Source organism: Natrix helvetica (assembly GCF_964273705.1).
Source record: "Natrix helvetica genome assembly, chromosome: 6".
Taxonomy (NCBI): domain Eukaryota; kingdom Metazoa; phylum Chordata; class Lepidosauria; order Squamata; family Natricidae; genus Natrix; species Natrix helvetica.
In genome coordinates, this window is record NC_138553.1 from 30,542,654 (window position 1) to 30,686,832 (window position 144,179).

Here is a 144,179-nt window from a genome sequence, read left to right on the forward strand (position 1 = left end):
CCAGCAGCAAAGCCTGGAGCTTTCTCCCCGAGCTCCAAGATCCCTCCATTTGCGATGTTTCCTTCTTGGGAACTGGGAGGGGGCGCTTTCACGATTAAAGGCGGCCGGGGGGCGGGAGGAGAGAGGAGGAGAGAGGGGGAGACACGCGCTCGCACTAACCTGCCTGCCTCTCGGATGGTCAGAATGATGCTGGGATGACTTAATCCCCCTCCCTCCGCTCCCCCTTTCCCCGGGCTGTTCCAGAAGCTCCTTCCCCCGCCCCCGCCCCCCTCACCCTGCGTTGCGTCTGGAGGAGGAGGGTGGGGGGAACCATCGGGATATTTTTAAACCGAGGAAGGGCGGGAGGGAGGTGGTGGGAAAGGCAGCCGGGGACTGGGAAGGCGCCTCGGGGGCCGAGCGAGAGATGGGCAGCGGGGGGTGGAAGAGAGGGAGGGAGGGCTCCGCTCGCACGCACGGCTTTGAATGACTGCCGCAGTTTAGGCAGCAGCCGGCTGACCTGCCAGGCGCGCCACAGCCAAGGGAGGGAAACCGAAGCTCTCTCCCGATCGCCGATTCCTCTATCCCGTTAGCACCGGGCTCCCCTCTTTGGATGGTGCAAGGCTTCCAGGAGGAGGAGGGGGAGGAGACGGAGGAGGAGCTTTCCTCATATTATTATCACCATTATTATCACCACCATCAGTATTAGCATTAGAAGATTTCGTTATTTTTTTCTGCAGAAAGCGGTTCCCCCCCCCCTCCACCCCGCGGCTGCGATCCCCGGCAGTCTTGGACGCCCCGCTTGCTGCGCCGCCGCCGGCGCTACCCTCCGCACCCCCCGTTTGTGGCTGGCTCGCCCCCTCCCACCCCTGCAGAGGCTGCGCTGCTGCTGCTGCTGGCGCGGAGGGCGGGAGGTGGCGGGCTCTCACCCGGGCTGAGCCATGCCGGGGGGCGGCCGTGGTTGCCAGAATCAGGAATGGGGCGAGACGTCGCGGAGGATCCCCACATCTCTCCACCGGGGGCCCTGGAGGCAGAGGAGCCGCCGCCGCCGCCGCCGCTGCTGCTGCTGAAAGACAACGGGCGATGGGTGAGTGCGAGAAGGCTCAGCACCCCCCCCCACCCTCCCGGGGAAGGGACCCTCCGCTTTCATTCCCTCCCAACGGCTAATCCCAGCCTTGCCCCTTATTCCCCCTTTTCTGACTCCTCCGGCCCCTCGTCTCCCCCTCCTGTCACCTTTGCCCACCACCTTCCCATCCATTTTCCCTTTTGTCTTCTATTTCCATTTCGTGCCTTGCTTCCCACCCCCTCGGGCCTTCCCTCGCCCCCCCCCTCACTTGCTGGCTCCCTTCCCTTGCCCTCTTCCTTAGGCGCCCCTTCCTACCGAGGCGATCCCGGCTCCCCTTCCCCACCTTCTTTGTGTTTGATTATGGAAAGGGATGGAGAACCGAGGGCTTCCTGGGAGGAGAGTCCCGGAGATGTGGAGATGCTGGGCAGGGAAAGTGGAAAGGGATTGCTCCAAATTGGCCAGTTCGTTGAAGCTTAGGCATTTGGAGGATGGGTGCTCCTAGCCTGGCTTTTTCTTCTACTTGGGACTTTCGGTAATGGACGGCAGCCTTTGTGGCCTTGTGGTTGGCCAAGAATAGTGGTGTTTTCGCCCCAATTCATTCCGAAAGATGCCAAGTGAAGAAGGCTCTCCTAGAGATCTAGTGAAGAATCCCCCCACCCACCCTGCTTTCCCTTTCTTGTCGGTATTGAACGACCAAAACAGTTGTGTATAACATGTGCCTGTGATAACATCTCTAAATCTCCAGATGATCCCTGATTTCCCTGCAGCTGCCTGGCTAGTCAAAGCAGGCTGAATTTGGGAACTTCATGAACGGGAAAGCCAAGATTGATTACAAACGTCTCCTGATTTACCTTCCCCCTTTGGAAAGACACAAATTCCCAAGGAAGGTTGCCATCAACACTGCAGAAAGGGCCTGTTTGCTCCTAACTTCCCTGTGCCGGGATGCCACTCATGATGCATTTGTGTCCAGTCTGCAGTATTTGGTAGGCAGCAAATAAGTGTTCAGAGTTGGTTCAATCCCAGAATAAACAGGCACAGAGACTGTCCTCTCCTACCCACTTATCCTTTTCTTAAAAAAAACAGGAACAGTTTTTAATAGTCAGGCTTGTGTGTCTTTCCTGGTCTATAAGGTCATTGGTAATACTTTAGAGTTGGCTTGTCTACTTTTTGATTCTGCCAAAGTACCTGTCATATTGTGCAGCTTCTGCCTGGGACATGTGATTGTCTGCACTAGCACAGCAAAGGTGTTGCAGTCAGGAAGCTGAGTGTGTGCTGCAGCTATAGACTTATTTAGGCAGCATGGAGAAAGAGAGACCAAACAAGGAGGAGGGATGGAAGAGAGAAAAAAATGGACTACTTGTTTTCTTCTGGGACTGTCTGTGGAAGTAATTTGAGTCACATTGAAAATAGCCTTTTATCATCTCATGAAGGCCTAGTAAAACTTTTAAGAAGTGAATAGCTCAAAAAATAAAGCTCAAATGATTAGCAGAGTTGTCCAGATAATTTGTACTGTATGTTCCTAGTACCTCACATAGTTCTTTCAGTAAAAGCAGCTCCAGGAATTAGATTACTATTATTTCCATATAATAGATGAGAGTTGAGGTTGGTGGTGACATGCCTAAGGGAGCTAATGAGTTCATGACAGTTCTGTACCAGGACTCTGCTTGACAAATGTCTGACAGCTTTTGCCAATCAGTCACTTTTCAGACATGCAAGGCTAGCAATTTACAGAATAACCTACACATCTGGGAAGCTTTATGATGAAGAAGGCCAATTTCTGGGTTGGTTTCTAAGTTGATATGTCTCACAGAAATAAGTTACTAATGACTAGGACACAACTATTCCAACATTTAAAAAGCATGAGTGAGAGTGATAATAGCAAATGAAAAAAAAATATTTCTGATGACGTTAGATTGAAACATATGCCAGTTACCACTTGATAGCTCAATCATTTGATGACTGTATAAACGGACCAGAACTTAATTAACCAAAACTCCCTCAAGTCCTATGATTCCTTGTAATCTAATGGCCATATTCATTACATTTTCTTAACAATGTCTACAGTGACCTTTACTTTCTAGGAAAATTTGCTTTTCTTCTTTCTTTCTTTCTTTCTTTCTTTCTTTCTTTCTTTCTTTCTTTCTTTCTTTCTTTCTTTCTTTTTCTTAATCTATTTTACAGATTTGGGATTGCTGGTGTTTTCCCACCCAGGTATTGAATATATCTAAACCTGCATAGCATTTTTGAGATCAGCCAAGGTGAATTAAATGTTGCCATTTAGTTTACTTTTATGTAATTTCAATTCTAGTTAACAATGGAAGAAACATAGTTATTTGGAAAGTCCACCATAGCATTACTATATTTGTACATAGGAGCAAAACTGACTCAGCCACCAATACTAATCACTTTCCTAGCAATGAACTCGGGATCATGGGGACCTGGCACCAAATCGCTTTCTAGCCACACCCTCACTCCATGAAATGTCCATGCCACACCCTTAGCATTTATTTTGAGACATGATCTCATGTTACCTGGAACTTCCTCATGAAAGTATTTCCATTGTTACTGCTTTTTCTATTTGGGAAGAACAACATTTTAGCTATCATACCAATTCTGCCTGATATGACAATGTATGGGAAGATTTATATCGGCCAAAAATCTAGGACCAGATTTGAAAATAAATAGTATATCGCACACCCCTTCCTCCTTGACGTGGCAGATATAGAAATAGGAAAGTACGAATATCATTTGCCTGAATACACATTTTCTTTTTTTTATTCTAGTAATCTTGGGACAAGCAGGTCTGGCATTGCTTCAAAAACTTGCAAAACCAGAGTTCCAGAGTTCATGATGAATTAAAACATAACAAACAAAATCATAGATTTATTAGCATCATCTACAAATCTCTAAGCAACTAGAGCAGGGGAAGAAGAGTGCAGTAGGATCTTATTGCCAACTGAGTAAGACAGTTACTTTTGGTGAGACAGTCAAGGAGGAAAAGTCTATGCCTTTTCCCTTCTTGATGCCCTCCGAGAATCCTTGAGTTTCTGCAGTGAAAGCTGATGAACAGTAGATTTGGAATGGTGCCTAAGACTGTCACAGGCCATGGGAACACTACCAAATTACTATCTGTATTTCTTTAGTCAAGGTGATTTGCTTGCAAAGTAGAGTATCCTTTCCAGCTTGGATGCTCTTATACTGTACACCCCCTAGTGTGGATTCTTTAAATATAAAGGAAACATGACAGAGGCCAGTTGTTCTGCTAGTGCCATCTCTGCTTGTGGGCAAGTCAGATTTTTCTCAGATTGTATTAGAAGCAGCTGCTTGGACATCAATCATGTTTCACTGAGGCGACAGAAACCTGGCCTACTTTAAATGCTATGGTCTCCTCTGAGCAATCTTCATTTACTTTACAGCCTTCCTCAAAGAAAATGTCAAAAATATTTTTTAGAGACTGCATGATATAGCCTGCGATGGAGTTGAGGATGATTTGAGATCAGATAATTTAGATGTGCATATGCATAAAAATATGATTAACTTATCAAGTGTAAGACCAAAAATCACATCAAATTTGTCAAGAGTTGGGGTCTCCAAGTAGCTGCATATTTCTTCTGGTTAGAAGATCAGCAAATTGTTGCCTTGTGCATGCCTAAGAATTGTTTTTTTCCTAAACATGTTTATGTTGTAATTATACAATTCTATGTATTTATAGGATTTTCTAAATATATCCTTGTCTAACAAGTTGCAATATATTCCTATGCTGTGCTGTATACACAAAGCACCCACAAAGCACCAAGAGAGAAAGGGTGATTAAAATGGCTGGTGATTACACACAACATACTGAATGATGTGAGCAACTTCTTCTGACAGGATATCTATTCTTTCCGCAATTATCGGTCGAACAAAATCTTGTTCATTTAACCCCCCCCCCCCCAACTTTGCTCCATTTTGAGCAAAGCTTCAGCTGCTGAATTTCTGTTTGTCATGTAGCTGAAGTTCTGTCCTAGTACAAAATGCAGAAGGCTCAGTGTGAGGGGAAAATAGTAATCCTAAAAGAAGTGGAAACAAAACTGCTCATGCAATTACAGTAGCTTTTTGACTTCAGAAGATAGATTTGAGAAAGGAATATTAAAACATTGGAAGTCTTTCTCTACTCCTACACTGATCCTTGTAGATATTTGATCTTTGTAGGAATAAACAACTTGCTTTGGCTCATTTTCTTACCTGGCTATTCTGTTGCAGAGTATGGGATATACCCAATGACTCAAAGTTAAGTCATTGTCTCCTACTCTTATCTCTGTACTAAAATACTTGTATTGAGGAATTTCTCTTCCTCATATGTACTTATGTCCTCACTAGTGAGTGTGATAGCTAATTGGAAGTTGAAAGACCAAAAATATATGGAAGGCATCCAATTGGACAAGTTGGCATTTGTTTGATGGACAAACCATACTCATCTGGGGAACATCAACATATTTTTTATCCTAAAGTTACCTCTCTTGCATTGTTGTAGTTATCCAAGGGTTGTATTTTGATATTTTCAAAATATAGTTTTTAGCAAATAATGAGCATCACATAACCTGATAGCAACGTCTTTCACTTTTATGAAGTTGAACATTAAGTGGTAAGCAAGAGATAGAACAATCAGTGCTCAATAGATGTTTGGCTCTACTCTTCCTGGAGAATAGTATGCATTACATTTAAAGTATTTCTTCAGCTTCCTTCCCAATCTTATGATGGATTAAGGGAGGTATGAGTAGGGTATAAGAGGCTGAAGGGAGGTATGAATAGGGTTGACTAAGCTGAATACCAGTAAGCTGCAAGCACCTCAAATAGTTTCCATTGAAATCAAATGGAGCAGTGTTTGCTAATAAATGCTTACTCAAGTTACCAAGACATGAGGCTAGATTGTTTACTCTAAAGCAAGTTTTTTGGTACATTGTTTCAATTTGACCCAGCTAGCATAGAAATACTTTGAGGAAGAGGTAGAGCCTATAAAATCTTAACATAGCTGTGGGAAAACCACAGTGGGGGATTGTTGAGAAAGCTGAAGGTGAGGAGCAATCTCTGGGTTAGATCAAATGCACTAAAGAGAGTCAATTTTCCTTCGCAATATATCTTCTGCATTTGTACCTTTGATAGTAGGGACCACATGATTCTCTTCTTATGTCTGCAGCCAAAGGTAAGCACAAAACAACAGCAAAAGTACATTCAGGTGTATGTATGGGAATAATCATGTTAACAGGGATCTGGCTGTGGGATCATATCCCAACTGGTTTGAAGCCACTTCTTTTTATCATTAATTTTAAAGCTGTGTGCCTCATTGAGGTTTCCCCCACCCCACCCCAATCATGTGTCCCTACTATAAGGTGTGTAACTCCATAGGCGCATAACTATTAGTGTAGCCATGCCTCACTTGGAGAAATCCTTATTAAGCAGACTCACTTGGTGCCCATTTTGCAATTCCCTTCTCTGTGAAGTTCTTTATTTCCCCAAGCATTTGACTATTTATAACTTGGAATATCTGTAACTCTTTAAGTGACTGGCAGTTTTGTATTGATTGTAGTCCAAAACTATGCTATGGTGCTCTTGTTAGCATTGAAAGCACCCCCCCCCTTTTCCCCCCACCTTCATTATTAAAGGCTAATTTTATAAATAAATAGTAGTGGTTTCTGCAGGACCTATGAAGCAAGGCAATGAAAATATCATGTTCCTTTAAGATTGATACTTCTGAAACAACCTACTTTTGTTGGAAAATTGATGCAAGCTTATAATTATGCTGTATGTCTGCACCTGGGGTGGGTTCACACAAGACATTAAGTCATAACCAAAAGTACCACTGTGTGATTTAGCATGAAGGTGGCCTCAATACATACTGAATTCAGTAGGATTTACTCTAAGATAAGTATATACATAAGATATTATAAGACACTGGTCAAAGTTAAGTCATTGTCTCCTACTCTTATCTCTGTACTAAAATACTTGTATTGAGGAATTTCAGATTACAGTGAAGGGGTGAAGAAATAATGTGATGTAATAAATGGAAGGCTTGTATTTTGAATGGGTAGATCACTTGATTTTAATCATTGGTCATGTTCTTACGATCATTACTTACAAACAACTATGGTTTAATCAATATCATTGTCTAAGTTCTCCTGATACAGAAGCATAACCTTACTATACTGCATATTATGCTGTAATTAGTAGTTTGTAGTTGACTGCATTGTTTGAAGCAGGCATTCCTTAGGTATTGCTCGCTGTCTCTGCATTTTGGTTTAATACAGGATAGTTTTGAGAATTAAATAAGGAAAAAATGATGTTTATTTTCCATAATTCGTTAGGACAAGGCAGACATAAAATGTGACATTAAATATAATGGGGAAATCAGAAGTTATTTATAAAAACCTTTTTATAGGTATTATGGGAGGAACAGCTGCTGCTAAGCAGAGCAAATAGAAATTTGTGAGGTAGATCAAAAACCTGACTTCACAGAAGACGTCTATTAGGTTTATGTACCTCTAATGCCTCATTTTTCTTGGGTGATAGTGCAGATACTTAAGATATTTATTATAAAATTAACTCACCTCCTTGATGGAATTGTCAGGAGATGCAGATAACCTTCATCACAGAAAAGGGAGAATTATTGCACAATAATTACACAATATCTTTGGAACTGCTAGGAACCCTTCTGGAAGCACTTTAGTACTACTTCCAGCTCTGCTAGGGGTTCACTGGCTAGCATTACTTTTTAATCTCCTATCCCTTCGTGAGTTTAGCATGGCCTACAGCAAGAGCCCATTCATTTAAAAAATCCATGAAGTTCTGTTGAGCATATCAGTGCCATCTCTTCATGGGCTCCTCCTGCATTTTTAATAGCTCTCTAGCATGAAAATTCAGAGCAGGTGAAACATTGCCTTAATGATACATGCAACAAATAAAGCATTTAGTGAAAATGTTCTGTTGTGACTTAACATAGAGAGCCCTAGATTCATTTTTACTCTAGTGATTCTTAAGCATCTTTTTGTCTACAGGGGGACTACTTGAAGGACTAGGAAGGCTACTTTTTTTGGAGTGAGAATGGAAATGCTTCTCCTGTTAATCAGAGCCCCTAGAAAGCCCTCTAAAATGGGTCTGCCTTTCTGCATGATTTACTACATGGTTTACACTCTTTCTGAATTAATGGCCTGACCTTGATACTTTCTGGTCAGAAATGATGCTCAGAACAGTGACTCATTTGGAAATATAATTAGTGGGACAAAAGTAATTGTCTCTTTAAATCTCAAGAGTGATGTAAAAATTATGAAAATGATCTCCAATATTGATTCAGAAAACCAGAATAAAAGATTATGAGAAGTCTAGAAAACACTGGCCTCTCAACCAATTAAAAGAATTGTTTCCATCTTACCTTTTTCTGTGAATAGCCATTCAAAACAATAGTTATGAAATAAGGGTTAAAAATTTTAAAGTAGAAATTGGAACACCTCAAAATAATATTTTTGGTTTTTAGTTTTGTCCAGTTGGGCCCTTCAATCTCATTCTTGAAAACAAAAGATCAAGTAGTAAATCTGAAGTTAACCAGATCTATCTTAGATTGTAGATCGAGTAACAGAATGGAAAGTTTGTTCATCCCAGGAAGTCTTCATATGTAGCAAAATAACTACACAAAGAGCCTAGCCTTTAGCCCAGAATGTTTACTTCCTGTATGGATACACGTGTGGGGATTTTTAAATGAAGAAAAATTTGATTGTGACTTCCTTATTGCAATCCATGGTCATGTAGTCAAGAAATACTAGACTTTAATTATTTGTGGAAAATAAGCCATAATTTGAATTATGTATCTGAACAACTATTTTTATCTTTATGGCCTTTTTAAAATATGTCACTTTAGTCATTTAGATTCCCAATTTTTAGGCTCATCAAAAGCTATGCTGCTATTGATTCAATATTTATTGATCATATTTATATGGCCACCCATCTCACAGAACATGATTCTGGGTGATGTACAATAAAAATATTTATACTAAATGAATTTAGTATGTGGTCTGCTATATAAATCTGATATCTATACTTCTTAGTATAGACCTTGCAATATTTTTATGGCAATTGTTATGATTTCAGCTACATTCAGAGAACATACAAGCATATCCAACACACAATTCCCTTTCAGGATAAATAACATTTTCTAAGCACAAACACACAGAGGGAAAAGTAAACGAAATGAAGATAAAGCAGGAAATCTAAATCTGGTTTACCCCAGCACCATTTACTATGCTTATCCATATCTTTCTATCCTTACAGTCATTACTTTCAGGGGTGTCCAAACTTGGGAACTTTAAGACTTGTGGACTTCAACTCCCAGAATTCCCCAGCCAGCATGGCTGGCTGGGGAATTCTGGGAGTTGAAGTCCACAAGTCTTAAAGTTCCCAAGTTTGGACACCCCTGATTTACATCATTTCCATATATAATTTCATACATTACTTTGGGTTCTTTAAATTTCTCTTTTTGATGAGATCATAAACATCATGAGTTTTTAGTCTTCCCCTCCTCTTCAGCCATCCAGTCTTCCAGCATATATCTTCTTTTGTGATTTCATCTGTTTTTATTATTTAAATGATCAAGCTGTCTCAATCAATGCATTTTGTTCTGCTCACTCACCTTTGTATTCAACCCATCCAGCACCCATGGCTTCTTGACTTACTCTTTTCTTGTTTCATCACACATATTTCTTAAGTAACCCATTCCCACTGCATCTGGATGTGAGAGCAATCGATCACCCCATTGATCATTAAAGTTCATTTGACTGATCCCATTGTATCCAACTTTACATTTTCCTATCATACCTAACATTGAGTTTCATACTATACTATACAATTGGCAGGAACATGTTTTTTATATACAACCATTTTTGCTCCTCTGACATTCATTCCTTGAAACAAGACTATAGTACTATATTTCCATGCATATTGCCATATCCTATAATTTCTCCATCAATTTCCCATCTTCTGTAGTACGGTAATTTCAGAAAGCATCCCATTTATTCTCATTCATACTTTTATCATAAGGAGCTATTCTTTCAACTCCATAGTCATACAAAGCATTCTATAATTCATGCCTATTCACTATCATCCACTTTCTCCAAATCAGTGTATAATCAAAATTTTGTACTTAATCAAAATTTTAATAAACATCACCCCAGACACATTTAACAAGCTCACTCATAGGATTCTTAATATTCTGAAATAATTTGTATATAAATAAGACAATTTGTCCAAGCAGTGAAGCACATGTTGCTATATTCACACTAATTCCAAACTGGCTCTCTTCATTCTTTATAAGTGTATAGAATGAATGGAATTAGGGATTGCATTCTCAATACATCTGTAAGATCCCAGACTGATTTAGATTGAGCAAATAATTGTTTTATATAGGCAAAGAAAATGAGAATAGAAGAAAGGGGTTATTCCTTGTCACATCTGGAAGTATATACTTTTTTCTAATAAATGCAAAGCAATTAACATTCACTAAAGAAACATAATTAATAAAGATGCCTTACATTTTTGTCCAGTTTAGGTGAATCAGTCTCGTGAGGAAAAGAAGTTGCACTTCTATAATTCTATCAAATAGATAATAGGGATCTATGAAATGATATTGCTATCTTGAAGAGCATCAAGGTACAAAATACAGGATACTGCTCTGAATTAAAGCTCCATTAGCTAAATAAAAATAATGGCTGTTAAGTGGGTAAGAATAAAAATGTTAACTTGTTGCAGTGTAACAGACTATTTAGTGAGAATTTCTTCTGTTCCCTAGAAAAGTTTTCATATTGAATCCTTTCAGTTTTGTTCCCACAATCAATACATTTTTGCTTTTCTTAAAAAAACACTACTTATGAAACATGGATTACTGGAGAAAATCAGTAAGTAAGTAAGTATTTAATAACTGTAATTTTGATTGTTTGAATCGTTTTCCTTTTGAGATTATTGAGAAGTAATAAACTCAACAGTGCCATTTAAAAGAGAATGAAATTGATATGTGCTATTTTATGTCACTTAATCACCATTGTCTTGACTAACAGTGCAGTGAGGTACAACTACATTTTATATATTCACAAAAATCTTAGATAGTTTACGAAAAGTGCTACAGAATTTATTTATGGTAGATCTGCAAAAAACCTGAGACCCGGACCTTCAAGGGAAGGGAAACTTAAAGATTTGGAGTCTGGAATATGCTTCTCAAAATTCTTTTAGGAAAAACAAGAGTTCCACTAGGAAAAACTAGAAATATATATTGTTCAGTTTTAAGAAGCTGTTGTGTGAAAATATCTTCTCAGCCTTTTAGAAAGTTTATATTCCTCCATCTATGCTAATTCTTGCAGTGGCAAGTTCTGTTGTGTTTCATGGAAGTTCAAATAATAACTCAAAAGGAGTTAAATATGCTTGTATAATTTGCTCCTATGCAGAGTTTGATGCACCCAAACCTATTAATCTAAATATGACTATCTAATTCTCAATTTGCTGGATAGATAGATGCATAAACTGTTGAAATTAGTGAGACCAAGTAGGCCATAAATCTGTTTGGCATTGAAGTACACTTGAAATGCACCTGTTGTTAATTACTATAAACTTCCACTTTAGCATTTGAGACAACCCTCTAAAATCTCCACGTTGCGTAAAGTCTCTTGCTAGTCTGCAGTCTTTTTTATGAAATTGCTATGTTGGTTTATCTGCAGTAGAATACTTATTATAGAATTAAGAATAATTAGAACCAAACTACAAGTGGGAAAATATGCCTTGAAAATTGTTGGTGTCTTGAAACTAGTTGGTGTCTTCAACTAATCAGTTATCTTTATTATTAACACTATGCTGATAAGAAAATTGGGATCCCCCCCCTTATGAGTGTTAAGTCAGACCCCTTTTAGGCATACCATTTTAATATCTTTTCCCCAAGACACCTAAAAAGTGTGCTCCAAGGTGTTGATAAGAGTTAGGAAGTTAGCGACTTTTAAGTTTTCCATAGTACTCGCATTACCCCAACTATCTCTAATTTGTAATATATTTTAGGCACTTGTAAAACCACCCAGATGCTGTGATCAATTTTGTTCATTCAGATACTGTAATAAATTAGTACACATTCAGGATCATATAGATCAGTGGTTCTCAACCTTTTCTTCACTATGGACCCCCTTTAAATACCTTTTGTGGCTGCAGACTATGGCTACGGACCACCCAGACTTAACTCAAGATTTAAATAGTAAAATTTCTTCAAGCCTTTATGGACCCCATGTGACAACATTGTACCCCCTCCCCCCCAGTCTGCAGACCACAGGTTGAGAACCACTGATACAGGTGATATTTTGCATTAACACGAATAAGCCATGCTAATTATCATGTGGTTTTTCTTTCCCCACTCTGAATAGCACTCTGAATCAATGAAAAAATCAGGTCTCTGGGTCTTGAAGCTTAGGAAAATAAGATTGTAGTTATTATAGGGCAGGGTAAAAAATTTTTGGTGACTGAAGAAACTGACGTTACTGAACATTTGAACAAAGCAAAGAGCAAAAGCTTGTAGGAAACTGGAGGGAAAGACCAAGTGTCCTGTTCCTAGTCCTTCACACTTAGAAAGAAGCTAAAATGAGCCATGAAGAAGCTGCTGCTTGTATGGCTAGCAAAGTGGAACAATGGGGGAATCATCATTACCATCATCATCATCACCTCCATCATCATCATTCTAACTATTGTCAATCTACTGAGGGACGAAGGGCTCTTCTGAATGTTTCCAACCAACTGGTCTTGAGCATTCCTTTGCCAATTGGGTCCACAATACTAGCTGATGTCATCACTCCATCTTGTTTTATGTCTCTTTTGTAGGTGCTTGTGTATCAAGTAGAATCCATTCTATGAATGCCTTAGTCCACCTGCCATCAGTTTTTCTTGCTATGTGACCAACCCATTTCCATTTCAATTCTTTTACTTTTTTGATGACTTTGTATATTTTTGTTTGTTCTCTAATCCATGTATAGGTCTTTCCATCTTTTCTTGTGATGCTGAGCATGTATCTTCCCATGGCTCTTTGTACCACTCGTAGCTTTTGTTCTGATTGTTTGTTTGTTTGTTTGTTTGGATTTATATGCCGCCCTTCTCCAAAAGGACTCAGGGCGGCGTACAACATTAAAAAACATACATCCCAAAAGTTAAAAAAAAATTAAATCCATATCCAAAAACAAACCGAATTTAAAAGACAATACATTTAAAATAAGTTAAAATTAACAGGCCAGGCCGGCTTGCTGGAAAAGCCAACTTTTTAGGGCGCGTCGGAAGGACTGGAGGTCAGGGATTATGCGAAGCTCCAGGGGCAGCTCATTCCAGAGGGAAGGTGCTCCAACAGAGAAGGCTCTCCCCCTGGGGTCACCAGCCGACACTGTCTGGCCGACGGCACCCTGAGGAGGCCAACTCTGTGGGATCGTACTGGACGGTGGGAGGCTACTGGTGGCAGTAGGTGGTCTCGCAGGTACCTTGTGAGGTTAGTGTCCGTGTTTCACTGGCATATGTTAGAACAGAGAGCACACACTGATCAAAAACTTTTCTCTTCAGGCATAGCGGGAGGTTATTCTTGAAAATTATGCTAATGTAGGAATACTGAACATTTTCTGAATTCAACAGAAACATGGCTGTTGGGAGGAATACAGCATCTCTTTGATCCTTTGCTTACCATAAAGGAGACTAATATCAAGTACTTTGATGCTGTAACAGTAATATTTATATTATAGTAAAGGTATATCAATAATATATTGTCTATATGAGCATTTGTATAGTTGCCCATCTTAAAACCGATTCTGGAAAGCTTACAACCAATAGAACAATATGTACAATCATAAAAAGAAACAAAACCACCCTATATATGTATACTATATGAAATCAAAGAAATACAAGAAACTTTGAAGAAGATAAATTAGTAACCCTTTCAACAGCAGAATAGCTATGATTTCAGGCAAGTTTGAATCCCACACCTGCAACTAGCAATATTGTTTTGAAGCAGAAAGTTCCAATAGTTGGAAAGATAAAACTGGGTATACTCTCTCATCACACTTCTTTTCTAGTTTTTGATTGCAAAGAATTGCCTTGGTGTATGCAATCTCAGATCAAAATCAATCCCCCTCTTTACAAATTCCTGCAGTTGCTCAATGATATTCCTCAATTTGGCATGGCCAGGAGAACTATAGGGTTTCTTTTGCATAATTAAAGCATTCTTGCATAATATATTAATCATTCTTATGTAGAACAGCATCTTCTGACTTACTGCAAATTGTTAATCACAGTGAATTTCCAATGTATTTGTACATGTTTTTTGTTTCTTTGTCCTGTGATGCAAATGGGGAAAATCCAGTTATTGTAGAAGGTTTTCACTGTAATCCTTTGTAAATATTTTCAGTCTTGGAGAAAACGATGAATCAAGCTGGGTAGTTTGTCTCTACCTGCTGTCTTTCATGTGTATTGGATTTTAGTTCCAATTATTCCCATCAATTACAGCCTCTACTTGGGAATTTTCAAGTGTCATCCAACTCCTAAAGCCTTCTTTCCCAAACCTGGGTAAATTATCACAAATTGGGCAAAAATGATTTTTCTTTGGGTAATGATTCACAAGCTCCATTATCCAATTATAACAGGAACATTTAAATTGACTTAAAGTGTTTTACCTACAGACTTTCTGATAAGCAGTTTTGGATAACAAAGGAAAAAGTTTTAGAAGCATTGTGCTATGGTATATGATCCTAGCAAAGGCTAAATTACAGAAATTGTATACATACAATAGCATTAATGAAAATAAATCAGAATTAATCTGATCAATGTCTTTTATCTAATATAAATTATTGTAATAACCTGTATATTTTTTTAAAAAAGTAATGGATGCTTTTTCTTTGCTGCTAATAACCACTTCTGTTTTCCTCTTAAACTTTGCTTTTTAATATAGTACATCTTTTTCTTATGCTTAACAGTTATAAACATTTTGAGGTTTGTTGTGAACAGTGGAATCATTTTGTAAAAAAACTCAATTCTATTGGCAAAGGCAACGTTTTTTTAACCTGGTGTCCTGCTGGAGCTGCATGTGGATTATGGAAACCACAATCTAATACATCTGGAAAACACCAGATTTTTTTGGGGGGGGGAAGAGAAATGGGCATTTGCAGACAGCAAATTTCTGCTAAGTGGAAACATTGCTGGAGTTGTCAAGTTAGAGTTTATGGATTTTGCATGTACAGCATTCTATGGTATATATAGAACAGAATAGAATAGAATAGAATGGAATGGAATTCTTTATTGGCCAAGTGTGATTGGACACACAAGGAATTTGTCTTTGATGCATATGCTCTCAGTGTACATAAGGAGAATAAAATACATTCATCAATAATCATAAGATACAATACTTAGTGTTAGTCAAGGTTACTAATAAGCTATCAAATCGTACTAGTAAACAAATAAAACAATATAAATGGAAAGATACAAGCAACATGGTTATAGTCATAAGTGGGGAGAGATAGATACTAGCAAGGGAGATGATGATGATGATGATGATGATGATGATGATGATGATGATGATGATAATACGTTTGGATTTGAGTACAGCAAAAACCACTGGGAGCATCAGGTTGAGAAGGTTTTAGAGAATGAGAAAGTCAAGGTCTTGTGGGACTTCAGAATCCAGACTGACAGGCACTTGGCCTACAACACCTGACATAACAATAATTGAAAAGAAAAAAGTATGGTTCATTGACATTGCAATACCTGGTGATGCACGAATTGAAGATAAACAGCAAGAAAAAAAATCACAAAATACCGGGGCTTGCAAATTGAGGTTGAAGGTCTGTGGAAAAAGAAATCATGTGTTGTCCCAATTGTAATTGGAGCCCTTGGAGCAATACCTAAAAGGGCTATCTCGTTATTTGAAAATTCTAAATTTACCTGATTTGAACATTCTAACTCTACAAAAAACCACCCTACTTAGAACAACTTATATCCTCCGACAGTACCTTAACAGTCCCTAGGCCTAGGTCCTTGGATAGGACTCAAGCTGTTGAGCTACCAACCAGCCCCAAAGGCTGTGAATCTCACCAAAGATTAATCACATAATAATAATAGTAATACAGTCTTAGTAAATTATTTGACAGTGTTGTGGGAATTAATTGTTAAGCAGAGTGATGGCATAATAATGTTAAGGCTGTCACATTTTCCCAGAATTTAAGACCAGGAAATAGAGAACAAAAGTCTGAAAAAATAAATAAAGCCACTATTTGGAACAAGAAAAATTCCCTTGAGCAAAAGTCCCACTTTCTAGAGTGAGCTCTGTTTCCTACTGCAGTTGGGTTATGATTGGAGGAAAAGAGGGGGAGGCAGACCCCCCCACTCCACCCCCCATGAAAATATGGAGTCGAGTTTCCTTCTTGCTATGTCATGAATGGGGGAAGCCAGGGAGGGAGTGCTTTTTGCATGGGGCTTGGCTTGTCACCAAATGTTTACGGAAGGAAAGAAAGAGTTGCTGGCTGCCAAGGAGGGACCCCTGCAGACTGAAATGAAGGAGAAACAAGGGAGGGTGAGAGGCTCTGCTCTGTTCCAAAACAGCAATAGAGCTGCTACTGTGGGAAAGAAAGCATGCTGCCAAGCCTCAAATGAAGGGGTGACCACGTGGGTGTCTGAGAACAGGGGTTAGTAGTCCCCCCCCCCTTGAGCTCTTACCCTATTTCTCAACAGTAGCTGCCAGGAGAGTTTTGCTGAGCCACCAGCTTCCCCTTTCCAAACCCTGTTTCTAGAAGGATGTTTCCTCCCCGCCCCCCCTCAGGAAATAAAAACAACACAGGAAAAATAGGTTGTTTTCGGAAGCTTTTTAAAAAATCAACCATTTTTCTATCCTGAAGTTTGTAACAATGACAATCTTTTCTTTTATGTACCCTGAGAGCATATGCACCAAAGACAAATTCCTTGTGTGTCCAATCACAGTTGGCCAATAAAGAATTCATTCTATCTATCTATCTATCTATCTATCTATCTATCTATCTATCTATCTATCTATCTATCTATCATCTATCTATCTATCTATCTATCTATCTATCTATCTATCTATCTTCTATCTTCTATCTCTATCTATCATCTATCTATCTATCTATCTATCTATCTATCTATCTATCTATCATCTATCTCTATCATATCTATCTATCTATCTATCTATCTATCTATCTATCTATCTATCTATCTATCTATCTATCTATCTATCTATCTATCTATCTATCTATCTTTCACATTGCCTGGCTCTAGTCCAGGGGGAAAGACCATTAGATCAGAGATGAGAAGTGTGTGAATGTTCAGATATTGTTGACCTGCACCTCCCGTGATCCTGTTCCATTGGACAGTCTACCAAGGACCCTGAAAGGAATAAGAATTCAGTGTCATATGGTGGAGGAGGAACTATTGTGTCCTAGAAAATCTATCTTTCAGCAGAGATATTCATTTTTCAATTCTGTACTAAGATGGATTTAAATAGTTTTATTTATTTTTTTATTCAGAATCTTGTATACTTTGGGGACAACTTGGTACTGAAAAGGCTGAGCGTAGCACAAAACCATTAAAGCAGGGGTGTCCAAACTTGGCAATTTAAGACTTGTGGACTTCAACTCCCAGAATTCCCCAGCCAGCAGAGCTGGCTGGGGAATTCTGGGAGTTGAAGTCCACAAGTCTTAAAGTTGCCAAGTTTGGACACCCCTGCATTAAAGGTAAAGCTGGTAATTAAAAAAAAAAAAAACCAATATACTAATTATGTTTCCAGACATTCATTTAGAAGTCTAGTTTAAACAAGTAGTTTTGTGGTAAGAAATGCTTTTCAAAAATTAGTTTAAGGATAATTTTTGAAATACATCTGAACATTCCATACAAACATGAAGCTGCATACGGCTTTCTTAAACTCATAGATTTGTTCAAAAAGTGAAAATCTTTCCCAGTTTTTAAAAAGAAATAGTAAAATAAGGAGCTACTTTCAGCAGGAGGTAAACTTCTGGAATTATATGATCCAACAGGAGACAAACTCTTCAACTGATGTGACAGTGATGAAGGAGAAATTTTTATGGGCAAAATAATGTTTATTCCCATGTCTGGAATGCACACAGAAGTGAACAGAAAGAATGCAATCTCCAAGTACACTGACAAGCAAAAAAAAAAAAAAAGCAAACGAAATCATACTAAGAATGGGCAACCTGTACAAAGAACAAAGCAAATGTAATCAGATTTAGGGAGCATTGCAAGAGAAACACAATGCAGGGGATGGGTTAAAAGTACATTTTCATACCCCTTCCCAAAGTATTTTTTTTCATATAATCAGTAACTACTAAGATTTGTTTTTGTACATAAGCTTATATACTTGCAAAGTGTAGTCTGGCATTCACAAAGGCGTCTCTAGGAGATCGAAAATTGTCACTGCTGGGTAGAATTTCTGTGATTAAAAATGAACCTTTTGCCAAGAATAATGTTTTCGTTTCAGACAATACTTGTTTTGACAACGGATATACCGTTTGAACAATGGCAAAAAGCTATATCTAAATTTTTATGGCAAGAGGGGAAAAAACCCAAGAGTTAAATATAAAGTGTAATAACATATAAAGGAAAGAGGAGGATTGGGTTTACCAGATTTAAAATTGTATTTTGCTGCCTGTGGTTTGGTCTGGGTAAAAGAAAGGGTGTTGCTGAGAAATAAGAGACTTTTACAGTGAGAAAGTCACAACCTGAGGTTTGGATTGCATGAGTATTTATGGGATGATAAGGAGGAAATTGGATTTTAAAATCATTTTATCAGATGGGCCATATTGAGAATATGGAATACATTTTTGCTGAAATGGATAAATTAACTTCTTAAATTAGAGAGATTATCTATATCTATTTGATGACTAGACTCTTCTCATGGACGTTTTGCATAAGATGAAAAAAATAAACTTATCCAACAAGATGCAGCTTAGTTGTAAGAAAAGTAAGGTTGTAGACAGAAAAAAACCAAATTGATAGATACCGGATAGGCAGTGCAGTATCTGGCTCAGCAGTAATGCCTGTGAAAGGGATCTAGTTATCCGATGGACACCTTTTAAGTATGAGCCAGCAGTGTACTGCAGTTGCCAAAAAACAAAAAACCCAATGCAATTCTAGATTGCATCAATAGAGAAATAGCATCAAGATTACGGAAAGTGATAATTCTGCCTTGTATAGCACCAGTGAGACCACATCTGGAATACTGTGTTCGGTTCTGGTCACCATGATGCAAAAAAGATACTGAGGCTCTAGAAAGAGTACATAGAAAAATAACAAAGATGATAAGGCTTCTGGGAGGTAAATTGTATGAAAAATGAGAACTAGAAATGTTTAGCTTAATAAAGGGAAAGATTAGAGGAGACTTAATAGCAGTCTTCCAATGCTTGAAGGGCTGTCACAAGGAGAAATGTATTGATTTACTCTCCATAGCATCTGAGGACAAAAAGCAATGAGTGGAAGCTGATCAGAGAGATCCAACCTAGAAGTAAGGAGATATTTTCTGATAGTGACAACAATCACTCAATAGAATAGCTTTCCTCCTGGAGTTGTGGGTGCTCCATTACTGGAGGTTTTCAGGAAAAGAGATTGGACAACCATTTGTCCAATGTAGCATAGGGTAATTTAAGGACTCCTGCCTTAGGCAGAGGACTTCCAAGGTCCCTTCCACCCTATAATTCTATGATTAGGACGATTAAGCAGGATAGATGATAGAAAGAAGAGTAATATGATCTAACTTTAGAAAGGGAAGTCAAAGTATATTTTTCCTGATGTGAAGAATATTGAAGGTCACTCTTTTATACTTTTTTCAGTTCTTTTACACTATTAACTTTTTTCTTGTCCTGCTTCTCTTTTTAATGCTTTTTCTCTGCTTTCTTTCTTTTTCTTGCTTATTGTCTGTTAGTTTGTGTTAGATTTTACCTTTATGTTTAAAAGTTTTAATAAAAATGATACTTGAGTTTACTTGGTAAATTGGAAGCTGAAATTTTAGTATTGGATTTAGGCTTAGATATGGAGCAGATCTAGATTTTGTAACGATAGTTAGATTAATCATGATTAAAATATAGATACTTAAAATGTGAATGGTGGATTTTGGAGCCAACTGAGCGTACAATGTTGTCAGACAGTTTCTGAAGGAACTATATATTCCAGGATTGCACAATGGAAGAACCTCCAGTGTTGATGGTTACAGTACTAGTATGGTAGGTACATTCTTCCTGAACCTTATATCTTCTGATTCAATACCAGAAAGGCAGATGAAAGCTTTGCAATTAGGGTACTTCTTGCCAGCCTTTCAAATTAAGCCTGCTCAAGAAATAGCCACTGTAAGGATTTCATGCATGCCTCTTTATTGTTGTAGGGTAATGTAGCAGAAGGTGGCTCAGTGGCTAAGAAGCTGAGCTTGTCGATCAGAAGGATCGGCAGTTCGGCAGTTCGAATCCCTAGCACCACATAACAGAGTGATCTCCCGTTACTTATCCCAGCTTCTACCAACCTAGCACATAAAAAATGCAAGTAGAAAAATAGGAACCACCTTTGGTGGGAAGGAACAGCGTTCTGTGCACCTTCGGCATTTAGTCATGCTGGCCACATGACCACTGAGATGTCTTCAGACAGCGCTGGCTCTTCGGCTTTGAAACAGAGATGAGCTCTGCACCCTAGAGTCGGGAACAACTAGCACATATGTGCGAGGGGAATCTTTACCTTTACTAGTGTAACAGAATCTTGAAAGCCTGACCAAGTTTCTTTCTGCCCCATTCAAGGCATGGTATTTTGAGTTTCTTTATCATCCTTATTTCAATCTCTGGACTGTGTAATCTCTTCTAATGTCCCCACTTAATGGTTCTTTCCTACTTTCCCCAAGTTGATGTCTAAATTTCTTAGACTTCTACATATGGTTTTGGTGCTTGTTCCATAACAGAACTTCATCTTTTTGATCCCAGTCCAATTTCACCACTGAGAAGCTGAACCGAATTATTTCCATCTTGGTTGTGGCCCCAGAATTGCAAACGTTCCTTATTGGAATGTGAAATCCTGGACCAGTTTGGCATGGCCATATTCCCTTGGGCAGGAACTTTCATCTCACCCAATTTTCATTTTTCTTAACCATCTTCTTTTCCTTTCAGTGCGTTTTTTAAATTCAGTTTCTTTAATAAAGGGCTAGCTTGGAGCTGTAATGATTTCCCCCCTTACAAATATGTAATGCATAGTTTACTTCCACCCACCAACTCCAGTTCCAAATAGTGAAGCAAAGCTAGCGATGGGGCATATGCGAGGTACTCGTTTTTTCGTTTTTCCTTATTTGTGAATTGAGGGAAGCAAAAAGACAATCATGCCCTCCCTAACTGTTAAACTCTAGGTAATCCTTACACAATCACTCTTAATGTTCTGGAAGCTTCTTAGTATGGAACTCTTCTATGAATCATTTGTAGTTACTTATCATTTTCTAATTTCAATTTAATGACTGACTTCGATTTTGTCTTGTATTTGGTTGCATGTCTTCCACCTCTTCCTTTTTATTGTTTACAGTTTTGATTTTAATTATATTTACTGTGGACATTTTAAACGGGTATACATTTGTAGTGGATTTTTCTAAATCTTGGAATTTTTGGAAGCTGCATTGAGGACAACTGGACATCACAAAACTGGTTCATAAACTCTAGGGGAGTGATGTTGATAATATATAGAAGAGCTGACAAATTAGCCAAAATACGTTTAGCATGGCAGTTAATCTTGGAAATTATTTATTTTGTCTCATATGAGAAGTTTCAAAGGCCATAGACAGTACTAAAGGTCTAGTATTAGGAGTTGCAGTGCAAAAACACTGATGTTGATTAGGGCTGGGCAGCACTTTAGATTCAATTACTAAAAGGTGCTTCAGAGTGGGAGTGCAAATCTAAAACTAATCTGATCTCTTAAAGAAGCTGCCTTGTTCTGGGATTACATGCAATCCCAAGAAAAACATGGCTGCTGTAAAATGTTGCAAGCGTTACTCTAGGCTGCCTTTTGAAGAGAAAACTGCACACACATCATTGCATTTACACACAGACACACCCACACCAACTACTTAGACAGGCAGGGATGGCCTTTTTGGTTGAGTTAGCATATTATGTTTTTCAGAGTTTATGGCACAGCATATTGTATGCGAACCAGCCAATTGTGATAGCTAAACAAACCATTAGTATAATATGTGAATGCAGTCACAGAATCGCTTGAGTTGAAAGAGGTTTTAATTTCCTTCATATATAGGTTTAACAGTCAGGTTTGATATTCGAATATATACCTGTAGCAGTTAAAGAAACATTTCTTCTGTTTTTTCCCCCTACCCCTGCCTCATTCAGCTCATTCACTGTAATTTTTAAAATGTGATTAATAATAGGCCTTGAAGGTATTAGCAGTCACTCCCCCCTCCCCCCCCTAATTATAGACTTAATAACAGAGATCTTTTACAGTTGAACCAGAGTGGCAGTTGGACATCAGTCTTTCACTAAAACTGGCAATATTTTTAAAGCTCCTTACCTGGATTTTGTGCTGGTTGATGCCAGTAGGATAAAGCAGAAGGGGAAGGAAGAGAAGAGGATTGAGTTCACCCATTATGTGACACAATGGCCTAGTTCAGCCTCCCCCAATACAGCATCTGCCAGATATTTTGACTGACAATTCTCAATGTTTCCAGCCAGCAGGGCGATTAGCAGTACATACTAAGAATTATTATAGTCACATTTTATGATCTCCAGGTTTGACCTGGGAAAGGCTGTTAGAATTTTGTTATTGTGCTTAATGAATTATTGCACCATCAGAAACTCAAAAAGGGTTTTGTATCATGCAGCCTTAAAGTAGAAAAATGTTATAGAAGGAAAAACGTTAAAAGGAATTCCAGCTGCCCTTTTGTTACAATTCATGAATATTGTAGAATAGCAGAACAAGAAACTCCCTTATAGAATTAGCCTCTGTAATCCCAAACTCCACTCTCTCTTTTCTGTCTTCCCACATTAAATTGTAACTCAGCTGTTCTTCTTCCTATGCAAGAAAGCAAAATGGATGGAATCCCTGCCTGGTTACCATTTAATTTTGTCTACAACAGCAGATTCTTTTGACTGATCATCTGGCATGTAATCTAAGGTGAAGGTCTGGACTTCAGTCCAGGCAAAGGAACCTCTGCTAATATGTAATATCACGAGAACGCTGATGGTTGTATTTGTAGTGAAGAATAAATTAACTGTTTACTTCTGAGCTTCTAAGAATCTTTGCACATTAAGAGTAATTCTCAAGTAGTATTTAACTGCAATTGAAAGAATAACTTGCTCTTTTTTTGTAGCAGATTAGAAGAACAGAGGTGGTACTTTCAAAACTAGTGCTTCCGTTACAAGGAAATCTCACAACACAGTTACTATGTTTGTATGTGTGCATGTGAGAGTGATAAGACCAGAAGATAATTTCATTACATGTTATTAAAAGTTCATTAAGGATGTCTGTGTCCTTAAAAACATTGATGTGCGGGCTAATGAAAAACCTTGTATAACATGTGAAGTACGTGAAATGCTGAAAGCACACGGAATGTGCTTAAATCAGATATGCTGGTGCTTAGAACAGGTAGAGCCAATTTGAAAAGTGCCAGGAAAGCAGCAAAGCAAGCCCATTGTCAAAAAAAAGTTCAAAGCTTTTTTTAGGGCCCTAGGAACAGCACATGTGTATGTAGCAAGGCATCCAGGCCATTGCAGAGTATAAGGTGGCACCATCATGGTGTAAGGGTGACACAGACATCTTAAATGAGATCTTCCACAATGTTTTGCAAGATTCCAGGGATATAGCACCCTTACAATGAAAACTGCCTCATTCTGATGAGCAAGTGTTTAGTTTTGATGTTACCTCTGTCTGGAGGACATTGCAAAAAGTTAACATTCAGAAAGCAGGAGGCCCGGATAATATCCCTGGGGAGTTCTTAGGGAGTATGCAGATGAGCTAGCCTATGTTCCTAAACATATTTTCATTTTTTTATTGCTTCAGGCAGTGGTCCCATCATGTTTTAAGATTACTATTATTTTGCCAGTGCCTTAAAAGTCTTCCCTAGGTCTTAGTGATTATCGTCTGGTTGCACTTACGTCCATCATGATGAAACATCTTGAAAGACTGATAAAAGATTTTATTGTGTCCAACCTCCCTCAAGTATTTGACTCACTTCAGTTTGCTTACTAGGCAAATTGCACCACAGAGGATGTTATTTCCCTTGTCCTCCATCTGAACTTGGTGTACTTAGAGGAAAGAAATACTCATGTGCGAATGCTGTTTGTTGACTTTAGTCTGGCATTTAATACGATCATTCCTCAGCATTTAGTAGACAAACTGGACCTTTTAGGTTTTAAAACTTCTTTGTGCAACTGGATTCTTGACTTTCTCTCCAATAGGCCCCAGTAGGTGCGAGTTGGGATGAATGTTTCTAACACCATTTTTTTGAGCACGGGTTCTCCTCAAGACTGTCTCCTAACTCCACTGTTGTTCACTCTGTTGACCCATGACTGTTGTGCAAGGTTTGTTATCAACCATATTGTGGAGTACGTGGATGATACAACAGTGATGTCCCTTTTTTGGGATGACAGTGATGGTGCTTACAGGTAGAGGATTTAGTGGACTGGTGTAATAAGAACAGCTTGGTTCTAAAAGTAGGGAAAGCTAAAGAGATCATCACATTTGGCCAATAAAGTATTCTAGTCTATTCTATTTTAAAAAGTTAAATGAACACTGCAGGGACTTGTTGGCTAATATTCATGGGGATGACACTCATATTCTGACTTTAAAACAAACATTAACATCATTATGCTATGGATGGATGCTTATTAGAAAGTAGCCCTTACTGTGTTGGATTCATTTTTAGTCACACATAAAGTACATCTAAGTCAGTGGAACCAATTGTCTCACTGGTTTCAATGGTTCTGTTGTAAGCTTGACTACTTTAGATTCAGCTGAGTTTGTTCAATAGCGTTTGTTCTAAAAAACGATGTACAGAATTGCAGCCTTCTTTTTATTCACATGCGTGTTCAATTTTTTTTTAATTGCCACAACTGTTTGTGGAAAGTAGTCCTTGGAAACCTATATATCATATAGGGGGATATAGCATCTGAGATATGGGATGCGGTGGCTCAGTGGCAAGACGCTGACCTTGTCGATCAGAAAGGTCGGCTGTCCAACAGTTCAAATCCCTAGTGCCGCGTAACAGAGTGAGTTCATGTTACTTTTCCCAGCTTCTGCCAACCTAGCAGTTCGAAAGCATGTAAAAATGCAAGTAGAAAAATAAGAACCACCTTTGCTGGGAAGATAACAGAGTTCTGTGCTCCTTCGTCATTTAGTCATGCCGGCCACATGACCATGGAGACGTCTTCGGACAGCGCTGGTTCTTCAGCTTTGAAACAGTGATCAGCACCGCTCCCTAGAGTCAGGAATGACTAGTACATATGTCAGAGGAGAACCTTTACCTTAGTGTCTGGTTTGAGCTAAGACTTTTCAATAGCATTTCCATATTCATGGAATGCTTTCCCCAGTGAGACATAAACATTGTGGTCTTTATCAGAGCCATGTAAAAAAAGCCTACTTTAAAAAAAATTACTGATAAAGAAGATAATATTCTTCCTGTATATTCTTCCTCAAAATGCCAAATAGTTTTGGTCAAATTATTGCTCTAAATTTAGTTCATCTGCTGCTTGAAACTGTTGTGGTTCTTGTTATTGCATATCTAGCAATCCTAAGACATAAAACCAAGGGTGAAATGCTACTGGTTTTGACCGGTTCGCTAGAACTGGTAGCAAAAAATGCTAAGGTTTGCCCAAACCGGTAGTTAAAAAAAAAAGCTTTAAAAAGTGAAAAAAAAATTGGTTCCGATAATCACATGGATCAGCTGTGAGCTGTGAGCAATCGGATCTTCTTTATTTCACTTTTTAAAGCATTTTTGTCCTACCTATTCGCCCAAACCGGCTTTAAAAAGTGGAAAAAAGTTGGCCACGCTTACCCAGTCACATGACACCCCTACCAAGCCATGCCCAAAGTGGCAATTTTTTTTAGTTTTCACCACTGCATAAAACAGTAACTAAGAGAGCTATTAAGGCAATTATTGGCTAAAAATAATACTTTACAGTTGTTTCTATTTGATTGTTCTCTATTTGATTTCAAGGTACTACAATGCCAGTAAGGAACTCCCAACTTTTTTTAAAATCTTAGATCCTTTATATTTTGAATATAAATGAAGGGTGATGTAGATCATTTGTTAATTCTATAAGAAAGAATAGAGCTGATGGAGGGGGCAATGTCAATTTTTACATAGCTATCCTTCCTTTCTGCTTAACAAACTAACTATAAATACAGAGCTCTAATAATTTATCACAAATGTGGCATATTTCAAACTTCTTGCTCCTTTGAGGAATAAATCATAGTTTTAATATTAAAAGCAAACTCAGGGGAACATCGGAAAATACTATTTTTTTTCTACTGTAAAAGATTTTGTAGAGAATTAGAACTAGGAAAGTAAACTACTGATTATTAAGATGGCTAGAAAGCACGATTCTTCTTTATAGGACTTAATATTTAAAAGTGACTTTGCCTTACTTCCACAGGTTTCAAGAATAACATGTAGAAATCGATAGAAACATTTGCTTATATAGGAAAAGACCCAAACCAAACTATGCAATCAGAGATACTGTATCACTGGGTTGGGAAGTAAATCAGCTCATTGCCATTACTGATCCCAATTCCTTTTGAGCAAATGAGTTTGCCTATTCCCCAATCTTATTCCCCAATAGTAATTCCCCAATAGTAACATAGCTGATCAAAACTGAAAAAGAAATCTTTCTTATGCATTAAGTGGCAATATACTGGACTATGGGATAGACTAGTGGTGGCAAATCTTTTAGACACCGAGTGCCCAAACTGCGCACGCACACATGCCCAAACTAAAAGGTGCGTATGTGGACATCTGTGGTGGGTTGCAGACGGTATGCCCCGGTACGGGTGTACCGGAGCCTGCCCGGAGTACCGGGTACCATTCCGGTACGGTGCTCTGGAGGGCCACCCGCCCGCCTGACCACCTTACCTGTCCTTTAAGCCTTTGGCGCTTCTGTGCAGCGCATGGCGCGTACGGCGCCTGTGTGACACTCCACTGAGCAGCTGGAGTGTTGCGGAGACTTGCAGAGGCTTCGCAGGCAGGTACGCCAGTGGTGGGTTCCGGTAGGTTGGAACGGGATCTGGAACCCACCACTGGCGGACATGCACATGCATGGACATGTGCACGCACGGACATGCACGCATGTGTAGCAGAGTCCCGAAGACCAGCTGGCTGGTGAAAGGCGGGGCATCCCAACATTGGCAACACGGCAAGAGGTAAGATCTTTTTCTTTTGTGAGCTTCCGTTTCGTCGTTTGCAGGGAAACAGAAGCTCACGAAAGAAGCGCCACAGCGATCTGACCTGGGGCGACGGTGTGCATGCCAGCAGAGAGGACTCTGAGTGCCATAGGTTCACCATCACGGAGAGATAGGCCATGACATTACTAATAAATATTCCAATATCATATTGGAAGATGCTCATTAATTTGGTGATTAAAAAGCATTGGGATTGCAGTATGTTGAATTTGCAATTTAGAATGTGCAGGGATGAAAACGAAGCCCCTGTTGGCAGTTAAAGCAGTCACCTATTTACAGGAAAGATGAGGCTGTTTTAAACACCTTAGGAAGGTGTTATGTTTTTGAGTAGTCCAAAGCACATTTTTGAAATGGAATTTGAAGCAGCTTTAGAAATTTCTTAATTAGTCCTGTTCATTCTTAAATATTGAAGTCAACAGAAACTATAATAAGGTAGGAGGAGCTGAACTGGTACGTAAATTTTGAAAAATGTTTGAAATGGTCAGATGTCATGGTCCCATCAGTGTCCAGTTTGGAGGAGGAGGAGGAGTTGGAACTGAGCTCCGATGGGGCCATGACACCTGGCATGGAAGTCTCTCTCAAACATTGGGGGAGGTGGTCGACCAGACGAAGGACTGCCTGCCTTCACAACACAGGGGAGGATCAGCTGATGACAGTCTGGAGGAGTGCCATTTGTCCTGGGCCTGGACTCTGACTTGTGGACTCACTTAGCTTGGTGGACTGGAACTGGAATCCTGGACTTTGCCCTGTGAGCCCATTCCTACTCCGTGGGCTTCATTTGTACTATAGGGGCTGTTGTTTTGTGGGACTGAGAGTGGCTGCCTTCAAGGTAGCACGGGGGGTGGAGCCTTAACTGTCATTGGAGGGCCGTTTTTTATTAATTGAGAGCAATAAAGGACTCTCTAGAGGCCTGTCTGTTTTGACCACCTGGGTCAAAACATCAGGCATGAAAGGACACTGTTTATTAATTAGATTTTTATCCTGCCCTTATTACTTTATAAGTTACTCAAAGTGCCAAACATACCTAATACTCCTTGCTCCTTCTATTTTCCCCACAACAACAACCCTGTGAGGTGGAACCGGCTGAGAGAGACTGACCCAAAGTCCCCTAGAACAGTGATGGCGAACCTATGGCACGCGGAGCCATTTGTCAGGGCACGCGAGGCGCTGCTCTGTTAGCTGGCTAGCGCGCATGTGTGCGCTGGCCAGCTGAGTTCACCTTTTTAAAAGCTATTTTTCGCCTTCCCCAGCTCCAGAGGCTTTATAGGAGCCTGGGGAGGGCGAAAAGAGCCCCCCCCGCCCCCCGGAGGCCCTCCAGAGGCTTCAGGGACCGTCCGGAGGTGGTTTTAAGCGTTCTGAAGACTTCAGGGAAGCCTCCGGACGGTCCCTGAAGCCTCCGGAGGGCCTCTGGGGGGAACGGGGGAGGCTCTTTTCGCCCTCCCCAGGCTCCTATAAAGCCTCTGGAGCCTGGGGAGGGCGAAAAAAGCATGTAAAAATGGGGGGGTGTCGCACGTTGTGCGCGCATGCGCACTGGGGGGTGTCGCGCATTGCATTATGGGTGCGGCACGCCCGCACACGACCCCCCTGCGCTCCCCCCACTTGTGGCACGCAAGCCAAAAAAGGTTTGCCATCGCTGCCCTAGAAGGACTAGAACTGGTTTCTAGGCAGCACCTTAATTACTACACCAACCTAGCAAATATTGTACTGCTTGTCACACAAATCCAGACCAACTGACCTTGCTAGGAAGTTGCTAAAACATGCTTCTCCAATTGCAGGCAATAGGAAATGGTTTGAGAAGAGTGGTTTTTTTGAGTAATTTCCCCTTCCCATAAGCTTTCAGATATATAGCCTTATACTGTATATGGAACCTGTTTTTAGTGGTCCTAAGAACCTGTGTTGTTAAGTAGCAGGCTACAGGTAGTCCTTCACTTACAACAGTTCATTTACTGATGGTTCAAAGTTACGACGACATTGAAAAAGTGAATTCTGACCATTTCCCACACTTATGTCCCTTGCAGCATCTCCATGATCATGTGATCAAAATTTGGTTGCTTGGCAACTGACTCATATTTATGACGGTTGCAGTGTCCTGGGGTCATGTGATCAGCTTTTGCGACCTCCTTACAAGCAAAGTCAATGGGGAAGCCAGATTCCCTAAACAACCGTGATACTAATTTAACATGTGCAATGATTTACTTAACCAATGTGGCAAGAAAGGTTGTAAAATGGGATAAAATTCACTTAACGAATGTTTTGCTTAGCAACAGAAATGTTGGGCTCAACTTGGTTGTAAATCCAGGACTTTCTGTACAAATGTGCAGTACTTCTTTAAAAAAGAATATTCTTTCTCTGATCTTAAATGGATGCACTGATGTGTTGAATAAAAACTGTGCTGTCAGAATGATGTCTTTAATGCTTTGGTTAGGCTGTATTAATACATGAACATAATTAATCTGTTCTGGCAAGAAATCAAAAGGTATATTAAGGATTCAGTGATTTAACAGAAATGATATAATGCTGAAGCTAGCTGGTCAATAGGAGATATGGCAAGAGAAGTTGTTATTTGGTCAGAAATTTGTTTTATTTAGAGAAACAGACCTATATTCAGCTACGTGTCTACAATCTGGTGTGCATATGGATGTGTGCTCTCTTTTTAGTTCTACTGCTGTCTGCTTCAGGACCTAAATGGGAGTGTTTAAGAGTAGCATTACCTTATTAGATCAAATTCATAATATCTGAGATAGCTTTTATAAGATATTATAATATCATAATATCTTTTCTTGATCTATACATTTCATTTGCTCATTTTCTTTGAAATCGCATCACACTTAATAAGTAATACTCTAATTGAACTGAATAAACATTAGATTGTATTGATGACCTCAAAATTTGTTTGTTGAGAGGTCTAGACCTCAATAATAAAAATCAGAGTATCTGTATAATAAAAACATAACTCCCTGGGTAACTTAGCAGACATTTCCTGATCTATTAACTGTAAGGAGAAGTTTCCTTTTCCTGAATTTAATCTGTTCCTAATTTACAGTGCGGTAACAATGGATGTCCCTATAGAATTCAGTGCATCTACTTAGCTAATCAGTGAATCAGCAACCATTGTAAGATATTTTTGAAGCTTGAATTCACATTTTGAATCCACATTTTGAATTTTTGAATCCACATTTTTGTGGCTTATAACCAGTTCCTTGACTTTGCGAGGACAAGTTTATACTCAATGTGTCCTGTTTTGTTAAGTTGACATGGACTATAGTGCAAATATTTATGTAGCTCATACAGATGACTGTGCCAGTGTATTCTATATGCTTCATGAGTTACAATAACTTATTATTGAAGCCATCTTTTTTTCAATAAGTACATCTCAAATTGATAATAATCTTCCATAATTATTTTTTATTCAACATTGCTTCTAAATCACAGCAATATTTTACATACCGAAAATGTGACAAAACTAACAGATGTTGGATTTATGTTTCTAAAAAAGTGGACAAAAAATAAATAGCCAAATGTTTATTTAAATCTTAACATAAGGGAGAAGAAAAATCTAATAATACATTATATAGCCCCTAAAATAAAATAAAATGTGTTGCTTTAATAAAGTGATTTGTCTCAATACTCCACATTATCTTAAGTCTAGTTCATGAATTCCTAAAAGTTTTAAATTTAGTTAAAGATCGATGGTTTTATTTTTGATTATTTAATTACATTTGAATATTTCAACTCAAAATATTTGGTCATTTTTATTACAAATGCTTTACATAGAAAATTTCTTGACATCAGATTCCAGTCTCAGATACAATTGTCATTATGTCACCAGGAATCAGCTGTGAAACAGTGGAATCAACTGTGAAACAGTGGAAGCTGCTTTGTGATCCTTGTTTCCCGTTGGAATTCTGGCTTGATGTTTTCTAGTGTTGAACTTTTGATTCTCATGGCTGTCCATGAAATAGGAAGCAGCCTTGAGCATGATAGGTCAAAGAAATTAATCTTTTACAACACTATCCTGCCCTGCCCTGCCCTGCCCTGCCCTGCCCTGCCCTGCCCTGCCCTGCCCTTCCTTGAATCTTGATGGAAATTATTCTGTGAACTGAGTAGTTTCCCATTATATATGCAGCAATATATTTTAAAACAAAAATTCCTACTCTATTCTTTCTTTGAGTTTCATTTCCAGAATTGAAAGTTTTGAATTCATCTGGTTTGGAATGGGAATTGGGAGTGGCTTGCTGGCCATGTGACCAAGTGGGAGTGGCTTGGCAGTCATGTGACTGGGTGGGCATGGCCAACTTGTAAAATGTGGTGAAACTCACTTAACAACGCTCTTGCTTAGCAACCAAAATGTTGGCTCAGGAACTCTGGCATTGAAGTGTGCAAGTCTTAAAGCTGTCAGGTTACAAGATCCTTGCACCCCTAACCCTTTAGGAAAAAAAAACCCAGGGGTGTTCAAACTTGACAGCTTTAGGACTTGTGGACTTCAACTCCCAGAATTCCTCCTCTTGCTCTTCATCTTGATGATGTGCAGACGGGCAGGGGAGGGAGCTGGAACTGGTTCTAAACAGCAATGTAGATTTGTGGAACCTCTTCTATAGAAGAGGTTAGAACTGGCAAGAACCCACCCCTGCCGCAGATGTTCTATGATCCCATCCTAATGTTTTCAAAAAGCTCTGAGCTTTTCTTTCAATACTGCCTAGTGTACATCAGCATTTGGACCTTCTTCATAGTGCCTCAACCAACCAAGTTAGATTTTTAAGGTTGTCCATGCTTGCCTTGTCATAAAGCCATCTTTAGATTTCTGTGATATTTTGTGGAATTATGTTCTTGCAGGATCCAATATGGGTTAATCACTCCAGCATGAGTCGGAAAGCTTGGAAGACTAAACTTCTGGTCCTGGTGACCAACTCAGATTGGATCCTGTAACATTATCCTGGGCCAGGTATACTTGACTTCATTTGTGAACAGTGTTCCTCTCCACAATCCTGCACATCCTACTTGTAATGCCTTTCATGATCTGTGACTGCTTATTTGTAGGGCACGTGCCATTTATATCTCTGAGGAACTGACAACTAAGGGTGAGGGAAGTGAGTCTGTAGTTGGTTCCCATAGCAACTTGCCAGTTTTATCTTTATTGAAAGGAGATGTTGTGGAGGACTCTGGAGATAAACCTGAAGAAAGAACATAAGAATCATGATGTAAGCATCAATTTATCTCTGAGAAGGAAGAAGGAATGAAAAGAATCTCAGATAACGTTACCTTGATTTGGCTTAGTATAAGAGGGAGTAGACCCAGATATAGGGAAACAGATTTACAAAATATTCTACAAAAATAGTTCCAGTACTCCTTGTGCAGTCTATTTCCTGCAATGGCCAACCTTAAAGGCTGACACCAATAGTCACATAAGGCATGTGATGTGTAATAGTAATGGACTGCATTTTTCCAAGCTTCTTAAATGCTTTTTTAAAGTGACTGTTCTAAGGTTTATAGGTGCATTAAAACAAACAAGAGATTTGCCTGCTGAAAACTAACAAACTCATAATGCTGTAATTCACAATACATTCTTGGGGAACTTGAAAGCACCAAAAATGGGACTGCAGGCCAAAATCAGTTGTCCCCCGCAATTGGATTTATATCTGTCCCTTAGGAATGTTTCCAGATCTTAATTGGCTCTGAATTGTATAAAAGCAAGGAACGTTCAAGAACAGAAACAATTCAAACTCCTTAATTTTCCAGTGACTGAATGCAATGAAGTAGGATGCAAAATGGAAGGTCATGCTGTAATACACAATGTGCCCCTTCATTTAAACTCTAACTTGGCAGCTGGAGTGATATTAGCAAAGGGAGCATTGATGGGTTAGAAATACAGTAGTTGATTGCTGGAAGGAGGGGTACATTACTAAAGTGAAGTTCCCCTTTCCCATCTGAAGTTTGAAATAATATTTGGTAGCCACCCAAGAAATCAGAGCAGAGTCTGTACATAAGTAAACTTAAAGCCGCAAGAACAACACAAACAAAGGAGAGGAAATCATATAAATAAAGACAGAGGGAATATCTTGATGAGCTTTAGTGATCAGGAGGTTCCGCTATTAACAGTATTCAAAAATAGCCTAGATATGATTCATAATATTTAACAGTTGTAGACCCTCAACAAGCTAATCTCTAAAGAGATTTAATCTCTTCATTTAGGGGTAAGATTCAGGGGTGCTGAGGATGCATTAGAATAATCATGAAAAAGCATGGAGGAGAATGAAGGGTAGAGAAACAAAAGAAAAAAGGAGGTAGGCTTGCCCTTTTTTAATACTTAAGATGGCCCTAAGTAAAACAATGGAAAAGAAGACTTTTTTTCTTTTTAAAGCTACAGTAAGAAAACTAAAATGGAACAAAATCTAAGAAAAAAACACACATGTAAAATATGGTCACAGTGTTGAAGAAATATGGATTGAATTCAAAACTGAGTGGCCAATATGAAAGAAGTACCACGCCGTGGTTTTGTCCAACAATGCTGAACGGATATTGCATTGTAAAACAAATGTATGAAGGAATGGGTGGCTTGATTGAGAAAATCATGGTTGAGAGATGAAAAATTTAAAACACAAAAGGCATGGCCTGAAGCTAAATTTGGATATGGCAGAAATGAGGTTGATTCGCAAGGAAAAAAAGGTATGCAGAGGTATAGTAAAAAGAAGATTTAGTAATGTTTTTTTCATGGATGACCTCCAACGTGGGACTGTTTCACTTTTTGGTATCTATTCATGAATAGGAAGACAGATAATATTTAAATCAGTGTTTCTCAAACTTGGCGACTTTAAGTCCTGTGGACTTCAACTCCCAGAATTCCCCAGCCAGCTATGCTGGCTGGGGGATTCTGGGAGTTGAAGTCCACAGGACTTAAAGTTGCCAAGTTTGAGAAACACTGATTTAAATAGACTAAGTAGAAGGGGAAATAAAAAACATGCTTGACTTTATCAGATTTTATTCTGCTCTTTGAACTCATCAGATTGTGTTTAATCTTCCATAGTTCAGAAAGATGCGAGGAAAGATTTCCTTAGTTTAGTATTGTAACTGTTCTCAACTCTGGCAACTTTTAAGATGCATGGGCTTCAATTCCCACAATTTTCTAATCAACATGGCTGCCTGGGGAATTCTTGGAGTTGAAGTCCATTCATCTTAAAGTTATCAAGGTTGAGAAACACTAATGCAGAGAAACTGTAATCTCAGTTCTCGCAATGAAGAGCTATTATGCAGAAAATGGAGCAACGTCTTTATTATTCAAAGACAGATAAGGATGAAGAATCTAAAATTTCAGGGAAATAGTTTATGTTAACAGTTGTAATAATGTCACAGGCTGTTTTGGGAAATGATAGGTTTTCTGAGATATTTAAGCAGAGGCTGGACAATCATAATTTGTTGATTCTGTAGTTAAGGAATATATGGCTGTTCTATGCATTTATGTTGAAAGCTTCATTGTTATAACAATTATTTTAACAATTGGCCCCATCTTTTTAATGAAACACTAGAGATGTGTTATGTTCCTTCTTGCTTTAAATGCTCCACCATCATCCTGAGTCCTAAGAAATCCATCAGAGATCTGAATGACTACAAGCCAATTGCTCTGACATCTGTAGTTATGAAGACTTTTGAGAGGTTAGTGCTGACCCACCTGAAAGTCATCATGGACCTGCTGTTGGACCCCTTGCAGTTTGCCTACTGAACAAGTAAATCGGCAGATGATGCTGTCAATATGACATTGCATTACATTTTACAATACAATACAATACAATAGTAGAGTTGGAAGGGACCTTGGAGGTCTTCTAGTCCAACCCCCTGCCTAGGCAGGAAACCCTATACCGTTCCAGACAGATGGCTATCCAACATCTTCTTAAAGACTTCCAGTGTATCTTCTTAAAGACTTCCATTTTACAACATCTTGAATCCCTGGGGAACTATGCAGAAGTGGTGTTCAGCCGGGTTGGGCGAACTGGTAGTGGCGGCTGAGGGAGGCTCTGCCCACCTGCCCTGACATAATTCACGACCTTCTGTGCATGCGCAGAAGGAGGGGCGCATGTTCAGATGTGGCGCATGTGAATGAACTACGCGTGCTCACACACTCACATTTGTGAACTGGTAGGTCCTTTTTGTGGACTTTAGCTCAGTGTTCAATACTATCATTCCAGAAATTCCTCACTCTAAACTGATCCAGCTCACTGTGCCTATTCATACCTGTAGGTGAATGATCAGCTTTTGACAGATAGGAAGCAACAGGTGAGGCTAGGGAAAATTATATCCAGTAACCAGCAATTAGCACAGGTGCTCCTCAGAGCTGTCTGCTCTCTCTGTTGCTCTTCTCTCTCTATACCAATGAATGTACTTCAAGGGAACCCATGGTTAAAGTTCTAGAATTTGGAGATAATACAATGATAGTTGGCCTTATTTGAGAGACAGTGATGAATCTGCTTATAGATGGGAGGTTGAACAACTGGCCCTGTGGTGCAGCTGTAACAATGTGGAACTGGAGATGCTTAAAACTGTAGAGATGAGAGTAGATTTTAGGAGGAGTCCTTCTATTTTACTTCCTCTTACTATATTCGGCAACACAGTATCAGCAGCAGAGGCCTTCAAGTTTTGGAGTTCTATAATCTCCCAGGACTTCAAATGGATGCTTAATATTTGTTTGCTTATAAAATTTATTGGCTGCCCATCTTATCATAGAGTAATTTAAAAAATGATAGATAGATAGATAGATAGATAGATAGATAGATAGATAGATAGATAGATAGATAGGTAGGTAGGTAGGTAGGTAGGTAGGTAGGTAGGTAGGTAGGTAGGTAGGTAGGTAGATAGATAGATAGATAGATAGATAGATAGATAGATAGATAGATAGATAGATAGATAGATAGATAGATAGATAAAGAAAACATAAATTATAAAACACTCTAATGCAATTAAGATAGGGGCAGGGTTGGGGAAGGTGCGATCTGTTAATTGATCAACCACCTCCATTGTGATGCTCTCTCACTGGGGCCCCAAGCTAACTGGCAGGGCCAGGTCTTCAGGCTCTAATGAAAGACCAGGATAGTTCTTTCCAGGGGGCAGGTGCAACAGCAGAAGATGCCTATCTCCTGGACCCTGACAACTGGAATAATTGGGCTGATGGGACCATGCCTTCTCTATTGGCATGGGTGGTACAGGTCAATAGAAGTGGGATGATTAATATTAGAACCATCATTAAGCAGTCACAACAAAGAATGTTCCCCCTGAGTCAACTTAGGAAATTCAGACTCCCCCAGGAAGTATCCTGGAGTCCCGTTATTTGTACTTCTATAACTGTCTGGTTTGGTACAGCAACCAAATAGGACAGGGGCCGACTCCAATAGATAGTCAAGGCTACAGAAAGGATAATTGCAACCAGCTTGCTTTCCGCAGAAATCCTGTATATTGTGTGGGTCAGAAGGAGGGCTGGGAATATATCTGCATACCTCTCACATCACTCGTAAACTGTTTCAACTCCTTTCCATGGGATGGCGCTATAGGGCTTTGCATGCCAAAACAACTAAACACAGGGGTAGTTTTTTCCCCATTGTGCCATCACTGCTAAATTCTCACAGTTCAGTCTAATGTGTATTTATATTAACTGATACAGGGTGGTGTTGTATTATTTATCCTTTCTATTATAGAGCCCTGGTGGCGCAGTGGTCGGAATGCAGTACTGCAGGCTACTTCTGCTGATCACCGGCTGCCAGCATTTTGGCAGATCGAATCTCACCAGGCTCAGGGTTGACTCAGCCTTCCATCCTTCTGAGGTCGGTAAAATGAGGACCCAGATTGTTGGGGGCAAAATGCTGACTCTGTAAACTGCTTAGAGAGGGATGTAAAGCACTGTGAAGCAGTATATAAGTCTAAGTGCTATTGCTGTTATTGTATTTATTTTCCCCCTTTATTGTTTTTTTTTACTGTTTTTCTCTCTATTGCTCTGCGGGTATACTGAGTCTTTCTGTACTGGATACAAATTCCTTGTAGGTTCAATCACCCCTGGTCAAATAAAGTATCCAACCCAACCCAACCCAACCCAATCCAATTGTTTAAATTGCTTTCATTTTTAACAATGAAAAGCTTTAATTGTTTCTAGTATATTTTTTACTTTTTATTATATTGTAGGGTGCCCAGAGTCATTGTATCAGTGAGATGGGAGGCATATAATTTTAATAAATAAAAAATAAAAATAAAGCTGGATTCTAAACAGCAATGAGGAGAACCAACTAAATTTGATTTAATTTATTTTAAGTTCAAATCGAATTAAACATACTTTAATTTGGTAGAATCCTGGAAAATTAAATATGTAGCAACTTTGGAGGAAAGATGGACTATTTATCCTGCTTTAGTTGGATTCTATCTTGTAGATTCTTTAATGAGCAAGTAGCTAGACTAGATGATGATCTCCAATGTATATTCCAAGCATTGAATTATATGATACAAAAGTTCACCTCTTATCTGCTTATCTTTTTTCAGTAGCATTGTAACTTCAGTCACTAAACAAATTGTATTTTTGTATTGTTTGTATAACTGTTCCTGTATCTTTATTGCATTTGCGGAGGATAGTGAAGTTTTAGAAGATGGAATAGAGAGTAATATGAAATTCAAGGTATTTTTTTTGTCAGTCTGCCCATTAGCAATAATTAATTTCAGCAAGGATTAATTCTAAAATGTTGCACTTCCATTTTTTAGAGCACAGTAATGGGCTGGCTCAATCATCTCTTGAGTCAAAATTATACATCAGAAAATAGAAAAGGTTGTCTCCACCCCTTTCTTGATTTTTTTTACCACTTTTTGATAGCATGAATTTTATTCACAATGTATTACTTTGCTTTCTATTTTTCTGCTGGATAATAGTCAGATGTGAGAAGTACATATAGTAGTGGTGATGTCAGTTCTTCAACTGCTATAAAAATGCATTAAAAGAAGGAGAAATAAAATGACAGCTTAAAGTCTTCTGCATCGAAGAAATACAGTATATTTTTCCCAAGTGGCGAAGTACTAGCCCTAATCATAATGCATGATAGGATCCAAAGAATTGACAAATTTAAATTGTTGTCTTAGATGCATGAACCACTGGAAGATGATTTCCTCCATGGAACATTAATTTCCTCTATTTCTGCCTCTGTAAGTGTATTTAGTACTTTTAGGAGGGCAATATATTTCTCAATGCATCTCACATGGAAGATACAGCTGAAAGATACAAAAAGAATTCACAAGCATCCTTAAAAGCATGAACCCATCCTTCACTTAGTGAATAAAGGATGCTGGGAAGTAATTGTAACAGAAGTGTCCTGCATTTTCATGAATGAATACCACCCATGATTCTGATAAAATACCTAAATCCCTCTCTGCCCCTCTGTATGTGTGTGTATATGTATGTAGCTAGGTATGTATGTAGCCTCTTGTTTTTGGGGAAACACGGTATTTGTGTGTGTGTGTGTGTGTGTGTGTGTGTGTGTAAGTGCCTATATATGTATTAGATTATCCTGCACTATTAAGCAGATATGCATATTGCACAATATTCCTCGTAAGATATTTTCTATATTATTTCATTGGGAAATTCATAAAGATATATATTGTGTTTTCTTGCTGATGCTAGATGACATTAGTTCTGGAATGGAATTTCTAGTTAGAAATATAATAGCTGAGTAAAAATATTAAAGTTTCAATATTTTATGGTTAATTCATCTAACTTGAATTTGGGAATTTTCTAAAGTTATCTAAACCATTTTTGAGGTTTCAGTCTGTCTTAGCTGCATAACGAAGCATGGAAATTAAATCCCAAAAGGTGCTTTTTCTTTTTCCATTTTTTTTAATTTTTTGAATAAAAACAAACAAAAGCATCCTCCATTACAAATTGTAGAAAGTGTGTCAATTGGTTACAAAGAGCTTTTGTGCATCCCTTCCACAGTCATCACCTCTGATTTATATCAAATTATCTATTTTACATCACATATATTTATATATATATTGTTATCAGCACATCCTTCATATGACTATAGTTGTTTTAACGTCCCCTTATAACAAACATTCCAAAATTTAAAACAAAACCACATAGTGGCATTCCCTTATCATCCAACCACATTATACCTTTATAACACATTCAAAATAAAAATTAATTATGTTTAATAACAAAAATTTTAAACCTCTTTTCTTAATCATTGTTTAGAATTTATATCCAATTTCCCTTTTATCCTATCAATACAAATTATTACATTATTATCATTATCAGTCATTTATTTAACAATAGTTTGACTAAGTTTAACTTACTTTTTCCCCTTTTTTCACCATTTAAATTTTTTACCAAATTTCCTCTTATCAAACCAATACATATATACATTATCATTATCAATTATTTTTCTAAAATTTAACGTGTTTTATTATTAATTTTCATATCTCAACCTATATCTTTCCAGTAATAGTGTAGTCCTATTTCTTTTGCCATTTGTGGAATTGGTCTTCTGGTTATTTCCTTAATCAAATTTGTTTGGACTTCTCTTTGCATCTTGTTGCTTATTACATATCTTGTAAAATCTTGAAACCCTCCATCAGCTTCCTTAATCAGTTTATCTTTGGTTATCAGTAGTGTTTTTTTCAAAATTTCTCTCCTTAAGTCCACCAATTCTTCTCTTTTTTCTTCTTCTATATCTTGAAATCTGTAGTAAAGCACTTTTCCATCTATCTTCCCTTTCCTCTTTCCATCTCCAACCACACTCAGTTCACTGTCAATATCCACGGTTATCTTGCCTCTTTGTTCATTTTCCCCCTGGATTTTTAGGACCTCAGCCTCCACTTTTTCCATTTGCTGAATATCTTATATTTGCTGAGTATCTTCCATTTTTCCATCAGGTTTTGCCACATTAAAGTTTATATTTTCAATATTTTCCAATCTCTTCTCAATTCTCTCTGTTGTTTCTAATGATTTTTGAATTCCAGACATAATCTGTTGTAATGTTATTGTTTCTTTTTGGAGTCGTGTCATCCTTCCAATTAATAAACACTGCCACTCTAGTTTAAAAACAAATCTTTGTTATCACTTCTTTCCAGCTAGCAACAAGCATCCAGAGAGCACCTGCGTAAACAATCCATGCTCTTCTTTATAAACAAGCTGAAGCCTTTGAAGTGCAGGGTCAAAATGATCAAAGGGAAAAAAGAAAAAGCAATGTTTCCAGGTCTAACCTCCAATCTCCAAGTGGCAGTGTAACTTCTTTTCCCTCTAAGATTACTACCCTCTTTATATACCTTTTAAATCTTCTTTATGTTTCAGGCTTAGAAAAAATAAAGTTCTTAAATGAAACCAAATAAAAAGAAAAAATCCATCCGAACCAGCATTGCAGAAGTAAAGGAAAAAATTTAATCCATAGATAAAAAAAGAAATAGAAGAAGAAAGTCCAAAACTTTCACTTTAAAAAGTAAAAAATATTCACAAAACTTCCATCCGTAGAAAAAATAAAAAATAAAAAAAGATAACACACTGTCCAATAATATTTAATTCCACCGCTTATTTCCTTTTCTTTACCAATTTAATTTAACTTGAATCTTTTTTGGGCAGTCTTTTATAAAAATAAGATTTCCCCACCAGATGGACACACTTTCTCTTTCCGCTTTCCTCCCGTTGCGGAGCTGTCCTGACTTCAGCAGCTTGAGGCTAGAAGAGCTTCTCTTGGATCAATCAGGGACTTTGCGATGTCCCTGAGATCAGCAAGACATACTCTTCCCTGTCACCATCTCTTTGGGATGGTTTAGATCCAAATGGACCGTCCAGCGGCAAAAGTGTCGACTGCGTGTCGTCGCGACGTCAGCTCCCCAAAAGGTGCTTTTTCAAGAGGCAACTGGACTTGCTGTTTTTTCCCCTTTGAAGACATTTGCTTCTCATCCAAGAAGCTTCTTCAAAGAAAAAAAAATACAGAAAGTCCAGTTGCCTCTTGAAAAAGCACCTTTGGGACAACTATGACCTGGATGACTGAGAATCTCCATAGACATGGAAATTCTTTTTTTCTTTTCATTCTAAGTGATTTATCGGTATGGCTTGTCTTTTCAATTTGCACCTGGCTTAGAGTCCTGTAAATAGTCATTTATGAGAACATCTGAAACTGTTCCGCTTTTTAATGAATTTTTCTTGTTATCTTGAAGTCAGACAAAAAGAGTCTTAATAACCACAAGGCTGTATTTATATTTTCATCTGCATTACTTCTTCATTTCTCTTCCAACATCTAAAGCAATACCTTCCCTCATAATTTAAACTTTCATTTTGCTCGCAGACAGAAAGGGGAAAAAAATTCCAAACAGTATTCTAATTAAATTAAACATATTTGTTCAGTATAAGGGAATCCATACAACACTTAATATTGCGAAACCATAGCAGAGTCAAAAATGAAGACTGCAGGGCTTTATACATGAACACCTTGTGGGCCAGTAGCTTCTTAACCCTGCATTAATAGAAACATCAGCAACTAAATAAAAAAATGTAACCTATTAATGTCGTTGGATTGAGATCCCTTCTCATAGTGTCCATAAAAGACAATGACTTCCTTGCCATCTCTAAAATTTTCTTCCTTTTGGGAATAAGAAAACTATATAGGAAACTTGGTGAGCCAATCATTCTCTCCAACCTTCAGCTTAGGGTTGCCATTGTGGAGAATAACTGGACACCTCCTGTCAGCTCTTTTAGGCTGATGAAAAGCCAAGATGTAGAATTGTGGAGAATAACTGGACACCTCCTGTCAGCTCTTTTAGGCTGATGAAAAGCCAAGATGTAGAATTTTAGGATTTCAGCTAACATAACTTCAGCTAACTTAAATGAATATTGTCATTTTTGCTTGACTTAAAGTGTTTTTATATAGTTACGTCAAAATAGTAGCAGAGCTACCTCTAAGTGTAATTTAACTGCTTAGTTCGTTTTCTTTAGTGCTTTTACAGGCCATCATTCAGAGCAAAACTCCTAATGCAACTGACAGTTAGAAAATAAATTACATGAAAGTCAGAATTAATACAAAGTTCCACACAAGAGTAGTAAGACCTGAGAAGGCCTACTAGTCAATTTGCAACCACAATTTTGTCTAGGACACCAAGGGTCAGTGACTGAAGTCAAGCCACAGGAAGATAAATAGCATGGTAGAATTAGGCTTGCATTGGTTTCATCCTATTTTGTAGATTGCGTACATTTGCTTACATTTCCTATATTAACATTGGTCTTCTCCAAGTAGCCCTATCCTATATCTGGCAAAGTCATTTTTATATACATCGCATTGATTTTATTTTCCTCTATTATTTATGTAATCTTTCTAAAGCACTTTTGCTAGTGTCCTATGTCAGTGATTGTTGTAGTGGGGAAAGAGAAATTTGAAAGTGTTTAAGCATTCTTGCAAGCTAGTGAAAAAAATGACCAAATGTTCCCTCTCTTCCCTTTCTCTCCATCACAGGATGAAGATGAGACGCCACAAGCTCTTTTTGACTCTGTGCATGGCTGGTCTCTGCCTCATCTCCTTCCTTCATTTCTTGAAGGCCCTCTCCTATGTCACATTCCCCAGGGAGCTGGCATCGCTTAGCCCTAACCTCGTCTCTAACTTATTCTGGAACAATGTACCGGTCACACCTCAGGCTAGCCCTGACTCTGGGGGTCCAGAAATTCTCCGTACCCCATTATATTCCCACTCACCACTGCTTCAGCCTCTCTCCCCAAGCAAAGCTGTTGAGGAGCTTCACAAAGCTGAGTTTGTGCTGCCTGAAGACACCACAGAATACTTTGTACGCACCAAAGCTGGTGGTGTCTGCTTCAAGCCAGGGACTAAGATATTGGAAAAGCCACTAGCAGGACGTCCAGAGGAGAAGATAGAGGGAGTTATATCAGGGCGCACAGGCCGTAAACCTCTGAGTGCCAGTGGGACAAAACGACGTAAATGGGTGGAGTGCATGTGCCTGACAGGCTGGCATGGACCCAGCTGTGGTGTTCCCACTGTGGTTCAGTATTCAAATCTCCCCACAAAAGACCGTCTGACACCACGAGAGGTGCCCAGGAGAGTCATTAATGCCATCAATGTGAATCATGAATTTGACCTCTTGGATGTGCGTTTCCATGAACTAGGTGATGTGGTGGATGCCTTTGTGGTTTGTGAATCAAACTTCACAGCATATGGTGAACCACGCCCTCTCAAGTTCCGTGAGATGCTACTCAATGGCTCCTTTGATTACATCCGCCACAAGGTGCTCTATGTCTTCCTGGATCACTTCCCCCCTGGTGGCCGTCAGGATGGCTGGATTGCTGATGATTATCTGCGTACTTTCCTAACTCGAGATGGCATCTCTCGCTTCCGCAATTTGCGCCCCGATGATGTTTTCATTATTGACGATGCGGATGAAATCCCGGCCCGGGATGGTGTGCTTTTCCTCAAACTCTATGATGGTTGGACAGAGCCTTTTGCCTTCCACATGCGCAAATCTCTCTATGGATTTTTCTGGAAGCAGCCTGGCACTCTAGAAGTGGTTTCTGGTTGTACAGTTGGAATGCTCCAGGCTGTTTATGCCACTGATGGAATTCGCCTACGTCGGAGAGAATATTATACCATGTCGGGCTTTCGGCAGTATGAAAACAGCACAGGTCACATCCTAGTACAGTGGTCACTGGGCAGTCCACTCCACTTTGCTGGCTGGCATTGCTCTTGGTGTTTTACACCGGAAGGAATTTATTTTAAACTGGTTTCAGCTCAGAATGGGGACTTTCCCCGTTGGGGTGACTATGAGGACAAGCGAGACCTTAACTATATTCGGGAGTTAATTCGGACTGGTGGGTGGTTTGATGGTACCACCCAGGAGTATCCACCTGCAGACCCCAAAGAACAAATGTATGCCCCCAAATACCTTTTGAAGAATTATCAACGGTTTTGTTACTTGTTGGAAAATCCCTATCAGAAGGCAAAGGGAACAGGGTGAGGGGAGTGGGCTTGCATGAGAAAACAGGATATTTTGGGAAAAAAGGGAAAGTCAGACTGTGTCTTTTGTTTTTCCCCCTGCCCCATTCTGCTGGGATTTGTACCTTCTCTCTAACCTGTCAGTCCCATTGCAGACAAGAGACTTAGGGTATGTGTGTGTGTGGAAATGGACTCCTAGTTAGGTTAATAACTAGGAACATTTTGTAGGATTGAAGAAAAACCTGATGCAGGAAGCATGGGATCTGGGGAGCATGCAGTGGATGTGTGAGGGTATGAATGTGCCAAAGCCTCTACAGCCTTTGTAGTATAGCTAAGGATAACATTCAATTCCATTTTTAAAACCCAGTTTCTCCTAAGTACTTTGGCATCAATGGCTGTTCTGCTTTCCTAATATATGGCCACTAAGAGAGATTTTGTCAGTGAAAATGGACATTGAGCTCATCTAGGAATTTTATATGTTGCCATGTGCGTCTGTTATATGAGGATATAAAGATGGGAGCACACACACAATGGAAGCATAGTAGCACCAAAGAATTCTGCTTTCCATCTCACGATTATGGACATTCAGGGAAACTTTACAAACTGGCAGGGTATGAAGGTTGAAAAGCTGTCTGGTTTTGGATATATATTTGGATAGCTAGCCTTTAATATAAGAATAAGATGACAGCACAACCTGCAGCCCACAGATTTGAAAAGAGTATAGCTATCACAGATACACTTCCCTCTTCTTCAGCAACACAATGTGATGTTTACATTTGCAACTAAAACAGGGTGTGTCTAATGCTTCAGAGGAAAGGAGAGGTCAGCTCCAGTGCCCGTCTTTCTACTTCTGAAACAGAAGAAGTGCAAAGGTACTTGGCTCTATGATGCCATCATTTTGAGGACAAGATAATATTGTTGCTATACCAATACCAATCATTTGGTTTGCAAAGGCAGAGACGGGAAAGGAGGGTGTCTTGTGGAAATGAAATGAGAAGCCAACAATTATAATCTGGATGCCAAGCATTTCTATGTTCCTTTTTTTTTTGCAGATTTCAATGAAATATATCAGTGCAGCCACCCCATCACTTGTGTGTCTGTGGCCCTAAGAAAGGATGAAAAACAAGTCAAGATTTACATTTTGCTAGCTGCTAGGAAAATATATGAAGCAATGAGGAGGAGTTCAACAAGAGTTTCTTTGTCATAATGTGTTATTCTGGCACATACCTCTTTCCTTGTTTGATCCACCCAGCATTTTACACTCTTTTCTGCCTTTACAATAACTGAAGTCCCACCATTCTAGAGACTGCAAACCATGTTGTATGTGATTTGTTTTTTGCACATTTTGCCTGGGCAGTATACTCTGGGCAGTATATTCATCCTCTAACTTTCTTTATGTGGTGAATATCTAAATACAGACTCTTCTCCAATAGATTTTTTTGGTTTGTGCTTCAAAGGTGGCTCCTTTACCAGCAAAGTAATATTCTGTTACTTGAGTGAATTCATCAACAGTTTAAAAAGAAATTATTTTATGATAAGTACAAAAGAGCCCGAGCTTGCTTAAAATCTGTCGTTATCAAGAAGAGATCTGTACTACTTTTTATCTTGTGATCAGCATAAGGATGGAGTCAATATTATGTTAAACTTTCCCTCTCTAGATGTTGTTACTTGCTCTATCATAAAATTAAACTGAGCCAGAGAAGATACATATGCCTTATATTGTGAGAAAGATTTGTCATGTCAAAGGAGACCAGAGAAGAGTATTTCAAGGGTCTTGTGGTTATGCTAAAGCAAATGTGTAGCAATTGCAAAAGAACCACTAGTGAGGAACTGAAGGTAGTGAAACGCAAGTTTTCTTAGTGTTTCTTAACTGCAGATGCAGGAAGTGTTTTGCCTTCACCCTTGTGATGAAATGAGAGTCTAGGCCACAACTCCATTGCTCTCTAGTTCTAATTAAACTTCAACCACCAGGAGGTCTACCATGTCTCAGTTATAAGAAGTGACAGAAGTGGATATCCAACATCAGAAAGATTGCAAGTTGTCCACTTTAGTTTAGGGCCAACTCTTTCCAGTGCAGTGTTCTCTAAATATGTTGGACTTCACATTTGGAAAGATGGGGAAGGCTACTCTAGAGGCTGTAGTTTGTAGCGCTTATAATTCCATTAAAAAGCAGTAATTGGGAGATGCTTCTTCAGTATTGATAGGGACAAAGCAAATGGAGGAGGTCCTTCCAAATTACTGTAACAAGGGAAAAACTGCACTTTTATACTCAGTGAGACATGAACTGGGAGGTTGAAGCATATCTGACCATTGGGTTCCAAGTCAACTTTACTTAAAAAGACAAACAAGAGATGTTTTTCTATACTATTACTGTAGTGTTTCCTAGAAGAATGCACCCTTCCCTTCAGCTCAGTCAACATTGATTGTGATACACATATAATTTACCACCTACATTTTGTATGTGCGACTGTGATTGACTTTTACAATAAATGCCCATGAATTCTTAATTCACCCATTAGCACAAATTCTTGGCTCCATCTGTCACCAAAATGCAGCCGAAATGTTTCTGAGTTCTTCTTTTATCGTTCTACATTTTTTTACCACCTTTTTCTTTCCCACATCTCTTTTTCTCCCTTTATTTTCTTTCCCTTCCACTGTTGTTTCCAAGGAACAGATCCCATTCTAAATGGATAAGTTAGCACTAAATTCCTCTGGGACGCTGAAAGGACTCTTTGTTCTGGTCTCCTCCTCCAATTGCATCAAAGTGAAACTTGAAACTGACCTCTAATGGGAGAGTAAAGGAGAATTTACAGTAAAACCTTTGCTTTAATAATAGTAACAACAAACATTTGCACAGGGTAGCCTGAAACACTTCTAGTATATGAACCACCTATTTATTTATTTTATAGCTACTAGCATTCAGTTTCATAGAGCAGACTGTAAGGAACTTTGCACTAATCGTTTGAGCATCTGTTGTGGGGATATGGGAGACTTAGTTTTGGGAAATGGCTCTTTTCTTTCTTTCTTTTCCTTCTCAAGCCATCATGAATAACTGGAGCTAATAGGATAATGCCTATTAGCGGTTGTTGATCAAAAATATATATTTTCTTTACAGCCTTTATCCCACCCTATTCTACTGTACTGTTCCAAACAAATCTGTAGATGAGTTTAAGCATAATTGCCACAGTCAATGGCAGCCATACTGAGTAGTTGATAAGTGGTGCTTACTTTGCAGTCTGCTTTTGGACCTTAGCTTCTCATTTGTTTAGTGTTCAGAGAACGCTTTACTCCTACGACATTCTACAGTATTCCTTTTTCCAAATTTACAGCCTGATCAAACCAGGCGATAATATTCATCCTAGGCTATGCCTCTCTTTAATTGCAAGTGGGGGAATTCAATGACCTTCTTTATAAAACATGAATTTCTCTCAATATAGAGAAGCACATAAAGAGAGAGAAGCTTTTTTTATCTTATCAGCTTTTATGTGCTCATTTTGTGACTGCAGTTGGGATGTGCTCTGTAGTCCATTTTCTGCAGCTTTTACCATAGCAGAAGCCAGGAACTGTTCTATTATTTACTTCTTATATGAACTAGGCTAATCATGGCTTTAATTTATTCTTATCTTCTTATCTTTTAATCTCTTATACAATACAGGCAGCAACTTAGGAGACTTCTGGAGTTATGCTACCGTCTTTGTCCATTTGTTCTAATTCTCTTCTTTTTTTATCTTCACTACAATTCTGGCACATCTTATTTTAGCTTTCCACAACCTGCTCTTAGAATGGAAGTCAAATCAGCTTAAGCAAAGTCTGTGGTGGCTGAATATTAATGCAATTGCCATCCCAATATCTAGGAAAATACCAAGTTAAGAAAACCTTTTCTAGTTAAGTAATATATCAGGCATTAACTAAAGGATTGTATATGCTCATCGTTTGATACTCTGTGGGGTTCTTTTCTTACTTTCCCTCTTTCTCTTACTATCTATCTCCTTATTATCTTCCAACATCTGTATTACAAAAACAGGAAGCTCATTATATTTTCTTTAGCAGGCCTACTGTTCAAGGAGATTCTGAATCATTCCTAAGTGCTGTAATTTTTTAAAACTGCAGACAAACATACCTTGCAACTGAACTGATATTTATAGCGATTCATTGCTTGCTCCTGGCCAATCACTATGTTTTTCTCTTTTTTACCCCTGGTTTCAAAAGTGATGGCTGTCTGACCTCTACTTACATTCTGGCATAGATTTTAAGGGACAAGAAGATATTATGTCTGATAAGTCCATTAAAAGCTAGCTGCTTTAATAAAGAAAGGGACTGCTCTCGCCTTCATTTATGTCTACTCCCAAGGTGCTTTTCCACCTTTGGAGAAACTTTAAAAGGGAAAATATGTTGCTGGTAAGTCTAGTTGTGTGGGTATAGGAGGAAATAGAGGCCTTAATAGCATTACAGTATTAGGACAGAGAGGTCATTGTGTTACACCACCATTGAAGTTACTAGGCTTGGTACATTGGCTTAAAAAGAAAGTTTGGCAACAAGGATGCACCACTGTCCTGTATAATTATCACAGAGAGAAGTCCCGAAAATAGGACTTCTGTTTCTCAAGGAAAGGATGTGGGATATCTTATACTAGCAAACCGAAATAGCTTTCGTGGCCCGTGTTGGCTAAGGTTTATGTGGGACTCACCAAATACGTAGAAGTCCTCTAAAGTCTAATTTATAATACCTATATTAATAATTTTGTAAGGGTAAATCAGTGTGTACATACTGAAATCATTTTCTCTGTAAATGGTTGGATTTCATTTCACCCTTAAAGGGATGTTTAAAGGAAATAAATAAATAAAACAAATTACACAATGAAAGGGAACCTGGGACATGCGCTTGTTTTTATTTCGAACTGGAACAGGAAGACGCTCAAGGAAGAGGGTAAGAGAGCTTGTTTCTTTCAGCTCTAAATAAACACACATACATATATGGAAAAGTATGCAGTGTTAAAATATTTGTGTTCTTTTTAATGGGGTGTAGAATATGTAACCACTTTCTCACACAGTTGTGACAGCTTGATTCAGCCATCTATCCTGGTTGTTTAAACAAACTGCATGACAATGTAAGAATATGAACTAACTTCGTGCCCACTGGATTCCGAAAAAGGCTTCAGTTAGCATTAGAGTTTATAATCCAGACACAGAAGAATGCAGAAATATTATATTAAGTATTATAATTACATGGCTTAATATTGCTCTTAATTCATAATGATCAAGATAATTTAGAAAGGATATGAGCTGGATATTGATGTAATTTGACAACGTTTTTTTCCATTACAAATAAAAGTATGGACAGAGTGGAAAAAGTCACTGGGAGGTCATTTTACACTAATTTATGTGCTTCAAAGGTAGGAAGAAGCACTACTACTTTGCCTAGAGCGTCCCATTGGAACATTCCCTGTCAATTATTTTCCAATTGAATCATCTCTATGTTCCATGCCCTACTCTAGGGGGAAAAAAGTTTGTGGAAACTTTTTAAAAATTCCTATAAGATTGTTTAAGTACATTTTCCCACCTTGCCCCCACAGAAAGAGCTATAGAAGCCTAGCAAGGAACAATCTATACCATGATTCATTCAACTGAGCCCTGAACAAGAAGAGGAGCAAATATATATGTATTTACTGTTTATTGGCTTGAGATTTGTTTAACATACAAACAAGTTGGTGGCTGGGCCCTAATAACAGCATCTACTTTGAGCATGTGTTTATGTAAATGCTATTTTTCCCTTGCTCCATTTCCTTACCTATTTTTGTCCAAGCAGTAGAGATAGAATCACGTTGCAATGTCCTTGTAAAAACAAAGAGCCTCTTAGAATACTTGAAACAATACTGTTCAAAATGGCTGTTTGATTCAAGTTTTCAACAAACCAGTGCATTTCATTCAAAGGACAGTTTCAACATGATTCTGTTCCAATCTCAACATGCTCAGAATATCAGTTTCAAGCTTGAAATCTTTTATGCATCCACTGTGAAATGTATTTCCAATGTATTAAAATGGAATGCCACATAATTTAACCATTGGACAGTTATTCATTGGAAGCTTAAGCATTATAAATCATGGATCTACTTCAGATATTTTGTTTGCAATTCAAGATTAGAAGAGAGATTAACCTGTGACAGTTGGCATTATCATTTATAAACATATCTCCAGCCCTTCAATCATTAGAGCAGTTAATATAGATTTTGGCTTTCTATTTTATAAAGTGAAGATGAAGAAACACACCCACAATGAGTCCTTCTGATAAAGATAATAATTTCAGACTGTACAGAAAATTCAATTTGTCAACAAAGATCAGCTTTATCATTCACTCATTTGCACTCGCACTGTATCAAGTTTTCCAAACGTTGGCAGGGAAAGTTTATTGGATCATTTAACATAACAATATAATTTAAAGTCTTCAGTTAATGGAGTATAAACAAACAAGCAAACATATAATGTAAGCTTTGGTCCACATTCCATATTTTATATATCAAGAGGTCTATGGGATGTTCAGAGTTGTCTTAGGAGTTACCTGAGTAGTCAATAAAGTGCAAACTGAAAATGATCTTGTGCATTGGTAATGCTTAAGGATTTGAAATCCAGCAATAGGATTATTCAAGCTCCTACCCAAATGCTTTGCTTAATAGGAGTGAAACACTGTCTGGAATATTATGTTCTGTGAAACTAAATATAGAAATCTTAAGAGAGGTTAAAGCCAGTAAAGTTTATGGAGTCTCCATGCCTCTCCACTCAGCAAAATGGGTAGAGAAATTGTAATTGAAAAATTTCCCTTGCCTACCAACTTTCTTTCAAGAACTGAAAACTATTTATACATTTGGAATTCAACTGTATAGCTCCAGCTATATGTATTTCTTGACAGAAGTGATTTTCCGGCTGCTAATTTTACTAGAGTATTTTCCCTACACACGTTTTTGCTTTTGAAAATGAAACCAGAATGTGTCAGCCACAAGTGATCCTTATACAAATCCAGCTGGCTTCAAGAGGGTGAAGACAAATTCAAACACAGCTGCAATCCTATGCAACATGGCCTTCTGAATAAACTGATACAGCAGGGGTGTCCAAACTTGGCAACTTTAAGACTTGTGGACTTCAACTCGCAGAATTCCCCAGCCAGCAGAGCTGAAGTCCACAAGTCTTAAAGTTGCCAAGTTTGGACACCCCTGTGATACAGTGTAAGACTGGAGTATGTGTACTGCATTTTCAGTGGGCATATACTATATATAATCACAATTTTAAATATCACATCTGTCTTTCACATCTGTCATATCATCTCCTAGTTCTGTGAGGAAATTGATGATACTTTTGACCAGTTAGTGACTTGTGTTTTACTTACCAGAAGATGATGCAAGATTTTAAAGAGAAAAATGGGGTCTGCATGACTTTTTGAAGAAGCTACTATTCCTGGCGAAAACATAAGAGTCTACTGTAGTGGGAAGAAGGAGGAAGTATTTGAAATTATGACTCATTAATTCAGGGCCAAACTATGGTTGTACCACACCCCAACTGAATTTGCTCTCCTGATAAGTTTGTACTTCAGAAATATTTACATAATGGTATATACCTTACATGTAATGCTAAAGTTTGTTTGGCTTATCATTTATTTATTCTTGCTCTTAGTTACAGAAAACCTCAATGCAAAATATATTTGCTGAAGGTATACTGCATTAATGGCCCATTCATCGATACAAAGAACAAAACACAAGGAAGAATTAAGCAGAACCAATTTATGAAATAAACCTTTTTCCTTGTAATGCAGATGAATCCAGAATATTCTCGGAATATCTCAACTGAATGGAAGCAGACTTGCCCTCATAACAATAGTGCACTTTAGAATTCGATCTGAAGGGCCTGATATGGTAGTATGCTTTTGGGATGTGTCATTTAATGAGGTGAACATTAGTTTTTGCAATTTTTTTCAGTGAGGGTTTCTAAAAATATGTGTTTTTACATAAAGAATTCAAACTGCTGTTATTTTTGCAATTGTACAATGTTTAGCTTGGTATGGTAAATCCACGTTTGATCATATAACCCACCAAAGTCTCTTAGAATGCAAATACTGTTAACTTTATCTTTTCAAAATTGCACCTTGTGCTACAAAAATTAAAGGTTTTTTTTCTGCATGAATCTTATCTAGCTAAGCAAAAAATAATCCATGCAATCATAAACTAACACCAGAAAGCAATTATCTGAGTTACAAAAATATTTAAGCAAGTTTCATAACGTCTTGTTTTGACTTGTTCTTCGACATCAGCCAGTGACTTGCTTCTTGGCCTCTGATATAACCCTCACATTTCTCCAGTATATACTCTGCTTCCTGTCTCTGTGATCTCTCTATTGATTGGGCTTGACAGGGCCACTGTGGTACTTACTCCTTTCTTTCTGCTGTAGTCAGTCTGCACATCAAAAGTGGCTCATATACACCTTCAGACCACTCAATCACTTCCAGCAGAGTGGATGCTCTGGCATTGATTAAAGGCTTTTTTCTTGCACGTACAGAAAAATCTCCCAGTGCATCATCGTCTGCACCCTTCAAGTCAATGATCTTTTGTACACCAGCTCTCCTCTCTTGAATGTCATCTGAACACAAGACTGTCTGGATTATCATTTCACTGAAAACATACCATACTGAATGGATGTCAAAACAGCATACACTACAGCCTTCTTTTGCAGTTTTGACTTACAGCAGCTGGAACATCACATGATATGGGACTTCAATCCAGTAAAATTTTACTTTGATGTTGAACCAGCAAGGGTAGTACACACCAACAATGTCTTCCACTATCATTTTTACGTTTTGGAGAGTTTTGCCTTTGAAGCCATGTTTTGAAACCTATATTTAACAAAGCCTATTTGCAGTTATCAACCAGCATCAATGGCTTATGAGGCCAATTTCCAGAACAGCCAGTTTAGTGGGAAATTTTCCTGTCCTTATTGCCTGTGTGATCCTACATCCATACGCTTGATCAGTAGAGAGATCCTCTACAACACTGTCATTCCGTGAAATGAGAGGTTCACCATTTGAAACTCTGGTGAATGATCAATATCAAGTTCTGTTGCAGTGCCTAGCATATTGCCAATTTTATATACCCAATTGTTGTTAGACAAGGACTTCCCATACAATTTTGTGATTAAGTGCCCTAGGGGTAACTCATTCGTGTAGAGTGTACACACAAATCAACTTCCAGTCCAGCTTGACCTCTATCCAGTGTATGGCACCATCTTCACAGCCAGTATTAACATTTGTAGACTCTCCTCCAAAGGCCTCCAATGTTTGTCAATGAATTTCTTCTTCATGAAATACACCAGATTATCCGCAATCACTTTAACAGGTTTTCCTGTTTTTGAGTCTTTCTCTGGAGTGAAATGATAAAGATATCTTCCACCTGGCTCACTGCACACAGATTAATGTTCTCTGATGATACTGGGGAATTGCTGGTCTGAATTGTTTGCTTTCAGCATAACTTTACTTGCATCCATATGGCTGTCTAAGAAGATGCATTCTACTTTGCCCTTCTTACAGAGTCTATCAAATACTTGATCTAGTGACTTCATAATTTTTCCCCGGACTCTCTTGACTTTATTGTGATCAATTACAAGTCTCTTGTTTTCTTTGGTAATCAAACCAGCATCTATGAAGGCGGCTGTGGCACATAGACCTACACTGTATCTTATGCTCTGCTCTGCATAGTGACTTTTGTTATTTCTAATCTATTGTATTCTGTATTTTCTTTTGAAGTAGAGGGCACATGTGTTTGGTCTAAGGCCTCTTCGTAACTTCCATCACATTCCTCTTCATCTTCATCATCTATTGTCTGTCCTTCATTTTCACCGTAAGAGATAATTACTTCATTTGTCAGTATTGAAATGTCTGAATACTTTTCTGCTTATATTTAGCGAGCCTTTGTCTCTCATTGCTCTGTCACTTTTGCCTTTTGCCTAGAAATTTCTGCTCGGGCACATCGGGCAAATCAATCTGGTACAATCCAAAAGAACCAATCCTGTCTCTCTGACCCTTAATGAAAGCAAGTTCCTTCAATGGTATCTTTGTCTCCTTAGGGCAGGGACAATTAATGTGAGCTTCTTTTTGTAGTCAGCAGGGCAGCCAAATTTGGCACACAGGACAATTTGACACTTGCTGTTGAGGATGTCAAACAGTTTGTCAAGTTTCACAGTGAAAAATCTCTTTGACATCTAGCTTTCCTCTACCAAGACATGTTTTTGGCTTGATCCCAGCTCTCTTGGATCTTTTTCAATATTGTCTCTCGTAAATTTACAACAGGAGTCACAAAAGAACTGTTCACTCATTCCCATGGTTCAAGTACTTTTGGATATATGTCTCTTGCTAGACTGGTTACTGGGTAGTTTCTAGCATTATTACTACTTTGTTCTCTTAACAGTTGGCCATATCTTAGAATGCCTCACAATATTGGGAGTTCAGATAGCAACAAGTCTCTGCCAGCCCCTATTAGGTTGCTCTTATGAGTGAATGTTCCCAGTCTTGTTCTTTTTTAGAATCCATTACAGATCAGTTATCACTCTCATAGGAAACGAGACCAGCAGTATTAACACTCTCAGACAAAATAATGTTTAACGAAAAGAGAAAGACAGCCGAACCTGTGAAATGAAATAAACAAAATGTTTAAAAGTTATGATATTTATGTAGTTATTCATCAAGCACATAAATTATATTAAAGTAACCAGAATATATTTACTACCCCCAAGGTATGTCACAACCTTTGAGCACCCCTTGTGTTTGGAAATTGAAAGTTGAAAAAATTGACACGCCCCTATAAAATTGCAAAAAGCTCTGCCAGAATCAAAATAAATTAAGCAATCTAAAGAAATAATAATGGTTTCTGAATGTAATTTCTGTAGTCTGGGTTTGACCAGGGTTTTGTACTTTAGCTCCCTCAAGGGACTTAGTCTGGAATGCCTTAGTCAGGGACTAGAAACTAGAGGGAAGATGGCACTGCTTCTGTGGCAGGAGGGAAAGAATAAACTATAGAATGATACCTGACAGCAAAGGTGCACTTAATCATAGCCCAAAGATTTATGTGGAGTTCAGGACCATAGTCCCATTACTTTGGGGAAAAAATAGAGACTGTCATAGTTTTCGTGTAAGACGCACCCTTTTCCCTCAAAAAAGAGGCTGAAAATCTGGGTGCATCTTATACACTGAATACAGCATTTTTTGGCTCCCAAAACCCCGCCCCTTCACCAAAATGGCTGTGCATAGCCTCTAGGAAGCTTTCAGAGTGCTCCTGGGGACTGGGGAGGGAAGAAATGACCAAAAAACGGGCCGTTTTTTGCTCAATTTTGCCCCTCCCCCAGCCAGGGGTGGGTTCCTGCCAGTTCTAACCTCTTCTATAGAAGAGGTTCCACAAATCTACAGTGCCGTTTAAAACCAGTTCCAGCTCAAGATAAAGAGCAAGAGAAGGAATTCTGGGAGTTGAAGTCCACAAGTCTTAAAGCTGTCAAGTTTGAACATCCCTGGGGTTTTTTCTAAAGGGTTAGGGGTGCAAGGGTCTTGTAACTTGACAGCTTTAAGACTTGCACACTTCAATGCCAGAGTTCCTGAGCCAACATGACTGGAAGAGGAATTCTGGGAGTTGAAGTCCACAAGTCTTAAAGCTGTCAAGTTTGAACACCCCTGGGGTTTTTTTTCTAAAGGGTTAGGGGTGCAAGGGTCTTGTAACTTGACAGCTTTAAGACTTGCATGCTTTAAATGCCAGAGTTTCTGAGCCAACATTTTGGTTGCTAAGCAAGAACATTGTTAAGTGAGTTTCACCACATTTTACAAGTTGGCCATGCCCACCCAGTCACATGGCTGGCAAGCCACTCCCACCCAGTCACATGGCCAGCAAGCCACTCCCACCCAGTCACATGGCCAGCAAGCCACTCCCACAAAGCAGGCCACACCTATAGAAGAGGTTCTAAAAAATTTTGAAATCCACCACTGCCCCCAGCCTACAGGAGCACTCTATAAGCCTCATAAAGGCTATGCATGCCCTTTTGTTTTGACAAAAAACTGGCCCGTTTTCGCAAAAAATGTGCCCCTTTTTGCTCGTTTTTGCCCCACCCCCAATCACTCTACAAGACTCCTAAAGGCTATGCATGCCCTTTCTTTAAAAAAAACGGGCCGATTTTCACGAAAAACAGGACATTTTTGGGAGGTCTGCAGAGTGCAAAAACTTTTTTTTTTAATTTGCCTCTTCAAAATCTTGGTGCGTCGTATACTCCGAAAAATATGGTAAATTGCTTCTTATGGTTGAGGGGCTTTCTAGAAGATTCTTAACATCTATTTGACTGTGGCCTGAATCTTGTAGATTTGCACTATCCAAACAAAAGCAGCATTAGAGTAAAACAACATTCAATTCAGTAAGTAGCTAGTGCAGACCGTTCTTTAGCACAAAGAATGTGTGTTTATAGAGGCGAAAATCAAGATTTAAATTCTTTTACTAGACTGAATTTCTTATGACTAACCAAGTGGAATGGACATCAATCCCAGAGACCCCAGGGACCTTGCTGCTGGAAGAAAGTCTGAAATATATCTGCACAAATATCTTTTTAACATAAAAACACACTTCATTGCATTCCAGTACCTTTTTAAAGACCCTCTTCTGCACTTGCTAGTTTATTAGATAGCAGATGAGGAAAGAGTGAACGAAGGGAAAAATATTAACATCATGATAACCATTTTTGTAAAAAAAGACTCCTGAGGTTGATACTGTTTAAAAGAGGTTTTGAATTATGAATGTAATTATTGGTTATGTTTCTTGCTTTGGTTTGTGACATTAAATGGTCATTTTAATAACCATTTTTTAATTTCTTACTCTGATTTAATACATAGTACTATGAATGTTTTAAAGTAAATTGATGAGATTGTAATCCACTGTCTTCTGACTGCGGTGAGAGTAAATTAAATAAACAAATAAAAATAAATAACATAACTGAAATCTAAGGTTTTCCACATTTCTAGTAAATTATCATTCTTTGCCCATCAATACTGAATCACTGTCACTGTCTTTTTTAAGGCCCTTGTGAAACCTGGTGACATGTGGGGGTTGCTATATAACTGGTCATTCCCTTTGCCCTATTTCCAGATAACATAAAATGTGGGGAACTAAATTGGTTTAACTATCAGCTATGCAGCTTCCTTTCCTCTGAACTCTATTCTAAGTAACTTCAATGCCAACAACACTTCCTCTCCACAATCTATGTGTTTTATATACTAAAAACAGCAGGAGGTAGTAAGGATGACATTTTACCAACTGCAGATTCTTTTCTTAGACAGTAGATGAAGTATGCAGAAAGAAATAAGTCTCCCAGGGAAGTTTTCATATTTCATGAGCTGAAAAAGAAAGAAAGAGGAAAGGAAATAACAGTTTTGTCCCTTCATCAGACGAGTACAGAAAAGATTTTGGCACACTCAAACCAAAGTAAATACATTTCATTTATCGTAAAATATTAAAGACCAGGTTTAATCAAAACTTTATGTTGGCTCCAGTTTATTGGATTATCGTGTAAACCCAAATGTAAATATAATCCATTTTTGATCTTTTCATGCCCAGAATTTCAAAGCTGAATTGCAGGACCTAGAACAAATAGACCAATCCCAATCAATAAATGATGTAAAAACTACCATATCAGATTGTGAAATGACTCATAGGAACTTGTGACATGGAAAAAGCATGCTGTTGCTAAATATACAAGTTAGAACTGAAATAACTGGTTTTATGCATGTGTAGAAAAAAAAGGCAGAATCACCGTTGTTCCCCTATAGCAAGTGCCTACACCCATAATGCAATGCCCTCCCTCCAGCGCATGCATGCACAACCTCTCATGCTTCTCCCCCATTGCGCGCATGCCTGCAGGCCTCACTGAAGCCTCCAGACTTCCGGTAGGCCCGTTGGGCCATTTTTTGCCATACACAGGCTTCAGGACACTTTCCTGAAGCCTGGGGAGGGCAAAAACGGCCTTCCCTGCCCTCTGGAAGGCCGAAAATCAGTTGGCCAACACGCGCATGTCCGCTGGAGCAGACATAGGGGAACAGCACATGTGCCCTCAGATATGGCTGCATGTGCCACCTGTGGCACGCGTGCCATAGGTTCGCCAACATGGCCCTTTAGTGCTTTGAAATGTTGAAGCATTTAACTTATCTGTGCCATAATATTGTGTTAGTCTATAAAATTCCAAGAGCGTTTGCATTCATACAACACATTAGTATTCAATGTGGTTGGCTAGTTTGTATCTCAGTGTCTTATATAAACCTAGCTTATGAAGTTCAGGGCATTGTGCAAACTGATCCATTACATATATCATTACACATACAGCATGGGAATCTCCTATAGTAACTTTCTTAAAAGTCAAGCTTTCACCAAAGCAAAAAGTAATTATGAGTCTGAAATACCAACAGGCACAAAGTATTTAGGTAAACTAAGAAAAATCTTGCTGAAACAGTCCAGAAAGAACTTGGCAATTCAATTTAGTATCCATAGTGATGCAATACTTTTACTACATGGTTCTCCACAACTTCATGAAGTCCCCCAAGAATATTGACATTAGCTACGGAGACCAAAGGTGGGATTCAGCCAGTTTGGACCAGTTCAAGTGAACTGGTTGTTAAAATTCTACCCAGTTTGGTGAACTGGCTAATCCCACGACTGGCTGCCCTGCCCCTGCCCGTTTTGGGGGCCATTTTGGATGTTCAGTAGTAGTAAATAGAGAGGGAAATTGAGTTAAAGGCCTCAACAAGGTACATTTTCCCTCTCTATTTATTTACTACTACTGAATAGCCCAAACAACGGTGCAGAAAGCGGCCTGAATACTGTCCCAAAAATGGCTGAAAAACAGGCCGAAAAACTAAGACTTCAAATCTTCAATTATCTCTCTTGAAGCTGTACAACAATCTGGATTTGAAAGGGGGAAGAGGATTTCATTGCTTGTGTGGGCACACATTTCAGACCTCTCAATACCTCACATCCATTGTGCTATTTCCTACTCCGCTGCACAAATCTTTTAAGTGAGCCTTCACCTCAAAGCATATTCCCCCTTCTGAATTTGGATTATTACATAACCATATAAAACAGTATAAAATCGCACTTCTAAGCACAGTAACACCTGGACTATTGCAAAACTTTGTGGGGGAAAATGATATAACTTCCCATACCCCATATATAGATTATGTTGAACAAATGTAATGTCCTTGGGTTGATTTAAAGCCAAGATATGAAACTAAGGAAAACAAGAAAACTTCATCAAAAACTTGAATTGCCATCATGTTGTCTTCCTAAACACCCCTGCTTCCTTCTTTGCTCCAATTGCAATTTCTGTACTAATAAACTTTACATCCAGTTTTAGAACCAATTCTGAGAAAATAAGCTTGAAAGAGAGTCAAAAATCCTTCTATCCACTTGGACCTTTTCCTCATATCAGCACATCAGTAATGAGATAGAATAGGGAAGGAATCTTAAGTATCAGTGTAAAAGTCCCCCCCCCCACTGAGAACAGTTGTAGGATAAATCAGATCAATAATAATGTTGTCCATGTATCTCTCCTGCTCAGATTTTCCTCATTATCTGACTATTCCAGAATATAAATAAAGAGAATGGAGGACAATTCTTGTGATTGAGAGAACTGTGTGTCTATTTTTTAGGACCAGAATGATCACAGCTCAATGACAGAACATAGATATTGCATATGCAGGCAAAGCAGAGCTGAGGAAAACTTCTGTTGAGATCATTGCGGACTTCTCATAAATTATGGTCCATGAAGATGGGAAGATCAGTGATCCTTAGATGCCTTCCTATATTTTTATGCATAAAGTATGTTTCAAAGCAAGTGTAGATGCGTGTTTATGTTGTCTTAATTTCTGTTCTGAAAATGAATATTCATTGTCCATAATTCAGCCAAAAGGTGGCGCTGTTGATTTGATTCAAGCAAACTCCCTAATCTACAGCCAGCAAAAAAAAAAAGTGCTTAATCTGTACCTCAGAAATCCTCCTGCTGACTTTCTATCATGTTATTTTTTCTCTATGATCTCAAAGTTGGTTGCTCAAAGCAAACTGGAGTTTCATTCCAACACAAATTTTTGATCTATAAACATTCTTTCTTCTAACTCCTAGGTGTATACTCTCCCAACATGCGACATACTGATTATTATAAAAAGAAATAAAGACTCCCTTGTTGACTTTTCGTGCCAACTAGTTTTTTTCCAAAGGTTGAATAGGTATTACTAATACTAAACACCCTAATGAATTTCCTGTTAACATTTACACTTCATAGTGTGGGTATAGTTATGTCAGATTGCAGGCATTAGGTATGTGGCTGACAATTCAGTCCTACAGGCAGTGAATTCAAAGGAGTTATTCTCAGACAAGTTGGATTCAGAATCTATTTGAATACTGCTTAAATTGTGAAGAGAAATACACTTTTGGCCAATTCCAATGTTTCTCAGTTTAACTTAAATTCAGCCAACATCACATTTCTCAAATCAGTAGTAAAAAGTTCTAAAGTGAAAAAGATACCCCATCAGTTCTGGCTGAATTTTAAATCCTATTTGGATTCACAGGACATTCTGACTCATAAGAATGGCAGAGGCTGAGCTTACATAGCTAAAATGCAATTGGCAAGAGTTTCATTCAAACCAAGCCTCAAAATTAGAAAAGAATCTGGTAGGCCAGGATTCTCAAAGTGTAGGCTGGGGGTCCCCGAGACCCTTTCAAGGGGTCAGCGAAGACTAATAAATACATGTTCTAAAATCTCTCCATTTTAAATTATTAAATAAAATATCAACTATAATTAAATAAAATATCAATATAAGATATATCCCACAAAAGCCAAAGCAGTCTGGAGTCCTCAAATGTTTTTAAGAATGTAAAGGTGACCCGAGACCAAAATATTTGAGAACTGCTAATGTAGGCCATTGAATCCACTTTTTATCCGATACAACAAATTCAGACCTACAATACTTTTATATACTGAACCTACTAAAAGCAGATAATTGGCTCCAATTATAAATCAATAAAATTGTTCCTAAGAAATTCCTCATAATGTTCACCTTGTTTTTATTCCTCTGCAGCTAAAGTCCACCAGATCTATATCTTTTGTCCTCTGTGACAACAAATATTAAACCGGTTTATCAGTAAACCTCGGAAAGTCAGTTGACTTGGAAAACTCTTGACGACCCCAAGCCATGGCAGCAAATAGTAAAATCCTTGTTATTTGAGTGACGTCTGGGTTTGGGGCGTTCAAAAACGGGCATTTTAAGAAGGCGATGGAAAGACAACTTTGTAAAGCAGAAAACCTTGGTCGGGTAGCTGGGAATGCGGGCGGTGGTCCTTTTTCCGCATCTCGAGGGCATCAGCGTGGAAAGAAGTTGAGTGAAATTTAGAAAAGCATCCGGACGACCGCTAGACGGCAGCAAAGATACGAAAACGCAACCCTTCGCCTGGGTTCTTGCCTCCTTGATCCAGTCATCTGAAACCGACGTTTTTTCCAGAACTCTGAGACGTTCCTCCTGTCCCCCCGCTCCCCTCTTGCGCACCACTCACACACCGCCTCCCACTTCTCGCCCATCGATGGAGTAGCCCAGAGGTCTCCAAAATTGGCCACTTTAAGACTAGTCGACTTGAACTCCCAGAATGAGTCTGGGAGTTCAAGCCTGGGAGTTCAAGTCGACGAATTCTGGGAGTTGAAGTCCACAAGTCTTAAAGTGGGCAAGTTACCTATGGCAGTAGCCGCTGAGACTTTTTGCGGAGCCGTTCCCTCCCTTCGGAAGAGGAAGATTTCTATGGTAAAAGACCCATGCCCCGGAAGTAAAGTGGCCATTCTGTTGTTTGACCCTGGGAACTTTGCCGGTTACGGGAAGAGGCGGGGTTGAGAGCTCTGAAGCGCGGCCGATTTGCTCCAGGGCTCCGTTTCTTTTATTGCCTCCGCCGATTTGACGGATTCCCCGCCCTCTCACGGGTGAGTCCCAGCGCCTCCAAAACTCTCCCACTCGCCCGTCCGCGGCCTGCCTAACTTTCCCCATGTGTGAGACCCAGTTCGGAGACCCAGTTCGGAGTGGGAGGGTATTGGTGAAGGAGGAAATATTTCCTCCCTGATGGCCTTTCAGCTTCTTTATGAGGCACCTGTCCTTCTTTTTCTTGAGTGACCTCCATTCTTCTATGGAAGGAGATATCTCTCACAGGCTGCTTTGTCATATTACTCGTCTCGCTTGAGGAGTTCATAACCGACTTTGGGGGAAATATGTCCGTGTATTTTTTTACAAATAGGCGTCTATTTCCTTACCGTTATGGGAGGTTTAAGTCGAGTCTAGATACTTTTCTAATTGAAGAAAATGATTGCTAAATTACTACGCATAACACGGGTGTAAAAAAAAACAAAAAACACCACCTTTGGGGAGCAAGTCAGTTAAATAAAATAGGATTCTGCCCAGATTCCAAAATGTCGAGCAATAAAATACAACAAGTTGTGATATCTGAAGAAGGAATTGGAACTCATATAAAGATTTGAAACACTTCACGGGTGAAGTGGTACACTATTAAATAGGTAAAAGCTAAACTGGTGGACGAAAAATCCCTGTGTGTTTGAAATGAAAGCATTGCAGATTGTACTGTTGATCAAGTATAAAATTAATGTCCCTATTATGTATATGAAGGTAATATTTTGTAATGAACTTATATTTTCTTTATTAGTTAATACTGTGCTAGTAATACTAGTGCTATGGATTACTGGATTTCTTTATGACTAGATTTATTTTACTCATTCTTTTAGAATGAATAAAATAACAAGTATAAATTCTAAAAAAAAAAGATTACTTCATTTTCTCTGTTTTATGTATCTTTAGTTGACTGTTCTTCAACTCGTCCTCCATGGCAACGTGGAGCCGTGAAGCTGTGCTAAATCTTTATCGTGCGCTGTTGCGTCAGGGACGTGGCTTGCGCTACACTGATCGTGATTTCTATCTGAGCTCGATCCGGAAAGAATTTCGCAAGAACCAGCAACTTACATCTCCAGAAGATAAAGAGCGACATCTTAAAAAAGGCCAGGCTTTTTTGCAAAGCCAACTTGGAGGGCTTATTTAGGAATTTCTTTTTTTTTTTCTTGTCATATATTTCTTTGCTTTTATTTTCCTTTATTTATTTAGTAATTTGAACTGGATGGTCAATATCAGAAGTCTGCTGCAAATCTGTAAAAAACAAATCTCCCAAAGTATCCTACATATATCTCTGGGAGCATTTCTCCTTCCTTTTTGCAGATGCATTAAGCTTCAGGTAAAATTTATGGAGAGGATGTATTTTGCTGTTTTAATTATTCATTATTTGTACAGATAAAAAGCTAACCTGAGTAATTAGAATATTGAGTGCTAATCTGAGTAAGTGGAAGTTAATTTTTATTTATAATAAAACAATTCTAGCATGTTTGAAATTGGCATTATGAAGAATGTAGTATGTATGCTAATAATTATTACAAAATAATGTTTACAGAGGATGGAGAAATTTATATCCAAATTTGATTTCTGTACTGGCAACTCTTACACTGACTCCTTAAATTCTGGAAATCCATTTGTCTAAGGGGCATCCATTGAAATCTCGGTTCATAATTTTACAGTTCTAGTCTACCTGCATATTTTTTTTTGGTGTTTCATCTCTTTAACTTCTAAATGCATTGTTTTTTCCTCAGATCTTCACAAATCTTTTTGTGCAAGTATAACCTCCATCTACATTTTCCCCTCCTTGACATATTTGCAATTAAAAAACTCCTTTAAAACTCCTTTTTAAGAAACTCCCTTTCACCATGAAATACTTTAAAAAAAAATTAGTCTCTGCTATTGGGGGATTCTATTCATAATAGCTCTAAGTTTATTAATGTGAAAGACGATCTTATTTACATGTCAGGTATTAACTAAAGTGAGTTTCGGTGTTTGGTCTTGAACAAATCTCACTTCAAGTCAATCTTACCCAGCCTGGTATTTCCCAAAGATGGTTGTTTTGACTGAATATTATGGGAAGGTCCCAAGTTAAAACTCTGGTTGTTTATATTGAACGATCTTTGAATATATTAATGACTGTAATGATCTTATATGCTTCCTTCTTAGATTCCTTCTTTGGAAGAATGACTGACTAAATTGAGGAAATTGCTTTAATGTCTAGAATAATTTCAAATTGAAAAAGTAAACCTGATATAGAATTCAGTTCTAATTGGAGACCATTCTTGGACAATAGCCTTATACATGGATTTGTACCACACACCCCAATTTAGACTTTTCAACATTTTTCTAGATAGAGTTTGCATTTTAATTTTATGAAAAGTGAAATTTTTAGTATTAAAGTTTGTGCTTTTAGTTACTGATTTATATTGTGTTAACTAGCATTGTGATTATGTTTTTTACAATTGGAATTACAAAACATGTTTAAGGTGATATATTTAAAATAAACTTAGCTTCAAATATTTAATCTTAATAAAAGTACATGAAATTAAAACCAAATAAGCACTGAATGGCAAACTGAACATTTTGAACAGCATGCTGTTTGGTTTTTTTCCTATGTAGGAGCAATGGCAGGCGCTGGAGAGCGCAAGGGAAAGAAGGATGACAATGGGATTGGCACGGCTATTGATTTTGTGTTGTCCAATGCTCGATTTGTACTGGGAGTGGGAGGTGCTGCTATGCTGGGGATTGCTACCTTGGCTGTCAAACGGGTAAGAAATGTGTTTATTTGTGTCAGAAGCGTCACAGTTAAAATAAGGCATACTATATGACATAACATTTAAAATACAAAATACAAGATTAAAAGAAATAATGCAGTTGGTAAAAAAATATCAAGATTTATTGAGGTTGGAAAAACTGCAGTAAGGAATAGAGAAATTAAGTCTCACTAGATCATATAATCAATATTCTATTTTCACTCTCTGCAGATGTATGACAGAGCAATCAGCGCTCCAGCCAGCCCCACCCATTTAAGCCAGTCAGGAAAGAGAAGCTGGGAGGAACCAAGCTGGCTTGGGTCATCATCACGATTACTGAACCAAGACATGAAGACAAATCTTAGCCGTTCTTTGCAGACTCTGCCCACAGATGCTTCAGATTTTGAAATAGGTGAGAAATAGTCTAAAGAAAGAATATACATATTGAACTGACTTTATGCTATATTTAATATCTTAGCATGGCTTTGTAATTTCCCCTTAATTATTTTTTTTTAAAATAACAAAAGATGTCTGCTTCTGGATTGTCCCATGGATTGTCTTTCTCCCTTAAACCTTATGCTAAGGCTTTTTTGTTCCTATTGTTTCCTATTGTTAAAAAATACATGTTCAGAACAGAATAATTTCAGTGCAGGCAATTTATACAAGCAAACTTGCAGTGAAATGTTTGGCTCTTTTTGAGTTTTTCTCTGTTGTATTACCTGAACAGATTCCATCAAACCTATGAAGCATAAATCACCTGCTAAGAGAAGCCAGGTGGAATTGAAGAAATCCCGCCTACGGATGTCCTTGCAAGAAAAACTGTTTGCTTATTATCGGAGAAAGGTGGCTATCTCTGTAGAAGAACAGATCAAAGCCAAGCAAGCTGCTGTGGATATCTGTGCTGAATTACGCAGCTTCCTCCGTACCAAGTTCCCAGACATGCCTCTGCGTGAGATATATCTGAGTGGTAGCCTCTGTGATGACTTACAGGTAAATTAAATGGAGGAAAAGCTTTAAATGTTCTTCAGCAAGAATAATGTTGGTAGAGATAATTTATCACACTATCATATTCTTAGGGTTATCTCTTGATTTGTGTGTGTGTGTCTAATCTGATCTTGTGTAAGAAGAAGACTCCCTTTTTGGGCCATTATCCACATTTTTGTATTCTGTGTCTTTTTTCTTCTACATCTGCTCAGCAAAATATATTTTCAAATTGATTAACTACAGTATAGCATATTATTTTTAGACTAGCATATGGTGTCCATATGTGCTACTTTTCTATTGTCATTAAAAATAATACCTACTTATTTTGTATGTTTGCTGTAGTTGCCTCTATGGCTTTAGTATAGCTAAAGAGGATACTGTATTGTACATCACTGATACTGTAACCGAAGTGTTCTTAGTATTCCCAGCCTTCCTTCTGGCCTAGCTTTTCCCAAGTTGGTGGTCACATTAGTTGGATTATATCCTTTAATTATGAGAATTCAAATGCAAACATTTGGAGGGAGGCAAGTAAGCTATGCGATAGTTGATAGGACCAGTCCTCAGATGTTTAATACTCTCTTTTATTTCTCTCTGCTGCTAGGTTGTGACAGCAGATCACATCCAACTTATTGTTCCTCTTGTGCTAGAACAGAATTTATGGTCATGCATTCCAGGTGAAGAAACCATTATGAACATCCCTGGCTTCTGCCTAGTACGTCGGGAAAACCCAGAATATTTTCCTCGTGGTAGCAGTTATTGGGATCGCTGTGTTGTGGGAGCTTATCTCTCACCCAAGTCTGTATGTGGTACCTTTGAGAAAGTAGTGGCTGGCTCCATCAATTGGCCAGCAATTGGATCTCTCCTAGATTATGTGATCCGTCCAGTCGCACCCTTAGAATCTCTAACTTTGGAGGTCCAGTATGAACGGGATAGGCACCTTCTAATAGACTTTTTACCATCTGTGACACTAGGTGATTCTGTATTGGTAGCCAAGCCACATCGACTGGCCCAATATGATAATCTATGGCGACTCAGCCTTCGGCCAGCAGAGACAGCTCGCCTGCGGGCCTTGGACCAAGATGACTCTGGTTGCCGTTCTTTGTGCCTTAAGATCCTCAAGGCTATATGTAAACTGAACCCAGTTCTGTGTCGTCTTTCTGCCAGCCAGCTTACCAATGTAATATTACACCTGACTCAAGAAGAAACTGATTGGTCACAAGATGCAATAGCTGACCGTTTTCTTCAGGCATTGAGAAAACTAATTGGCTATTTGGAAGAAGGAATTCTTCCGTGTGCTTTAAATGCCAAGGTGAACTTGTTTTCAGAGCTTACTGCTGAAGAAGTAGATGAATTAGGCTATACTCTGTACTGTTCACTTTCAGAACCAGAACTTCTGCTACAAATGTAATTGCTGCCTTAAGTGTGAGTTAGTGTTAGAACTACTTGCCATGACAATTTGTCTTCTGAGTGACCTATGCACATCTTGCCCTGGTTATTTTGCAAGTCTGCCTCTGCATTTTAATTGTTATTAAATAGGAGTGGGGGGCTTTAGATTTCTTGGTGCTACTGGTCTAGTTCCACTACACTCAAGGAACTGGAGGAAGAAGCAACTTTGAAGATCTGCTCAATTTGCTATAAGGTTCTTGTTGATGTACCCACTGCTGGGGTCCCAACATATGCTCTCTTTCCTGTAATACGTTATACTTTGCTACAGTGAAAATTCTTATCTCCTATTTCAAAAGTGTAGAATTGCCACTAACAATTTTAAGAACCTCCCAAATATAATAAGGTTTGTTCCTATTGATTGGTGACTATTTCCCCCCTTTTTATTCAAAAAGTGCTTGACAGAAAAGCTTCAAGAAAAACATTTGTAGCAGGATATATATTTGTGAATCTGTACATTGACTGTATTTATATTGTCTAAAGGAGGGGTTTTTTTTTTTTAAAAAAAGCATGCTGCTTAAATTTATGTGACACTCAGAGTGATGATAACCCCGTATTTTGAAAACTGAGTGCATATTGTCTAGGACTTGCTGCTTTGCCAAGATTGGAGTCCTTCACTGCACAAGCACATTCAAGGTCTTCAATACACCCTTGTTTGAAAAACTGGGAGCAGATTGCTAACTGATGCAGAGGAATGTAAGAAGAGAAATTTCATATTCATTGCTTTGTCCATGTGTTAATTATTTGAGAAATTAGAAAATATCACTAAGGCACAGAGCAGGATACTTGAAATAAAGATTCTTGAATAAGTGCTATGACACTTCAAAAAATGTTGTGCCTTAAAATCATAAAGAGTAGTTAAGAGGTGACTGTATGTAAAACTGAAGAGGGCAACTATGCTTTGGTTGGCATAACTTTATGTGCTGCACTTGTTATTGATGGTCAGAAATGCCCAGTCTGAATTTGAAGCACCATTGCCCTCTTCAATTCTGAATACTGCATATCATTAGTGCTTGAGCTTCAAATGATTGGCTAGCTGGCAAAGGTATGGACACTGGCATATACTTCCTGAAGGTTTTGTCTATAAACTATTGGGCACAGACAAATAGAAGAAATGACACTACTGGAGGAATGCAAAATAGTTTTAAGTGAAAAATATATATTATGCTGTTTATATTTAAAGGAGATGGCATACTATATATTTAACCAGTTTGATCCAATTGTATTCAAGAAACTATCAGCACATTTTCTCCTATGTGGTCTTCCTTACGTAACTTATATAACCCTCTTCTTAATCTCTATTCATTCTTTGAAATGATACAACATTTAGGGAGGAGCTGCAGTAGCTGTATCTCTTGCTTTGCAGATACAAGCATGGCATAGTGAATGTGTAATCTCTTGGAAATATATGGTTTGTTAATGCTGCTATCATCTGGTACTTCTTCCATCTTCCCCCAAGGGGAAAAAGAACAAGATGAGATACTCTTAAGAGATGAAACTGTCAAACCTGCATAACAAGTATTACTACAATACATATGTAATTCTGAGGGTTACCTTGTTTCAAATATCCACCCTCAACATTAAATAGCAGAGTGAATTATCTCATTAATTTGCAGGTCTTGGGAATTGAACATAATCTTCCACATTCTTTCTGTTGAAAGTGGTGCTTACTAAGGCTACATATGCTTCAGAAAATTTTTGAAACAAGGGGTTTGGTCCTTGTTTGCAAAGAATCACCTGATACTCAAAGTAGCCAGTTCTTTTTCAGAGTGCTACTTAAAAGAGTTGTGTAACTTTAATGAATGGAATCCATAAAGCAGTGGCATATTTTGGAAGTCTGAAAAAATGAATTTAATGACTAGCACAGAGTTGCTAGGTTTGTGCAAGGCCCAAAATGCTTCTTTTAAATCACTGTCAAACTATAACCCTCGTGCTTACGTTATTAAGATACTCTTCAGTTTAGTTGTAATGTGTAGGGTCCAATTCTGTAACATCTTTCATTATATTTTGAGATAAGATTGTCTTTTACAGAGGGCATATATTGTGGCAATGGAATCAGTATTAGCCTAATTTAAATTTCAGTGTTGTAGCCAAAGACAGAAAGTTATCTGTTGAGTACTTGGCAATTTATAACCTGGGAATTTTTTGATTTTTGTTTTTTACTGAATAATAGTTTCCAGAATACATTTCTCTCCATTCTCAACCTTCCTGCTACATGAGTTGATGAACACCTATGCAGACATTATGTGGTTAGAGACTTTACTATGATGCCCATTGTTCGCCATATTTGCTCCCTTTTTCCTTTTGTTTCTTACCCTGCTGTTTGTTTACAGCAGGAAAGCAAATCATATCTGAGGCAAGAATTGGAAGAATCCAGTATCTCTTGCATTCCCAATTATCTATTACTTTTAAAAATTGCAAAATATTTTATTAATTTTTTTATTGTTATAAGGTTGAGTATATACTGTATGTAGCTTTAAGCAACTATCCTTGTGACAGTAAGATGCTATTTTGATTTTTTTTCCCTTCACTTTCGCGTCTTTTAACTGTTATTTCCTACAAAGCAATGATGAATTGGGATTCTTTTTCTTTGAAATATGTAAAATGTATTGAAGCCTATTTCATGATAAGGCTGATAATACAACAAATTGCCACTGCCATCAGTGCAAAATCCAAGCTGAATTAAATGTGTTTATTCTTCTTTTCTGTTGACTAATATGCATCATAAGTGAATCAGATTGTGTGAGGCAGCTGTAAGAATTTCCCTGGAAAATTCAATTTGAAAACTTAGTGTTCTTAAACTTACAAGTATTCACTTAAATTGTATGTGACAACTTCCTACTGGCAGATTTAGTTTTCAGCTCAAAGTCTGCACACCAATCAGAACAGAGATATTGATTCAGTAGTATGAAGTACAACACATGGCCGTTATAAATCACTGGGAAGTCGGAAGCCGATGACAGCAGCTGATGGACACAAGCCAAGAGCCCTAGTCTGCTCATCCTGAATATAGGTGTCAAACCAATCAGTAGGAACTGCAATTATGACCAGCTAGCTGAATAATAAATTTGTCTTCACTTGGCATTGTTTACCTCCCAGGTTTGATGAAGTACTTGTAACATTTGTGCAGGCTGAAATGTATAAGGGTTGGAGAGAGAATTCTAATGGTCTGTAACTGTATAAAAGTTGTGAAATAAAATCCTCCACAACCATGTGGCTCTTTTTAAATATGTGCTGGGGCCTTTTCTACATTATTTTTATGAAGAGAAAATACAATCAGATAATCATGTAATTTATTACTTTCTTCATTTGCAACACTCGATGATACTAAGAAGAATGTTCTCAGAGTAAACCTTCACCTTTATAATGCTATGTCTAGAACTAAGCATAGAACTGCATCTCTGTACTTGGACTTGACTTACTGACCATTTGTCTAGGGACCGTTCTAAATTATAAAAAGTGGCATAACGATTTTTCACATGACCGTTGCAACATCCCCATGGTCACGCGATCAAAATTCAGACACTTATCAACTGATTGATATTTATGACAGCTTCAGTGTCCCAGGGTCATGTGATCACCTTTTGTGACCTGACAAAGTCAGTGTGGAAGCCAGATTCACTTAAGAATTGTGTTACTAACTTAACTCCAGTGATCCACTTAACATCTGTGGCAAGGAAGTTTGTAAAATGAAGCAAAATACACTTAGCAAATGTCTCAGAACAGAAATGTTGGGATCAAATTGTGGTCATTAGTCAAGGACTACCTGTAATTAGAATATTTTGCATTTTAAAAAGTTCTAATAAAAACATGGCACAAAAGTATGATACCCGATATATCAAATTGCAACCCAAAATTTTATTTCAGCTATCCCAATTCATATGTCTATGATAGGAAATCATCTTTGATATGGTAGAATTTATGCAAGAAGCACTGTTATGACATAAAAAGATCATCTTATCCAAAATAGAAATAAGGAACTAAATACCTCCACGCAGGTAAAGGTATAGGTAGGTGTACATATTATTGTAAATCAAAGAATTGTCCTGGATATTGCTTGAGTTTTACCAGATATACTATGAGAGATAGGTTATAGAAAACACGATGGTTCTGTTTTGCTACCCATTATTAGAATGAAAGGTATGGTGGAGAAAAGGTCATGATAACAAAACTGCAGTGTGCTGTTAAAATTCAGTTACTGTGTTTTCTGTCCTCCTTTTCTGATTTTTATTCCCAAAGTTGTTCTTCATATCAGTTCAAATAGTTCATCCGGTATTGCTCTTTTTTCTATGGAAATATTTTTACAAACTTGCTCTTCATTTCTGACACTCAGTGTTAGCTACGTATGCCTGTTATTGGCTGCTGCATAAAAGGAATTCCTTGCACCATGTGTTAAGTCAAACTAAGAAAACCAGTAGCTGGGTCTGAATTTCTACTTCCCCATAACAGCAAGAATGCAATTACTTCACAAACTAATAGGAATTATGCATTATTCTAGAGGTGGACCATACTGTTTGTAGAAATAAAGTCAAAAATATTTTATTCAAACATGAGATCTGAAAATTTCCCCTTTTGGAGAGGAAAAATTACCTGAGTAACAAAAATGCCAGTGAATTTGTCTAGTTTGAAAAACTATTTGAAGGGAGTAAAGGGAGGGCTTGATGTCACAGTGGACCTGACATGCAGATTTGCAACTTTCTAACTACTGTTGGATTCTGATCCTATTGCCCTAATACGTAGTCTTTGGCCTGGAAGAAATTGCTTAATCAAGCTTTAGCGATTTCACGTTATGAGGCTAATGCATAATTTTGGTGACACAAATTCCCTTATGTCTATGTATATGTCAGGTGCAAAGAATTAGGATCATCTATTATATTGTAGCATAATTCTTCAAGCCTATACACAAGAATCCGGTCAATTAAAGCTTAACACTAAATTGGCATCAGATAAGGATCAATGGAATTCAGGAGGGGCTGACTTTGACTGCTTTTAGGAACGCACTTAACTCTGCACCCCAGCTCTTTTACAGTATATGACAGTGAGGGTGAACCTTTTTCGCCTCGGGTGCTAAAGCTCGCATGCCCACCCCCATAATTGAATGCCCCGCATGCCATGCGTCTGCAGCTGCACACATGATGTACGCACACACACACACACACACACACACACACACACCGCATGTGCGCATGGCTTTCTTGGAGCCTGAGGAGGGCGAAAACGGCCTCCCCTGCTCCCTTGGAGGCTCTCTGGAGGCCGGAAACAGCCTGTTCTCAATAAGGGTGGAAATAGCATCCATGCATGGGTTGACACTGTCCGTACTCTGATTGGACTGAGTCTGATTACTAATTAATTAACCCCCTATATAACCCGTCTCCATGAGTGGTACCACCCAGTTTTCGACTCAGTCCACTCTGGGACAGTCGTGTTATCCTTTCATCTTAGAGATAGTTTTAGAATATTTCTGAAATTCCTGTTCCAACTGCCTGTGAGTACTGTCAGAATTAGGGCTTCTAATGCCCGACTACCAGCAGGGCTGCTGCCTTCAATCCTGCTATCCTTGGCTTAGGCAGAGAAATCCTTCTCCCTCTCACTATTTTACCTCAGAGCAAACTGACAAATGACTGTGAATTGAGGTGACTAATCTCCAAGGCTTTTGACAGCTTCCGGAATCGGCGAGAAGCCCTTTCGCTGCGCTGTGGCTGGGCAGCACGGGAGAATTGCGCCTGAACTGACAGCCCAGCAGGGAGCCCTAGGAGGGTGGCGTGGAGGCTCAGTACGGGTCTGGGGGCCACGGAGCCACAAGGAGGCTCCTGAGACAGGCAGACCAGGCACCGGACCGCCAAGAGCGGCAGCACGGTCGGTGAGCCGTTGACAGGCCCGGCAGGAGGCTAAAAAGGGTGCGAACACCATTTTAAAAGGTGGGCAGAGCCAAGTCACGGTAGCCATTTTGTTCCAGGCACTTGGTGCTAGCATGGCTGGCAACAACTTAACTGGTGAGCTTGTGAGTCCAGAGGCCAGCAGGAACACGAATGAATCGGACCAGGGCCTTCTTGCTGTGGCCCAGGGCATCATTTCATCCCCCAAGGCTGCTATCTCTCAGGGGACTGCCGGAGCCAGTAGGAGCTCTTCTGCAGGCAGCAAGGGGTCGAAGCCCAAGAAAGCCCATAAGGCCTCTTCCAAAACCAAGCACTCTGAGACCCCAGTGATCTCTCACAGTCACCCTGAGATGGTGGCAAGGGCACCTAGCCAACCGGTCTCCATACCATTACAGCTGAAAGTATGCCAAGGTCCTTTCAGCCCCATGCTGCCCATCAACACGTCAGGTCTTTGGGGCAGCTTAGACAATCGTGTGGCTGGTTTGCGCCCAGAGGGGACAGTAAACCCCTTAACATCCATATACCCCCCCATCTATTATGCCAGCTATGTTTCAGTGGGTTTCAGGACATCATAGCAGAGGCTAAGCAGGGCATTGCGGCTCGACTGAAGGAAAAGACCTTGGGCCCGCAGCTGGGTGTCCCTTGAGCAACACATACGGGTAACCAAGTAGTGAAGGACCCTCCTCCGCAGGCCCAGTCTACCAGTGTTTGGTTTACTGAACACAAGATGGAGACTGATACTATCCCAGCCCCTCAACTGTTTGTGGACACAATACAGTGACAGTGGTCTACCCCTACATCTGGCCCGGTTCCTTCAGCCAATGATAGACATTTCTGTAACATCGCCGAGACTCTGGACAAGGCGCTGTTGTGGCCTACCATTGACCCCCCGTTGCCGCTCTGTACACTTAACACTACCAGGGGCGCAAGAGGATATCCTCAAGCCAGAGGACAGGCAGGCAGACCAGGTCCTTCAGCGTCACCAGGCGGCTGCCTGGGTGGTGAGGGCCTCAACTGCGGCATCATTCTTCTCCCTTTTTGCTGGCTGCAACAGCTGCAAGAGCGAATCCCGGTTGGCGATTCGAGAGCCCATCAGGACTTGAATAAAATTGTAGCTGTGTACAATTCACTTTGGATGCCACTTTGAGCGCTACCCAATTCGCCTCCAGTGCAATTGCATCATCGGTGGCCTCACAGACTTTTGTGGCTATGGCAGTAGCAAACAGATGTTAAACATAAGTGGCACCCGACATCTGAGCCGTATTTGTGGGGGGGGGGGGACTCTATTCGGGGATTCTCTCACTCCCCTATTCATTGAGAGTAAGGATAAAGGCAAAATTCTTCCCTCCAATCCCCAAAAGGGGTCCTTCCATTCATCACCATATTCTAGGAGGCAGCCTTTTCGCCCCCAAGAATATGGGGGTCATGCTTGACAATCTGAGTTCTTGTCCTCAGGCTTTCGACCACAGGGGGGTTTCTTTCAGCGGCCTAGACAACAACAGTATAGGCAACAGAGAGGGAACCAATCTAAGCATCCCTTTCGGGGGAGCGGTAACTGATACTACCGCAGATTATAATCCCTCTCAGGATCAGTTCCCCATTGGAGGCAGGTTACGTTTTTTTGCTGACCAATGGGATGCTACAACTACTGATGCCTGGGTTAGGGCCACGATCAGGTTCAGTCTGACCCTAGAGTTTGTTTCCCCTCCCCCAAAGTTTTTCCTTTGTTGCCCTGTTTCTACCAACCCCCAGAGGCGGCTTCTCAAGCAATCAGCCATCCAGCACTTGCTGGACATTAGAGCCATACAGGAAGTCCCTGCGGACCAAGCAGGCCGTGGATTCTATTCTGTTTTATTTGTAATACCAAAGTCCTCAGGGGGGTGCAGGCCATTCTTGATTTGAAACGATTAAATAACTATGTTAAGTACAGATGTTTTAAAATGCATTCTTTAATCACCATTTTGGAAGGTATTCGCAAAAGCGATTTTCTTACTTCAATCAACCTCATGGAGGCGTACTTGCATATACCCATCCTGAGGGAGCATCATCAATTCTTACGTTTTGTTACCAGTCGCATCATTATCAATACAGAGCATTACGTTTTGGCTTTTCTTCTGCCCCCTGAGTTTTTACTAAAGTGGTGGTGGTCCTAGCGGCCCATCTGTGCACTATCCCTATCAGGGTACAACTTTATTTGGATGACATTGGTATAGTCATCCTCCAGGGACAGGGCTGTGGGCGATCTCAATCTCACGTTGAATGTGTTAAAGGCTCATGGGTTCACATGCAAAAACCCCAGCGCGCATGCATGCACTACAGGCGTGACCCCATTTTTACATGCTTTTTTCACCTTCCCCAGGCTCCAGAGGCATTATAGGAGCCTGGGGAGGGTGAAAACAGCTTCCCCCACCCCCTGGACACCCTCCAGAGGCATCAGGGAAGCCTCCGGATGGTCCCTGAAGCCTTTGGAGTGCTCAAAATGACCCTCCGAAGTGCTCAAAACGACCCTCCGAGCAAACCGGAAGTCACTTCTGGTTTGCTAGGAGGATTGTTTTGAGCGCTCCGAAGCCTTCAGGGACCATCCGGAGGCTTCCCTGACGCCTCCGGAGAGCGTCGGGGGGGCGGGGGGAGGCTGTTTTCGCCCTCCCCAAGCTCCTATAAAGCCTCTGGAGCCTGGGGAGGGCAAAAAATGGCTTTAAAAAAGGGTGAACTCAGCTGGACAGCGCGCGCATGCGCGCTGGCCAGCTGACAGGGCAGCACCTCGCGTGCCCTGACAAATGGCTCCGCGTGCCACCTGTGGCACGCGTGCCATAGGTTCGCCATCACTGCACTATAGCTACCCACTCATGCAATTGCATAGATGCTTTTTCTTACTGTTGTTTAAAAATAATTTTGTTTGTGGTGAGGGTAAATGAATTTCCTCTATTGATGTACTTTTGCAGATTCTTTTTTTGGAGAACAAATGATAAAACTGAATAGAATTTGTTAAGACTCTTTTAATATTCTATTGTAGCCACCCTTATTGTACAAATCTTTTTTAAATCTGAACACTGCAGACAACTTGTATTATGATTTGTTTTTTTTTCAATACCTGCCCTGATAAAATAAATTGGGTACTCACTGCACACCTGTGACTTCTCTAATTCATCATTTTTTCTTTTAAGAATCTACTTGATCATAAGTGCCAAGTATTTAAAAAATTTCAAGCATATGCAATATAGATACATACTCTCTCAAATACTCAAAACAAAATTTGTTTAAAAAACTATAGGAATATACGGTAATTAAAACTGTTCAGCAACATATATAATAAACTTGTAACATTTGGTTACATAACTAGTTGAGTTTCTGAGTTTGTTTCAAAATAACTAAGGTAACAGGTTGCCCTATTTCAACAAATAAATTTAGGTCTGATCTTTTAAGCAAACAGGGAATTGCTTTTTTGTTAATGAAAAACATAGATTCTGGTTTGTCTACCTACTGAATGTTTTTCCCCTTTCTGGTCTTGAGCAATTCATTTCCTCTTTTATAACTTATGAAAATGTCACTGTATTAAGGGGAACAAAGAATTACAGAGATGAGAAATACTGGAAACATTACAAATAGATTTAGCCTTTTTATTTTGCAAGTATAGATATCAGTATTATATGGATAAGCAAACTTTTAACATTTCATTTAGCTATTTTTGTATTTCATTTGAATTCTGGGACTAACTAGATTTAAAACAGCTCAAGAAAAGCAGATCAAAAACTGAAAAACGAAAGTACCCCTTGGGCATATGCTCAGTTTAGGGTTTTATTTCTGGTAACAGAAACAGAATTTATAAACTTTGTTATGAACAAATATACTTCAGATTTTCCCTGATCCTGATCTTGAACACATTTGTACAGCCCCATTTTTAGTTCTAACATATAGGGAGATAGGCTTGTAGCCTGCCACAAATGTACGGTATGTTACAGAAAAGCTGGAAATGGCAATGCACATTTCAAATGATAAAGCCTTAAGGCACCACCAGAAACAACCAGAAATTTTAGAGGAAAATCCAGTTTCTTATTATCTCTTCCCATTTTTTAATTCTGCCCTCAAAAACAGTGCTGCCCATCTCCTTACCTACTTAAGTTTATTTTTTCATTGTTTTTGAACTTCACTATCACACTTTTCAGATAGCAATTCTCCAATCACTCATCCTGTTAACTCCGTCAAAGAATTGTGAATTTTATTACAAATTAAATCTATGGAAATGACAAAGAATTACCCCAGATGTCATTAGGAAGTTTATTTTGAAGCAGGGAAGAATCAGGAAACAAAAGTGGAGGCACATTTGGATATATTTTTGTTGTTAGTTGCGAAGTCGTGTCCGACCCATCGCAACCCCATGGACAATGTTCTTCCAGGACTTCCTGTCTGCTACCATCCTCTGGAGTTCTTTTAAGCTCACGCCTACTGCTTCGGTGACTCCATCCAGCCATTCGACATCCCCTTCTTTTGCCCTCAATCTGTCCCAGCATTAGGCTCTTATCCAGTGAGTCCTTCCTTTTCATTAGGTGGCCAAAGTATTTGAATTTCATCTTCAGCATCTGGCCTTCTAAAGAGCAGTAAGGATTGATCTCCTTTAGGACTGACAGGTTTGATAGCCTTCAGTCCAAGGGACTCGCAAATGTCTTCTCCAGCACCATAGTTCAAAGGCCTCCATTCTTTGGTGCTCAGCCTTTCTTATGGTCCAACTTTCAGTCATACATTGCAACTGGGAGAACCCTACTTGACTATACGCACCAACCTTGACTATACACACTTTTGTTTGCAGGGTGATGTCTCTGCTTTTTAGTATGCTGTTCAGATTTGCCATAGCTTTCCTCCCCAGGAGCAAGTGTCTTTTAATTTCTTGGCTGCAGTCCCCATCTGCTGTGATCCTGGAGCCCTGGAGGAAATAAAAATGTCACATCCATTTCTTCCCCATCAGGAATTGAAAGGGCCGGACAGACCTATTTTGAAATTAATATTTTCGTTTTTGTGCATTTTTTAAACTGATTTTAGGTGCCTGTGTGATAACACTACAAAAATACTCCCCCTCCCGCACAAGTATTGCAGTCTTATTTTAAGAGGAACATCTGATTTGTGATTTTAAGGACTGGAAAAATTGATTTGGCATGATTTGGATCAGATACTATCTGGGAAACTTCGAAGAGGAAACTTCAAAAAGATCTCAGTAGTTGGTAACATATGCTTAATTAATAAACCGTGCGCCCACTTCGTCTCTTATCGTGCCTCGTCGTTTCTCGGGCTCGTAAAGTCCAGGACATCAGGTCCACTTTCTAGGTGACGCTGTTCCGCGAAGCCCCCGTCAGCCGCAATAGCCCGTCCCTCCGCCTTTTCCTCAACAGCAGGGCCAGAAAAGCTGCTGATGCTACCCCGCCCTCAGACAACCATGAAACATCCGCGAGTAAAAGGGCGGTGGCTGTTCCAATGTGGCGCCTGCCTCGGTTCCCCTGCCCCCCCCCAGCAGGCTGGGGGAGGGGGAGGGGATGGAGTTCCCGCGCCCCTCACACCAGCCGCAGAGCAAGAAAACGGATGCTGTGATAACACTGTGCGTCACAAACGGCTTCGAGCACAGGATCTCCATATATGGTGATTCGACCCAGACCAGCCCTGAGGAGTGGTTGCGACTTCCAGAACAGATGCTTAGCCTTGCTGCCTTTAGCCGGCTACGCAAAGCTTCCAGCCACCATCTTGCCGCTATCCTCACCCCCTAGAGCGCGGTGGTTAGGGATTAGCGAAGGTCGCAACCCTTCTGCAATCTAACCCGCCCCCTTGGGGACAAACGGGCATCAATGGCCGCTAACCCCAAATGGCGAAGAGAACACGCAGGAAAGACTAAAGAAAGGAGACTAAACGAAGAAGGCTATTCTCTCATTGACCTCTAGACAGAAAATGTGGAGAGGAAGAGCAGCATTTTAAGAGGAAACAGCAGAAGCCCTCACCCCGCGACTCTATTTTTAGTGCTCCTGGCCGACCCTGTTAAGAACATGCCCCCCCCCCAACAATTAAGCACAATCCCTGACGTGATTTCTTCCCTCAGCCAACAATACTTCACAGGACACGCGAAGCTAACGATGCCGACCAATCAGGTGCTCCGTGTTCAGGTGCTTTCTCAAACTACTGGAATGCAGAATCGGGCACACCCCTCCCCCCCTTGGGGAGCCAATAGGAAAATCAAGCTAGAATTCCTTTTTTTTCTCACGTCACGTGTCTGACCGTAATTGAAGCGGCGGCAACCGACGTTATGATTCAACAGAATAGTCCCTGTAATCCTTCCGCAAGTTGTTGAGTTGGACTAATAGAATGCGGGTACGAAGCCTCGCGGAGTGTTTGCTTCAACCCCGGCGTCACAGAGCGGCCTCTGTGAGGAAGTCTTACTTTTTCAAGCGGCATAGATTCAATTTCGAAGATATTGGGCGGAAGGATTTTCTGGAACCGTTGCTTACTGAAAGGAGGTTCTACCGGATCTCATTGACTATATAAAGAGAAAACGCGCAAATTCTCTCCCCTATTGTCTGGTTGAGAAGAAGAATCGGGTCCTGTTTTGTCATTTCCGAAAAAAAAAAAAGGAAATAGTGGCATCTGTTTCCATCCCCCCCTTTTTTTCGGAGTGTAGCAGTGACCAATCGAGCACTCGAGGAAGGGGTTTTAATATACGCGGCCGCCACCATGGCATGGTAGGGGCGGCAGCGCAAGCGACGGCATCGGCCATTGCAGAAGCGCAACAGCGGCGGCCGCGGCCTCGGCACCCCCAAGCATCTGCAACCATGGCGTGAGTATCCTTGGGGTGAAGGTGGGGAGGTGGAAATCCACTGGATTTTATTAAATAATAAAATAAACGCCACGATCGGGTGAAGGAATAGGGAACAAAGATCTGTGTATGGACTTAAAACAGCTGGAGTTCGGAAATATATGGGAAGATATTGGAAATCTCAGCCAAGAAATAGCATTTGTTCCTGACTGAAAAATACGGGGGAGGGGGTGGGACGGTATCAAGAAATAGGTTAGCGCAAAGAATTCCAGACTATTGAATTAGGCTATTTATGAAAATAGGTGGTTTAATGAGCCGTTGGGTTTCCCAGACTAATTAGATGGCAGAATGATTTCCTTTGTTGTCGAGGAAAATCCCCCGAGATTTAAGCAATTGGTATGCTAATAGTTTTTTCTGGACAAAAATAGAACAATGACAAGTTAAAATTGTCCTGCTTTAAGAGAAAGAGATAGTAATCTAAAGAGCTTTTCACAACAGAAATGCCACGTATTAAATTTTTTATCTATAAATATACTGACAGGACTGTCTCTTTCTAAAAAAACCATTTTGCTGAAATAACTAATGGCGTTGGGTGGAATGCAGGTTTGAATTGTCTTAAGGTTAAGAGATGGTGAATTATCTGTAGCTTTAAAATAAACTTTTCTGTGGAAACTGCCAATTTTTAAATAAGTGGATCTGAACAAATGTGGCATTATGTGTCTGATATATCTTAACAATCATTAAGATTCTCAGGGACCTAAATGGAAACGTGGCAGGATACAAAATGGCGGCCTATTTATAGGTTGTAGACATGCACAGCAAGCAGATCACGAAATGGCTGCAGCTGTTGTCACTGATGAATTCATGAATCAGACCAAGCTGGGTGGAGACTGAATTGAAGCTGTGTAGTTAGGAGGAAATAAAGGGCTGACTTGCTGAACAAATTCTAGTTGGCGCTGTTGTACTGTACTTCTAATTGGTGTCTAAGACAGATAGTTCAGATGAAGTCTAGTGGGGGGGGGGACTGGAACTGTAGGAGTCATTGCTGCAGTATTACCATGCACTATTTGCCCTATGTGAGTTTTAACTTGAAATTAAAATCTAAAAAGCTCTTTATAATAATTGTTATCTTGTTTATTCCAGGTTTTTCAAATCATCACACAGCAGCTTTGCTGTAATTGATAAAGACACCATCTATTTGTCTAGACAAATTGACAACAAAGTACTAAAACTTGACCAAAATGAGCTGCTCAAACACAGAGATGTTGTTGGGGGACTTTCCGTCCCCATTCAGCCAGCAGTGTTTGGTGGCTGATGTAGGTCTGGGGCTCTTAGATGACTACTTGGAGGTGGCCAAGAACTTCAGTTCGCATGAGTTCTCCAGCGCTAAGGCTAAAGTGGGCTCCTCCGATTGGCTGGCTGTGGACAGTGGGAATAATGCCACAGACAGCAACCAGGGTAAGATAAATTATATTCTGTCAATATTTGATAACCTTTTGAGGTCTTTAATGCATCTATTTAAATGTATATAGTTGTTTGATAGATCTAAAGCAGAGGGATAACTTTTTTTGTATTTATTAAGATCACATTTGGAATAGCTTTTTGTTTGTTTTACAGAGGATGCCTTTTCTGGCATGGATTGGATGGTGGAGAAGATGGACCTGAAGGAGTTTGACTTTGATGCGCTGTTAGATATTGATCTGGAAGCCACCGTCTCCCCAGATTCGTTCATGGCCACGTTGGAAGACACGTGTGACCTGCTTGACCAACCCATTGAAGAAATTCCCAACAAAGAAAGTTTATTAATGCCAGAACCAATTAACCAATCCCCCAGTTCTCCTGAAGCAGACCAGGTGGCCCCATTGATTACATTGTTGCCATTTCCAGTACCCCAAGGGCCACTGATTTCTACTGTTGACCATTCATTCAGTTTAGAGCTAGGTAGTGAAGTAGACATTCTTGAAGGAGACAAGAAAACAGAAACCCCCACTCCTTTAGTGTTTCCCAAGCGTGAAAAAGAGGATGAAGTACATTCTGACAATGATAGTGGAATATGTATGAGCCCAGAGTCTTACCTAGAGTCACCTCAACAAAGTCCTGCCACTTCTACTAGTTCCCTCAGTGATAACCAATCAGTTACAACCCAACTTGATGTTTCTGTTAGGCCCAAGCCTTATGATCGCCCTCCAGGAATCATAATATTAAAGATTAAAGAAGAAAAGAGAGTAGATAAGAAACAGAAGAAGATGGAGCAGAATAAGACAGCTGCCACACGATATAGACAGAAGAAAAGGGCAGAGCAAGAAGCTTTATCAGGAGAGTGTAGAGAACTAGAGCAAAAAAATGAAGCCCTCACAGCGAAAGTTGATTCCCTCAGCAAAGAAATTAAATATTTAAAAGATCTGATTCAAGAAGTCCGCAAAGCTAAGGATAAAAAGGTTAAAGCCCCAGAATAGAGTAGTGGAGTAGGAGTTACATGCATGTATATTGCTTACTGCAAACATCTATGTTTAATGCTTAATAAATTATTTTCTAATTTGGATATGTGTATATTCTTTAGTGAAGTTTTGTTTGAAACTTATTTGGCTTCCTCAATTAAAAAACCCAATTGCTACATTAAAAATGAACAACAAAAAGATAGCAATTATGCTTTAACCTACCTTAAGGTGCCTTTTAAAATTTCATTCCATATCTTACAATTTTGGAACAACACAGTTCATACTTGTCAAATTAAAAAAAAAGTTACTTTCCCCCCTCAATCTTAAAACCATTCTACTCAATTCTACTTGAATCTGCTTTCATACTTTTTGTTAACTTTGGATTTGGTTGATCAGCCAGTGTATCAAATGTTTAGTTTTCCCATCAACTTTAAATGGATCTTGTACTAACACCACATCATGCTCCCAATTTATGTCTCTACCTATACCCCTCATTTTACCTTAATTACTTCAAAACTTCCAAGACCAGCGTAAACAATAGGGATAATGTGCATTTTTTTTTGTTCATAAATCAAAGTAACGTTCTTTTGTGTGCCCATGACTAAAACAGCACTTGAGCTGGAAAGGTAGATTAACATCTATGCATAAGAACAGTTTCACAAGTACAAGGTAGAAAGACCCCTAGGGAAAAAATACAGATGAAACATACTTGGCATGTTCATTGGCTAGCATAATTTGAGTCGAGCATGCCCAGCAGCTATCTTCCATGTAACAATTCATAGCATCCATAATATTAGCATGATCCTGTTAATGACTCATTGAATTCAAGAGGTGCAATTTTTACATAATAGTGAGTTTTTTGAGTTCACTTACACAATTCTGGCTTGAACTACTACTCAGAAAAAAAATCCACCTGAGGAACCTACTGCTTACTTGAAAGAAATTAGGAACAATCAGGTATTCCTTATTACTAAATACACTACCCTAAGGTCTCTTTCTTGCTTAGGTTCTTATCAAAATCTAAACTAGAATTTTAAACGGGTTAATTTAAGATTATGAAAAACTGCATCAAGAAAATGCCTCTTGCTTGGTTTTTTTTGTGTTTTATAATATCCAAAACACAGGTAAGAATTTATATTGGTTTTGGTAAATTATTTTAGCCAATAGTAAATAGTGATTCAGTAGCAATAGAAACATAGTTTTTAGTCAGATTTTAGAGGCAATTCCTTCTTTGGTAGTAATGTAATGATGGTTTCCTTGATATTTTGAAACACCCGGTTATTTCATCAGGCCTGGGCTCTTAGGAGATTTTCTTATATAGTTCCATACTGAGGTAACCATTCTCCCATCACTGAAAAGTTATTACAGAATGTGAATGTTTATGCTTTTATCTGTTGCAGTGACACAAGTACTGTGTGCCACCCAGAGTTGCCTTCGATGAAATGGGTGGCTATGTACATTTTGTAAGTAAAAAAAATATATGCCAGGAGAAAACCCAGAATGTTTGCAGTTTCAGGCTTTGGCTGCAATAATCTGATTGCATTCCACGATATATAGGACAGTTAGAACAATTATGTACTTAGCACCATTTTTCCCCAGAGCAGTTCATGAAGTACACAGTGGCCTACTCTTGATCTTTCAGCACCTGTCCAATCTTTGTTGCTGTCACTGAAAAGATTAGGCCAAATGTCTTTATGGTATCTTAGCAATATAGAACAAGCACACCCCCCCCAACATTTGCTTCCCATTCACCTGCTTTTAAAATATGTGCTTTACTTCACCTTGGTTTCTGTTAAAGTACAGGTTTGTAAGCTTTAAATGTCAACTGTAAGGAACAGGTTTCCAGTGTGAGATATTCTACCTGTTCCCTTTGTTGTTAGTTGCGAAGTCGTGTCCAACCCATTGCAACCCCACGGACAACATTCCTCTAGGACTTTCTGTCTGCTACCATCCTCTGGAGTCCATTTAAGCTCACGCCTACTGCTTCAATGACTCCATCCAGCTACCTCATTCTTTGTCGTCCCCTTCTTTTGCCCTCAATCTTCCCAGCATTAAGCTCTTCTCCAGTGAGTCCTTCCTTCTCATTAGGTGGCCAAAGTATTTGAGTTTCATCTTCAGGATCTGGCCTTTTAAAGAGCAGTCAGTGTTGATCTCCTCTAGGACTGACCGTTTTGATCTTCTTGCAATCCAAGGGATGTTCCCTACCTTAAGGATCACTGTTACTGCTTTTTTTCTGCACTCCCCCAAAACTACTTTTTTATGCTACAATATAAGTTGAACAAAACCACATTCTTTTCTGCAAATGGGCCAAAATATAAAAAATGCAGATTAACAGGACCAGCTTTATATGCTCAGGATGCCTAGAACATTTTGTATAACCTTATCCAATATTTAACATCAAAGTTAGAAATTCAGTTTGATTTAAAGTACAGGCTGAACTTAAGTTATTTTGATCCACAAGCAAATGTGGAATGTCATTCTTTCTAACCACAGTAAACTTTAATAAATTTGTGAGCAACATAAATAAAGTACCATTTAAGCAATTTTGTATTTGTTAAATGTTAATGTATAAATGATTGGTACCAATAATTTTGAGATGGTTTTAAGCCTTTCAAAAGATTCAGACTTCCTCCTACAGCTGTCTTAACAATTAGCTTCACTACATTGTAATCACTAAATGCTAAAGCTAATTGTAGATAACAGATAATTGCGTAATTAAATAAAAAGCTATAAAAAATTAAGAAGCTAACTAGGTAACATTTGTTAAATATTAAAATATCCGAATAAAGTTCCTTTACAGTGTATTAAGCAGCAACTGAGAAACAGCGCCTCCTGGCCTGTTTTTCAGATGTTTGAGGCTGGGGTTATTTTGTTCCAAACAGGAACTGAACTGAAATATGAACTGAAATTGATTCTAGCAGAGCTGATTTAGGAGGTGTGTGTGGGTGGAGGGGGGCAAAGGTATTGGCAGTGTTTGGGGGAAGAAGAGACTTCCTATGAATCATTGCTTGTGGCTGACTAATGGTTAAAATATACCAGCACCTTTCATGCACATGCTCAGCTACAAACTAATAACTGTAGCCTAGCATGATAGAATAATTTTAACTATCTGGATAATTTAGGATTGTACATTTGGGAAACCTATAAAATTTGGTTAATTTTACCACAAAAATGCATGTTCAGCTAGTACAATGTGAAAACGTGCTCCTTCCCACAAAATAGAATAATTTCAGCACCCAGTGTCACCGAGTTGGGAAGCTTTGTAATTTTTTAAAAATAAATCTGATTAAAGATTTGCTTTATATGATTTGAAAAGTAGAAACGTTTATTCCACAATTACTCTCTTTTCAGAAGAATAAATAGGAGACCCCATTCTTAAAGCTTTTTCAGGATTATAACTTCAAATATTAGTATGTTTGCCCAACATACTAATGTGGTTAACAGTAACCTTGTCAACTACTTAATGTATATAGTTTTTCTCGATTCATCCAGTACACTGAGCTACAAATTAACTAAACGGGTTGGGTTTCGCAAGACAAATGCCACTGTGTAGTCAACTCCATGTAAATCTGAAGTATTGTGCACTTTCAGTCAGAAATATTTTCAAACATGATTTTATTCTGAGTTATGATTTTGGGTTGGTCACTCTCTCTCAGCCCAGACTACTACACACAATTATTGTGGGGAAAACAGAAGGAAGAAGGTGTGGATATGTTCACCATCTTGAATTATTTGTAAAAACATTAAAGGTGTGATGCAAAAAACTGATAACCACATCCTACTAGTGAAAAAGAATTACAATGGATGATACATATTATAATTAGCTTAATGCTAGTAATGAGTAAGGGATGAAAAAAAAATCACGTTTCAGTGTGTTTGCATGATTTTAGTAAAATGCACAAATTACTGTTCTTATGTAGTAACTGCATAGTTATGAAATCATGCATAATTTTACCACTATAAATATGGGCATCAATATGTATTTTCCAACCACTGTTTAACATTTGATTATCCCTCTGACCCATCCTTGTTCTTGAAAAAATTCTTTTAATTTTTCTTTTATCTGCTTGCTTCTAAAACATGATATAATATACTTAGGCTATTTATTTCTAGTACTTCAGAAACAATTTTTTGCCCCAACAGTCTGGTGTAATTGGCCATTTTATTTCCATAAAAGTTTTGTTTCATTTATTTAAAAAATGACAAATGATACATTGAATAAACTCAAGAAACACTTGTAAAGTAACTAACAATATGGTAGTAAATTATACATACTACATTTTGAGAAGAAAAGAGTATTGCAGGGGTACCCTTTTCCTAAAAGGTATCACAAAAAAGTGACTTATACTTGCATCTTAAGTATAGCAAAAATAACTGATATTCTTGTGGAAGCACTTCAAATGCCTATAAATGACTGTTTCTACGTTGTTATAAACGAACTAAAATATTTGGCTATGAATTAAATCAAGGTTTCATATTACTACCCAGAAGTATAACTTTGTGCAATAAGGCACATTCTTTCAGCTCTGATATTGCAATATGCAATCCAAATTCTCTCTTCCATATGTATAGAAAGTACTTGTTTAACTTAATTTACTCCAAACAAATGTGACAGAAGACTGTTTTGTCTGGTTCAAGATAGATATTTTTTTCTAGCAGAGTCAAAAGATAATATTGAGAGTCCTTTATCCAAACTCAGCATCAAAGATCTGGATTCTCTACTCTGGGCACAAACCGTCATTCCATATGAAGTACAACAATCGAGCAGACCATATATAGAAATACTGTAACCTTATAATAGACGTACTTTCCAACCACAATAATACTGGCACGCATTTGCTCACTGATGCTGATATTTTTAGCAATGATGGACAAGTTATTTTTGTCAGATTGTTCCAGCTCTTCCAAAATACTCTCTCTCAAATCTCTGGAAGTCTTCTTCAGTGAAGACAGTTCCTTCTGGCTTCTTCTTCTTCACTTTTTCTACAGGGTGGTCTTTAGCTTTTCTCCCTCTATTTTGGGTTAAAATCTACAGAAATCATGCAAAGGATACATATATATATATATCTGTTTGTGTTACAACCCCTGGTATGACCTAATATGGGAGGGAGCTCACTCCTCCCTCCTTCTGTCCTTTCGGCTCATCACAGAAAACCATCCAGGCAGAAACCCATATTTTTATTTTTAATGTTGCCTTTTTATATTTTATCAGCACAAATATAACACATATATATATATATATATATAATCATTAATCAGTAGTATAATAAGCCTTACAAGTTTAACCAAACTTTAAAAGAGTATTTTATTAAATTGATGATAGATACAGGCCCTTGTATGCAATCCTAAACACCACTCAAGGATTGTATTTGTTGGAGAATTTGAAAACAGCTTTTTATCTGGATTCACAGAGGTATTCTCCAGATTTGATGCATGATTCTGGGAGAACTTCACTTTAAGATACTCCCAACAGATGCTATATGTATGCCCATATAGGCTGTGAATTACAATTTGTGCTTTGAATCGCACAGCGCTAATTTCAAATAATTCAATTTGAAAACTCAAGATCTAAAATATTTGGCAAGGACATTAGAAAAAATAGAAAATAGAGACATGAGAAACATATATATACTGAGAAACAAGCTCCCTTCTCAAAAAGCTACTGTGTTTCCCCCAAAATACGACATGTCCTGAAAATAAGGCCATGCCATATTTTTCGGCTGGGCAAAAATATTAGCCCTTCCCTGAAAATAAGCCCCCTGGACACCACTCCAGCCAGGCAGAGCGCCACTCACCAATCTAGCGGTATCTCGAAGGCGCCAAGCCGAGGGATGGGGGAAAGGCGCTCACGTTGCTAGGTTGGTCCCACCAAAGTTTTCCAGCACTCTATGGCCACAACCATAGAGTGCACTCCCAGAGTGGCTGCTACCGGAAGACTCGGCAGCCGATCTCTGGAGTTTGGAAGCTGGAGAAGAAGTTATGCTCAGAGCGCGGCGGCTGGGAGGCATGTGAGCTGGGGGCGGAACAGGCGCTCGCGCAACCTCCCTTTTCAGCCAGGCAGAGCACCATACACTGACTTAGGGAGTATCCCAAATGTGCCAAGCCGCGGGAACTGGGGGGCAGGCAGAGCGCCATGTGGCTTGGCGCCTTCAGGATATCCCTAGGTCAGTGAATGACGCCCTGCCCGGCTGGAAAGGGAGGTTGCTGGGCAGCTGCTCGTGAGTGTGGTCACCTCATGGCTGTTGTGTTGTGCTCCTGCGACAGTGCAACACAGCCGTTCTCCCCTAAGGCTGTGCCTAGCTCTTCGGGAGCCCGCTCACAAGAGAGCACCCCCCCGGCAACCCCAAGACAATACCCCCCCGATAATAAGGCCCAAGCCATATTTTGGGGTTCAAAAGAAAATAAGACCCTGTCTTATTTTCGGGAAAACACGGTATCAATTGTGTATAAATAGAATTTTTTTTTCCAATTTCTAATAGCATCTCCTCTCCACAAACAAACAAGTGACAAGTAAACAAGCTGACCTTTTCAGTAATTGTACTGTCTGCCACAAAATGAGAACCCATCATATATTGCATGTTCTTCTTAAAGTGGTCCGTTGCTTGATGTTTTTGATATTCCTCTGGAAAAAAGAATACAATAATAAGAAAACTTGTAGATAAAACTCAGGAGGAAATAAATTCATATTTGTCTTTAGGGAGTTAGTACTGGAATTGTAAGCCTGATTCAGCCTGCTTGCCTCGTGTTTTAATTTGATTTCTTGCAGCCACTATTTTGGAGGTGTCAAATTGCATCAAGGTATAAGTGAATTTTCACATGCAGTAAATGATAAAGCAAAAAAAACCAACCCCATACTTTTTTTTTAAGGGAGTTTGTTCACATGACAAAATCAGTGGAAGGTTTTAGACTTATCTCATTTTTGAGACAACAGAAAATAAGACCATAGAATAATCATCAACGCATTTTATTATTGTCTTCAGTTACAGGGAAAAATGGGTACTGCATAAGATTTCAAGGATTTTTGTATGCAATAGTCTGTAATCTGGTTGTCTCTAAGTAAGCTCAAATATAAATCACAAAATATAGCTCTGTTGGCCGAGGAACACGAGAGCTATAATCAAAAACATGACCTCCAAGTTGTGGGTTAACTCCAAAACATGCTTTCAACTTATGTGGAATGTAGGTCAAACTTTGGGGTTTTCTTGTTGCATTAAATGAATAAAGAATGCATTTTGGAGCACAGTCAAATCTGTTGTGGTACATTTATGCGAGAGCTGGAAATAATTGAATCAGCAAATGGAGTGATAGGATATAAGCATAAGAACATCAGCAACTGCTTAGGGAATAACAGGAAGAGAAGGAACTGGAAGTTCAGAGGGCAGGAAGTTTGGTACTATGTCCCACACTGGGACATAGTCACTGGTACGTAGTCATGGGCACTGGTACTGCTGAAAGGAAGAAGAAATAAAATGCAAAGATTGGGCATGGGCAGATGAATAGGCTATATCACACTGGAGGATCCTGAAAGTAGAAGAGAGGGAAGCATCTTCACTGTCCCTGCCACTTCCTCATTCTCTTCTCCCTTGCCTCTATCTACACCACGTTCAATTACTTCTGCCTGGAATATATCTATTTTGTTCTGTGCCTCAACCAAAACATATAACACATACAAGTTTCATCTTGGGCACAGACCACACCACCTCAATTCTGAGTACATACACATTATAAAAAGATAAGATGAAAATATTATCACCACCACCATCAAGCTATGACAGGCAGGGGCTCTGCCTTTAGAACACATTTTTTTCAACACAACAATACATGGTTTTATTATTTATTTTTAATCATTTGGGAAGAAGCATATATTGTCAATTTTTTCATGCATGTATATTGATTGAAATTATAAGTTATCTTGAATGGGATATGAAAGGAGATACATAAAGTAGGTAAAATAGTTACACTAATAGGAAAAACTAAAAATGTTATGCTACAACTCTCATGCATGTCACTCATATGTCTCTGTGCATAAGATTATATGCAAAGATTTTAAACTGATATCAGTTGAGTAAAGATGTTTCTGTTTTGCTTAAATATAGAACGGAACTTTCCATGAAAGTTTCATGCAAAGCTATGCATTTATTGTTTGACTGTAAAATGCAAGTACAGCTCATAAATTTGCACTAGTTAGGCGCAACCTAAGTATGATACCGAATAGCAATAGCATTTAGACACAGTGCTTTTACAGCCTTCTCTAAGTGGTTTACAGAGTCAGCATATTGCCCCCAACAATCTGGGTCCTCATTTTACCGACCTCGGAAGGCTGGGAGGCTGAATCAATCAATACATTCGTTGAGGGTCATCTACTTGGTCGTCATTCTCCTTCTTTCCCCTACTCACCTAATGCAGATTTGATAATTCTTCCTTTAATTGTGGCTTTGTCTCTTTTGGATCTTGAGCTCTTGTTTTTCTTCTTTTTCAACCCATTACTGGGTCGGGCGGCGGTCCCTGGTCTTTGAGAGGCGGAGGCGGACCCTGTTTATCAGACAGAGAAACGAGAGGGATTATTTAGCCTAAAGAGCTCTCCCTTTTTCCCCCTTGGCCACCCTGCAGCCCTCGGTTACCTCCCGCCGTCTCCAGCAGCTCCAGTCCCTTTCTTAGCAGGGAAGCGGACATTTCGCCCTCTATGCAGACACGTGAATTATCTTGGACTTCCTTTCTGTTTTAGCTCTATGGTCTTTTCATGATTATGCTACTTCCGAGTGCAGTTTTACTTTTTGCCACTCTTCCTTCGACCCACTTTGCTCTACCTAAAGTCGCTACACTTCCGGTGTCTTTCATCCCGAGTGGACTGGTTATGCAGGGGTTCCCAAGACTTGTGGACTTCAACTCCCAGAATTCTCCAGCCAGCTAAACTGGCTGGAGAATCCTGGGAGTTGAAGTCCACAAGTCTTAAAGTTGCCAAGTTTGAAGACCTCTGCGTTAGTGCCTACAGCGGTTTGGAAAAAGGAAGAAGAAAACGATGTAATCGTAAGAAGGCGAAGGAAGGAGAAATTATATCTTATTTCGGAAGCTAGCAATGTGTTCCGATCTTTCATTCTGATCTACAAATTGTGCTGCTTCGCTTCTAAGTTACGTAAGATAACTGCTAGCAAACAATAACAACTTTTATAAAGTATAAAATGGCCCACTAAATATTTAATGGGTTATTAGAATGTATCGCTTTAAACATATGCACTCTGAAAGCAAAAATATTAGGAGACCGGGACCTGAACTGCAGTATAATCTGAATTTATAGTGTGAGAGAAACACATGCTATAGAATTAAATGGGATGTACTAGAAACAACTGAGGGCGGGTACTAGGAATTCAGCTCTATTGAACATATTTTGTCCTGAATAGTGTTACACTTTCAGGGGTAATTTTTAAAAATCCATTAACATATAAAGGACTGTTAAAGATCAGTTTTGCCATTCGTTAAATATATTCCTGAAATGAAGTTTTATGAATTTGTTTAAGATAAGAGATGGGATATAAAGATAATTTCATTTTAAAGATGGTGATTTTTTTGAGAAAGTTACTAAAATTGCTTGCTGTGATGAAGAGGAAAATTATTTTATATATTTATTATTTTTCTTTTCAACACCCATTTTGTTCTTTTAGGTTGTATTTTTTTCTGTTGTAATCTTTAATAAAAAAAATACTACAAAAAATGAAGTATAAATGCAATTTGGCGCCGATTCTTATTATATTTCACATTACAGACAGAGTCCTTTTTTCTATTCCTGGTAGACTTCAATTATCCTCTCATTCTTATTGTCACTCTTGATTCCTCATATCACATGGAATTAATCAAGATATGATAGATATATCATGGCAAAAAAATATGTAAAAATATGTATTTATTTATTTGGAATTTATATAGCTGACCAACTTGAATAACTGCAATTCTGGATAGTATGCAGTCAATAACAATGAAATAAACAGCAAAGAAGCCACATGGTTAAAAATAGCAACACAAATTGGTAAGAAACCTGGAACACCAAATTTACCTTATATCCTCCAGGTGAGAATGCTAATTAATTTGGCTTCAGTGCCCAAGGAAAAATACATTTTTATTGTTTTTCTGAAGGCTAACATATATTGCTTAAAGGGGAGGCCGTTCTAAAGGCTAGGCAGTGTCTAGTGGTTAAGGCACCTGGCTAGAAAGCAGGAGGCTATGAGTTCCTGCCTTAGCTGTGAAAGCCAGCTAGGTGACCAGTCTCTGTCAGCCCAACCCACTTCACAGAGTGGTGGTTGTGGGAAAAATAAGAAGAAGATGTGTTGTATATGTTTGCTGCCTTGAGTAATTTGTTAAAACAAAGGCAGGTGCAAATTAAAAAAAGACTGTACCTCCTGGGCCTTGCCAAATGAAGGGAAGGGACCTCTGCAGCATTACTATACTACTTGAATGAGTGCAGAGGCTCCCACAAATAACCCAGCTTCTCTCATATGTAGCTTTATAGGTGATAAACAGCACCTTGAATTGCACCCGGAAAGCCTATTGGGAATAAATGCAGATTGCAGAGTAGTGGTATATAAGGTGTGCCCTTCATTGGCCATGCTGCTGCACTCTAGATAGTTAACAACTTCTGGATTATCGGCAAAGGCACCCTCATGTACAGTGTGTTACAGTAATCCAACTGGGAAGTGATTAAGATGTGATGGCAGGCACAGCCTCCCAGTCCAGGAGCAGGTGCAACTGGTACGAAAGATAAAGTTGTGCAAAGATCTTCCTGACTGTAGCTGCAACCTGCTTTTTGAGCAGGAACTGTGACCCTCAAAGTGCACATTAGATTTCCGTGGAGGAGTACTCCCCACGCAGGCCAAAGATGGATAGCCTGCAATCTTAAAATTGGAAATGAGTTATTATTTAGATATATGATAGCTGCCAACTCCATATAAATCCTAATAAAGTCATAATAAAGTATTCTTGTGAAACATACAAGTGAGAAGCAGATTTAAATGATTGCTTCAACACAAAAGTTTTAAAATTAGTTTCAATTTTTAATCTTTGCTATCTTTCTATAAAAGAACATGTTACATATTGAAAGAGTAATTTACTGTAGAATAAAGGTAATGGATATAACAAAATTGTAATGCAATTTAAATTCATACAAGTTACAACCATGAGGCTTTCATAGACAGTTAAAGCCAATCACCATCACCTTCCTTATTTCAGGCTGTACTTCCTTCTCAGGTCAATTAGCACTCTTGACATGAAATTTGCACTAAATTGATAACTTCAATAGCCCTTGTCTTTATAATAGGAATGCTGGCATGATTGAGATATTTTTCCATTACATTTTCTATTCTTGAAGGAATCAAATTTATCTCTGCCTTGCCAACAGCAGACAGATCCATTTGTGCCAGCTCTTTTATTGACCAATGACTTTAAATTAACTTGTTATAGTAGGTACTACATTTTTAGATAGCAGGTAATTTTAGCAGAATCTGCAGTTTTTTAATAACATTCTTGAAATTAAATTCAGTACTCGGAATTGCTGGCAAGTTCAGTACTCTACTTATTTAGTTAAAAATCTTCATGTTATGTGAAAAGATTCTTGAGTTTGCATTAGATCCTTTTAGGGGCTTTCCTCCGGGCATTGTTTTCCTCAATTTCATGAGGTAGAACAAAAATTTACCAATATACTTTGTGCTACCTCATTGCTAAATCCAATTCTGCTTCAGCTATGAGGCCAGTGATTGGTGCTGTCCTCAGAGATTAAATATGAGACAACTGAGGGAACAAGACTGAGGGATTTCCCCAACTACCAGCTGTTTTCCATAAGGGAAGTGGCATATCCTGGGGAGGGGGGGGGAAAGAAGGTAAAATGTTTAAAGGTAAAGGTTCCCCTCGCACATATGTGCTAGTCATTCCCGACTTTAAGGAGCGGTGCTCATCTCCGTTTCAAAGCCGAAGAGCTAGCACTGTCCGAAGATGTGTCTGTGGTCATGTGGCTGGCATGATTAAATGCCGAAGGCACACGGAATGCTGTTACCTTCCCACCAAAGCTGGTCCCTATTTTTCTACTTGTATTTTTTACATGCTTTCAAACTGCTAGGTTCACAAAAGGTGGGACAAGTAACGGGAGCATCTCCGTTACGCAGCGCTAGGGATTCGAACTGCAGAACTGCCAATCTTTCTGATCGACAAGCTCAGTGTCTTAGCTACTGGGCCACCGTGTCTCTCTGAGCCACCGTGTCCTTATGATGCCCTATAGCTTTACCAGGTAACACCCCTCTCCATTCCCCTCTTTTCTTACCAGACTCTGAGACCTATCAGTGTTCAGGGAGAAGTGACTCTTAATCACTAAGGTAGTCCACAACTTATGACCATAGTTGGGATCTGAATTTTGGTTGCAGCAATGTGATTGTTAAGTAAGTCATCACATCATCAGATCTGATTATTTGCTTTCCACATCTACCCTCCTATTTCATCCCATGGCCCTCATATGACTGCAAAGTATGGAAAGCCTGCCTATTTTCCTCAGGCATTTGGGCCAAGTGGGTAAATGAGTTATTATTGATGGAGAGTGGGGTTATTGTTAATCCTTGGGCATTAAGGGTTATATGTGGTGTGGGATTTTGTATTTCAATCTTGCAAGCCACCCAGAGTGACTTGTTAGATGGGCATCTATATAAATCAGATAAATGAAATAAAACTGGCATTGGCAGTCTTCCTGTAAACTGATATTCACAAATTAATTCTTGACTGACAGGTTGGTAGGATGGAACAGGGTGCAGTGTGGATTAGGAGGTGAGAAACTCATAAGGCCTGATATCAATGAGCCCATTTACTGTCAGATCTTTGATCACAAAAATCCACTAGGCACTGTTGCAGACGTGGCAGGGGGGAAAATCCAGCTGTTTGTTTTGCCCTACTAACATGGCAGGGAAAACAATTCCCCTTCTACTTAATTGCCATCCTAAATCCAAACTGCCAAGAAAAGTGTCAAGTTAAATAGCTGAATAGCTGATTTGCTTCCCTTTCTCTTGTCATAACTCTGCCTTGGCAGCCTGGCAATTTGTTGCCAGGTATACCATGGAAAGCAGAGGTTGGGGAAAGGCAGCTTGGTTTCAAAGATCTGGCCACTCCTGCTGTCAGAATGAGTGACCTTGAAGAAAACAAGGTCTAGGGATCAAAAAGATGTATATCTGGCTATCCATATCAGCCTCAAGGTGTCATCAGGAGCCCTGTTGTGTAGTCATTGTAGCCAGTTCAAACTGCAAGAATTGTTTTGGGACAAAAGAGAAAACAATCACAGCTACATTCAGATGTAGATGCCTTCAGACTTACCTGGGGATGAATGGAAGATGACATCATGAAGATGCAGCTAGCGAGGCATGTTTTTTTAAAATAAAAATTGTTTTATTTTTAATTTTCAAAACAAACACAACACATAAAATCTTCCTTCTTTACATACTGTAGAAAGTGTATCAGTTGGTTACAAAAGGCTTTCGTGCATCTCTTCCACAGTCATCAAGCATAATTCATATTAACTCAAGTATTTTAACTCAGATATTTATACGTGTTACCATCATCATATCTCCATTTTCATTTGATTATAATTGTTTAAAATATCCTTTATCATAAAATATACCAAGATTTAATACGTAACCACATACTGGCATTTCATTTACTATTTCTAAAATCCTCCAATAACACTGAATCCTTATGTCCTATTCCAGCTAAACATCCATAATATTTAATAACAAAATTTTCTAATCCTCCTTTCCAAACCACTGTTGACAATTTACATCCAGTTATGTTGTATGTATGTATGTATGTATGTATGTATGTGTATATATATATATATATATATATATATATATATATATATATATATATATATATATATATATATATATATATATATATATATATCGCGCGCGCTCCCTTTCAGCGCTCCACCTGGCTTGCGCGCTCCCTTTCAGCGCTCCACCTGGCTTGCGCGCTCCCTTTCAGCGCTCCACCTGGCTTGCGCGCTCCCTTCCGGCGCTGAAACCGGAAGTACAGTTTTGCCCGGCCCTGGCAAAGCAACGACGCCTGCCTGCGCTCCACCAGCTCGGCTGGGAACGGAGATGTTTCCTCAGCGGAGCGGAGCGCCTGAAAAGTCTTTTCAGGCGCTCCGCTCCGCTGAGGAAACATCTCCGTTCCCAGCCGAGCTGGTGGAGCGCAGGCAGGCGTCGTTGCTTCGCCAGGGGCGGGGCAAGACTGTACTTCCGGTTTCAGCGCCGGAAGGGAGCGCGAGAGCCAGGTGGAGCGCTGAAAGGGAGCGCGCAAGCCAGGTGGAGCGCTGAAAGGGAGCGCGCAAGCCAGGTGGAGCGCTGAAAGGGAGCGCGCGCGATCCGGTGCGATCCAGCAGGAACCCACCACTGATATATATATATATATATATATATATATATATATATATATATATATATATATATATATATATATATATATATATATATATATATATGCTGGTTTTGTTGTATTCGGGTCTTTTCCCGTGTAAAGTTGAGATTGACTTTGCAACGTTTCGGCAGGATCGCACCTGCCATCTTCAAGCGTAGGCTCAAAATGTGGGCTTAAAATGGGAATGGAGCTGCCGTCTTTCTGTAAGTCTTGGTGGGAGGGGATGGGGTGCTGGCTTTGTTTCAGTAAGTGGAATGATTGGTTGTGTGGTTGTATCATGATTGGTAGATTGGTGCTGATTGGTGCAGGCTGCGTGTGCATTGTTGTTTTGTATTATAACAGCTTGGGTGGTGGGTGGTGTTCGTTTGTTGGCTAGGGCTGGTTTCCAGATGTTTGGTAGGCGGGAGGTATCATCACGTTTGTTCATGCTGTGGGGGTGTTTCTCTATTTCAATGGCTTCCATGATTATTCTCTTGTGGAGGTGTTCTGTTTTGGAGATTAACATATATATATATATGTTGTTAGCATTATCTCTCCTTTATTTCACTATATCCTGTATCATAACATTTCACCCCTAATCAAGACTTAACTATATCTAACTTAGTTCTTTTTTATTAACCTTTATATATAATCCAAAAGAATTTCTAATCTTCCTTTCATGGGTACCATTCAATATTCATATCCAATTATTACTTATAACATTACACATTGTATACATTATTATCATTATCAATTTATTTATTTAACTATATCCATTGTCACTAAATTCACTAAGTTTAACTAGTTTTAAATTATACTCGTCCATCTATCAACCTGTATCTTTCCAGTAGCAAAACAGTCTCATATCTTCTGCCATTTGATTGATTGGATTTATATGCTGTCCTTTTCCCAAAGGACTCAGGGTGGTGTACAACATTAAAAAAGCACATATTACAAAAGTTAAAAAGGAAATTAGATAGAGTCCTCTAATCATCTCCTTAATCAAATTTGTATGGACTCCTCTTAGCAACTCCTGCTTATAAAATCTCTCATGTAATTTCGATGCCCTTAGTATTATCAATGATGTTGCTAATAAAATTTCTCTCTTTAGATCCATACATTCTTTTGTTTTTTCTTCTTCTGTGTCTTGCCATCTGGGGTAGAGTTCCCCTCCATTTAATTCCTCTTTCAGTATTCCACTCTTTCCATTTTCGGAGACAAACTAATCACCATAAATATCAGCAAATTTAATTTCTTTATAGTCATTTTCCTCTTTGATTTTTAGGATTCTAACCACCACTTTTTCCACTTGATAAACATCTCCAACTTCTTCATCATATATTACTGTTAGATGCTCTAAGTCTTCCAACTTCTTCTCTATCCTCTCAAATGTGTTTGATAATTTCTGTAAGATATCTTTTGCAGACTTAAAGTTTCTTTCTGCTGTTGAAATTGTGCCATTATCTCCAGCTAACGAACACTGCTTGGAAGGTTTTAATAAGATTAAGCATAGATTCAAAATAAAGTTTAATTTTCACTTTTCTCTGGTTAAAGATATACTTCAAAGGAACATCTGTATGCTTTTCTTCTTATCACTCTCTATAAACAAACAGTGAGACCTTGGAGTGCTAAGCCAGGATAATCACTGAGAAAAGTAAGAGTGTTTCATTTCCAATACACAAACCTCCAGCCTCTGAGTAGCAGTGTTATTGTTGCAATTTTCTTTGTTTCTTTTTGTATCTTTTTTGTATTTCAAGTTAAAAAAAAGTCCAATTCTTGAATGAGTTAGAAGAACACCCACAGTAATGAAAGAGGAGAATTTTAGTCCATAGGTTACAAAGAATAATAAAGGAAAAAAATATAGAAGAAGAAAACTTAATCCATTCATTTTAAAAGGCTTGCATAAATTCCATCCATGAACATGGCATTTAAAAAGTAAAATAACCCACTGTCCAAAACCATTCCAAACTTAATTCCGCTGCTTATTTCTTCTGTACTACAATTTAAATTAATGTTAATTTTTTTATAGGCAGTCTCTTTTAAAACAGTAAAAATTCCTCACCAGCTGGAAACACTTTCTCTTTCCGTATCCTTGCATTTTGGAGCAGCCCCGACTTAATCAGCCTAATGGCTGGATTTTTTGTCACCAGCTTGAAGAACTTCTCTTGGATCGATCAGGGACTTTGCGATATCCCTGAGATCAGCAAGACGTATTCTTCCTGTTCACCGTCTCTGCGGGATGGTTTAGGTCCGATTGGACCACCCAGTGGCAAAAGTATCGACTGCGGTCTCGGAGCATCGAGACCGCACGTCCGTATTGTCGCTACGTTGGCTCCTCCTCCAGCTAGTGAGGCATGTTCATGCCATGGTTAACATGATGGGAAGAAGCACTCTCAGTTTTTCTGTTCAGATTTGGACCAGGGACCACTGAGCTGTCTTCCCCCCCCCAGGTGGTTTACCTCAAACATGGAAGTCAGTCAGTTTTTCATTACCTATGGTGACCAATTAACTAACCTTATCTGATGCCAAGAAAGCTGAGCCATATCAGATCTTGTTATTATCTCAATAGGAGACTATTAGGAAATTCCAAATCTGTAGTCTAGAGTACAACTATACTCTAACATTGCACAGACCCAGCCATATAATCACCAGGCGCTTTGCTAGGGTTGAGAAAAATGTTATCTTTTTTTCATCATCAATTAGCCAAATCATTGGGTTTAACAATAATACAATGTCAGCTTTTTCAGAAGAAGTTGAAATGCATATTTAAATATTTTTAGTGTAATATAAATAATGATGTATGCAATTAGTCTACTTCAGAAGACTTAATTTCTTTTAAAAAGAAAATGTTTGCAATGTTACTTTTTCATTACTGTTGTAACTGCAAGTGGTTGCTGAATGAGGCAGTTGCTAAACGAGGACTACCTGTTGTCCCTAGGAGATACTTCTGCTGTAGCCCTACAGTAAACATTCAAAGAAACTAGTCACACACTGCACTAAGTCATAATGTTGTTTGGTTTTGACATGGTACATTAGACAAACTGAGCCACTATGCTGTAATTGGTGAGGCATTATTTAGGGCTTAGTGTGTTGTGTGAATTTGGCTATTTGTGATTTATTCAGAAAATCATATGTAACAAAAGTATAGCTTAGCAAGATGTTTTAATCAGATCATAGTTTGTCTTCTTTATGATTTTAGGAGTTGAAGTTCTAGCACAATCAGTTTCCTTTCTTTTGTATTTGAGTCAAATGTAATACATTTTTCCTGTAATTTACATTAACCAACTTATTTTAATGGAACCACTTCATTTTCTAGTTCCTCCTATATGTGTTAGCATGGCTTGAATATAAAAATATGATTTCTACTGAAGTGTATTATAAAATTATATATTATAGTATTAAGTATATAGTATATACTTTCAGTTGAAATTATATATTATATGCCAACATCCACTCTGCTGTTGTTCATGTATACCTGTATTTGTCAACCTGAGGCAATTTGCTCTACAGTTGTTCTACTTAGACAGAGAGATAGATCACTGCCTTGCTGTTCTGCAGTTGCATGATAGAGCCGCTTTTAACTGGTGACTTTCCTTTGAAAAATGATGTTTTCTTCCTGTACATTTATAACTGACTGAATCCAAGCAAATGGGAGGCAGTTATATGCCTTTTGCTCTTGAACATATCTTTTTGAGCTCTAATGTTCCAAGACATACCCCACTGAGATATTTTCCAGTACTACTTCTGTTGAAAGTACTGGGGATACTTCCTGGAGAATTTTGCCTTATTTTCATAGTTCTACTTTTTCAACACTTTAAGAACAAAAGAAAAACTCCAATATTTGAAGATTGAAAATTTACAAGTATAGAATTGGGTATGGCTAATCTAACGAAGAGAAGGACTAGGGATGACATGATAGCAGTGCTCCAATATTTTGGGGTTGCCACAAAAAAGAGGGGTCAACGTATTTACAAAAACACCAGAAGGCAAGACAAGAAACAATGGATAGAAGCTAATCAAGGAGAGAAGCAACCTACAACTAAGCAGACATTTCCTAACAGTGAGAACTCTTTCCAACCAGCTTGTCTCCAGAAGTTGTGCTCCATCACTGAAGGTTTTGAAGAAGAGATTGGACAACCATTTGTCTGAAATGGTATAGGGTCTCCTGCTTGAGCAGGGGATTGAACTAGAAGACCTCAAGGTCTGTTCCTTTGCAACTCTGTTATTATGTTAAAGATTGAGTAGAGCATATATATGCTAAAACAGTATTCATTCTCAGCAATTCCTACAAACCAGATATGAGAGCACTATGAGTACATACTTATACTTCGGAGAAATGAAGTAAATATTTACTGCACAGAGACATAGAATGTTTTCTCCAAGTATCATATCTGTCCACTGTGCACTTGGAGAATAACTGCTGATGTCATCAATTCCTGTTAGATATTTCTTGTTAATATTTATAGAATGTAGAATAACAGAGTTGAAAGGGACTTTGGAGGTATTTTAGTCCAATCTGCTGCTCAAACAGGAGACCCTATACAATTATGGACAAATGCCTGTCCAATCTATTCTTAAAAATCCTCCAGTAATAGAACCCCCACAATTTCTGGAGGCAAACCATTTTACTGATTAATGGTTCTCCTTGACAAAAAAATTCTTCTTAATTCTAGGTTGGATCTCTCCTTGGTAAGATCCCATCCATTACTTCTTAACCTGTCCTCAGGTGCTTTGGGGAATTGGACGATTCCCTCTTCTCATAAGTCCACTAATGTGCCTATCCTCCCTGTCATTGTATTTTATTCTTTTGTTCTCATTTTTGCTTGACAAATTCTAATAAATAAATAGTAAATAAATAAATGGCAACCCTAGTCCTTCTCTTTATTAGACTAGATATATCCAGTTCCATTCATCATATATTTTAGCCACCAGCCCCCTAATGATCTTTGTGGCCCTTCTCTGCACTCTTTCTAGAGTCTCAACATCTTTTTGGTATTATGATCAACACTGAATGCAGTATTCCAAGTGTGGGCTTACCAAATCAGTATAAGTGGTACTTACACTTCACATGACCATCATACTATCCCTTTACTGATGCAGTTTAGGATTGCATTGGCTTTTTTAGCAGCTGCAGAACACTGCTGGCTCTTATTTAAATGGTTGTCCACTAGGGCTCCTAGATCTCTCATGCAGTTACTACTGTTCAGCCACATGCCGCCTATTCTATACCTGTGCATTTGGTTTGTCTTGCGTAAGTCTTGTGTACTTTTCTCACCACTGAATTGCATTTTGTTGAATAAGGTTCAGGTCTTCATTTTGTATCTTGAGCCTATGTTCCAAATTGTTGAGTATTCCCCCCAGCTTAATATAGCTTCAAATTTGATGAGTTCCCCTTCCATCCCCTCATCTAAATCATTTATGAAGAAAGTTGAAGAGAACTGGCCCTAAACCAGAATGGAATTTATTGATATATATATGAAAGTTCTTCATGAAATGCTTTCAGAACATCAGCTGATTGGCATTAAGCCAATTTAATTTCCAAGCCATGTCTAGGTTTGCAGATGTATACAAACATAAATGGTAATAAACCATAAATTCAGAGGAGTTATTTTTGAATAGTTGTACAAAGGATACTGCTATAAATCTTTAACAATCAGTTAAGAAAAGATCCTGGCTTAATGGAAGACTTGCAGTGTTTTATTTATTTAAAATATTTATAAACCATTTGTTTAAAGGACAGTGTGTTAATTTCTATTAAAAAATAGTTGCAATCAGGTAAATGTTTGTCAGAACTGAAAACCTGTTAAATCCCCCCCCCCTCCATTGTTAACTTATGGCAGCGTTATCTAACCTCCAGAAGTTTGAGATTGATGAGGAAGAAATATGGGTTCAGTACAAGTATACAATGAACTAGACCCTTTAACAGCAAAAGAGCACAAATTCATATTTAACTATTCAAGAGGGGGCTTGAACTAAGCTGTTACCATTCTCACATTCAGCAGTGGGAAGCAATTGATCATAGCTCTTAATTTTTTAACAATATTAACCGCCTATTCTTTTTTTTTTTAAATTGTGCTGCAGATCATACCTTCCTGAGCTGTTTCCTTTGGGGACAAAGCATAACTAGTATGGAAATGAGTTTCTCATTTGTAGGGGCTTAAAACATTACATATTGGATGTGTATAGACTGCCGTTACTTTTTTTCATCACAAGATGTCACCCTCCCATGCCAAACTTCTTTAAATATTTTGTTTCAAAAAACAGGAAAGTATGGATGGGAAAAATGCCTAGTATTATTAACCTGTGCTAGATTTTGTGCATATCACACATTTATCTCTGTGTTATCTTTGTATGTGACCTGAGTATATCTTTCTCTGGTATATGTGTTATTTTTTTTCAACAAGCAGAAAGTTGCACAGTAAATTATTACTTTCATCTTATACAACATTAGAAAGTTGTCAGTAATATTTCTATTACAGTGGCAAATATTGCCTGTGGGAGTGTAAATTATCTCTCAGCCAAAAAGAACCACCCATTGTTGATCAGAGGTCTGAATTTTGACTTCCCTGACCCATATTTAGCACTGCACAGTGGTACTTTTTGCTGGTGTTTTTATATACCAATGAGACGTATATTTATTTATTCAGTTTTATTACCATCCATCTCCAAGTAATTCTGGACAACTCACAGACCAAAGAACATCCACAAATTACAAATAAGTATGACTATAATAAAATTAATTCCAAAAGATTACAAGATTATTACAAGATGGCAATCCAACAACACATCAGTCTCAAACAGGGGGATATGCACACAGTCCCAAGGCCTGGGAGAACAGCCAGGTGTAATAAGGGGTTATCAAAATATGCAGCCCATCTATCATTGATGTAAAAGGTGACACAATTTCCCTGTCTTCCTTTGCCCTTGCCAAGTTTTCTCTCTTCTAATGGATTGAATTTGATCCTGACTGGAGATTTTGAAACCTGAAATCTATGATAGTTGGAGAGGCCCATGCAACTAAAGGATATTCTATATATTTCTGATCAGCGATACTTTTTATAACGAATGTGTCACACTGGCTGAGAATTGCCTCCATAATTCCAAATTTCCTGTGCTTCATTCTGAAAGTTATACAATGTAGTTGTTAACTTGTCTAGACTTTTTGATGGCAAGTTTTCCATAGTAGCTACAATCAATTCTCAGAATGAGTTAATTTATTGTATTAAGCTTCAGTACAATTTCTTGAATAAACCAGAACAATGGGATCCGCACAATGTGCTAAGCCAAAGCCAAATTAAACACATTATACTTAGAATCATGTGTGAACCCAGTCAGAATTATTAGGTGATGTTTCTCCTCACAGTTATATGATTCAGCCTCGCTAATGGCACATTCATGGCTTTCTTCCTTTCTCTGCTGCACTCTTGGTATTCATTGCTTTATCTCTAGTTTCATTTACTTATTTAAGTGAAAGCTTTATTGTCATGACAATATTGTTTCATGGTGATATGCTCAAAGTGCTGTACGCCCACAATAGCACTCTGTGATCTCAGGACTAGGCTTGTTGTTTCCCTGGATGTGGCATAATTCTATTGTCTTCATGCATAAATGATTAATTTGAAGTGGTATTGGATGGTAGAAAATGCAATAAGCTTCAGGTCCTACCCTGCTCCCAAAATATGGGATAAGATCAATATCAATAAAAATGGAGTTGTAAATGTACAAATGGCACATTTGGGGATACTGTGATTTTTTGGAATCCTGGAAAGATATAATTTGACCAGGATTCTAGAAAAATAAATGAGGTCACCCTACAGAGATAAACTGAAGTAACATTTTGATCAGGATAACCCTAGAAGTTCGGAAGTCAACACTTTGAACTTCTGTGTGTCCTCATTTGTGATCTAAGGATGCTTCCATACTATTTAACTTGTCCACTCCAACTACTAGCAGCAATTTTCTGCTGCTCTGTGACAGCAGAAATGTCATCAGCTCCTTGAACCACCTAATTCTTTCTCCAGAAGTGCTCTAAATAGCAAGTGGCCAGCACTCCATCCTTCCTTGTTCATGCACTGCTGTGTTAACTTTTCATATGAGGACAGAAAATGAAACAACTGCTACAGAACAGGTCACTATATGGGAACATGATAAATAAGAAGAACATACAGAAAGTGACATGTTCAAATTGTATCCAGAGCAGGGCTCTCCAAAGGTGAAGATGACAGTAATGAAGGAACAGTGGGAAGGAACATGGCATCTTCTCTTTTGGAGGATATGGAATTGATGGAAGACATGAATACTTGCTAATGGAGAACCATCCACTCTACACCTACAACAAACAAATGCTAAATCTGTCTTCTCTGTGGTTCTTTAGAACAGCAGCTACTGTAAGTTGATTGAGGTGATGTACAGATGCTGCTAGAAGCCCCACAGTATATAGAGACAAGCTTTTGGAAAAGCTCTAACATAGGAGCTGGGAAAAGAGAATAAAGGATCACGAGGCAAAGGAAAGTAAAAAAAATGCCTGCATATATTTTGGCTCCTTGCTGTCCAGTCCAGTTGCAGTGCTGAAATGAAACTCCAGGAAGAAATGAGAAACTCTATCTTGATTAGCAAACAAATAGTGTATAATCATAGGGATGCAGCCTGCTAACCCAAACATCCATTTGTATTCCACCTTATATACAAACACAGAAAGGTTGCTATCCAGTTAAAAGGACACTCATGTCTGTTTGGGACTGGCTAAGAGGGGAGGGCAGATAATCTATAATGCATACGTGTACAACTGTTTCCTCTAGCACAGCCAGAAATCCAGCAACTGTCCCTTTGCCTTACTTTTATTGTTCCTCCTCTCAGTGTTTTCTTCATGCTCTATCCTCCTCTTGGTTGGTCTCCTTTTTCTGTCTTTTTCCATTCATTCCACCTCTTTTCTGAAGTCAGCTGCTAGTAATTATTGTGTAAAGTCCAAGACTTTTGTAAAAGAAGCCACTCAATTGGTCTGAAAAGAACTGTATTTATTTACTGTATTTATCTTTCATATTTATCTTCCATATCTTCCTTAGAAGATCAAGGCAGTGTACATGACAATCCGCTCCCATTTTATCCCCACAACTACATCCCTTTGAAGAAGGTCGGCCTAAGACAATGACTGGTTCAAAGACATTTACTAAGCTCAATTATTACTTGGAGAGTTGAACTAGATCCAATCTGGAACTATTGCTCTCAATCTGGAATTGCTCTCTATCTATAGCCTTTCATAGGTTTTTCCCCACATTTTTGAGGTCCCCAACTTTTTTCTCCATCCATTCCCATTTATTGTTTCCCTCCATTTCCATTATGGAATCTATTTTGGACAGTACTACAGAGGCGAATATGTAGCTATCGATATTTTTGCAATTATAGTCCTATCCTCACAAATAAGCCCATTGAAATGACAACAGTCCTCTTCCTGTTAGATTTCTGCTTCTTTCCTGTTCCAGGTCTTGTTCATCCCTTCATATTTCAAGAAGACTGATAGAAGCCAAGGTCTCCAAGCAGGCAGCTTGAACATCTGGAGCTAAAGGGAATGTGGGGAAAAATAGCAGTGGGTTTATGCAGGAATGGAGAAGGTACTTATATATATCAGGAGCCTGTTTTTTTTAAAAAAAGAATTTTATTGGTTTTTACAAATATTTATAGGAAAGGGTAAATAGGTACAAGAAAATTTTGACAGCTACATCGTGCGAAAGGTAGAAATACCCCTGAATCTCACAACTTTTACAAAAAAAAAAAAGAATCAAAAATTAAGAAATAAACATTGGCAGCTTTTTGTTTTGCATTATATCAACAATATGTTCAATCACCTTTTATGTCACTTCCAACAATTACATTATAACAACAGTTGCAATAATGTTTCAAACTCATTTTTGTGACCTGAGTCTTTTCACTATTGCTTCCTCCTCCCTGTCTTCTGGCAGAGCCATGGCCCCTCACCCCCCATATCTTGTGTACTGTCCCCTGTTCCATCTAGAAAGGCACTGTATTTTTAGGAGCCTGTTTTTTTTTAAAGAGAGGCAAATCAGAAATCCTAATGGTTCTACAAAGCATATTGGACTCTTTTAAACTCTGTTGCTTTATTTTGATACCATCTGACTTTCCCTATGCTTGCTGTTTGCACCTTCCTTCTAAGAAAGAGAGAGAGAGAGAGAGAGAGAGGTGGATAGATATTATATTTTTGGAGGAAGGGTGGGGATAGGATAAGGAGGAAATGCAAAAGATTTTTAAATTCAAGTGCCCAGATCAAAAGCCCATTGCTATGTAATTGTGTAGCTGAGCTCCCCCACTCTCTCAAATTTTCCATGCAAATGATATTAGAAGGCAGGGCAGACATATTGAAGGGATGGTAGGTGTAGCTTTTCCAGGGTTTCATTTTAAGTTTGCAGATAAACTGTAACTATCACCTGTTCCAAATGGGGGAATCAAGGGGTGGAAACATCCCCCCCAAAACATCTGCTTCTTCCACAGTCCTGGACTGCAGTTGTCATTTTGGTTTTACTGGGCAGGAGGCCTGCACACAACCTACTGTATAAAGTGCCAGGATACATTAATTTCTGCTTCATCACATTGCTGTGTAATTAATATTTGCTTCCAGCAAATAAAGGAGAACAATGGGGCTAAAGGGGGTTAGCTATAAGAAAGAAAGGGACAAGTTATTTCACAAGAAGCCCCATCAGAACTCTTATTCTTCCTAAAGGGAACTTCTAGCTATCTGTTCTCTTTCCTTCTCCCCTTCCCCAGTAATCGGCGTCACCATAGAAACAGCCCTAAATGGTCTGCACAACAGTTTCTACTGGTGAAAGCACAGTAAGGAGTGGGCAACTATGGATCATCAGGAGAAATTCTAGATGGCTAAACAATAAGCATTCAACATTTTGCAACCTTCCTATCCACTCATTCATCAAAGTCCCAGGAGAAGGTATCAGAGGGAACTATTTCATTTGTTCATGATGTTGTACAATCTTCCAGTCCTTCTAGTTGTAAATGTTGGTCTTCTGCCTGTCTTGAAATAATTTGCCAAATTGCCCAGTGGTAAGGAACAGGGCTAGAAATGCAGACCATACCTTTGGCATACCCTACTTGTATATTTTGGCTTCTTCTCTACAGTGGCAAGATATAAATCTTTCAAAAACTGTCACTTGAGGCAGATGTCAGTGTGTAACTAAGTAATTAATCTCAAGAGGAGAGCTATGAGTTCAAGGAGGAGTGTTTATTGTTGGTGAGACACAAAGCCATCTCTTTACCTGGGACATTTGGCCCAAGACATTTTGATACTTGAAGCCAAGATAGACAACAACTGTATCAATGCATGTCTAAAAAGCCAATTAGATGAGGTGAATCTTATTTCAGCAGAGGTAACCAGACACAGTCTTTTAGTACATATGATGCCAATAGTTTAGGATATGCAGGGCAGAATCCATAATATATACAATAACATATATATTGTTACAAGAATGGCATAGCACGACAGTCTATTTACTAACAAGGACAACGTGCTGAAAAGGCAGCCAGGAAATCACAATTTTAAGCAAGTTCATAAGTCATATCAGCCTGGGAGTTGTTTAAAGATGCAAGCCATTAAACAAAGTGAGAATCCAAATGCAGTTAACCAGAATCAGTTCAATAAATAGAATTTCCAACAGGCAGAGAGGAGGCTAGATCAGTACTTAGAATCAAAGGTTAATATAAATGTATTTTTTCAGCATTGTCTGTTGGGAACTGAGGATCTACATAGGTGAATTTCCTGGAAATGTATTTTAACTCCAGCTGCCATCCATAAAAAGATTCCCTTCTTGTGAGAACAATGCTATTTCTAAGGAAGTTATTAACCACCAGAAATTGTGTAGAGCATTTTAACCATACGTTTTACTTTGGGATCTGGATGCTCAGTCACATGAAGTTTCTTGGGTTTGATAGAGTTTCAACTTTTCTGCCAATTCAGACCTTGCATTGGCTCCAATCAAAAAACATACATGGAAAGAGCTCAGGTTTTTGAGTTTAGGTTTGCAGGCTACCTTTAGAGGAGGAGTTCATATATTTTCCAGTATACATCAGCAAGTATTGCAGGCCCAACTGGCAAAAGAAAGCTCAGGACTGTATCGGTTGGAAACATGCAGAAGAGCCTTCATCCTGCAGTGAATAGACAATGGCTAAAATGATGATGAAATCTGACATAGAAATCTGTCCTCTAACACTATATTAGTTTCTTTTTTTTATCATCTGAAGTAGACCCATCATTTAGTCTAGTTGGATAAACTTCTGGATAGCGTTATATAGAAAATCTTTTATATAGAAAATCTGTAGACATTTTCAGTCATCCAGGCCTTGGTTGTCCCAAAGGTGCTTTTACAGGAGGCAACTGAATTTTCTTGTTTTTTCTTTGAAGACGTTTTGCTTCTCATCCTAAAAGCTTCTTCAGCTCTTCTGTTCCCCACTATCCTGTTAGAGCTGAAGAAGCTTCTTGGATGAGAATTGAAACATCTTCAAAGAAAAAAACAAGGAAGTTCAGTTGCCTCCTGAAAAAGCACCTTTGGGACAGCAATACTTCAAGTAATCCTTTCTTAAATCATTTAACGTTCATGGGTCATAACCTGTCCTTGAAATGGGCTTGAAAATGGTCTGACAACTGTGATAAGGGCTGTAATTTATTTGTGTGTGCATTTTTTCAAATGTGTACCTGCTGCAGTAAAAAAAACCACTGTCAATACTCTTCAAATAATTTGTTTTTAGACATTTAATCAGCTTGGTGCTATTATAAATATCAAGTGTGAGTGTGTGTGAGCCAGCAGCGTGCTACAGCTGCTAAAAAAGCCAATGCAGTCCTTGGCTGCATCAACAGAGGAACAATATCAAGATCATCTGTTAGTACCACTTTATACCGCACTGGTAAGACTACACTTAGAATACTGCATCCAGTTTTGGTCACCACAATACAAAAAAGACGTTGAGACTCTAGAAAGAACAATAACAGTGATTAGGGGCCTGGAGGATAAATATGATCAGTGATTATATGTCTAGTCTAACAAAGAGAAGGCCAAGTGATCATTTGTTACGGTAGTAGTCTTCCAATATTTGAGGGGCTGCCACAGAGAGGAGGGGATTGATCTATTCTCCAAAGCACCTGAGGGCAGGAAAGAGAATCCCAACCTAGAAATAAGGAGAAATTTCCTGACAGTGTGAATAATCAGTGGAACAGCTTGCTTCCAGATGATATGGGTGATCCATCACTGTAGATTTTTAAGAAGAGATTGGACAGTCATTTATCTGGAATGGTATAAGGTCTCCTGCTTGAGCAGGTGATTACACTAGAAGACCTCCAAGGTCGCTTCCAACTCTGTTATACTGTTACTGTCCCCCAGTCAGCAATTAGTATGAAGCAGCTGAAATTTCCCCATAGCATTCTAAGTAAGCTCCCACATAGATCATGCTGCAGTAATCCAATGAACTGGATTTATCAGTTTTATTAACTGATGACTATATATTGAGATACTTGTGGCAGACATTTTCTTGGTTTTTTTTTTGTATGAGTTATACTTGAGTTCCTTACGTTTACATCTCTTCTTATAAACAACATGTTCAAGGCAGTTTATAGCCACAAAATATTCCATATCAAGTTACTCCAACATGAGCAAATCAAATTTAAATATACAGTACAAAACCAATTATCATGATAGAAGCATCTTAGCAATCAAGTCATGCATTTGTCGTTAAATATCATTTAAATAATATTTAAGGAAGAAATTATTTAAAATACATATGAATGGATTCTTAAATTTACAAAGCAGATTTAATGAGTTTAACAAGATTTGCCTTCTCAGAAGGTATTTCAAAATGTTGGAGTCACAACTGAGAAAGCTTTTCTCTATAGCTATACACTAGAGTAAGTAATCCATATATTGTACCTCCGACCACATGTAGCTCCAGAAGCCCTTCTTCCCACCTCTTTTTTTACCCTTCAAAGTTTCTTTCAGTCATGCTAGCAAGTTGCAATACCATGATTTCCCTTCCATTTAAGTTGGGAAATATGTAACAACTCTAATGAGGGAAAAGCTGCCCATCCCCCTGCAAAAAAGGGAACGATGTAACTCTGCTCACTTTAATTCATAACTCCTTCCTCTGGTACTTTTACCCTTTTTGCTAAATGTTTTTCTGGCCATCAAAATAATACCTATCTTCTATTGATTTAACCTCTTCAGGTGATTAGTGATACAGCCTACAAAAAAAAACCCTCCCATTGATCAAAATAGAAAAGATTGATTTGCAGAAGGACACGTCATATTTCCTGAATTCCCTGTGCTTCCTGATATAAACCTTCTTATTGCAATAAATGGGTTCCTAAAGTATGGGATGAAAACTCTAAGAAAGCAGATACCTGGTGAGTCAGAGACAACCAACCTTTCGCACCTTTGTCTGTATAGATCACTTTTTGCAGTGGTTGATTATGAGATCTAAAAAAAAGACTTGGATGATTACAATTAATTCATTTTTAAAATTTATAATTATAAATTATAAATTAATGATGGCAACGGCATATAGAGAGAACGTATACAAGATGTTCTACAGATGGCATCTTCCACCAGCAAGAATTGCGAAAATGTTCCCGGAGTGCTCACCTATCTGTTGGAAATGCAATCAACAACACGGAACATACTACCATATGTGGTGGACATGCGCATCTGCGAAAAAATATTGGAAAAAAAATAAAAGATTGGCTGGAGGAGATCACCACACACCAAACTGAACTAAAACCGGAATTATTTCTCTTAGGAATTTTAAAAGGAAATTATGAAAAAAATAGATACTTAATTCTACACATAACCACGGCAGTGAGAATTACATTTGCACAAAACTGGAAAAATAATTACACAGCAACAGAAGTAAATGTAATAAAAAATATTGGAATGTGCAGAGATGGATAGGCTCCCGAAAGAATTAAAAGAGAAAGAAGAATCTGAATATTACTCCATATGGGATTTATGGTATAATTGGCTAGAGGAAAGCAAAGATGTGATGTTTGCATAAACAAAATAAAAAGTAAAAAAAACCAAAATTTTTGAACTAACTCTGGGCAATCTGATATGAAGTGTTAAAATTCAAATGTATGCAAACATAGCTCCCTAACCAAATAACTCTTGAGAAAGTCACCTGCCTTTTTCCTCTAGGCTTCCAGACCTTTTGATGTTGCATTATCACCCCATCTTATTTATGGAGATATATGAGGGACCCTGCTGACATGATACAACTATAGTTAATCAGCCTATATTTTCTGTCATGACTTCCAGCCTCTTCTGATCAGAGAATATCTATTACAGATGGAATACGTGGCCATCATTGATGTCACATCCCACTGTTCCTGAGATTCAAAGAGCTGAGAACTGCATCACCCAAATGCAAGCTTTTTAGTTCATGTGGATGGTTGAAGCTGAGTGTCATAGAACATTGCTGCTCTTTAGCGAGAAGCTGGAACATGGTGGGAGACACCGACAGAGCAAGCTGCTTCTGGTAACTCTAAAGCTGCAAAGGTTCTTGGCACGATCTCTATAGGCAGAAGGGGAGGGTTCGATTCCAGATATTCTCTCCATCTGTTGAGGCTATCTGTCTGTTGAACATATTACTGTACGCAATTCTTTTTGGGTTTAGAAGTGCCATCTCAAACTGAATGGAGACAATGACGTATCAGAGTCACATTTCTAAGCTCTTTTATTGCAGAGATTCATGGATTATTTGGTTGCCGTATGTCTGTCTCCTACCATGAATTAAACCCATTTTCATACCATTACTTTTTTCCCTCCTCAGTTTCCCCACAGCCACCATTTGAAACAGATCTACAATTATATTTTTTCTGTTGGCAAGCTTGAAACATAGATAGATTGATTGATTGATGGATTGGTTAATTGGTTGATTAGTTGGCTTTGCAATATTTTTAAATTGTTTCTGTCACAAGATTTAATTAATTAATTTCCTTTTGGAACTATTCAATTCTAACTTTCCCTTGGTAGCTCACAAGTTAAAAAGACTACAATCTTATTTGTTTTAAAAAAGCATTCTCCTGCCACTCGAATATTCTGTGCAGTATATAATGAAAGTAAGAACAAAATGTCCAACAGATAACAGCAAAGGTTCTCCTCGCACATATGTGCTAATCATTCCCGACTCCAGGAGGCGGTGCTCATCTCCGTTTCAAAGCTGAAGAGCCAGTGGTGTCCGAAGATGTCTCTGTGGTTATGTGGTGGGCATGACTAAATGCCGAAGATGCATGGAACGCTGTTACCTTCCCACCAAAGGTGGTCCCTATTTTTCTACTTGCATTTTTTACGTGCTTTCGAACTACTTGGTTGACAGAAGCTGGGACAAGTAATGGGAGTATCTACATTTCACAGTGCTAGGGATTCGAACTGCAGAACTGCTGATCTTTCTGATTGACAAGCTCAGCATCTTAGCCACTGAGCCACCCTTAAATGTCCAATAAGAACATGCAAAAAAATCCTATGTTGTTGGGATCCTACAGAAACAAAATCCCCCCTTTCCCCACCCTCATTTACCTACAGCAAAACCAGGCCATCTGGAAGTTCTTCCTCACTCACCCCAGATGTAGGCTTAGATTTTTGATATCACATGTTATGGGATGGGTTAATCCTTTCCCCAGTTTTGGCCCTGCCTTGTTCTAGAGAGGGAAGATGTTTGCAAGTTATGCTATTTTGTGGGAGGGGCTTCAAGACATTGTTAACTTCTTGTGATTGACTGGACTGTAGTTTGCTTGGCAAGATTTTCAGAAGTGATTTGTCACTGCCTGCTTCCTAGGACTGAAAAAGAGTGACTCGCCCAAGGTCACTCACCGGACTAGAAAAAACTACAATAGTTGACCAGATTGACCGGACTAGAAAAAACTACAATACTTAAACATTTCCCCCCCTTCTCATTCCTTATTTCCTTTTTCCTTTGCTTAACCTAGCAATCCATTCCATGACCACCAAGCTCACCGACAGCAGCTGGATATCTTGGAGGATTTCTCCAATGGTCAGAGCCAAGCAAAGGACTCAAACCCAGTAGTGGTGGCACAATCCTATCTTATGACTATATTAATTGCTGAGCCATATGTTGCTCACAGGAGTGGAAAGGTGTGTCACCATTTCTTATGGGGATCATGATGGCTTGGGCACTGGAAGGGATAGACATTGGCAGGGCCAGCTATTCAATCACCCCATCAGCATTCATTAAAGAAACTGCAACAGTAGAATACATTCCAAGGGTTCCACCAGATACTGCCCCTCTTCCCATAAATGCCCCATGGGAGAGAGATGTAGGACTGCACATGATCCTTCCTTAGGCCCTACAAGCCCAATTCTTATGCCAGCCAAAAAGTTCTTCAGTAGAAGAACTGGAGAATATGAACAATTTGCTAACATTCTGCCTCAGGAAGAGCTGTTGTGTGTTATATTTTTGAATGCCCTGATTCTGCTATAGAAAATGGATTTTGATGAGAAGTCCAATATATGAATCTTGCACATGCTGCGTGACAAACAGTTATGTGAAGCATGAAATTTTGTTTTTGAAAAAAAGAAAATAGTTAAGCCTTACCACCATTACTACATTGCATTAAAACCATCTACCATATTGACAGTTTTGCAATTAGATGTTTTTCCCAGGAATTTTAGCTATGGCTGCCTGCTTCTATAACAGGTGGAAAAAAGGAGATAAGTGTCAAACAATGCAGACAGGATCCAGGAATTCACTATGAAATGCAGTTGGGGCTAATCTGTGCTGTTTAGACTGTGTGTAGCTCCTTGCATCTGTTTCTGTACACACAGTAGCACAGACAAAATGAAAAAAAGAATAACATTTCATGGGTGAAGTTGATAAGAAATCTGTCTCATTGCCTCCTGCCTTCCCCAGAGAAGGCCCACAAACTTTTTTTAAAAAGCAACTGCCTTGAAACAGGGTGGCACATTTTAGCCCAGAAGTGGGAAATAGGGAGAGCAAGAGTTTCTCATAATCAGCAAATGAGAATTTGGAAGTGCCAATGTTTCAGAAAACTCCAATTTCAAATAAACAAACATAGTTTAGATCTAGATGATAGCAATATTATTGATTGATCAGTTATTGCCTTTCTACTAAAAGTAGCACCCAGGGCTCTTGATGATGAAATAATAACTTTGTAGCTCAACTTTAATGTGCAGATTGTATGGTGATTACCCCCCCCCCCCCAGTGTCAAGGCTGCACATGCCACACATCATCCAGATGAGCTGCCAGAAAGTACTAGAGAAGAGGCAGTGGTTGTGGTTCACAACGGCACCGAAAAATGTAGTCAGACGTGGACGTCAAATGTAAGTAGCTTGGTGATGGATTGAAATCCAGGAGTGTTTCATGTCCAGGGCCAGCTAGGCAGCTGGTCCTCAGAGCTTCAAAGAAGCCAATGTTGCCCTGAAGAAGGGGTTATGTCAGGCCCTGTGGAGACAGGAGTGGGATTCAGCCAGTTTGGACCAGTTCGGCGAACCAGATGTTAATTTTACATCTGGTTCATAGAACCAGTAGTTCCAGGGACTGGTTGCCCCTCCCCTCCACCCCTCCCAGGAGTCTCCATGTGGCCCATTTTGGATGCCAGGTTAGTGCAGGGCCCACGCAGAGGCTCTGGAAGAGCAAAAAAATGGGCCTCGCGGAAGTTCTGAAAGTCCAGAAATGGGCCAATTTCCAGTCTCTGGAGGGCCTCCGGAGCCTGGGGGAGCCCAGATGAGCTCAGGTGAGCCTGTTTTCTCCCTCCAGGAGGCTCGAGGAAAGCCTCTGGAGCCTGGGGTGGGCAAAAACACCCTCCCACATGGTGCAGGAGGCCGAGTATGCCACACCCACCATGGCAACGCTCACCCAGCAACTAGGCAGAGAACCGGTTGCTAAAATTTTTCAATCCCTCCTCTGTGTGGAGACCACCCAAACTGGCAGAAGAAACATGAACTAAAATTGAACCAATTTCATTTGGCTCATCACAACTGAAAGTATGTCATCACATTTTAAAGATCAAATTCTGGAGGAAAAATTGAGAGGAGTTATACAGTATTCGTTCTGAATGAGATAGGGGAGATTTTTCTGAAAATATTAGGGAGAGGGCCAACTTTGGAAATAGTGGAATGCCAGACATAAAACGAAATAAAAATGAAAAGTTCAGATCCTTGAAGAAAAAAACTAGGATAATAGTGTGGAACTTTGCTGCACTGCTTTTGTTATTATTATTTGAAGAGCGTATGGCATTTCTTTAAACGTTTGAAAGAAAAACTGGCCCAGGGAGGAGCTGAGCTATTAATTATCAAAGGAGTGAATAGTTCAAGTAAGACGTGGAGAGGGCAGATACTGGAATCTATACTGACTTTCTGAGGGAGAAAATAACAACAGACGAAGCAAGGGAAGGTAACAAGAGAAAATGTTTGAGAACCTCCGGAGACACCATACCTTCGCCCATTATCAGGTCTTGATGACAGCCTTCCAAAAGGTTTTAAAGATTTCAAATGTGAAATCGCTGACAGCCGATGACACACCAGATGTTTAAGAAGTGACCTAACCAGATCAGAGACATGATAGACATTAAGTCAGCTTAATGTTTGCTCTGGGCTACTTGACAGAAATTGTAGCTAAATTATAAAACAGTTAAGCAAATAGAGCAACAAACCCTGTGGCAAAAAATATCAGCCTACATCTGAAATGATACATCCTGCCTCTGCTCTCTTTTAATGTTTGTGTCAACAACAGGTGCATGGAAGTTAACTATATAGTTGGATTTTCAACTCTTAGAGTAATTTCCTCATACTTTATGGGTGACAGGACCTATTTTTAAGGATTGCTAACTAGTTAAAAAGCAGTAAGCAAATATAGGAATAAATGGACATGTTTCTCATGAGAATTAACAAGTGGAGTCTTTTGTGGATCTGTTCTGAGATTTCATTGTAGGTGTAAACTTAGCTGGAAAAAAAAGCCATCTGTTTAGTGGGGTAAAACCAGAAGTGATTGTGAAAATCTCCAGCGGAATGTATTTAAGTTGAATGAATAGTTAATCAAAATGGCAAGTACAATTCAATAAAGTGTGGCAGATTGTGACAAAAAGATTCAATCCAGGTATATAGTGATGTAGCATGTGCTGTCTGTAACCAAGATTGAATGGACAGAGCGATGATTGCAGTTAGTTGTAGCTACTGTCAAAAAAGGCAAATTTTCTATGCTAGGAAACATTAGGAACAGGACTGAATATAAAACTGCCAACAATTGTAATCTCCTTATAAAAGTCTACGCTATGTCCGAATCTAAAATACTATACTATGTATATTTCCAAGTACCACATTTGAAAAAGGACATAAAAATCAATGCTCGTTTGAATCTGAAATATTATATACATTTCAGAGTGCCACATTTGAAACAGGGCATAATAACACTGGCAAAAGTACACAATAAAGCATCCAAAATGATCAGATTTCAGTATGTTCTTTGCAAGAACATTTGGGACTCTTTTAGTTAGAAAAATTCTAGCTATAAACAGATATGACTGAAATGTATAAAAACATACACAGCATGTATAAAGTGGGCAGGGAGAAATGCTTCTCTCTCTTTCAGATACTGTAGCATTAGCAAGGGTCATTCACTGAAGCTTCTTGGGATGAAATTTTTGAAAAGAAAAACCAAAATATTTTGTCTCTACATTTTGCTTGCAAACACCCCAGAAACATTTGGTCAGCCACAAGATGCTGGATTAAGATGGGTCTTGGTCTCATCTAGCAGGGCTGTCCTTATGTTCTTATTCTGTCAACAGAAACTGAAAAAAGCACACCAGTAAGTAAAAAATAATAATTAACATCACTCATTAGATTAAAATCTACTTCATCAACAGAAATCAGCCTCAGAAATCCTTCCTTCCTGTTCTACCCTCCCTCCTTCCCATGATATGGAACAGAAGGAAGAATCTCCATGGAGGATCCTACAGTAGTTCAGATACATTCAAAGAGGAGAATTTCACATAATGTATCCCCATTTGTGTAGAGCTTTATGGTTCACAATCAGTTCCCTTGAAATGTCTAATAGCCAACGAAATAATTACAATAAGGATATCACATGTGCTAAATAATAGCTAAGCTGCAGCATTTGGGGCCAGCTATAGTTTCCAAACACTTTAAAATTCAGTCTCAAATAGCCCATACACGAAATGTAACTAAGGTATCAAGATTAGAGACATCAGGCTGTATCACACTGACTGTGCATTAACTGTATTTTAGTAATTTGTCTCAGAGGAGTAGGTTTTTGCTTCAGAACTAAAAAGGCTAATATTGTTTGAAGCTTTGATCACACTTTTTGAATAACTATATTCTGGGAGAAGCGACCAAAGTGGATAAGACTAGTCTGGAGTCTGATAGGTGGCTGATTATCATCTTCAAAGCGCTCCATGGCACAGGGCCTAGTTATTTGCGGGATCGTATCCTGCCCCACACATCCCTTCGGCCGATTCGCTTACACAGAGAGGGACTCCTCTGGGTGCCGTCCCCAGCAGGCGACGCCCAGGGGAAGGGCCTTCTCTGTGATGGGCCCGACCCTCTGGAATGACCTTCCCCCTGATATTAGAACAACCACGGACCTCCGCACCTTCCGTAAGAAGCTCAAAACCCACCTGTTTAATCTAGCCGGCTTGGCCTAATTCCAGCTCTCCCACCCCAGCCTGTATTTTTAAATTTTGGTCTTAGGCTAAGTTTTTAATTTTTATAAATTTGTACAGGGGTTTAAAGTTTAATTCGTTTTTAACTATATTTATGATTATTTGTAAGGTTTTTTAATTTGGTACCTGTACACCGCCCCGAGTCCCTTCGGGGAGAGGGGGCGGTCTAGAAATCAAATAAAATAAATAATAAGTAAATAAATCATATCTGTGGCAGATACGTAGATATTTGTACCTCTTTGTATGCTCTTTTCCCATCAGCATATGGCTATCCCTATTCTCCCATTCCGGCACCCTTTGTTGCCTGTAATTCCTGTTTATGAGCTTTAGTTTTAGGAATTCTCCCTCTGTTCCTCCCTCCCCTCTCTTCTTTTTTGGCTGTTAGTCTCTCTGTCCTGTGCCCATTACATTCTGCCTGTTCCTTTTCAAACACTGCCAACCAGCCTCCCTGTAGCTCTTCTTTCTCAAGGGACTGGTTAAGCAGTTCATTGCCACTCCCCTATTAATCTGGGATTTTCAAAGGCTTTCCAAGGTTCAGTTAATCACCTGCATTTTGTCACTGTCCTTTTGCTTCTTAGAACTACTAATTAGTATGATTGAGGGAGGGGGGAGTAGTGTCGGCTGGGGTTAATTTTAGTCCACTCAGTCCTTTGGTTGGGCTCCAAAATGATTGCTTGCTGATTCTACTTTCAGATTGGTAAAAGATCCCCCCCCCCTGTTACTATTCTTCCTGTCTTCTCTGACTCCCACCTCTCTGCTCAGGCCTCTTGTCACTTTCTAATTGAAAACCCAAATGAAATTTCCAAGCAGTTCATAGTTCTTATGATTCACTTGTTTTCTTTCCTCCCTTTCTTATTTATTTATTTATTTATTTATTTATTTATTTATTTATTTATTTATTTATTTATTTATTTATTTATTTATTTATTTATTTATTTATTTATTTATTTATTTATATTATTTATTTATTTATTTCCCTCTCTTTCCAAATTTCTTTACTCATTGTTAGTAGTTGCCAGCTCCTACTACAGAGGGTAGGAGAAATATATTTTCTGTGTTTTATTTATTTTTAGAGAAAAACTGGGTTTTGTGTGGGGAAAAGTAGATGCTGTATTAAATTAAATCTGGGGGTGTTTTAAAAAAAAACTTTTCAAAACATCTGCCCATCTTCCAAAAGTGCATGATGATTATTTAGCAATATTTCTGATTTAGGAAAAAAAAACTGCAAAAGAAATCATATTTAGCCCATTATTTTGAGTTAGAGAGCAGACCGTTCATTCAGCCCATCCACTCCTGAATGTAACCCCACCCACGACCCAGATGTAACTTTGGAAAGAATGCTTTTGACTGAAATTATTGATTAAAATCCCCCTTTATCCCAATACTTCTTGCCCAAGAAGTCTCCCAACAATAAATAAACAAAGCAATACTTGAAATCTGGTTGCATTAGACTACAATGCCCATTGGACTACAATGTCTACATGACCAAAACGTGGATAAAATTATTTCCCAACATACCTGTAGAGGAAGACTGCCTTAAGAGAAGATTAGTAATAAGATTAGTAATTACAATCCATTGTCTTTCAGAAATGAAGATGCACACCTACCCACACAAAGAATGAGGATTGGAAATTCAATTTGGAAGTCACTGATTAAATGTATCCAGTCCCCCCAAGTTGTAAGAGGAGGTCACCACTCTGCCAGAGCTGACCTCCTCTTATCTAAGATTGAATTGGCACAGATAGTCCAAAGTACAGGCCTTGACTTTTGTTCTACTGAAATCCACATTCTCATGTATGTTATTTGCCAGCATATTTGTGTTATGGGATACAAGACATGTTTTTTTTTTAAATTTGGGGGAGAAAAGGAACCATTGGTCCCAATTTTCTGAATGAGTCCCATGAAAATGCAAAAGAAAATATATAGGTCAATAACATCAAAGCTTGTTTGAAGGTTTTAGAATTGGAATTGGGTTGCCTAACCCACATTTTCACACAATTCCTGCTGAGTAAATCAAAGTAACAGGGAAGTCTTAACTTTTCTCTACTGTACTTGTTTTTTTTTTAAAAAAAAAATGGTTCAAGAACAAATTAGTTTCTACTAATGAATTCTTGATAAAGATCTAGAATTCCTAAAGTTCCAACAGGAACAGAATATTGACTGGTTCTATTTATATGTCAATATCCACCAAGGGTTGGAGGTGTATATTTCAGGATGAAACTCATTATGATTTTTCCTCTTAATTGTGTGGTGAATTTTAAACACTGGCATTGGATCTTTGTACTTCCAAACTTTAACAAATTATTCCTAATGAAAATACAAAAATAGTGTAGGTAAGAATTGAATTATTCATATGTGCTTATTATCAGAGTCATTATTCTGTGATTTCCTGTTTCAGAGAGTTCAACAGATAAACTTTCTTCTTCTTCTTCTTCTTCTTCTTCTTCTTCTTCTTCTTCTTCTTCTTCTTCTTCTTCTTCTTCTTCTTCTTCTTCTTCTTCTTCTTCTTCTTCTTCTTCTTCTTCTTCCCCTCCTCCTCCTCCTCCTCCTCCTCCTCCTCCTCCTCCTCCTCCTCCTCCTCCTCCTCCTCCTCCTCCTCCTCCTCCTCCTCCTCCTCCTCCTCCTTCTTCTTCTTCTCTTTATAAAAAGGAAGCCTAGATGCTAAGTCATTGCACTGTAATAAGGCTTGGACACTGGTGTTATCCCCCCCCCCTTCTTCATCTCGTTTCAGGTTAGTTTTTGAGCTTTTGTTTTTGTTTGCTGAGAGTTCTTACTGAGACCTAGGAAAGGAGTGCAGAGTGCAACGAGAGAGAATTAAATTGTTTCACCTTTTAGGAGAAGTTGTGCCCCTCTGGTGTAATTGTTGACTGAAAAATCTAATAACTGTGCTGGACAATAAGGCATGAAGATTGTCTACGAGTATCACAGTTGCTGATGCTGTGTCTTTTAAGCAGCTCACATTCTTTCCCTCTCAAAGGCTTAGAGGTCTTTTTTGCCCATCCTTTCTAATGCCAGGGTTAAATAACTATTTCCGTCTATGGTCTAGAAATCAGCTTTGTTGTGTGGCTGATTCATGGAAACATGAATCAGTCTCACAATTCTTGAGCTGTAATGTAGCTGGTGCTTTTTGTCTGTAGAATTTATAAAGGGGGAAAACGCATGGAGTAAGTGTGGGGGGGGGGGGAGTAAAATTTGCCTGAATTAAAACTTTGTTGGAATGAGTATGAGGGTCATTCTTTTCCCCAAAGAGACAAAAAGAGGAAATAGATTTTTATCCTTAACCAACCTCCTAGCATAGGTTCCCATGCGGCAATGAATCTTCATCATTGAAGACAAGGGACAGCTTTACTATGGTTGCAAAATAGTACAGGTAGTCTTTGACTGTTCAAAATTACAAAGGACCCCTTAAAAGTTACTTATGACCTTGTTCCAAAACTCTGACATCAGCCTCACCCGTGGTCATATAACTATATTTTGGGTACTTAGCAACTGGCTCGCATTTATGGTTGTGAGCAGCATTCTGCAGTCACATAACTGTGATTTATGACATTTTTGCTGAAAACTGGCATTTACTTCTGTTTTTTAACAAAAACATTCCCACAGCAAACAATGGATTCATTTAATCACCACAGTGATTACTTTATGACTGTAGATTCACTTAATGACCATGGCGATTTGCTTAATGACATAAAAGGAGTAAAATCAGGTCAGTCATTTATGACCATCTTGACTTATGACCATAATGGACAGGCTCTACTATGGTTGTAAGTTGAGGACTACTTGTATTGCTATAGGCCTAGCGCTTTGAAAAAGACTATGTGGAAACCAGGATAGCAGAGAAGGAAAGGGATTGTACCAGGGACACCTAATTTCAAAGTCCCACTTCATTATAATTACAAAATCTGTAATTTTTATCTGTTACTATTTGTAAGATCCACAGAATTACTACGAGGGCAAAATGAGGTGGATATCCTCTGTGCAACATCCTCTCCGAAAAATGGTGGGGTAAAAATGGAGCCAAAAAACAAACTCAAAGGTATCCAGCTTTAAAAAATGTATTGATAATAAAAAAATACATCCTTTATATCAGGTGATGCAAAATGTGTGATTGTGTGCTACCGTGTTTCCCCGAAAATAAATCCCAACCCAAAAATAAGCCCTAGCATGATTTTTCAGGATGTGTGTAATATAAGCCATATAACACCGCTCCTGCGCGAGCTGCACTGGCTTCCTGTGGCCTACCGGGTGCGCTTCAAGGTGTTAGTTACCATCTTCAAAGCGCTCCATGGCATAGGGCCTAGTTACCTGCGGGATCGTGTCCTGCCCCATACATCCCTGCGACCCATTCGCTCACACAGAGAGGGTCTCCTCCGGGTGCCGTCCTCTAGAGATTGTCAGAGGGCGGTGCCCAGGAGTAGGTCCTTCTCTGTGGCGGGCCCTACCCTTTGGAACGACCTCCCCCCAGACATTAGAACAACAACCGATCTCCGCTCCTTCCGCAGTAAACTGAAGACCCACCTGTTTCGGCTAGCCGGCCTGGCATAATTTGACAACTTTTCCACCCCTAGGTCATTTTTAATTGTCAATTTTAGTTTTTAAATTATTAATGTTATTGGGGTTTTAACCTTTTTCAGTATTGTAATTATTTATTTATTTTTTACCTCCTCTGTATGACACTGTGCTGACTGTTGCTTGTGTACGTCGCCCCGAGTCCCTGTGGGGAGAGGGGGCGACTAATAAGTTTAAATAAATAAATAAATAAATAAATAAATAAATAAATAAGCCCTATCCCCCAAAATAAGATCGTCAGCCAAATAGATGCATTTAATACTGTATTACTCCCAAATAAGACCTAACTAGAAGTAAACCCTAATGCATCTTTTGAAGCAAAAATTAATATAAGACCCAGTCTTATTTTTGGGGAAACATGGTATATAAGAAGCTTGACATAATGGAGTCTTTTGGGTGGGTACTTGAAGGGGCATATCAGCTTTTCCATTCTCCAACTATTCCCAGCACATCATCATATATGTGAGTATAAGAGTTTTCATTCTTATATGCAACATTTCACAGTTATTTCACTGAAACTTAGAGGGGTGTCACCATTTCCTGACACAGATTTCTGGTAGTCTAGGAGACTTTGCCCCCAAAGAAGGACATTTTCATCACGTTCCTTCAAATCTTGTCAAAGCTACTTTGGACCCCAAGAGAACTAACCCTCCACCTCTCAGATACTGGCCCTCCCCGCACTCTCTCACACCCATATTGTTATGTTACTATCCACAATATTCTAGATATCCCAAATGTACTACTGTTTTCTTGGTTTGCTTTATTTATTGTGCTTTCTGATTTGGAAAGTTGGGATTTCATAATTATTCAAAGACAATTATGGCTGTTTTGAAATGTGTGGAGGGAAGAGGAAAAAATGGTAATTAAAAAGCAGGGGTGGGAATCCTATAACCTTCCAGATGTTCTTAATGTAAAACTCCCAGTATCTCTCGCCATTGGCTGCAGTGGCAAAAATATAGTTTTGCAATATCTGGAAGGCTACACATTGCCCTCTTCCTGTTGAAGAATATGATTCTTCTCCTCTCCGGGGAGAGGGGGCGGTCTAGAAATTTAATAAATTATTATTATTATTATTATTATTATTATTATTATTATTATTATTATTATTATTATTATTATTATTATTATTATTATTCTCCATTAGAAAAGTGGAGATTTTGATTGCAGATCTGAAGGAAGCAATGGCAGAGTTTTGATCGCAGCCTCTTCCAGCCATTTCAGCATCAACTTCTTGCTGCACTTAATTCCAATTGGCTAAAGTAATAGCAGAGGCATTTGCTTGCATTGGGGAGGGAGGATTGGAGCTGAAAGCAAGTCACAGATATAAGGCTGAAATGGAAAGAAGTGATAGAAAAATCTTTATGTAACCTCTTAGTCATATATGGGACTCTAACCAGTGAGAGGGGAAGTTTGAATGCGTTGGATATTATTCCAGTGACTTTCTTCTTGGAAATGAGCCTGGTGTCTCTTTTCTTACATTGAAACTCAACCTGGAATGATTGCTCATGATTTCTAGTTTGCTTTTTCTCTTCATCCCACTCTAAGTTATATCACTTGTGACATATTATTTTCTCTGCTTTGCACTGCAGAGCTGCAGGGATTCTACTTCTTAGCTAGCAAAGAATTTCAAGGGTTGGAAAAGGAGAGAGGCATACAGTAGTGTGTCTGTATGTTTACCCACCTGTCCAACAGAGAAGGCATTACAATCTAATATACCTGCTCCTGCATATTTTAATTGTTCACATCTGCTTATAAGCCCTGAAGTTTTGAATCTATTGGTTGTACAGAAACAGAAGAGAAGAATTGGCAGAGGGATGGCAAATACTTTACCTGCAAGACTTTCATATGTTTTCTGTTACTGACTCATTACATGACCTTGAACAAACACACGCTAGGCTTCATTTCCATTCTGTGAAAAAGAAAATAGAGAGCTACAAAATACAGTCATTGTGCATGCCTAGGCCACCAAAATGTAAACAATTTGCAGAGTGACAGTATAGGACAGGGGTGTCAAACTCATTGTGGACTGTATCAGGATTTTGTTTGCCCTTGGGGGCTCGGATGGACATGGCCTGGTTGTCATGGCTGATTGGGTGGCCTTGGCAGGGGTGGACAGGGGTCTCTGGGACAGCCCCGCAGGATAACTCTGGGTCTATTGTTGGCTGGATCTGGCCCACAGGCCACATGTTTCACACATCTGGTGTAGGATAAAATATACAGTAAGTAGCAAAACATGGAATAGGAATGGTAAAACGAGCAGTAATGGCTAGCGGTCTGTGAACTTCATCTCTTTTTCTGATCCTTCAGATTTATTACCCGCCTCCCAATTGTATCATGGTGTGTACTTTAAACCAGTTTTCCATGTATGTTGGACCAACAAAAACCATGATTCTCAGTCACCATGAAAAGCAGTAGGTGGAAAAAAACTACTTTAGACAGAAAAGATTTGATGTTTCTTGTTTCAGTTTTGATGCTGTCTGACTTCATAGTGACTGTGGGTGGTTTACAAATATAAAATTAAAAGAAAACCAACTATATTAAGAAAAGAAATAAAACAACTGACTGAAAGATAGTTTCAAGGTTTGAAAAGTATAATTTAGGTGAGATTAATGCTGCAAGATGGCAAATATAGAATTGCAGAAGGATATTTAAGTTGCTTTCAAAACCATTTCTGGAACCTGCACATGTATCTCTTTTCACATGCAAATCCATTCCTCCCCCATTCTCTCTCCCCCCCCCCGCTTTCCTGATTTTAGCAACCTAATTTAGAAGGTGAAACAAAAAGGCTTTTTTTTGGGCTGTCATTATTAAATGATTCAGAGTCAGAAACCTTTGCTGATTTGCTGCAAATCATCTTGGTGTCTGAGAATGCATCCTAGTTTCCCTTCTAGCTACCTGTATTAGACTGCGTGGGATCTATTGAAACAGAGCCTTGACTCCAGAGCTGAGTGGTGTTCTCATTATTAGAATGCTATGTACCTGCTCAAAACAGGTAGCAGCACTCTTTTTCAAGCATCTCCATCATCAGTCTTAAGACACTGGACATTTGTTTGGTACAGCAACCAAACGGGATAGGTACAGGCTCCAAAGGATAACTAAGACTGCAGAAAGAAGAATTGCACCCAAGCTTGCCTTCCAAAGAAGACCTGTATATTATGTGGGCCAGAAGGAGGGCTGAGAAGATATCTGGAGATCCCCTCACATCCTGCACATAAACTGTTTCAGCTCCTCCCTTTGGGGCAGTGCTATAGGATCACAGCCAAAACAACTAGACACAGGGCCATTTTTTTCTTTTGTGCCATCACTCTACTGTGAGGACACTTAATTCTCACAGTGCTATCTAATTTCTATATGTATTTAGCCATGTAGTATGGCTATGGTATTATTTATCCTTCTTACTATTTTCTTGAACTCTTAACCTCTTCTTAACATAGTAACATACAGTATTACTATGTTAATCACTATGTCTGTTGTCTTGCATGTACACTGAGAGCTTCAGCACCAGAGACAAATTCCTTGTGTGTCTAATCACACTTGGCCAGATAAACTATTCAATTCAAGTAATGCTCTAACCAAGCTTTCCCCAACTTGAAACCTGCTACATCTATTGGGCTTAAATTCCCATAATCCTGAACTGAAAATATTGAAAGGGGATTCTGTCATTCAGATAGAGGAAAGCTGATTTATGTTTTCAGTGCCTATTTGTTAGATCCAATGTACAAAACTACTGTGTCATGTGAATATATCTGTGTGTGGTGTACATTATCCCATGTCAGAGTTTTCGCAGCGTGGCTATTATTATGAGATAAACCCAGGAGCAAAATCCAGCACACAGCACACAGAGCCTTTAGACAATTAATAGTATTTCATATATACATATATATCCAGGCATAGACATGGTGGATAAATCCCTTTCCACTCAGCTACGGACATAAGGAGAGAAAATAAGATACACACCAAGAGAGAGAAACACCCTCTAATGGCCATCTATATATAGACACCTCTTAAAACGGTAAATGACTTGTGTGGACCCCATTAGAGTCTTAAATTGGTTATACCTATATTGCTGAATCATCCTTATTGCATCAGCTTATAGTTTACATCTTACAACCTTACATCAACTGGCAGCTATTAAATCCTCATTACCTGACATCCCAGTAGTACAGTCCCTTGGGAGATGAAATGCATGAATTGCTCTCACAGTGTTGCTTCTGTGTTTGGTTCTCAGCATTTTCTAATTCAGCGGCTCCTATGTCTTCACTTCTGATTGCTAGTGGCCACTATCCTGGGAAGTAAATAATTCGAATTTATGTTTTTGTTTTTCAATTTGATCAATTGAGCACAATATTTACAACCTCAGGTTCCTTGACAGAATGCTTAGCTATTCCAGCCATATTGCCTTAGCAACCTTTCTGACATATGCATGGCTTGGTTTATTTTCACTACCTTGAATTCAGGATGGACTACTCTTATCATTTTCAGTCAGAAACAGACAGACTCAGTTAAATTTGATCCATTGGTTTTTCTATTTTTGGAATCATAAAGAAACTGCACATCATATGCTCTGACATGTGGTAGGCAAATCTTACATACCTTTGGGAAAGTTGCAAGCTAGCTTTGTTCCTGAGAATCCAGGTTAGAGAAGAACCTTCTCAGCAATGGCTCAGAAACCTCTCTGGCAGAAGATCTATCTTTTTATCAGAGAGAGCCAATGGAAATGTGAGACTACAGGATGAAAGGCAAGCTGCTACTCATACAGTAATTGTCACACAAGGATAAAAAAAATAAATTTCCCTCAGCCCCTCCTCATGGTGCCTAATGCTATAAATTCAACCTTTGTGACTGACTATGGATGAGGCTGCCTCTAACATTCATTAGCCTTAGGTCCTTAGTATGAGATAAGCAGGAGAGGAGTCTTGCAGAAGAGAGTTAATTGCTTACTATCCCAAGGTGAGATGTAAAGAACTGTTAGTGTTAATGGAACATGTGCCTGAGAATTTTAAAACAGGATGGTGAATGGCAGTAATATGCGCCCACTGCTAGTGAGAAGGTGAATCTGAAGATGGTCCAGTCTACTCTTTGCCATCTCCCAAGGGTGCACTGTTTGAAGTATTTTATGAGCCAATATTCGATGGATGCTTGCTTGTTGTCATACAGAGCCTTCAATGTAACTCAATAATTGATATAAATTAAATGTCAATTATTATTTTTTACAAATCAGCACCATATAATTGGCAGCAATCATTTCAAATGTTACATCCATGCTCAAGTTCATGGATAACATTCAGTGACCTGATTAAGTTTTCACTGACCTAAGCTCTCAAGATGCTGTTGGGAATATTCAAGGTAAACAGATAAGTTTGGAAATAGAGGGGAGATACAGATGGCCACTTGAAAGTGCCAAAGAGAGGAGGGTAGGCTCTGGTCAGAATATGTTAATTAGGAAAGCTCTTGGGAATCTGACTGAAAATTGGACTGCTTCCCACAATGAAATAGAAATGTCAACATTTTGGAATGTATACATGTACTCAGGATCTGTCATAGAGCAACATGATGCTGTGATAATGTCAACTATTGAATCTATTATCATCTCTCACTGATCACTTGGAGGTAAGGATCCTAGAAGTGAGCAAAGGGATGAACTACAATGTATGTATGTATGTATGTATGTATGTATGTATGTATGTATGTATGTATGTATGTATTTGTGTATATATAACACAAATATAAAAAGACAATATTAAAAATATGGTTTTCTGCCTGGATGGTCTCCTGCAGTGATCCGATAGACAGAAAGGGGGAGTAGTGAGTTCCCACCCATATTTGGGCATACCAGGGGTTGTAACACAAATACACACACACACACACACACACACACATCATATTTTACTAAAGCACTTGCTCACGGTAAAGAGATTGTGTATGCACATACATTTTTGTGCTCCTGGCAACTGTCAGGCAAGTCCCTGTAATTTTTTTAGCAAGTTTTCAGAAGTGGTTTGCATTCTTTCATAGGATTGAGAGAGAATGAATGGCCCAAGGTCACGCAGTTGGCTTCATTCCTAAAGCAGGACCTGTTTCTAATCTGGTGTTTTAATGACTCTATCAGACTGGCGCAATAAAATCTGAAGAGATCACCTCAGCCCATATCCTTCAAGCAACTGTCAGGAATGAAGAACTATTCTTATGCCTTTGTTTAGTAGGGCAGGGACCATAGAAATGTGGCTATTGTTTAATGATCACCATATGTACTATGGTCAAGGAAGAGAGAACCATTCAAGCAGGCTATTTTGTAGCCTAAGCATTTTCTCATGGAGAACATGAGTGTCAGTCTTTATCCTAGAGTCATGGAGATGTGTAAAACATCAACTACCAGAATTCCAGCCAGTGGGGAATGTTGTTATAGTGCAGTGATGGCAAACCTTTTGGACACCGAGTGCCCAAACTGTGCAGGCATGCCCAAACTGAAAGGTGCACACGTATGCACAGACATGCACACATGCGTGGCAGAGACCCGAAGACCAGCTGGCTGGTGGGAGGCAGGACATCCCAAAACTGGCAGCACAGCAAGAGTTAAGATCTTTTTCTTTCCTTAGCTTCTGTTTTGTCGCTTTCAGGGAAACAGAAGCTCACAAAAGAAATGACACGGAGATCTGACCTGGGGTGATATGTATGTGCCAGCAGAGAGGGCTCTGCATGCCACCTCTGGCATGCATGCCATAGGTTTGCCATCATGGTTATAGTGGATCCAGGCAATCAACCCTCCTTCCCCCCCCCAAAGTAATACAACTTCACCACCCAAATATTTTATTTTTGAGCTCGATTCAACAGTTGCAATCAGTTCTTTAGAAATGTGACTGAGTAAAACGCAGCAATTCTACCCATGTCAGCAACATGGAAGTAAAACACCCAGGGCTCCATTCTCTGCCAGTGATATATTTTGGGCACATTCTGGCATCCAGTTAGGACTCATTGTCTCTGAAAGAAAGCTGACAAAATAAGCTCACTTCTAATTTGTCATATCTACATATTGCACTTCTGGGTAATGTTACATTTCTCTCTCTTTCTCAGTATATTTCCTCCGTGTTTTGAGCCTTCACCAGGCAAGTCTGCCTTAGGGTGCCATGAAGTCAGGATAAACAGCAGTCTTTCAATAAATAATGGTTATTTTATAATGCCTAGAATCGGAATTAGGCTACAAGCAACCCAATGCCATATGAAAAATACCCTTTTAGGACAAGTGGGGATTAAGATTTGAGAGTAAATAAAAGATGTTTTTTATGGGGATATAGCCAGTCAGCAGATACCATCAGAAAGAAAATTGGTGAGGTTGCTCCTTATTATCTTTCTTAGCACTCTCACCCAAGATGCTGTGTACCATATTTGTTAACCTGGATCATTTGCTATTTGGATGGATACATTGCCATACAAAAAACTAGGCTGCTGTAACTCATCATGTTAATTTTGATAGAGTGCCTATAGAATTTGATTTCTCCCCTTTTTTCTTTGTCCTTTCCCCCCAAATCCTTCAAAACTTTAACATCTCTTTTGTAAATCCAGTGTAGGAAAATTATCCAAACCACTTTGGTTTGTTATTTGCATATCCCTTTTAATTAGAAAAATATCAGCAGCTTTCATTTGTATATCTAATATATCAAATTTTCCAGATCATTCTTGTAGCCAGTCATGTTAACATTCTAATCAATTTCAGTCTTGTCCAGTACAGTGTGTTCTTCTTCAATAACATTATTTACAAATGGTCTGTGTATAATGGCAGACTTTTTAAAAATTAACTTATGGGTCAACTGTTCACTAACACAGCCAATGTTATTGTGCTCCATTTTGCCTAAGCAACACAATGAGAGCAATTGATTAGTGGAATGACTTGCCTCCAGATGTTGTGGGTACTCCATTACTGGAAGGTTTCAAGAATAGACTGAATAGCCATTTCTCTGGAATGGTATAGGATCTAGGGGATTGGACTATAAGACCGCCCTTCCAATCCTATTATCACGTGAAGGGATAATAGCACTTTATAATGCCTTGGTAAGGCCACACTTGGAATATTGCATTCAGTTTTGGTCGCCACGATGTAAAAAAGATGTGGAGACTCTAGAAAGAGTGCAGAGAAGAGCAACAAAGATGATTAGGGGACTGGAGGGTAAAACATATAAGGAACGGTTGCGGGAATTGGGTATGTCTAGTTTAATGAAAAAAAGGACTAGGAAGACATGATAGCAGTGTTCCAATATCTCAGGGGTTGCCACATAGAAGAGAGAGTCAAACTATTCTCCAAAGCACCTGAGGGTAGAACAAGAAGCAATGGGTGGAAACTAATCAAGGAGAGAAGCAATTTAGAACTGAGGAGAAACTTCCTGACAGTTAGAACAATTAATCAGTGGAACAGCTTGCCTCCAGAAGTTGTGAATGCCCCAACACTGGAAGTCTTTAAGAAGATGTTGGATAGCCATTTGTCTGAAATGGTATAGGGTTTCCTGCCTAGGCAGGGGTTTGGACTAGAAGACCTCCAAGGTCCCTTCCAATTCTGCTATTATATTGTATTATTATTCTATTCATATTATTCTACGTTCTAAGTCAAATTGAAGTATTTTTCTCCATTAATTGTAATCTTTAGTTCCTTCATGTTCCCTGTGATGTCCAAAGTTCCACAAACAGCAGCTGTTTCCCATAGTATGAATTGTTATGACTAATCTTATTTTAAATCCACCTGGACTCTTAGTCCATTCATAACTTTCCAAAACATTATTTTGCTATTTATTATTGTTATTATTATTAAGAATGAGTCCTTAAACTCATTCTTAAAAACTTCTTTTTGCTAAGAATTGAAGGAAACTCACCCAGTGAATGTAATAAAATTTGCCATTCCAAAGACTTTTAATATTTGAAAAGCAATATAAAGTCTTGGTTAAGCTATTTAGGCTACATTGTGACTATCTCATGGGGATGGGTTCGTGCGGTCTGCTCTTGAGGACCAGTTGTCTGAAGTACATGTGGGTGATTTCACAATCTTGCCTTTCTCCAGAAAGATTTTATCAGCTCTGGCCACTAATCTTGGCCACAATACCACCCTCACTTCTACAGGGATATCTAGCTGATCATGTCCTTACTGGAAGTACATTTGTACTTACTGGAAGTACTTTACACTCACCCAAAATATGTTTTTAAAAAAAGTTTTGAAAACTGTCAGCTTTGCTCTTCTAGTGATATTAACTTGTTATCAGACATATCTGGTGTAGAATGCGGAGGAGTAAGGTTAGGAAAAAAATGTAATTCAGGCCAAGTCAAGTAATATGCCCATTCTGCCTATACCATTAAGACATCCAGTTTTTCTTATTTCTCTTTCTCTTGTTTAATTTTCCTCATGTGGCACCTAGTGTAGCTGGTTGCTTTCACCACGTTTTTGATACCTGAAATGAGGAAAAGGATTGCATTCTGCTCCTGTCTGAGTGTGCAAGATATGAAGTCAGAGATGACCTTTCCCACTTTGCACAAATACAAATAAATTGTCCTGATGCATCTAATTCTAAAATTCTTCAGCGGGAGAACTATGCAAAACAAATATTTGATAGTGTTAGTTCTGGTAGATTTGGTTAAATGCACTAGAATGAACATTTCTTAAGTGTGATTTTTAACGACTGGAGAGAATCAGCCTTGCCATTACTCAGTGCGGTAACTCTTTCAAATGAGGCTGTTTCTTTCCCTCCAAAAAGTCTTACCTTTTTGCATCTTTTTAAAAAAAATTCAAATCCAGGAATGAAGAAAAGAAAGTAGGTGTTAGAACTGAACTTAATTTCCGTTTGTGTCAATGTTTTGACATTTTGCTTTGAATTCAACCATACAAATAACAGGATTACATTTGTATGCTGCAGGCTAGAATTTTGGTCTGTCAATTTTCAGCACTATAGATTTGGACAGATCAGGAATCACATTCGTTGTAGCTTGCCCTGGATCTTGGAGGAGTATGTACAGTATTTATACTGTCCCAAGCAAATCTGTAAAGTTTTTTCTTCAGTTCTCACTTTACAATTGTGAGAGTTTTCTGTTCCAGATGGTATGAAAGAAAGGACTGCATCAAGTTATGGTGTTCAAAAGCAGGGAGAAGAGGACTTGGAAAACTTTAAAGGTTCATTCACTCTGCTAAGACATAATGTATTTAATAAGCCACGATTCCCTAGACTCACACATGCTGAGCTATCAATTGTGGTTTCTAAAGTATGATGTCTGTTTTAAAAAAAAAACTCATTAAGCCAAAGTGGGGAAAAGCAGAATCCAGTTTAAAGCAATGCCTAACATTGATCTCTGAGTGGCAGATGTTTAAATTATTCAGGAGAAAAGTTTGCCACTATTATGCCATTTCTTTCTTTCTTTCTTTCTTTCTTTCTTTCTTTCTTTCTTTCTTTCTTTCTTTCTTTCTTTCTTTCTTTCTTTCTTTGAAAGAATTTTTTTATTTTTTATTCTCTTACATACCATTTTAAGTATACATTCACATAATTGTTATTCTTCTTTACATTTGTCATTCTTACACATTTATTATTTCATTTAATAGGTTATAATATACAGTTTGGGTTGCTTTATTTACCATCCTTTCCTCCTGTTGTAACACTACCTTATTTTCCCTTTCTTTTGTCCATCCCTCCATTCTCTACTTTCTTCATTCCTCCTCTCCTTCCCCCTCCTTCTTCCCTTCCCTTTCTCCTACTCTTCCCCTTCCCCTTCCTACCCTCGCTCCTTCTCTTTCTCTCCCTTTCATCCTTCTCTCCTCACCTCTTTTTTCTTTCCCCCATTTTCCTTTCATCTCTCCTCCTCTCTCCCTTTCTTTTTCTATTGGGTGTTGTTGGTGTCTATTTCAAAACTCAGTTTATGTTTCCTTGGGAAGGTATTTCCACAAACCCAGATATAATTTAGTATCATTTCTCGTTCCCTTGCCTTCGCTAATCTACCCTATTTATGTCCCCCCCTTTATATCTCATTCTTGAATATATACTTATATATTTAATATTTTCTTTTCTGTTTTCCCCTTCTTCCCTCCCTTTTCCATTTAATAGTGTGGGTTCTTTATCTTCTCCCAATTTTCTTTTCTAGCTTCCTTTCTCTAGCCAATTGTAAAATCTTCCCCATGTCTTGAAGTACTCCGATTCCTCTTTATTCTTTATTTTCATTGTCAAACTATTCATCACTGCAGAATCTAATATCTTTTTACTATCTCTTCATCTGTTGGTAGCTTATTTAATTTCCAATTTTGAGTCAATACAATCCTCGCTGCTGTAGTTACATGTATAATCAAATAGGTATCCTCTTTCTTGAATTTCTCTGGGATAATACCTAGTAGAAATATCTCTGGTTTAAATTCTATTTCTTGTTGTAACATTTTCTTTAACCATACTCTTTTTTAGTCCAGTATTTCCTTGCTTCTGCACATTATTATTATTATTATTATTATTATTATTATTATTATTATTATTTCTTGGATTTCTAAACCCCCCCTCTCCCAAAAAGGGACTCGGGGCGGTGTACAGTCAAATAAAATGCAGATAAAATACAATAATATAAAACAATTAAATATTAAACATTTGGATGGAGGAGATAAGACTGTACAAGAAATAAATATACTATAGAAACCCTAAAAAACATCCCCAATTAAAATACCCAAACCCAATTAAAATATATCCCCGGGAGACAAAACTAAGAGAGTGCCAGGCCAGCTGATTGAAACAGGTGAGTCTTTAATTTTTGACGGAAGGAGCGGAGGTCGATGGTAGTTCGGATGTCGGGGGGGAGGTCATTCCAGAGGGTTGGGCCCATCACAGAGAAGGACCTACTCCTAGGTGTGTGTCCACCACATATGATAGTATGTTGTTGACATTTCCAACATTTCACTGACTTGTCTTTAAACATCTTTGCTAATTTTCCCGGTGAAATGTGCCATCTGTAAAACATTTTGTATAAGTTTTCTTTGTAAGCTGCTGACATGATTAATTTATAATTTCTTTCTTTCTTTATATATATATATATATATATATGTGTGTTGTATTTGTGCTGATAAAATAAAGGGAGACTAGTATAGATCCATTTCGAGCTACTTAGCTCTCATCAGCTAGCCATACCCTTACTGGGATTCGAACCTGGGCTGTATTATACACTAGGCAAGAGTCTTAGCCACTATGCCACAGGCTTCTCCTCCTTTATCAGCTGAGCCAGGGAAATAAGTATGTGTTTGTGTTACAACCCCTGGTATGACCTAATATGGGAGGGATTAGTGAGCCCCCTCCCATATTAGGTCATACCAGGGGTTGTAACACAAACACACACACATATATATATATATATATATATATATATATATATATATATATATATATATATATATATATATATATATATATATATATATATATATATATATATATATATCTATTTTGTTGTATATAGCCTTCAAATCTGATATGATAAAGCATATCTTTAACATATTTTAAGTAATAAGCCAAAGGCACCCTACAGTAAAAGTTAACATGAAGGAAACAAAAACAAGATAAAAAGCAAAGGTTTGTGGTCAAATCCTTATATAAAACTTCCAGGTCAGGCCTCTTTTCAACCTTTATATAAAAGAGCTTTTTCTATAGCATTCTTATATCTCTGGATTGGATTACCATTTGGAGTCTACAAGTCTTTAACACTTAAGGTGACCAACCGTCCTCCTTTAGGGAGGACAGTCCTTCTTTTGTAAGTTCTGTCCTCCCTCAAAAAGTGTCCTCCTACATGTCCTCCTTTTTGATATTTGAAGGCTAATCTGTTGCGCATTATGTGACGTATTTTATTAAACAGTTTTTAATGGTTTTTTTTTTACTTCATCGCAAGTATATTGAACAGATATTGAATCTTGTGTTGAATTTTTATCTAAAGAAATGCTAGACATTAAAATAGACGACAATTGTCTCTTTGAAGAAATTAGAAGACTGAATGTATATTTAAATTCTGAAAAATTAATACAATGGGAAAATCAAAATGTTGAAATTGATAAAAGATGGGTGGATATTTTCATTTCAAAAATGAACATATTCCATGTGAACATTTATTTATACTTGTTCAATTTACGTTGTGCTGCCCTGGAACTAATGCAGCAGTTGAAAGAGTTTTTTTCAATTGCCAATGATTTTTCAACAAGTGAGAAATCGAGATTGAATGTTGATACTCTAGCTGCAGCACTTGCCGTAAAATTCAATATGAAGGATATTTCTTGTTCAGATATTTCCAATATATTGTTAGAAGATGATACATTGACAAAAATATTAATTCAATGGAAAAGTACTCATTTAAATAATAATTAACAGGCATGTAAGCATAATTACAATATAAAATGTTGCAAATGTTTTTATTATGCATATATCATATTTTAATGTATTATTGTTGCAATGAATAAAATATTTCTTTTATTTACGATATTTTTTTCCCAATTTATTTGTCCTCCTTTTCATTGTAAAAAAGTTGGTCACCTTAGCATTTTGGACAATAGAACGTGTTTTGTCCTCCTTTTCATTGTAAAAAAGTTGGTCACCTTATTAACACTAGAATTAACAATAGATTCTGTCTTCTGTAACTTTTGATGAATTATATTATTGAATTATATTACTGCTGTACTCACTCTTTGTTCTTTTGACATTTATTGATTTTTATCAATTTTTGTAATGATATTTACTGGATAGGATGGTTTTACTACAATCACACTGAAAAAAAGCTTTTGACTTACATGTAACCAGAAATATTGGCATATTGACGAACTACTTGGGTCAATGGAATTTTGAGAGCATATTCTGGTGCTTTCATAAAATGGATGTCACAAGTGTGTCTCTTCATTTACAACATGGTTGCCATGGTGGATGGGGAAATCAGAAAACTTCTTTTCATTGGAAAACAAACTACCTTCCTTTCCTGATCCCCCAGAGGGCTATTATCTTATCTACTTATATCCCTAGGCAGGCAGACAAATTTGGTTTTTTGCCAATTTTGCTCCCCAAATTATAAGCCATCTTTATTGGCAATCATGGAATTGAACAAAGTTGTTTAATAGGCAGAGTACTTGTTTCTGAATCATGGCAAAGGAAAAATGGCTTTCGGTAAAACAGATACTCTATTTTGAGGGTAAGAGTAATATAATGAGTTGACTGTGTAAATTACGAGGAGTACCAGAGTAGCCTAATTTGTCTTCACCTGCACCCCAGCCTATAACTGTCTTGCATGTAATCATATTGCTCTTGTATTATATTGCCTGCTTCATTTAAACCTCCTCAAGGTTTCCTTTTCTTCTTCTTTCTTCTGGATCTGTTTGAAATCTGGTTCTGTGTAAAAATATTGGATGCACCTAGATCAATAGTTGCAGTTTGCTGGTCTGTCACTTTTCTAGACAGACGCAAAAGCAACTGGGGGGAAAAACCTTACTGTATATATCCAAGCTATTAGGCAATCAAGAGTAAGACCTGGTTAGTTCTACTCAGTGATGGCTCAGTGTAAGAGTTTGTTTAATACTTGGGCATAAGAAGTTATTTGACTTTGGGAATGAGTTTTATCTTAGGGAAAAAGCTAATCACTCTCATTAATAACCGTGAAGATAAATGACAAAAATGATAATGGAAATGCTTCCCTGATAGTTGTGATAGAGTGACTGCATTGGCTTTCCCATTTCAACTCCTCAATCCAGAGAGCCTCCAGCTTTTTTTTGGCTTTCATTATTTCCATTCATGGCAATAGACAGCCAACTCATCACTAAAAGAAAGACAGTACAGAATTTATGGAGGGCAAAATGATGGGTTAATATCTCTTGGCATGGTATTGCAGAATATTAGGCTGCCAGTACAATATGTTGTCCTCTACCAGAATGCTTTATTTGGATCTTTATGGAAACCCAGAGTTATTCCTGCAAATACATGTAATGTGAAATTGTGTTGTTTTGCTTTGCAGCACGGCAGCTCCCTATATCTATGTGGGTATGCATTCTCAAACTGGGAACCTATAGTAGTACCATAGAATCATAGGACAGGAAGGGACCTTTGAGGTCTTCTAGTACACACGCACATATGTCCAAGCGGGAGTCTTTATAGCATCCCAGACAAATAGTTCTCCAATCTTTTCTGAAAATCTCCAGTGATGGAGCATCAATAACTCTGGAAGGCAAGCTGACTAATTGTTCTTACTGTCAGGAAATTTCTCCTTAGTTCCATGTTGGATCAGGTGCTTTGATAAATAAATTGACCCCCTGTGATAACCCTTCAAGTATTGGAAAATGGCTATCATGTCATCCCTAGCCTTCTCTAAGTCCCCGTATCATCATTGTTGTTCTTCTCTGTACAGGTTCTAGTATCTTAGTATCTATTTTTTATCATGATGACCAGACCTGGAGACAGTATTCCAAGTGTGGTCATACTAGTTCTGTATAAAGTGGTACTATCACTTCTTGTGCTCTTGATGCTATCCTTCTATTGATGCAGCCTAGGATTGCATTGGGTTTTTTGGTAGCAGCAGCACACTGCTGACTCATACTTAAGCAGTGGTTCACCAGGACATCTAGATCCTTCTTACAGGTACTATTGTTTAGCCAGGTACTGCCTATTTTGTACCTGGGCATTTGGTGTTTCTGCTTAAATGCTGGACCTTTTCTCACTACTGAACTGCATCTTGTTGGATGAGGCACAATGCTCAAGTCTGTCAAGATACTTCAGATTTCTTTTCCTAGGTGATAAGTGCAGGTGGTGCTGGACTGGCAAGCCCCCCAAACCCAGAAACAATTGCAAGGCTTTTTGGACTTTGCAAACTTTTACCACTAGTTCATCCCGTCCTTTGCGAGAGTAGCTCTCCCTCACAGACCTCCTGAAACCCAGGAACCTGGCTGGGAAGCCTAGACCAGGGTACCCATTGAAATGGACAATGTGTTGTTTGCTAAGGAGCTGATACTGAGACACCTGGACCCCACCACGCTGGTTGTGGTCTAGGCTGAGACCAGCAATGTGGCTATGGGGGCTGCTCTATTACAGTACAATGAGGGGGGGGGGCAGACTACAACCCTGCACCTACACAACTCTGCCCAACATAGATACCCCTTGCAAACTTCCCTCCACATAGAGGTAGTTTTATTCAGGATCACACACTGAATGAGGTTGGTCAGCCAACTTCAAATCTATCTGGTAGTGATCCTATCTATCCCACAAGGTTTTATCTTACCAAGAAGTAGGCTGTGATCCACTTTATCAAATGTCTTACTGAAGTCTGAATATACTATATCCACAGCATTTCCTTGCTCCATTAATTTAGTCATTTTATCAAAGAAGGCAATAAAGCTTGTTTGATATAATCCATTTTTAACAAACTCATGCTGGCTCTTAGTAATCACCTTGTTCATTTTTAGATGTTCACAAATCTGCTGCTTGATGATCTTTTCCAGAATTTCCCCAGGTATTGATGACAATAACTGGGAAAATGAACTTGATCCTTTTTTTAAAAAAGTCCCCATAGAATAAAAGACAATTAAGAAAAGAAATGAAAAATAAAAATAAATTAAAATTAAAGAATATATTAGTGATTTCTGACCTTTTCAATGAATAATTGCAATTTTATCGTTCGTTCTTCCCCTTCTGCCCCACATTTAATTTACAATTTTGAAATCCATAAATCATTATGTCATTTCCTTCTCTCAGCAAAAAGTCCATATAAGGTTTCCAGGCTTTCAAAAAAAAATGTTTGCAATGAGCACCCAGTTAATTATTTCTTGCAAAATGTAATTCATTGGCTGACCCAACATATTTGGACAACTTTTGTCTAGTCTTCCACCTTTCTTTTTAGGGAAGGATGAATGGTTCACAACTTCAATGGGCCCTTAAACAAGCATATTATCTTGAGCCTTTTCAGTCAGGATTCAGCCCAATTATAATATTAAGATGGCATTGATCATGTAATCAATCTGACCAGGGGTGGGTTCCTGCCAGTTCTAACCTCTTCTATAGAAGAGGTTCCACAAATCTACAGTGCCATTTAGAACCGGTTCCAGCTCCCTCCCTCCGCCCGTCTGCACATCATCAAGATGAAGAGCGAGAGGAGGAATTCTGGGAGTTGAAGTCCACAAGTCTTAAAGCTGTCAAGTTTGAACATTCCTGGGTTTTTTTATAAAGGGTTAGGGGTGCAAGGGTCTTGTAACTTGACAGCTTTAAGACTTGTGTGCTTCAAATGCCAGAGTTTCTGAGCCAACATTTTGGTTGCTAAGCAAGAGCGTTGTTAAGTGAGTTTCACCACATTTTATAAGTTGGCCACACCCACCCAGTCACATGGCTGACAAGCCACTCCCACTCATTCATATGGCCAGCAAGCCACTCCCACAAAGCAGGCCACACCTACAGAAGAGGTTCTAAAAAAATTTGAAACCCACCACTGAACCTGATCCTCCTTGACCCTGACCCTCTCAGCAGCCTTTAATATAATTGATTGTGGGATCCTTGTGGGGTTGCTTAGGAAAGGGGAGTGGGAGGTGATGAACTGCAATAGTTATACTACACACACACACACACACACACACACACACACACCTACATTACAATAGTAATGTCATCCCAATTACTAATCCATATTATTTTCTTTTAACTAGCTATATTTCCCAAAAAGATTGATATAGATCTAATACTTTAAAATAATGATTTTGTCTACCATTTTCCAGCTTTTTGAGGAACAAAGGATATATTTTATTGAATCTAGTTTTGTTCTGATGTAGTTTATTTTGTATTTTGGTCCACTGTGTAAGCTATATTTATGGCTTATGGCTTTTCTTCCCTGCAGCATGAAGCTGCCCGATTTGCAGGCATAAACTGGCAAGAAATGAAGGCAGCTTTCTGGATTTTGCTTCCTTCCTCTGCTTTTAGCTAGGTGTCTTGTCTGGATGGTGTTCCCCATGACTGTCAACCGAGGTTCCACTACTTTTTCACCCCTCTGAAATAGGAAGCCAAGCACCAATTGCTTTTCTTTTCATAGATGGGCCTTTGAAAACATGTGGTTTCCATTGATAGACTTTTTGAAAAAACCTTCCATCTGTATTGATTCCTACAACATTCTGCTAGTGTAACCTTACAATAAAGTTAGAGTTAGTATTTCTAGATGTGCTTCTTGGCTACACTAACTTGCAGGGTTGAACAACTCTCCTTGTACTAGATATCTTCCTCTCCTATATGTCTATCAGTGGGCTACTAAAAATAAAAACAAAATAAAAACAAAATCACTTTTACCATTACTCCTGTCATTTGGGCTAAAAGACGAAGTTGGCAGAATTTTTGCTAATATTTTTTCTAGTTAAAAAAAGAAAAGGGCTACCAATTCAGTGAACCAATAAAAATAGAATACTTTCAGCACTAGTTAAACCTAACACTTCATCACGCCAGTGACCTACAATAAAATATAATAAAATACCCATGAAAGGCAGTGACCAATGACCAGAGACAAGCACTTTTTTCCTGCCAGTGAATTGGCTAGTGCACATTAGCCAACTGGAGAGGAGGATACTCCAATGTCTATAGTGAAATGGAGTACAACATTTATCCTGAGACAGCAGAAGCACTGGAAAACACTCTTTTTGATGGGTAGCATGAAAAGACAGGCCGAGATTTACTTTGTGGTTGGCTGGGGGTAGGCAGAGGACAACACTGTGTGCTCCTGTCCTCAATAAATGGTTAGAGGCTCATAGTTGTGATGGGGCAACTTGGCCATGTGGCTCAGTCTTTAAGTATTTATTTATCTTTTTTAAAGTTAGAAGGAAGGAGCTTGAATAATCTGTGGATAGATTTCTCTCCACCCACTTTGGGGTGAGCTGTTGTTAGTTGCAAAGTCATGTCCGACCCATCGCAACCCCATGGACAACATTCCTCCAGGCCTTCCTGTCCTCTACCATCCCCGGAGTCCATTTAATCTCACGCTGACTGTTTCAGTGACTATATCCAGCCACCTCATTCTCTGTCGTCCCCTTCTTCCTTTCCCCTCAATCGTTCCCAGCATAACTCTTCTCCAGTGTGTCCTTCCTTCTCATTAGGTGGCCAAAGTTTTTGACTTTCATCTTCAGGATCTGGCCTTCTAAAGAGCAGTCAGGGTTGATCTCCTCTGACAGGTTTCATCGCCTTGCAGTCCAAGAGACTTGCAGGATTCTTCTCCAGCACCATACCAGGGTGAGTAGTAGGGAACAATGATTCAAATGCCAGGATCCATCCTAGAATTGGTCATTTTAATGTAGTTTAACAAGAGGAGACTTTGCCCACACTTTGAGGATCAATATTGCTTTGCAGGCATCTGATGGGTGATAGACTTTAAGAAGGAATTAAGCTTCATGAGACTGAAAAGATAACACAATTGGGGCTATAGGAGCACTGTGTTAAATTTACCTACAAAGAAATAAAGGCTTCTGGATTGGGGCTGAAAGGCAAAAACAGAAGCAGTATGCTCCATCCCATATTTGGGTAGACCAGATAGATCGGTCTCACTGAAAAAGCACTTATAGGAGCACTGCTTTACCATGACCTCCATAAGTTGCTCATTTACAATGCTCAGAATCCTCCAAAAATCCTTGGTCAGGCTTTACTTTCTGATCAGTTAAAGTTCAGCAACAACTGAACTTTAGAGAGATAACAAGGGACACATTTTCCATAGGTATAATGTTTTGTGAGTGTTGAATTGGCATATAATGTTCAATGGACTTTTTTTAAAAAAAGTCTTTTAGTTATTTTTGCTATAAATGACACAGTGAGAAGCATGCCAAGATAAGTGCTGTTTTATTAATTGATAAGTTTATTGTGATGAGCCAAAATTGAAATTAAGTCAGAAGGGCCTTGGGAAAAAACATATTTGCAACAATTTCATAAGAAGCAGACATGTTAATATAAACAATTAAGAATTTTGTGGTACCTTGAAGATCATCACACTTACAACATGCCAGAAAAAAGAGCATAGTAGATACATGCAAATATAGATTACACAAACAAGAATAGATAGACAATTTTTAATGAAAGTACCAGAAATTGTAAGAATTAAATAACACATGAAATACAATGCCACTGCCTATGTTTGTGGTGCTTGTTGGATTTATAGGGATGCTTTAGTAATATATTTCTATTCTCTTCAAATTATATGCATTTGTGTTGTTATTTACTTAAAGACAAGATGATATGGATAAAATATGAAGGGCTTGAATGTATGAATTGGCATTAAGAGACATCATAGGATGGTTGATATGTTAGTATCTTTTTGTGAAGCAGCTATATGTGATGATGATGATTAAAGATGACAAACTACTGATCTAGAGGTAAAAAGTCATAAGTAGCCTACAAGCAGGTCAGATCAAGTTGTTAAAATGTATACAGCACAAATACAACCCACACTAAAAATAGCCAATGTAGTTAGCAATATACCATGAAAGAAGTTTTACCTAACATGGTGCTTTCCAGTTATATTGGATTTCAACTCCCTGTGCCATCAAATAAGGAATAAGAAAGTCCAAGAGTAAAATATAGGGTGTAAACTAGATACCAAAGTCCCTCCTAAAAGCTGCTTTCCACATTATTTGTTTGGGGTATTCATGTTACAGAGGTAGTGGATATATAACTGTATCTTAGTTAGCTGAATTTCAACTACAGTATGTAAACATTGTAAAGGAACATCTATGACACAATCTATATCATAATCTAAATTCAGGCCTGACAGTTTTGGTTCTGTGGGAGTCGAAACAGATCAATGTTATC

The 144,179-nt window shown here is 38.7% G+C and overlaps 5 protein-coding genes and 1 long non-coding RNA gene across 11 annotated transcripts; 4 read left to right on the forward strand and 2 right to left on the reverse strand.

Annotated features, from left to right (window-relative positions):
* The first annotated feature begins 559 nt into the window (after window positions 1-559).
* Window positions 560-49,767, forward strand: MGAT3 (beta-1,4-mannosyl-glycoprotein 4-beta-N-acetylglucosaminyltransferase). Of its 6 annotated transcripts, none has more exons than XM_081958552.1 (3): window positions 561-1,063; window positions 37,180-37,305; window positions 42,961-49,767. In XM_081958552.1, the coding sequence occupies exon 3, from the start codon at window positions 42,962-42,964 to the stop codon at window positions 44,465-44,467; it is 1,506 nt and encodes a 501-aa protein (XP_081814678.1). In that variant the 5' UTR covers window positions 561-1,063; window positions 37,180-37,305; window position 42,961; the 3' UTR covers window positions 44,468-49,767. The 6 variants fall into 6 exon arrangements, with proteins under 6 accessions (XP_081814679.1, XP_081814678.1, XP_081814675.1 ...); XM_081958550.1 differs by lacking the exon at window positions 561-1,063 and adding an exon at window positions 6,061-6,095; XM_081958551.1 differs by lacking the exon at window positions 561-1,063 and adding an exon at window positions 6,111-6,224.
* Window positions 49,768-51,677: 1,910 nt separating this feature from the next.
* Window positions 51,678-62,207, reverse strand: LOC309394195. Its single transcript, XR_014175709.1, has 3 exons — window positions 61,549-62,207; window positions 57,758-57,840; window positions 51,678-55,103 (listed from the first exon to the last, which is right to left on the reverse strand). It is a non-coding gene; the product is annotated as an uncharacterized lncRNA (long non-coding RNA).
* Window positions 62,208-62,300: 93 nt separating this feature from the next.
* On the forward strand, window positions 62,301-63,577 carry MIURF (mitochondrial elongation factor 1 upstream open reading frame; the record flags this gene model as incomplete). The annotated part of the gene is made up of 2 exons (XM_081957078.1): window positions 62,301-62,456; window positions 63,340-63,577. Exon 2 carries the CDS (start codon window positions 63,365-63,367, stop codon window positions 63,575-63,577), a length of 213 nt encoding a protein of 70 aa, XP_081813204.1. The 5' UTR covers window positions 62,301-62,456; window positions 63,340-63,364.
* Window positions 63,578-63,626: 49 nt separating this feature from the next.
* Window positions 63,627-70,836, forward strand: MIEF1 (mitochondrial elongation factor 1). The gene is made up of 5 exons (XM_081957077.1): window positions 63,627-63,766; window positions 65,044-65,192; window positions 65,409-65,589; window positions 65,905-66,167; window positions 66,763-70,836. The coding sequence occupies exons 2-5, from the start codon at window positions 65,049-65,051 to the stop codon at window positions 67,567-67,569; spliced, it is 1,395 nt and encodes a 464-aa protein (XP_081813203.1). The 5' UTR covers window positions 63,627-63,766; window positions 65,044-65,048; the 3' UTR covers window positions 67,570-70,836.
* Window positions 70,837-79,909: 9,073 nt separating this feature from the next.
* On the forward strand, window positions 79,910-82,807 carry ATF4 (activating transcription factor 4). The gene is made up of 3 exons (XM_081957304.1): window positions 79,910-80,288; window positions 81,411-81,725; window positions 81,885-82,807. The coding sequence occupies exons 2-3, from the start codon at window positions 81,509-81,511 to the stop codon at window positions 82,721-82,723; spliced, it is 1,056 nt and encodes a 351-aa protein (XP_081813430.1). The 5' UTR covers window positions 79,910-80,288; window positions 81,411-81,508; the 3' UTR covers window positions 82,724-82,807.
* A 3,498-nt stretch (window positions 82,808-86,305) lies between these two features.
* Window positions 86,306-91,490, reverse strand: RPS19BP1 (ribosomal protein S19 binding protein 1). The gene is made up of 4 exons (XM_081957402.1): window positions 91,327-91,490; window positions 91,103-91,237; window positions 89,230-89,327; window positions 86,306-87,734 (listed from the first exon to the last, which is right to left on the reverse strand). Exons 1-4 carry the CDS (start codon window positions 91,376-91,378, stop codon window positions 87,591-87,593), a joined length of 429 nt encoding a protein of 142 aa, XP_081813528.1. The 5' UTR covers window positions 91,379-91,490; the 3' UTR covers window positions 86,306-87,590.
* Between the last annotated feature and the right edge of the window lie 52,689 nt (window positions 91,491-144,179).

Coding starts and splice junctions, on each gene's coding strand:
- MGAT3 (XM_081958553.1), top strand. CDS start 42,962: ATGAAGATGAGACGCCACAAGCTCTTTTTGACTCTGTGCATGGCTGGT.
- MIEF1 (XM_081957077.1), top strand. CDS start 65,049: ATGGCAGGCGCTGGAGAGCGCAAGGGAAAGAAGGATGACAATGGGATT. Junction 65,193..65,408: donor CTACCTTGGCTGTCAAACGG/GTAAGAAATGTG, acceptor CACTCTCTGCAG/ATGTATGACAGAGCAATCAG. Junction 66,168..66,762: donor GCCTCTGTGATGACTTACAG/GTAAATTAAATG, acceptor CTCTGCTGCTAG/GTTGTGACAGCAGATCACAT.
- ATF4 (XM_081957304.1), top strand. CDS start 81,509: ATGAGCTGCTCAAACACAGAGATGTTGTTGGGGGACTTTCCGTCCCCA. Junction 81,726..81,884: donor TGCCACAGACAGCAACCAGG/GTAAGATAAATT, acceptor TTTGTTTTACAG/AGGATGCCTTTTCTGGCATG.
- RPS19BP1 (XM_081957402.1), bottom strand. CDS start 91,378: ATGTCCGCTTCCCTGCTAAGAAAGGGACTGGAGCTGCTGGAGACGGCG. Junction 89,328..91,102: donor AATTATCAAATCTGCATTAG/GTGAGTAGGGGA, acceptor TCTTTTTTCCAG/AGGAATATCAAAAACATCAA. Junction 87,735..89,229: donor ACAGTACAATTACTGAAAAG/GTCAGCTTGTTT, acceptor TGATTTCTGTAG/ATTTTAACCCAAAATAGAGG.